General features: G+C 37.4%; 1 protein-coding gene, 1 long non-coding RNA gene and 1 pseudogene across 2 annotated transcripts; 1 reads left to right on the top strand and 2 right to left on the bottom strand.

Moving 5' to 3' along the window:
* Positions 1-42607: 42607 nt before the first annotated feature.
* LOC137756191 (uncharacterized) lies at positions 42608-140003 on the bottom strand. Its single transcript, XR_011072205.1, has 4 exons — positions 139897-140003; positions 76156-76278; positions 65864-65978; positions 42608-42641 (listed from the first exon to the last, which is right to left on the bottom strand). It is a non-coding gene; the product is annotated as an uncharacterized lncRNA (long non-coding RNA).
* LOC137756185 (probable inactive 1-aminocyclopropane-1-carboxylate synthase-like protein 2) lies at positions 82876-84571 on the bottom strand (annotated as a pseudogene).
* CFAP53 (cilia and flagella associated protein 53) lies at positions 137278-138499 on the top strand. The gene is given in 5 exon segments (XM_068531107.1): positions 137278-137446; positions 137449-137745; positions 137748-138369; positions 138371-138411; positions 138414-138499. Coding segments are annotated over 5 exon segments (1158 nt in total). The 5' UTR covers positions 137278-137334.
* Positions 140004-144179: the final 4176 nt, after the last annotated feature.

The following is a 144179-nucleotide window of genomic DNA, read 5'->3' as shown; positions in this document are numbered from 1 at the left end:
GAAAATTGGCTTTAAAAATATCAAATTTTAGAATTTCCTTTAAACACAGCTTTAGCAGCATTGTATAGGTTTTGATATTTTGAATTATCATTCAGTTTAAAATATTTTCTAATTTCCTTTGTGAATTCTTCTTTGCCTAATGGATTATTTGTGTGTTGATTAATTTCCAAACTTTTAAATATTTTGTAGTAATTATACTCTTGGTGATTTCTAGTTTAATTCCACATGGAGAGAACTCTGCTTGATTTCAATTCTTTGCAATTTGTTGAGATTCACTCTATGGTCTAAGATAAGTATTATTTTGGTAAATGTTCCCTGTGCAATTGAAAAGAATATATATTTTACAGTATTAGGGAATTGTAGTCAGTATATGTCAATAAAATCAAGGTATTTAATTATGTTGCTCAAATCTTTTAAATCTTTATTGATTTTGACATTTTTTTCCATCAGTTACAGAAAGAGATGTGTTAAATCTCCAGTATTAAAAAAAGTCCAGTATTAATTTTGTAATTATTCTTTCAATTTTGTCAGCTCTCACTTTATATCTTTATATATTTTTAAAAATAAATTAGCTGAATACAAATATTGAAGTGTTATATCTTTCTCTTGAATTGATCATGTTATCATATGAAATGGTTCGCTTAGATCTAGTAATGCCTTTTCTCTTAAAGTCTACTTTGATATCAATATACATCAGCTTTTTTTTTTTTTCTCACTAGAGTTTGTATAGGAAATCATTTTCTTTCTTTTGCTTTCATCTTCTCTGTGTTGTTGTAATTAGTGCATGCTTCTTACAAATAGCATATAGTTCAATTTTCTTTTTTTATCCAGTAGAACAAACTGTGTATTTTAACTGAATATTTTTCCATTTACATGTAATATAATTACATATATATATATATATATATATATATATATATATATATGTTTAAATACTGACCCTCATCAAGGGAGTGGTAGGTTCCTCCAATAAGAGGTAATCAAACAAGTAAGTGGGATAGGAAAATGGTCACTGCCACGGCTACCCAGCTCTGGGAAGCCTTAGATGGGAAGCAGAGGTTGTGAAGTGGAAGGTCTGACAGCTAGTAAGTGAAAGAGCAGATTTAAATGTGAGCTATGCAACTGAAGTCTGAGATCGTTTTTGCTTTACCAAGCTTTTGGCAAGAACCCATGTCCTTTTCTACTTTGAAAAGACCTGCTTAAATGTTGCAATCTGGAAAGATAATCAGAAATGGTTTTCTGTGTGATGGTGATTTAAAACCAGGTGAAAATTCTGGGCACAGAGTCAGAACTCAGTAAATGTGAGTAATCTTTTCTTCATTGGAAATCCCTTTCAACTGTTTGAATATGTTGCCATAGACATATATTTAATAATTGCCTTCTATGATTAAGGCACAGGGCCCAAAACTGCGTAATTTAAAATGGCATTTTTGGAGGAAAAAGGTGAGAGAATATCTGAGGGGAGTGTAAGAGAGCTGACTTTTCATCTTCTTTACTAGGAAGACAGTAGATGACATTTAAGATACAAAATAAGGAAAACTGCAGATAAACATAAAACTATGTAGGTAAATACCAGAAAATAATTTTTTTTTTAAAAGTTAAAATTTAATACTTCAGGTCAATTGCATATTCATAAATGTGGTTATTTGGTAAGAAACAATATTTTAATTTAATTTATTAAAAAGCCTTTTAAAGGAGATAGAATTTCATTAAAATATTCTATTTACCTTGAAGAAGACAATGTTTTAAGCTAGAAGTAGTTAAGATAACTTTATGCTATAACATTTCCTTAAGGAAATTTCTTAGAAAAAAATTAAAATATTTAATTTCTGCCTGCATGTGGTTTGTGAATGACTAGATGCAATATAATGTTATTACTCAAATCCTAAATTGTCTGAACTGAACCATGTCTGAGATCTGAAATTAGCTACTGTATACTGGATTGTAGCTCAGGTAAGTTACTGTTCGTTCAGGTGACCAAAAATACTATTGAATGGAGACATTTTCAATATGATTTTTAAATTATTTATTTTGTTTGTTTCTGGAGGAAATATGCACAGTTCACTACTGCCCTCTGCTGCATGGAAGGGCAAGGGAAAGAGAACTATCACAGAAACCGTAGTATCTGACCTATACTTACCTGATTTGCTGTATGACCTACACTGGCCATTCGTCCTGTAAAATATGCTGACTAATGCTCACTGCAAAATGAGCCTTTGGATTAAATTCCTAGTACATCTAGAACTACTTAAAGAGAGAAGATGGTAATTTGGAAAAAAATAATAAACTCAGACAAGATCTTCATGAAGCAGCTGCAATTTCAGAGACAAGGTCTGGAAGAAAATTATCTCATTACTAATAGGTCAGTGTAGTTTATCTTAGATGGTTAGTATCTTATTGCAGGAAGAAGGTTTAGAGAACATATTCAAATGCTCAGTGATAATCCTATTGTTGAAACCAGTGTAAATCAATTTTGTTTTTAGAAGCTACAAAGTTCTTTTTGTTATATGTAGAAAGCCTCCAGCTATGTGAGGGTAAGACTATGACCCTCTTGCTAACAGGTGGTTTGTTACAATAGAAGCAAGTTTTAAACCACCTTCTGCCAAATATACAAACATTTATTAACGAACAAGAAGTCACCCCGTCTAGTCATGCAAGCCAGGAGAACCCCCACTCTGTCCTCATGTACTCACACAAGCAAAGTGAAACGCCAGCCTTTTGGCAGAATTATCCAACCTTCTAGTTAGTTCACAAAATGACTCTGGGAAATGAAGGGGTGAGTGGTAGTGCAGGGAGAGTCACAACCAGCCATTACACAGACAATATAATAGCCCACCCTAAAAGACAAAAGTATCCTTTTACATTGTTAAAATAAATTAATGCCTACTAAAACTAAAAATTATTCCCGAATATCATTACCTGATTCATTTCCAGTTCTCAAATATACACAAAATGTGCTTTGCAACATCTGTATTGTGCCCCTCAGTACCTTTTTGGTGATGTTCTGACTTGCAGAAAGAATGGTTTTCTACTAGTTGGGATTCCCCACATTGGTTGGGACTATTCCGCTATCCCTGGGTCCTTGTGAGCCTTAAGCTGCTTTTAGTAGCAGGATCAATCTACCTTTTCCATCAGATAAGGCAACAAATTCCTCTGTGACAGGAGTGGTGACACTGGACAAATCAGAGCTTTGGGATGGCAATGCCATACACACTGGATTCTTATATTTTGTTCCTGCAAGGTGATTGTCCAAAGTGGCTGAGGTTAGAATTTATTACTGTTTTGTCCCTTCTTTCTAATAATTATTTTATATTTGACAGATATTGGTTTAAACTTGCTTTTACCACAGCATTTCACCAAATAAAGAGATTATGAAGGAGTTTCTAAAAGCTAGAGGGACTGACATTTATCTCTTCCAAAAACAAACAAATGAACAACAAAAAAACCCCCTGACAATTAACAAATGGTTGAACTGATCAGTTCTCAAACTCTACCAAGGATAATAAATTATCATAACCAACAGATGATGGGAGAAATTATAAAAGAGGTAGGGGATATTTTGAACAACAATGAGAAACTTCGAATACTCTTTTAAGTTAAAAATCACAGATAAAGAACAATTACTAAATAAAACATCAAAAACAATCCATCTAAGTATACTAATATCAAAGATGAGGCAAAATCAGAGTGATGGAGTTGATCAGGGAAAATCTGCTGGAGATGAGTTTTAAATCAGCTCTTGAAGGAAGATGTTTGATTATATTATTAAAATCAGATTTTTCTGGTTTAAAAGGGCAATTCTTCATGTTTTAGATGAAGAAGTTCTCTAAGTAGGAATGCAGAGTAATACAGATAAGGCATGAAGATGAGAACTACAATGTAAAGAGAACCTAATGAAAGGAGGATGGCTGGCCTAAGCCCTTGTAACATAATTTTGATGTTGGCAGCCCATGTAATCTGTGCAGTAACTCCATGACCTAACTCCAGCAAGAAGTGACAGAATCCCATTTCAAGATGAAAAATGTTTAGAATGCTTTAGTTATATAGAACTCAATGCATTAAAATTATATTTTTGGCATAAACTTGTATTTGGATTTTAAATGAAAAGCAAAATTTAAGTATTGAAAAACAAATGTAGCATATTATCTTTTGGAAGCAGAGCAGAAGCAATTGTTAGAGAAAAGACAAGGATTACTGCCATGATTAAAAATGTGACCAATGAGTTTATTTCCTTGCCAAGCAAAGGAACACAGACCAATAAAGCAATTTACTAAGGGATGATCTTAGCGGAAAATATCAAGGGTTTTTAATGTGCTAGAAAGGTGGGGTTCATTATAGTTAATGTTAATTAAGCATTGCAAATCACTTTCTGGCTAGGATGGAATAAGTTACTAATACTGTGCTTAATTAACAAATCCTATTATTCCTTGTTAAGGAAAGAACCTTTATTTAGATCTCGTGAGGGTATCGGCTACTGACAGCACTCCAAGTTCTTTGTCGTTGATCTCCTTCAGTGGATGGGTCTCTCCATGGTTTCAATGAGTTGTGATGAAACACAGCATTTGGTTTTGATATCTTCTAGGCAAGTGCTGCTTTAAGTAGAAAGATTTCTTTTACACAATGTGCAAGTTATCTAAACTGGATTTCTCTGTGATTAAATTTTTCTATTATGTCTTCTTCTTCCCACCCTCTATATTTCATGACCCCAAACAAACAAGGTCGGCAAAATATAGATCACATCAGGTGCAATTTCTGATAATGGCAACATGAATAAGCTTCCCAACTATAAGGTTCATTGCTTAACATTTCTGTACCTTGAATGAATAAAAGAATGGTGTGGGATAATAATGCTTTCCATTCGCTGGAAATGGTTCACTTGTGTTCACCTGGAATAACTTGATCCATCTCTCTCGTACAATTTATTAGATTTACCAAAACAATGACGTTAAATTTAGATGCTTGGAAGAGGAACTGTATGAGGCAACATGAATTTACAATAATATTCAATTCCATACCTCTTTCTTTTGACCAGAATAAATAGGCCGATTTCACAAACAATTTAACATTGCTTAACGCTAACACTTAAAATGCAGCAGTGTGTCCTTTCCTTATTCAGAGTAAGTCGGAAATGTGATCTGTAATTAAAGCACCATGATTTAACTTCTCCCTAACAGGAAAGGCACCAATGATTGGCCTCTCTCAAAGAGAGTTACAAAATGCAACCCTTCATGTATGACCTATTTTAATTCAGAAACTCAACAATTATATGTCAATACCCAATACCAAATGGAAGGCATACCAGTAAATGCCAGCCCATCCACTAATTTCCCATGCTAAATAAACTAAAGTGGTCTGCATATGTGACCATGGACTGACTATAGTTGTGTAGCCCTAGACAAGTTACTGGAATGTTATATGCCTTCATTTCCTCATTTGTAAAATAGGGATAATAATAGCATCCACTTACAGGATTCTTGTAAAGACCAAATAAGATAACACATGTAAAACTCATGGAACAGAGTCTGAAATATACTAAGTACAAAATATTTTAGCTCCTGATAGTATTGCTACCAGATTCCATACATTTTGGTGATATCCCATTGTTCATTGTCACGCTACCATGAAATCATGCCATCAACTCACCAGATCAAGAACTGGGAATAATAATTCTCACAAGCATAGCATTTTATTTTGAGAGATTATGAATAGTCAATTTAACTTCTGCATTAGAAAATCTGAGATAAAAGGAATTTGGGGCATTAATTTCTTTCTTAGATGGGTCAAAAGCAGAGCTAGGAATAAAAGAATTCCCTGGTTTGATACATCCTGATCATTGGCTGTGTGGGTTTTTGAAAGAATTATGGTAGAACTATGGATAATACTTATTTTTCATTATGCTTTCCTTGATCTTCAAATTTTTCTAAGCCAAACAAGTATTAGTTTTTTGCTCTTGGCAAAATCTAAAACAAGTAAATGCACACAAAACATTAATTTAATAATGACTTCACTTGTTGAAAATACAGCTTTGTGACCTTACTAAATAAGTTTTAGTGATCTAAAACATTTAAAAGCCACAATTCTTAATCTGATGATATGCATGAAAAGTAGCCACAGTGACTTGAAACAAAATTTCCAATTTATTGTCTATGAGAAACATCTTGGGTAAAATGGGAGACATCTCCTCCACCAATACACTCACAACAAAGCAAATACAATGTAGGAATATTAACATTAATATCCATTAGTACTCAAATCTTGAGCTCCAGATCCCTACTTGCCTACTTATGGAGAGCACTTCTTTAAGTGTTTGTCTTCAAGGACTCTCATGGGTGCTTACAAGATCTGTCTCATCAATTCTGGCCTTTTGCCTCCTTCTGCTACCGGTGCTTTTCCTCAGCCTGGTAGATGTCTTTGCACAGGTACCACCTTGGAGCTGAAATCCTACTCCTGACCCATTACTGTATCACCACTCTTCTTGCATGATGCTCAATTTAGGGAAAGGTCCTATAGCAAGGGGTTCATGCCTTAAAATTTCCTGGTAGCTAATGATAGCGCTCTTTCCACTTGTCATATGAGAACATGGCCAGTTTCTCACAGCCCCAGGCATGCACTGAGAGGGGCAGCTCTACGCAGTCACCAGTACCCTTGACCTTGAGTGTCACCACCACCACTGCCATCTCTGCCTTTAAGGTTGCCTCCTGATTTACCCAGGATCAGCATTATATGTGGTGAGGTGAATATGTATTTTCCACCTATCTACCATGTTCATATCTTTTGCTTAGTCAGGGAATACTCCACAGCAATGGTGCATGAGTCCCAAAATGTTTTAGCTTTTTCTGTGCTCACACATTTAGTCATCAGTCCCAGGTCTTGCAAATACACCCACAGTCCCCAACTGGAATAAGTTTCAAAATCAGCCGTGTCCTTTTATACATTTTTTGATTAAAAATAACTACTTGTAAGTATTGAAACAGTATGGGACTATATAAGGCAAAAGTGTAAGAAAGAGAGAGTTAGAAAAAGTACAGGAAAATCAAGGAGGAGTCATGCTAAAGTCCTAAAAGTGGTTATGTTGGAAACGGTATTGGAGAAATTTTTCACCCTTTATATAATTGTGTAATAGTGTGGTTGAGGCTGAATTTCACTTTTTTTGGTAATATGAGAAAAAATGTAATAAAAAATGCAGTAATGTATTTGCACCTTTAGGGTACACATTTTTACTCTTTGAATGGCACTATGTTTGTACTGAATAAATTCTCTAAATATTGAAGTAATAGAAATAGAAATAACATCAACATCTTTTGGCACAGATTATTTTCAATTTAAACATTCTGCTATTCACTGATGTAATATTACTGTAATCTAGTTTTTCCATTTTTTAATTTTGTCCTCAAGCTATCAGATGAAATCAAGTTCAGTTGCTATCTTATCAGGAACCTAAAGTTGTCTGTGTTACAAGTGGAAAAGGAACCCATTTCCCATAAATTCAAAACCCACTTCTAGTCTGTGTAAGATGTAGTCAAATAGTAGGATGCATTATCTTAGATAAGCCTTTTGATTTATGTGGAAAACAGAAACTCCACCCAGTGTTCAAGGATTTCAAGCCTTCTGTCTTGAAAGTAGATTTATAGTTTCATATTTGTCATACTAATCTCATACTAATGAATGAACTATTCGTTCATATTTTCTCTCTCTCGCTTGCTCTCTTTCTCTTCTGTTGATATGTTTTTTGAAGAAAAAATAGCTGGAGTAAAGGTCAGGTTGTGAAAAATGATCCCATTTATGTTGTAAATAGTAAGACACAGCTTCTTACTTAGTTTTTAGATAAAATCAATATTTCATTAATTTCTTTGAAAGCTACAACTGATAAAGTCAGTTGTACAGCCTCTAGAGATTGCAGGGATCTATTTCTCTTTAATCCGTCCTTGATCTGACTTGTAAGCCCCTTTTGGAACAAATGACTCTCCAAGAAAGAAAAAATGTCTGTATTCCCATCCCATACCCCAACTTTCACTTAGATACCTTACAAAAAGAACAGTAAACATGGTCCTAGGGATGCAAACTTGAAGTTTGGAGGCCTGAAGCAATCCTTGTGGCTGGTGCTAGTGATGAGACATGGAAGAGAGAAAACAAGATTTATTGCCATATTTTTTCTCCTTTGCAAGCTTTTTATGTATTTCTTTTTTAAACTGAAGTATAGTTGATCTACAATGTTATGTTAGTTTGGTGTACAGCAAAGTGATTCAGTTATATATATATTCCTTTTCAAATTCTTTTCCTTTGTAGGGTATTATAAAATATTGAGTATAGCACTACCAAACGTAAAATAGATAGCTAGTGGGAAGCAGCCGCATAGCACAGGGAGATCAGCTCGGTGCTTTGTGACCACCCAGAGGGGTGGGATAGGGAGGGTGGGAGAGAGGGAGATGCAAGAGGGAAGAGATATGGGGACATATGTATATGTATAACTGATTCACTTCGTTATAAAGCAGAAACTAACACACCATTGTAAAGCAATTATACTCCAATAAAGATGTTAAAAATATATATATATTGAGTATAGTTCTCTGTGCTATACATTGGTCCTTATTGGTTATCTATTTTATATATAGTAGTGTGTATATGTTAACCCCAAACTCTTTCTATAATATATGATAGAGATAAATGGAATTGGGTTGACTTGTCTAGCTAACCCCACGCCTGAAGAAGAATAACATTAGACCGACTAAAAATGAAAGCCCAGTGGAGATGAATAATATGGGTTCTCAGCCGTAGGGAGGGCAAGGAGCTGGATTCATGGCATAGCCTAACAGGGAAGGCCATAAGGACATTTGTATAGGATGAGCCCTTTTGTCCTTAATCAATAGGAAACAGTAATTGTGGGCCTTAGGAAGAAATGCACTAAAGAAGATTCTTCTCGAGCAAGGCTAATGTCTAGTGGAGTAGTTGTCAATTAATCAGGTGGTCTTTGAAAATCTTGAGCCAAGATAAGACTTAGCATTCCATCTGTTCTATTCTGTCATCAGGGAAGGATGGAATGTGAGAAAAGTTGGGAGTTTTCATAAATCCTATTGAAAGGCTTAAAAAAACTAAGAGTAGAAGTCTATGGGAGTTTCAGTTACCAATTTAGATGCAGGTTAGGAACTACCTTTATAAGATATTTGAAAGTCTTATCGTTCCTTATGTTTGCAATTTTGTCATTGTTATAGGGACTTTAAAAAAAATTTTTATTTATTTATTTGGCTGCACCAGGTCTTAGTTGTGGCACGTGGGATCTTTAGTTGCAGCATGCGAACCCTTAGTTGCAGCATATAGGATCTAGTTCCCTGACCGGGGATAGAACCCGGGGTCCCTGCATTGGGAGCATGGAGTCTTAGCCACTGGACCACCAGGGAAGTCCCATATAGGGACTTTTTATTAGTAGTAGTAGCCTTCCTGATTATCCTTGAGAACAATAGATACCAAGGGAACTAGGGTGATGGTGTCTCATTTATGAGTTCTATTTTGTAGGGCAGAAAGGAAGTCCAAGGGGCTAGAAGATAAGGTAGCACTTACAAAAGAGGAAGAAATCATTTGAATCCTTGCAGTCTATTGAAAAGATTAAAGAACATGGGTGGCTGACCTGGTTTTGCATGATTTTAAGAAAGATTTTAGCAATGAAAATCACTAGTTGAAATTTTTTAATAGTTTAATTTTATTCACAAAGTCTATGGAAACTTTTTGATTTCTATAACATTGGGTTAAAAGTTTATACAAGTAGGAAGTACCAGGTTGTTCACTAAAGTCTATTTTCTTGGCTGAAGGGAAACAAGGCTTAAACAAAGTCAAAGATGAGTATCCCCAAATTCCCTTCCTCAAATTATCTCATCCTTATCCTGGCAGAGACATAGTTGTACTAAGGGTTACATTTGTTATATTAGTAAAGGACAATCTGTTCCATTCACTTGGTGTAATTTTAGGAACAGAAACATATTTTAGTAGTAAGTTGTAAATTTTCTATCAAATATGTTTCCTCTATATCCCCACACTCAATGCTCAGCAGTCTCCAGAAAAAGTAATAAGACAATCCTCTGAGAACTTTCTTGTTAAATCATTTCCCTTCCTGTGGTTCGTATACTAGTTTCTAAAAAGAGTTCTAGAATATGAGCTCAAATGGGACATGCAATAATAAAAATTACAATCAGAAGACTAGATATACATGAATTCAGAATGCTGATGATCACTCCCCAATCCAAAAATGTAAATAGTTTGACATTTGCTCATGTTTTTCTCTGACCTGAAACAACTTAGTAGCTAGTGATGGCAATCATCACCCACGTGCTCTTGTATCCCTCTGAGGTATTCTACCCATCCACAACCTCTGCTGCCCAAGTAGCTACATGATCACACCCCTCTCATTACCTACCTCAGCTAATTGAAGCAAGACTAGTCCCTGATTAGAGGCAATTTATCCATGGGATGCTTAATCACTTGGTCTGACACGAGAGTTAATCATATTCTCTCTGTTGATTATAATAGGAAGTAAAAAATTCACAGCTGGAAAACTGAGAAAACTAAGTGTGTTCTTCATACTTTATTGGATACTTGCTCTGTGCATGTGTGTGTGTGTGTGTCTGTCTCTCCTAGCTACTCTTCCCCCATATGGTCTCTATGTTGATGCCCAAGGCCAAGGTCTATATCTTGAGCCCTCATCTTTTCCCCACAAATTCTATGGCATTAAAATGCAGCTGTATACTAAAGGTTTTCAAATTTACATCTTGATCTTCAACCTCTCTCCTAAACTCCAGACTTGAATATCTAGTTGTTCAATTCATATATGTGATGGATGTCCAATAAACAGTCAAGTTTGGCACAGATTGTATCTTCATGATCTTTAGGTCTTTCTGCAAACATCACCTCCCTGCTGACACTTCCCCAACAAACCTATTTAAAAGAGCAAATCCACCTTAAGCGTTCCTGTTTGCCTTGTAACATTAAAATTTTCTTTATTATACTCATCACCATCCGACATCTTTTATTGATTGTCTTCCCCACAGGAAAGGTAGCTCCATAAAGATAGAGGCTTATTCTGTTGCCTTCACAGCTGTATTTCCAGGGCTAAGTATAATCATGGGCTAGTAAAGTGCACTCAGAAATATTTGTGAAGTTAATATCCCTCACAACAAGTCTTTCCTGCTCAGAAAATGGCATCACTGTGTACCCATTTGCTCAGAATGAAAGCCCCCAGAATTATACCTAATTCTTCTCTTTCTCTCACCCTTCACAGTCCATCCTGTTAGTCTAATTCAAAATGCATCCCACATCTTAAAATTTCTCACTATCTTAATTGCTTTTCACTTTCAGTCCAAGATACCACCATCTCACTGGGATATTTCTGTAGGCTCCTAACCGTTTTCTCTGCACCACCAATTTTGCCCTTTGGCCCAAGAGATCCTCCTGCACACTACATTGAGTGTTTTTTCTAAATCACAAATCTGAGCCCACCACACCTGTACTCAAAATCCTTTAATGGCTGCGCACTGAAACTATAAAACATTCCAAACTATTCAACACAGTATGTGAGGTCCTATACAATCTCCCCTTTGCCTGTATCACCATCCTTATCTCTTACTACTGCTCCTAATCATTTCCTTGGACACACCATGAACATTCCCATCTCAAGTTCCTCTGCTTGGAAGACTTCCCCTGGAGTATTTACCAGTTGATTTCTTCTCATAACTTGAATCTTAAATGGTACCTCTTCAGGCCTGGAGTTGTAAAACATGGTTAAATCTCAAATCACACCATTAACTCATTTTGTGGCTGAGTAAATAATTTAACATCACTGAATGCTAGTTTTCATAATATAATGATAACAGACCTATAAATTATAAGACTATAATGAATCTCAACTGAGATCACAAATTAAAAGTTCTGTATAAATCATAAAGTACTAGAATTATACTCCAGTCACCATCTATACAGATCGCCTATTTTATTAAAATTCTGTGAAGACTAATTGGAGTTTTATACAAAGCATAGGCCAGGAAATAAGTGAAAATTACAACTTCTACATGGAAATATATGCTTTTTTTGTAATAGTATTTGATCTTTGAAATAGTGTATTAATATGTTACTCTTTATGTCAACAATATGAAAATAATATTCAATATCGGTTGTCATGCACCTTATTGGAAATTTATTTAATTAAAGAGGGAACACCCATAAAGAAGAATTTTGTTCAGTGTTCTTAATTAAATTTTGAAATCTCAGACATGATACTTACGAAAAATCTACCAGTATGCCTCAGTACTGTGGCCCTTTCTGACTATACCATTTTACTAGCTACCTGCACAAATTCCTAGAGTTCAATCATGGGGAAACTCTTGAGTCACAAAAGGAAATAAAAGCTACGCTTCAGTGGAATGGCAACTGTTAAATACAAATTGCAACTCCATCACACAGCTAAAGATACCATTGACTAACAATTAGCCAATTAAAATGACAAGTGTGAAAATCTGTAAATACATAGATTAAATTTTGACCAGAGTGTAGGAAGATTTACTGGAAACTTAAATAACCTGAATTATTCTGTTGAATTGAAAATAAAGCAGTGATATGGAAGTAAGAAATGCAGATTCTATTCCTGGATTTAGAATTTATTAACTGTAATGGAATCTTCCACCTCTCTGGGGATCAATTTCTTTTCTATAAAAAATGAAAGGTATAGATGACTTAGATGACCCCCAAGGTCTTTCTACTTCTAGAATTAGAATGCCAGGGACATCTTCTGAGAGAGCAACTCCAGGATGGTATAAGCTACAGAGCAAAAATCCCAGTGATAAGAAGCTGAAAGGAGCTCTCAGGGCCTGGACACACACATCATTTAGATAGAAGGATATCCGGGTCGGCCCCGATTCAATTCCTAGCTTCACTGCAAACTCTCTGAATGACCCCTGGGAATTGTTGCTTTATTTTGGTCCCCAAACTCCAGAGAGTTTTGAAAATTACATGAGATAAGGGTGGGAAAGCACCTTTCTCTCTTGGAAAATTCCAAAGGAAAATTATAAATAGTTTCTATAGCCCATGATCTCAGTGTTGCTCATGGGTATTTATTTAAATTTTTGCCCAGACTTTTGCTATCATAGATGATATCAGAGATGACAGATTACTTCTCTACTTATCAGGCTCTAAAAGGAATGTACACACTTTGACACAGCATGTCGGGAAAATTAGAATAAAAACAACTCTGGACTTTGTAATAGTAAAGAAACAGAGCTCTGCTAAGGCATAAATTTAAGACATTTGTCTTCAGTAGATGTAGATTTTGCCAGATAAGGTGAATTAAAATTGCATTGGAAAAATTTTCAGGAAATTTGGTATTTTTACATTTTCCCACAAATCCACTTGAATAATTTTGAATGTTTATGACTTCTTTACACTTTTTTCCCTGAAATTCTCTCTCAGACAAACAGTGATTTAATTAATTACATTTTTAAGTTCATTGGTAAACGCAGCCAATCCAAAGTAAGCGTAGCTATCAGTGAGCAAAATGTTTGGGTTCCAGGTTTAGTCTAACCTTGCCACAGGATATTTGCTAAAAAGCCTGTCTCTTAGCTATGCCAATTTATCAAGGAATTATGCTCTGAACCTGGAAGCTTAGTGGTCAAATGTTCTAACAAAGAAAAAGGTTGTATTCTATCTAAAAAAATACCAAGAACATTAAAATTAAATCAAAACTTTTAATTCAATTATCTTTTTTCCTTTTCTCTCTCTGCATAACAGAAAATAGATTTGAATTCAGTTAAAAATATAATTAATTTAAAATAATCACTTAAGATCCCAGAGATGGATGTTAGCAAACACGTATAGTCATCTTACCACAAAGCCCCTCCTGTTTTCAACTTTCCAGAAATAGAGAAGGGAAATGGAAGATGGGAGCAAAAAGAAAAGATGACAGAACAAATGAAAGTGAGAGAGGGATTTCAAGAAGGCAGGGGAGGAAAAGGCAGAGTGAAAAGAGAAATAAATGAAGAAAATAAGGGCAGAATAATGAGGCAGTAGGATGAGAGATAGTTAAATGACTTGCTGATTTTTCTTTTCCATGCCTTCCTGTTTGATACTTTGTGCCTCATGATTTTAAAAACTTAGTGGTTTCTGATTATTTTGCTTCATAGAAACTGTTTCTTCTTCCATTCAACTCACAGTCAAGCAAGTGGTGGTGGAGATCAATTTTTTTTAACATCTTTATTCGAGTATAATTGCTTTACAGTGTTATGTTAGTTTCTGCTGTATAACAAAGTGAATCAGCTATATGCATACGTATATCCCCATATCCCCTCCCTCTTGTGTCTCCTTCCCACCCTCCCTATCGCACCCCTCTAGGTGGTCGCAAAGCACCAAGCTGATCTCCCTATGCTATGCAGCTGCTTCCCACTAGCTATCTATTTTACATTTGGTAGTGTATATATGTCAATGCTACTCTCTCACTTCATCCCAGCTTACCCTTCCCCCTCCCTGCGTCCTCAAGTCTGTTCTCTATGTCTGCGTCTTTATTCCTTTCCTGCCCCTAGGCTCATCAGAACCATATTTTTTTTTTTTGGGTTCCATATATATGTGTTAGCATACGGTATTTGTTTTTCTCTTTCTGACTTACTTAGCTCGTATGACAGGCTCTACTAGGTCCATCCACCTCCTTACAAATAACTCAATTTCGTTTCTTTTTATGGCTGAGTAACATTCCACTGTATATATGTGCCACATCTTCTTTATCCATTCATCTGTTGATGGACACTTAGGTTGCTTCCATATCCAGGCTATTGTAAATAGAGCTGCAATGAACATTGTGGTCCATGTGTCTTTTTCAGTTATGGTTTTCTCAGGGTATATGTCCAGTAATGGGATTGCTGGGTGATATGGTAGTTCTATTTTTAGTTTTTTAAGGAACCTCCATACTGTCCTCCATAGTGGCTGTATCAATTTACATTCCCACCAACAGTGCAAGAGGGTTCTCTTTTCTCCACACCCTCTCCAGCATTTATTGTTTCTAGATTTTTGATCATGGCCATTCTTACCAATGTTAGGTGATACCTCATTGTAGTTTTGATTTGCGTTTCTCTAATGATTAGTGATGTTGAGGATCCTTTCATGTGTTTGTTGGCAATCTGTATATCTTCTTTGGAGAAATGTCTATTTAGGTCTTCTGCCCATTTTGGGATTGGGTTGTTTGTTTTTTTGATATTCAGCTGCATGAGCTACTTGTATATTTTGGAGATTAATCCTTTGTCAGTTGCTTTATTTGCGAATATTTTCTCCCATTCTGAGGGTTGTCTTTTCATCTTGTGTATGGTTTCTTTTGCTGTGCAAAAGCTTTTAAGTTTCATTAAGTCCCATTTGTTTATTTTTGCTTTTATGTCCATTTCTCTAGGAGGTGGGGCAAAAAGTATCTCGCTGTGATTTATGTCATAGAGTGTTCTGTCTATGTTTTCCTCTAAGAGTTTTATAGGGTCTGGCCTTACATTTAGGTCTTTTTAAAAATTAATTAATTAATTTATTTATTCATTTTTGGCTGCATTGGGTCTTTGTTGCTTTGCGTGGGCTTTCTCTAGTTACAGCAAACGGGGGCTACTCTTCATTGTGGTGCGCGGGCTTCCCATTGTGGTGGCTTCACTTGTCGCAGAGCATGGGCTCTAGACACGTGGGCTTCAGTAGTTGTGGCATGTGGGCTCAGTAGTTGTGGCTTGCAGGCTCTAGAGCACAGGCTCAGTAGTTGTAGGCTTAGTTGCTCCGTGGCATGAGGGATCTTCCTGGATCAGGGCTCGAACCCGTGTCCCCTGCATTGGCAGGTGGATTCTTAAGCACTGCGCCACCAGGGAAGCCCTACATTTAGGTACTTAATCCATTTTGAGTTTATTTTTGTGTATGGTGTTAGGGAGTATTCTAATTTCATTCTTTTACATGTAGCTGTTCAGTTTTCCAAGCACCACTTATTGAAGAGGCTGTCTTTTATCCATTGTATACTCTTGCCTCCTTTCTCAAAGATAAGGTGACCAAATGTGTGTGGGTTTATCTCTGGGCTTTCTATCCTGTTCCATTGATCTATATTTCTGTTTTTGTGCCAGTACCATACTGTCTTGATTACTGTAGTTTTGTAGTATAGTCTGAAGTCAGGGAGGCTGGTTCCTCCAGCTCCATTTTTCTTTCTCCACATTGCTTTGGCTATTCGGGGTCTTTTGTGTTTCCATACAAATTGTGAAATTTTTTGTTCTACTTCTGTGAAAATTGCCATTGGTAGTTTGAAAGGGATTGCATTGAATCTGTAGATTGCTTTGGGTAATATAGTCATTTTCACAAAGTTGATTCTTCCAATCCAAAAACCTGGTATATCTCTCCATCTGTTTGTATCGTCTTTAATTTCTTTCATCAGTGTCTTATAGTTTTCTGCATACAGGTCTTTTATCTCCTTAGGTAGGTTTATTCCAAGGTATTTTATTCTTTTTGTCACAATGGTAAATGAGAGTGTTTCCTTAATTTCTCTGGCAGATTTTCCATCATTAGTGTATAGGAATGCAAGAGATTTCTGTGCATTAATTTTGTATCATGCTACTCTACCAAATTCACTGATTAGCTCTAGTAGTTTTCTAGTAACAGCTTTAAGATTCTGTATGTATAGTATCATGTCATCTGCAAACAGTGACAGTTTTACTTCTTCTTTTCCGATCTGGATTTCTGTATTTCTTTTTCTTTCCTGATTGCTGTGACTAAAACTTCCAAAACCATGTTGAATAATAGTGGTGAGAGTGGTCAACCTTGTCTTGCCCCTGATCTTAGAGGGAATGGTTTCAGTTTTTCACCATTGAGAATGATGTTGGCTGTGGGTTTTTCATATATGGCCTTTATTATGTTGTGGTAGGTTCCCTCTATGCCTACTTTCTGGAGAGTTTTTATCATAAATTGGTGTTCAATTTTGTCAAAAGCTTTTTTTGCATCTATTGAGATGATCATATGGTTTTTATCCTTCAATTTGTTAATATGGTGTATCACATTGATTGATTTGCGTATATTGAAGAATCTTTGCATTCCTGTGATAAATTCTACTTGATCATGGTGTATGATCTTTTTAATGTGCTGTTGGATTCTGTTTGCTAGTATTTTGTTGAGGGTTTTTGCATCTGTGTTCATCAGTATTATAGGCCTGTAGTTTTCTTTTTTTGTGACATCTTTGTCTGGTTCTTGTATCAGGGTGATGCTGGCCTCATAGAATGAGTTTGGGAGTGTTCCTTCCTCTGCTATATTTTGGAAGAGTTTAAGAAGGATAGGTGTTAGCTCTACTCTAAATGTTTGATAGAATTCACCTGTGAAGCCATTTGGTCCTGGGCTTTTGTTTGTTGGAAGATTTTTAATCACAGTCTCAATTTCAATACTTGTGATTGGTCTGCTCATATTTTCTATTTCTTCCTGGTTCATTCTTGGAAGTTTGTGCTTTTCTAAGAATTTGTCCATTTCTTCCAAGTTGTCCATTTTATTGGCATATAGTTGCTTGTATTAATCTCTCATGATCCTTTGTATTTCTGCAGTGTCAGTTGTTACTTCTCCTTTTTCATTTCTAATTCTGTTGGTTTGAGTCCTCTCCCTTTTTTCTTGATGAGTCTTGATAAAGGTTCCTTAATTTTGTTTATCTTCTCAAAGAACCAGCTTTTAGTTTTACTGATCTTTACTATTGTTTTCTTCATTTCTTTTTCATTTATTTCTGATCTGATCATTATGATTTCTTTCCTTCTGCTAATTCTGGGGGTTTTTGTTCTTCTTTCTCTAATTGCTTTAGGTGTAAGGTTAGGTTGTTTATTTGAGATTTTTCTTGTTTCTTGAGGTAGGATTGTATTGCTATGAACTTCCCTCTTAGAACTCCTTTTGCTGCATCCCATAGGTTTTGGGTCTCACATTGTCACTGTCATTTGTCTCTAGGTATTTTTTGATTTCCTCTTTGATTTCTTCAGTGATCTCTTGGTTATTTAATAGCATATTGTTTAGCCTCCATGTGTTTGTATTTTTTACAGTTTTTTTCCTGTACTTGATATAGTCTCATAGCGTTGTGGTCGGAAAAGATACTTAATGTGATTTCAATTTTCTTAAATTTACCAAGGCTAGATTTGTGACCCAAGATATGGTCTATTGTGGAGAATGTTCCATGAGCACTTGAGAAGAAAGTGTATTCTGATGTTTTTGGATAGAATGTCCTATAAATATCAATTAAGTCCATCCTGCTTAATGTGTCATTTAAAGCTTGTGTTTCCTTATTAATTTTCTATCTGGATGATCTGTCCTTTGGTGAAAGTGGGGTGTTAAAGTCCCCTACTATGATTTTGTTACTGTCGATTTCCTCTTTAATGGATGTGAGCCTTTGCCTTTTGTATTGAGGTGCTCCTATGTTGGTTGCATAAATATTTAGAATTGTTATATCTTCTTGGATTGATCCCTTGATCATTATGTAGTGTCCTTCTTTTTCTCTTGTAATAGTCTTTATTTTAAAGTCTATTTTTTTTTTTTTGATATGAGAATTGCTACTCCAGCTTTCTTTTGATTTCCATTTTCATGGAATATCTTTTTCCATTCCCTCACTTTCAGTGTGTATGTGTCCCTAGGTCTGAAGTGGGCCTCTTGTAGACAGCATATATATGGGTCTTGTTTTTGTATTCATTCAGACAGTGTATGTCTTTTGGTTGGAGCATTTAATCCATTTACATTTAAGGTAATTATCGATATGTATATTTCTATTACCATTTTCTTTATTGTTTTGGGTTTGTTTTTGTTGGTCTTTTCCTTCTCTTGTGTTTCCTGCCTAGAGAAGTTCCTTTAGCATTTGTTGTAAAGCTCGTTTGGTGGTGCTGAATTCTCTTAACTTTTCCTTGTCTGTAATGGTTTCAATTTCTCCATTGAATCTGAATGAGATCCTTGCTGGGTAGAGTAATCTTGGTTGTAGGTTTTTCCTTTTCTTCATCACTTTAAATATGTCCTGCCACTCCCTTCTTCCTTGCAGAGTTTCTGCGAAAGATCAGCTGTTAACCTTATGGGGATTCCCTTGTATGCTATTTGTTGTTTTTCCCTTGCTGCTTTTAATATTTTTTCATTGTATTTAATTTTTGATAGTTTGATTAATATGTGTCTCTGCATGTTTCTCCTTGGATTTATCCTGTATGGGGCTCTCTGTGCTTCCTGGACTTGATTGACTGTTTCCTTTCCCATGTTATGGAAGTTTTCAACTATAATATCATCAAATATGTTCTCAGACCCTTTCTTTTCTCTTCTTCTTCTGGGACCCCTATAATTCGAATATTGGTGCGTTTAATGTTGGCCCAGAGGTCTCTGAGACTGTCCTCAATTCTTTTCATTCTTTTTACTTTATTCTGCTCCCTGGCATTTATTTCCACCATTTTATATTCCAGCTTACTTATCCGTTCTTCTGCCTCAGTTATTCTCCTATTGATTCCTTCTAGAGTATTTTTAATTTCATTTATTGTGTTGTTCATTTCTGTTTGTTTGCTCTTTAGTTCTTCTAGATCCTTGTTAAATGTTTCTTGTGTTTTCTCCATCTGATCCAAGATTGTGGATCATCTTTACTACCATTACTCTCAATTCTTTTTCAGGTAGGCTGCCAATTTTGTCTTCATTTATTTGGTCTTGTGGGTTTTTACATTGCTCCTTTGTCTGTAACATATTTTTTTGTTGTTTCTTGTTTTTTTTTTTTTTTTTTTTGATGGGTGGGGCTGTATTCCTCTCTTACGGGTTGTTTGGATTGAGGCGTCCAGCACTGGAGTTTGCAGGCAGTTGGATAGAGCTGGGTCTTGGTGCTGAGATGAGGACTTCCAGGAGGCCTCATTCCAATTAATATTCCCTGGGTTCTTAGGATTTCTGTTAGTCCAGGGGTTTGGACTCAGAGCTCCCACCACAGGAGTTTGGGCCTGACCTCCAGCCTGGGGACCAAGACCCCACAAGCTGTGTGGCACGGGAAAACAAAAAAAAAAACAAAAGAAAGAAAGAAAGAAAAGAAAGAGCAGTACAATGTCAAAGAATAAAAAAGAAAATAAAATTAGAAAGATTAAAAAAATTAGGAAAAATAAAAATATAATTGAAACAACTGCAACAAGTTAATATAAAACCACAACAGAAAAAAGAAAAAAAGGGGGTGCGGAGGGAACAAGCCAAAAGGAGAGAATAATAGCAAAGTATAAAGAGTAAAATAAAATTAGAAAAATAAAAGATTTATTAGAAAAAATAAAAATATAAATGAATGAGCAGCAATGAATCAACAAGGTAAAACAGAATCCCAATCTAAAAGAGGAAAAAAGAAAAGAAAAGGAAAAAAAAAAAAGCCTTGGCTTTATGGGGGGAGTTTAGGTGGTGATGGAACTTAGGCAATGGCAAGGTTTAGGGTGGGGCGTAACCTAGGCATGTGGGGATGTTGACGTTTGAGTGTGGAGTGGGGCCTAGGCTCAGGATCAGAAAAGGTCCTGGGGAAGGAACCTCGGTGGGGCGACGTTCAAGCATGGGGCAGGGCCTCTGCTTAGGACCTGCCCGGAAGGGGAGAGGCAGCATGTGGAAAGGAGGGCCTCTGGAGTGTGGTGTTCCGGAGTTTGGAGGTAGGACCCTGAGTGAGGGTGTGTGGGTGGGGTTTAGGCCCAGCGTGTTGGAGGGGGTCTCAGAGGGGGTCTCCGAGTGTAGAGGTAGGACCCTGGGTGGGAGTGTAGGGGCAGGCTTGGGCTCTGCACAGCAGGAGGGAGGCTCCAAGGGCAGAGGATTAGGCCCAGGAGCCCAACAGGCTTCCCAGTGCCTAAGTGGACTGGGAAAGCACTGGCCACATTCCCTTCCGTTCCTCCGCATCCCCCCACATATTCCCCAGGGTCTCCCCCATCCTGGCTGGACCCCTAACCATGGATGGGTCCCGCTGGGTGTAGGAACTCCTCCCCTCCCCCAGCCACCCCTCACGGGTGCTGGTCCCAGACGTCTGGACTTTATTTTTGCTCTCCTTCCTTCCCTCCCACTCCCTCAGGACCTGCGCAGCTGAAGGGGGCCTAGGTGGGCAGAGGATCAGGCCTGGGATCTCAGCAGGCTCCTGGGGGCCCAAATGGGCAGGGGAAACCTGGCCACGCTCCCTTCTGATCCTCTTCCCTCCCAGTGGTCCCCCAATTTCCCCCTTCGGGCATGGGATCCCTTCCCCTCCCCCAGACGCCCCTCAGCGGTGCCAGTCCCATCCCACCTCCACTTCTCCTCTCCCTTCACTCCCTCCACACACCACGTCCTACCCAGTCAATGGGGGGGGGTTCCTTCCATCCCCTTAGGTGTCCGTGGTCCCCCACCAGTGCCTGGTAGGTGCCCTAGTTATGCGGAGACACAAATTCTGTGTCCTCCTAGTCTGCCATCTTGGCTCCACCCTATGGAGATGACTTTTGATACCATTGCCTCTTCCCAAAATCTAGTAGATCTTTATGGAGAAGACAAGTGCCTCAACTTCCAAGATGTTACAATTACACACTGATTATCTTTTCTATGTGTTCTGAGACTTGATATTACCCAGACCCATGCACCCAGTGGTGAAATGAGCTTGAGAGTCTTCGTATAAGTACATGCCATGACATATGCAATCTTTATATATTCTTGACGAAAATACAGAGAGGAATGAGCAGTGCAGGCATAATGAGATGATGAGACTATTTTATGGTTAATATTTTAGCTTATTTTGCTTGACTTTTATTTTAAGTGCTAGAATTGGGCCTCTGGAAAAAACAGGCAAAGTATAAGGAGGCTTTAGGTCCCAGAGCTGACTCAGTCCTTAACTAGCTTTGAGAATTTAGATATTCCTCAATGAACAGTTTATTTTTAATATATAAATTCAAAATGTAATATTTTCGTACTGTTTTCTGTTTTCTTTTTTTTAGTACAGTTGATTTACAATGTTGTGTTAATTTCAGGTATACAGCAAAGTGATTCAGCTATATATATTCTTTTTCAGATTCTTTTCCATTGTAAGTTATATCAAGATATCAAATATAGTTCCCTGTGCTATATAGTAAGTCCTTGTTGCTTACCTATTTTATATATAGTAGTGTATATCTGTTAATCCCAAACTCCTAATTTATCCCTCCCACCCCTTCTCCTTTGGTAATCGTAAATTTGTTTTCTATGTCTGTGAATCTATTTCTGTTTTGTAAATAAGTTCATTTGTATCATTTTTTTTAGATTCCACATATAAGTGATATCATATGATACTTGTCTTGTCTGTCTGACTTATTTCATTTAGTATGGTAATCTCTAGGTCCATCCATGTTGTTGCAAATGGCATTATTTCATTCTTCTTTATGGCTGAGCAGTATTCCATTGTATATATATATACCACATCTTCTTTATCCATTCATCTGTCGATGGACATATAGTTTACTTCCATGTCTTGGTTATTGTAAATAGTGCTGCAGTGAACATTGAGGTGCATGTATCTTTTTGAATTAGAGTTTTTGCCTTTTCTGGATATTTGCCCAGGAGTGGGATTGATGGATCATATGGTAACTCTCTTTTTAGTTTTTTAGGGACCCTCCATACTGTTCTCCATAGTGACTGCCATACTGGTTTCTTATTTGCTCTGCTTTGTAAACTGTAAAACAGCAACAAAAATGCTGGTCATTATTACTATTTTTGTAGTAATGTTACCAACAACATAGTGGTATAATAATCTATTTCCCATTTGTAAGGTTCATTGCACCAGTTTACCCCATTTCTTATGTACTTATTTGTGGCATTTAAGGAGGTGTTTTGGTATAATTGTCCTCCCTTTGCTTTGATCCATTCTGCCTTGTCTGTAATTTTTTCTCTCTTTGGCAATTGTTCCCCAGTTCCCTTTGTTACAGTTCACTTAAGCCTCTGGAATCTCCATCCAAGCCTATAGCTCTGTTTGCATAGGCAGCAAACTGTTCCTCATATGTGGGGGAGACAATAAGTTAAACTAACCTATTTACAATAACAGCCATGTGTTGCTATGAGATGTGCCACGACAGGACTGAAAATCATTCTCTTGGTCATGCAAGCAGAAGGTATAAATAAGGCAGCCAGAGAGGTTCTATTTGTATTAGCAACAGATGCAGTAGAGCAAAACAGCTACTCCAATAATACTGTCCATATGCTGGTGCAAACAAAAAGACCTAGCCGTCCCAGGCTAAGTGAATTAGTGTTCCTCAGTGATGCCATTGCCCAGGGCAGGGTTTTGTTCTTCCTCTATGATGTCTTTTCAGTGCCAGATATCTTGTCAGTCCCACAGACAAAGAGCCAGGCCACCTGGGCTCTGAGCTGGACATATTCCAAGGATAGCAGTTGCCTTATTCTCAGCCTGTTCATGTGATATCTCCTTTGACCTTGGATGCTCTTTGGAGTCCAAACAAGGCAAATAGGTTTTTGTTTTACTTTCCACTTTAGTTTTCAAAATCACCTCTCTTGGACCTGTCACCACTTCTAGCTAGAATTTTACATCCTCCCTTTATCATTTGCTTCACTACCCCATATATGAAGTGGAGAAGACTGACCCTGTCAAGGGCCTGGAGGGGAGAAAGATTAGAATAGAGTGTGTGGCTAGACCTACCAGAGGAGACTAAATATGAAGATTTTTGTAGCGTATATTAACATGCGCAAGAGATCAACCATCACAGAAGAGGCACCAAACCACCAAGTACACAAAATGATTTGGCAGCTGATATAAGCCAGCAGCTATTATTAGTTACTCCAGTGCTGACATGATAAGCACATTAAAAAAAATGGTCACGATGGCAAAGATGGACCAAAGATGATATAACAAGTGCTATCACTGAACCTCCAACCTGCCAATAAGAGCGGAGAACTAATAGCATTCTCAGTAGGGAACAACATTGAACCCCCAATATGGCAACATTCCTGTAGCCGCTATGGAAAACAGTACAGTGGTTCCTCCAAAAGTTAAAAGTAGAGCTACCATATGATCCAGCAATCTTACTACTTTGGGTATATATCCAAAGGAAATGAAATCAGTATCTTTAGAGCTATTAGCACTCCCATATTCACAATAGCTAAGATGTAGAAACAATCTAAATGTCCATTGACAAATGAGTGGATAAAGAAAATGTGATATAAACACACAATGGAATGCTATTCAGTCTTTAAAAAGAGGAAATGTTACAATAGGTGACAACATGGATATTATGTTAAGTGATAGAAGCCTAACACAGAAAAACAAGTATTGCATGATTCCACTTATATGTGTAACCTAAAATAGTTAAATTCATAAAATCGAAGACTGGAATGGTGGTCACCAGGGGCTGGGGGAGGGGAAATGGGGAGTTATTAATCAAGAGCATAAAGTTTCAGTTAAGTAAGCTAAAGAAGCTATAGAGATCTGTATCTATAGTCAACAGTAGTGTATTGTACACTTAACATTCATTAAGAGTGTATACTTTATGTTGTTTCTTATTACAATAAAATTAAATTAAAATGAAGAACACACACATGCACAGACACACACATACATACATACAAAAAAAATATGGCACCATTTCTCAAGGAGACCAACTAGCTACATCATTAATCACTAGTTCACAGGCCAGCTATTTGCTTTGATAGAAATAGATACATATTCTGGGTATGGATTGTTCATTCTGGACTACGGTTGCAACCAGTAGCACTATCCAAGAGCTTATAAACGATTTGACCCTCTAGTGTGGAATCCCACATACCATCACAACAGACCAGGCAGCTCACTTTACAGTCAAGAATATTGGGGAGTAGGTCCATGACAGAGCATCCACTAATCATGTCACATATCATGCCATCCAGAAGCTGCTGGAACAACTTCCCAAAGGCACAGCTGAAGCATCAGCTCAGTTATAATTATTTTTGAGGATGGTGCCTACATACTCTAGGACACAGTATCTACATTGAATCAAATAACTTGATATGGTTCTGTGGCCCAACAAGAAGAATACAGGGGTGACCAGTCCCTCCCATCAGGAATCTTGTTCAAGCCTCTTAGATAGCCTCATCCACCAGAGGGCAGACAGCAGAAGCAAGAAGAACTACAGTCCTGCAGCCTGTAGAACAAAAACCACAATCACAGAAAGATAGACACGATGAAAAGGCAGAGTGCAATGTACCAGATGAAGGAACAAGATAAAACCCCAGAAAAACAATTAAATGAAGTGGAGATAGGCAACCTTCCAGAAAAAGAATTCAGAATAATGATAGTGAAGATGATCCAGGACCTCGGAAAAAGAATGGAGGCAAAGATCCAGAAGATGCAAGAAATGTTTAACAAAGACCTAGAAGAATTAAAGAACAAACAAACAGAGATGAACAATACAATAACTGAAATGAAAAATACACTAGAAGGAATCAATAGCAGAATAACTGAGGCAGAAGAACGGATAAGTGACGTGGAAGACAGAATGGTGCAATTAACTGTTGTGGAACAGAATAAAGAAAAAAGAATGAAAAGAAATGAAGACAGCCTAAGAGACCTCTGGGACAACATTAAACGTGACAACATTCACATTATAGGGGTCCCAGAAGGAGAAGAGAGAGAGAAAGGACCCGAGAAAATATTTGAAGAGATAATAGTAGAAAACTTCCCTAACATGGGAAAGGAAATAGCCACCCAGGTCCGCAAAATGCAGAGAGTCCCATACAGGATAAACCCAAGGAGAAACACACCAACACACATAGTAATCAAATTGGTAAAAATTAAAGACAAAGAAAAATTATTGAAAGCAGCAAGGGAAAAACGACAAATAACATACAAGGGAACTCCCATAAGGTTAACGGCTGATTTCTCAGCAGAAACTCTACAAGCCAGAAGGGAGTGGCAGGACATATTTAAAGTGATGAAAGGGAAGAGCCTACAACCAATATTACTCCACCCAGCAAGGATCTCATTCAGATTCAAGGGAGAAATCAAAAGCTTTACAGACAAGCAAAAGCTAAGAGAATTCAGCACCACCAAACCAGCTCTACAACAAATGCTAAAGGAACTTCTCTAAGTGGGAAACACAAGAGAAGAAACGGACCTACAAAAACAAACCCAAAACAATTAAGAAAATGGTAACAGGAACATATATATTGATAATTACCTTAAACGTGAATGGATTAAATGCTCCAACCAAAAGACACAAGTTCGCTGAATGGATACAAAAACAAGATCCATATATATGCTGTCTACAAGAGACCCACTTCAGACATAGGGGCACATACAGACTGAAAGTGAGAGGATGGAAAAAGATATTTCATGCAAATGGAAATCAAAAGAAAGCTGGAGTAGCAATACTCATACCAGATAAAATAGATTTTAAAATGAAGAAGGTTACAAGAGACAAGGAAGGACACTACGTAATGATGAAGGGATCAATCCAAGAAGAAGATCTAACAATTATAAACATACATGCTCCCAACATAGGAGCACCTCAATACATAAGGCAACTGCTAACAGCTATAAAAGAGGAAATCGACAGTAACACAATAATACTGGGGGACTTTAACACGTCCCTTACACCCATGGACAGATCATCCAAGCAGAAAATTACTAAGGAAACACAAGATTTAAATGACACAATAGACCAGATAGATTTGATTGATATTTATAGGACATTCCATCCAAAAACAGCAGATTACACTTTCTTCTCAAGTGCGCACGGAACATTCTCCAGGATAGATCACATCTTGGGTCACAAATCAAGCCTCAGTAAATTTAAGAAAATTGAAATCATAACAAGCATCTTTTCAGACCGCAATGCTATGAGATTAGAAATCAATTACAGGGAAAAAAACGTAAAAAATACAAACACATGGAGGCTAAACAATATGTTACTAAATAACCAAGAGATCACTGAAGAAATCAAAGAGAAAATCAAAAAATACCTAGAGACAAATGACAACGAAAACACAATGATCCAAAACCTATGGGAAGCAGCAAAAGCAGTTCTAAGAGGGAAGTTTATAGCTATACGAGCCTACCTCAAGAAACAAGAAAAATCTCAAATAAACAATCTAACGTTACACCTAAAGGAACTAGAGAAAGAAGAACAAACAAAGCCGAAAGTTAGCAGGAGGAAAGAAATCATAAAAATCAGAGCAGAACTAAATGAAATAGAAACAAAGAAAACAATAGCAAAGATCAATAAAACTAAAAGCTGGTTCTTTGAGAAGATAAACAAAATTGATAAACCATTAGCCAGACTCATCAAGAAAAAGAGGGAGAGGACTCAAATCAATAAAATTAGAAATGAAAAAGGAGAAGTTACAACAGACACTGCAGAAATACAAAGCATCCTAAGAGACTACTACAAGCAACTCTATGCCAATAAAATGCAGAACCTGGAAGAAATGGACAAATTCTTAGAAAGGTATAACCTTCCAAGGCTGAACCAGGAAGAAACAGAAAATATGACCAGACCAATCACAAGTAATGAAATTGAAACTGTGATTAAAAATCTTCCAACAAGGAAAAGTCCAGGACCAGATGGCTTCACAGGTGAATTCTATCAAACATTTAGAGAAGAGCTAACACCCATCCTTCACAAACTCTTCCAAAACATTACAGAGGAAGGAACACTCCCAAACTCATTCTATGAGGCCACCATCACCCTGATACCAAAACCAGACAAAGATACTACAAAAAAAGAAAATTACAGACCAATATCACTAATAAATATAGATGCAAAAATCCTCAACAAAATACTTACAAACAGAATCCAACAGCACATTAAAAGGATCATACACCATGATCAAGTGGGATTTAGCCCAGGGATGAAAGGATTCTTCAACATATGCAAATCAATCAATGTGATACACCATATTAACCAACTGAAGAATAAAAACCATATGATCATCTCAATAGATGCAGAAAAAGCTTTTGACAAAATTGAACACCCATTTATGATAAAAACTCTCCAGAAAGTGGGCATAGAGGGAACCTACTTCAACATAATAAAGGCCATATATGACAAACCCAGAACAAACATCATTCTCAATGGTGAAAAACTGAAAGCGTTTCTTCTAAGATCAGGAACAAGAGAAGGATGTCCACTCTCACCGCTATTATTCAACATAGTTTTGGAATTTTAGCCACGGCCATCAGAGAAGAAAAAGAAATAAAAGGAATCCAAATTGGAAAAGAAGAAGTAAAACTGTCACTGTTTGCAGATGACATGATACTATACATAGAGAATCCTAAAGATGCTACCGGAAAACTACTAGAGCTAATCAATGAATTTGGTAAAGTTGCAGGACACAAAGTTAATGCACAGAAATCTCTTGCATTCCTATACACTAATGATGAAAAATGTGAAAGAGAAATTAAGGAAACACTCCCCTTTACCACTGCAACAAAAAGAGTAAAATACGTAGGAATAAACCTACCTAAGGAGACAAAAGACCTGTATGCAGAAAACTATAAGACACTGATGAAAGAAATTAAAGATGATACAAACAGATGAAGAGATATACCATGTTCTTGGATTATAAGAATCAATATTGTGAAAATGACTATACTACCCAAAGTAATCTACAGATTCAATGCAATCCCTATCAAATTATCAATGGCATGTTTTACAGAACTAGAACAAAAAATCTTAAAATTTGTTTGGAGACACAAAAGACCCCGAATAGCTGAAGCATCTTGAGGGAAAAAAACGAAGTTGGAGGAATTAGACTCCCTGACTTCAGACTATACTACAAAGCTACAGTAATCAAGGCAATATGGTACTGGCACAAAAACAGAGATATAGATCAATGGAACAGGTTAGAATGCCCAGAGATAAACCCACGCACCTATGGTCAACTAATCTATTACAAAGGAGGCTAGGGTATACAACTGAGAAAAGACAGTCTCTTCAATAAGTGGTGCTGGGAAAACTGGACAGCTACATGTAAAAGAATGAAATTAGAACACTCCCTAACACCATACACAAAAATAGACTCAAACTGGATTAGACACCTAAATGTAAGACTGGACACTACAAAACTCTTAGAGGAAAACATAGGAAGAACACTCTTTGACATAAATCACAGCAAGATCTTTTTGATCCAACTCCTAGAGTAATGGAAATAAAAATAAAAATTAACAAATGGACCTAATGAAACTTAAAAGCTTTTGCACAGTAAAGGAAACTACAAACAAGATGAAAGGACAACCCTCAGAATGGGAGAAAATATTTACTAACGAATCAACAGACACAGGATTAATCTCCAAAATATATAAACAGCTCATGCAGCTCAATATTAAAAAAACAAACAACCCAATCCAAAAATGGCAGAAGACCTAAGTAGACATTTCTCCAAAGAAGACATACAGATGGCCAAGAAGCACATGAAAAGATGCTCAACATCACTAATTATTAGAGAAATGCAAATCAAAACTACAATGAGGTATCACCTAACACCAGTTAGAATGGGCATCATCAGAAAATCTACAAACAACAAATGCTGGAGAGCGTGTGGAGAAAAGGGAACCCTCTTGCGCTGTTGGTGGGAATGTAAATTGATACAGCCACTATGGAGAACAGTATGGAGGTTCCTTAAAGAACTAAAAATAGAATTACCATGTGACCCAGCAATCCCAGTACGGGGCATATACCCAGAGAAAACCATAATTCACAAAGACGCATGCACCCCAATGTTCATTGCAGCACTATTTACAATAGCCAGGTCATGGAAGCAACCTCAATGCCCATCGACAGACGAATGGGTAAAGAAGATGTGGTACCTATATACAATGGAATATTACTCAGCCATAAAAAGGAACGAAATTGTGTCATTTGTAGAGACGTGGATGAATCTTGAGACTGTCATACAGAGTGAAGTAAGTCAGAAAGAGAAAAACAAATATCGTATATTAACGCATGTATGTGGAACCTAGAAAAATGGTACAGATGAACCTGTTTGCAGGGCAGAAATTGAGACACAGATGCAGAGAACAAACGTATGGACACCAAGAGGGGAACGTGGTGGGGGGGGCAGTGCTGTGATGAATTCGGCAATTGGGATTGACATGAATGCACTAATATGTATAAAATGGATAACTAATAAGAACCTGCAACATAAAAAATTTTAAATAATTAAAAAAAAAAAAGAATACAGTGGTCAGGAACCAAGTGATAGAAGCAGGAGTGGCCCTACCAACTCTCACTTCCAATAACCCACTTGGGGAACTTGTTCTTCTCATACCCACAACTCTGGCCTCTGCAGAGTTAAGAGTTCATGGTTCCAAAGAGTGGACGCTTCCTCCAGGGGACACAGAAAGAACCCCATTGAACTATAAATTTTAGCTGCTCTCTGGGCATTTTAGGTCAGTACCAGCAGTAAGAAGAATCATCATAGTAGCTGGCAATTAATCGTAACTATTGGGAGGAGGTAGGACTGCTCCCTGAAGTGGGGAAGCAGCGAGGAATATATTTGATTTCGACTAGAGCACTTCCTGTCACTCCCTTGCCATGCTGAGATGTTAAATGGACAATTGCAGCGCCACAGTCTGAGGATCGTAACCACAGTCTCAGATCCGCCAGGGATATGGTCTTAGTCCTGACACCAGATAAGCCACTGAGGCCAGCAAAGCTGTTCACTGAATCGAGACATCTAGAATGGATAGTGGAGGAAGGAGACCATGATCACTCGTTGTGACCCCAAAGTCAGCTGCAATGGAGAGAGCTGTAGTTGGTCCCACCCGCCTCTTTCTCCTGTTTCTCTTGGGAAGAGGGGCCCACCAAATGCCTAGGGGAATTCCTCCCCAAAGATATAAGAAGTGACTCCAAGCAGTGCAGGCCTACACTGTGATGGACATGGAGATATAACACTCAGATCTCCTTCCAGAAAGGACATGGTGCCCAGCTTCAGGGAGCTTGTCAATGGGTAGTCTCCGGCTTCCAGCTTCATCTGAAGAGAGTCAGTGTACCCACAGGCATGTCCTTCCCGAGGGGACCCACATTCAATGACTGATGGAGTGGGAGTGACCCATTCCTGTCCCACCCTCCCCGTGCCACTTTAACTCCACAGCTCCCTGGAAGACACTGTTATTAGGCCTGTACTTCAACTTGACTTCCCTGCAAAATGCCTGCTACACTGTGTTTCAGACTATGGTTCCCAGAAAACCCAAAATTTAGAAACGGTTATACAGTGATAGACTTTTTAAAAATGCCCTTCAAATGATTTGGGAGGCTTGTGTAACAATGCCAAGAAAAGGTATACAAGTTATAAATTCCTTGAGGGGTGGGAACATGTTTTATTCATCTTTATATTTTTTCTGCCTGGTGTGCTAGCTGATAGAGCATTAAATTGCAATGAAATAAATCATACTGAACTGGCAGGCCGGAATAATATATAATATTCAACACATTTTAGAGGTTCCTTTTATAATTAGTCACCCTTACTAGTTCCTATTTACTTATTTGCTTTTAGAGAGCAAAGTGTGAGATAATTACAGCCATCACCTCTTTGAGATATTACACACTTACTGTTGAAGGAATCCTGGTCCCCAATCCTCGTATTTCCTTGAGGACCTATCCATTAAATCTACACTTAAGGCCACTCTTTTACCTTCTTATCTGACTTATGAGGTTGGGATATGTTGTATGTGTAGTTCAGTCCCTTTATTTTGGAGCAAACCTGCTCACAGCAGATACGTTTTTTGCCTATTTTATAAGAGGTCTGCCTCTGTGGTGAGGGCCGTAGAATCTAGGACTATTTGGGAATTATTCCAATTTGAGGGAATATGAAAAAGTTTAAGGAAGTCTATTTATCTTTTAATCCAAGTCATATTCTCTAAAACCAGTTCTACCAATCATGACAATGATATTTTAATGTCTATCAGTTGACACTTGATAAGCAAATATCTCAGATGGGGAGAGGGGTGTGATTAAACCCCAAACACTAGCTGACTCTCCAACAGCTGATGACTTCTCTTCCTGTTTCTAAGAGACTACTCCCTCTTTGCACCCAGCCAGCCATCCAACCCCCTTCATCAACCCATCCTCATATCCCATGGGGCACTGAGTCTACCTGAGTCTTAACTCATTGTCAGCATATAGAAATTTAGGGCTAAGAGATGTATATAAATAGGGGTAGGAAGCATTATCGTCCCTAATCCATTGTACTTGCCTCTATAACCTGGAGGGCAGGCAACCAACCCTAGCAGGTAACCACTTCTCTGTTAAGGTGAGGAAGGCCTCTGTGATGATAGTAAGTCATTATCACCCACTTACCTTTCATTCTAAGAATTACATTGAGAAATGTTTGTTTTACATAGATTATAAGCACACTTAACATAATGAAGAACTTATATTTATTTTCTTACTATTTTATTTCACTTTTATTGGGGAGAGTAAAACTTTGTTTTATAATTGTCTGTCTTGAATAACAAAAATAATATCTTTGAAAAACATTAAACTGGTATATTAAATCAATTTCTCATAGATCAAATTTCCCTGCAGGTCCCCACAGATTGTAGATATCACCCAGAACAAAGAAGGAAATCGTAACTTCAAATCTCAAAATAAATTTTTGAATCTATAATGACATTATGGCTGTGAAAGGTTTCTTTGAAATATGAAAGTTTTTTTTCTGTATTACAAAAGCTTTCCTTTACATATTAAATCATGGAAGTCTGAGCTCAGAGGTTTACCTGAGTTATGGAGGATGATGAATATTCAGTTTCATATTTGTTATATTTGTTTTAATGATAAAATAGAAAAAAATTATATTCTTCACTTTCATTTAACTTTATATTTTTCTATTTTTATAATGTCATTTTTTCTTCTCCATCCTGTCAACACATAACTGCATCCAAATAAACAGGTCAGTAGCCTAGTGTGTATTATTTCACTCACTTTTCCCTTTTCATATAATCACAATAAAAAGTAGGGCACTTTTGTTGATATTTGTTTTTACAACTCAACTTATATATGCTAATCTTTGACCATCTTTCTCACTTAATAATGCATTAAAGATCCTTTTTTCAACTCAGAAAATATGCATCTGACAATTTTTTATCATTGCTTTGTGTATTTTTTTAAATTAATATAATTTTTAGGGCAGTTTTAGATTTACAGAAAAATGGAGCTAAAGTAGAAACTTCCCACATACTCCCTCAGACACACACAGTTTCCCCTGTTATTACCATCTTGCATTAACATGGTGCTAATGTAAACTATGGACTTTAGTTAATAATAATGTACCAACATCATCTCATCAATTGTAACAAATGGACCACACTAATGCATCATTTTTTAAACAACTACATGACATTATATTGTATGAATGTAGTTCTCCATTCCTTAAGTGATGAGGACGCTAGCTGTTTATAATTTTTTACCACTATAAACAGTGCTGCAATAAACATCCTGAACATTTATCCATAGGTACTAGGAGTTTTATTTCTACGAAATGAATTTTCATATGAAATTATCAGGTGAAAGTGTATGCATATTTTACTCATTTACTGTCACTTGGGTATTCACCCCCTTTTTTTCATGAGATATTACAAATGCAGATCACATCTTCTAGGGTCTTGGAACATATCTATTGAGATTTTTGAAGCTCATTTAATATATTTAGATTTTCATCAGCGATTGGATGACAGGTTTGGCTGATATTACTGTAAATACTGTGTTCTCAAAAGATGTAAATGACTATATAAGAATCTGTACCCACATACTTGAATGTCGCAATTTTTTTTCACAAGTTTAATATTTCCTTTGCTATTCCTTGGCAGAATTATTCCCTGTGTTCTCTGCTAAATGATCTGTGGGCAGGTGGTCCAATCCAACATTCAAGCCTTAAAATTGATCTAGTTTTGTATTTTATGTTGTGTATCCCATTATACTCATATCACTTCTCATGTATTTGGAACTATTGTTTAGGGAAGTACTATAAAGTCATGTGCTTATTATGAAATAAAACATCAAGGATTCATATGTAGTCAACAGTATGCCCGTAGCAGTAGTAATTTGCTTCTTGACTGTAAACTTGTTGACGAGGAACACATGTATGCAAGGCACTAGGAAGCAAGTGGAGTTAAATCACAATTTGTGAATGGTATTTTTGTGGGCAAGGAAATCTAGAGGTGATCCATTTTAACAACAAAATTTTAGTTGGAGAAACTCAATTTCAGAGAAGCAAAGTGAATTGCTACAGATCACCCACTTAGTTATTAATAGGATCAAGACCAGAACAAATGTCTTCTGAAATGACAGTTCAAGCCTTTTTTCCCTATGCCACACTTAGTCCTTAGAATATTTAGGACTGGTTCTGTATGAGCTCAACTATCCTACCTCCCTTCTCAGTTCATTCAGTTGAAAAATATAAACAAAATATCTGCCTCTCCTCAACCTTGCAGTATTAATCATTAAAGAGAATATTACATTCAAATTGTAATGGCTAATTTTTTTGATCACTTACTATGAGCCTGGCATCATGGTTTTTTGTTTTTTTTTTTTTAGTGATAATAATTTTTTTAAATTGTGGTAAAATAAACATAACATGAAATTTACAACCTAAACCATTTATAAGTGTGCAGTTCAGTAGTACTAAGTATATTCGTTTTTGTTGTACAGCCAGTCCCTAGAACTCTCTTTATTTTGCAAACCCCAAATTCCATTTCCATTAAACAACAGCTTCCCATTCTTTGCTCCCTCCAGCCCCTGGCAACCACCCGTCTACTTTCTGTCTTTATGATTTTGTCTACTCTAGGTACCTCATATAAATAGAATCACAGTATTCATCTTTTTGTGACTGGCTTATTTCACTTAGCATAACATCCTCGAAGTTGTTCAATGTTGTAGCATGTGTCAGAGCTTTCTTCCTTTTTAAGGCTAAAGTAATTGTCCTTTGTAAATATTGATAGAGACCACATTTTGTTTATCCCTTCATCTATACATGAGCAGTTTGGCTGCTTTCACCTTTTGGCTATTGTGAGTAATGCTGCTACGAACATGGTGTACAAATATCTCTTCTAGACTTTGATTTTACTTCTTTTGGGTATATAACCAAAAGCAGAATTGTTCAATTATATGGAAACTGTATTTTAAATTTTTTGAAGAACTACCAAGGGCTGAAAAGTGAGCATTTCATCTCTCTCTCTTTCTCCTTCCCCCAATGGACATGAATAATAATAGTAGTAAATCTTTGGGAAAAAGCACAACAAAATATTTACACAAGCAGTGAGTTTATAAATAGAAAATTGATAGCAACAAAATTTTTTTAAAGACTATATATCAAATATGTTTTCTGTCCCTTGGAGACTTTGTTGGCAATAAAACGGAGAGTTAAATAGATTGTAAGCATAAGGCAGTGTGGCAAATCCTATCTTCTTACAAACTAATCATGGGCAGGTTGACAATTCTACACCACGGAGATGCCAATGTCGATAAGGTTAATTTTAAAAATCTAGTATTCCTATCTGTAACCTGAATAATTCAGGGAATCAAGATTTGTGTATTGTTCCCCTTTGACCATCTATATTATGAAAACCTGAGCAAAAATGATAAAGTTTTAAGTTTTCGGAGGAGATATTTTTGTTTGAATTGTCATTGAGAATATTCCTTAGAGACGAGTCCCACCAGTTTTCAAGGGGTAAGTCTGTAGCCAGTCAGCACAGGAAGGGAAACGCAATGGTGAGTGAGAACGAGGCTGGCATGTGAACCTGTCTTCCCATCTTTCCAATCCCCGGTAGATAGCCTTAAGCAGAACCCTGTCTAAGGCTGCGGCAAGAGACGTGGGACACAGGGAAATCTGAGTCTGGCTGGAGCGCGTTAGTGCCATTTTTCTCACAAAGCTACACCTAGTAATCCAGAGCCTTTGTGCCTGGCCAGAAATTTTTAAGTGGCTCTGATGCTTACTATCTGGTAACTCTGGGAAAGTTAACTTCTTTTTGCCTCAGTTTCCTTTCAGTAAAATAGAAATACTCATACTACAAACCTGAGGAGGGTTTTGTAAGGATTTTAGAAGGCAATACATGTAAACGCACATACAGGGACTCAGCAAATGTTTATTGTAAAAAAAAAAAAATTAGAGTATAACTTGGTTAGAATATTCCTCTGGAAAAAGAGACTCTAGATTTCCAACACGGTGATAAATAGCTCACCACTGTTAATGACACTATGACTTCCTTATTTCTACTCTCAACTCCCCAAGGGACCACCAGGAGAAAATGGTGATCAAATGAGGTTAATGAAGACTCAACCTCAGATAGGAGGAATAACAAATGCACGGAGTCTGAATCGTGTCTTAGAGCGGAAAGTTTAAGGGAGAATATTTATAGGGTTTGGGGTTTGAGCTCCAGTGATGAAAGGCAGATCTTTCAAGGGAAGGACTGAATGGGGATTAGGTAAAGTTTGTGACTAAAGATCTCATGCTGAAAAATCAGCTGAAGGATTCTGGATTATGCTGGTCTTTTTCCTGTACATATTCCATAATTAGCATGATATTTGAAGGTAATTAGCACATAATGTTGATAAATTTAATTTAAAAATCTGGTTTTTAATTAATTTATTTAATTTAATATTTAATTAAATTAATTAATTTATTTAATTATTTAGTACCTAAATAATTCAGGGAAACAAGCTTTGTGTATTCCCTCTGAATACCTATACTATAAGAACTTGAACAGAAATGATAAAATTTTAAGTGTTTTCTATTTTGAATTAATAGTAGATACAAAAAATAGAAGTTACTAAGAAAATAAATAGTGGGGCCCAATGAGAGTGGTGATTCCTGAGATCATTATACTATTATAACAGGAAATGTAGGAAACATTTTTTTGCCATGGACTGGGTGATAGATTACATGATGAAGTAATAAGAATTAAGTATGAATTTAGTAGTGACCCTTGGCTCCATTACAAGAAAAAAGAGAGTAAGTTATTAAAATCATCCATTGAAATGTGCTTCGTATTATAATTTCATATACAATATAAAACATGCAAGAAATATTATCTAAGAACTACAACATTGAATTAAGAACATAAAAACCTCTAATCTTTTAAGAGTGTCCTGTACAGAAGAGGGACGGTTAGACTTTCAACTACCAGGATCTAGAAATGTGAAAGATCAGATTGCATAGCTCTCTATTTCTTCTGATTTATCATTATATACAACAGTATATAAATCAAATTTCTCACTTAATTTTTTAGTAGTTATGCTCTTCTTTTTTATGATTATGAATCATATAAACATTTATTAAGAGTCTGCCCTAGGGCCAGGATCTGGGCTATCCACTGGGCATTGAAAGATGAATAATCCATAGCCCCTTTCTCCAGGAGTTTACTCTGATCCAGATTAATAAATAATCACCTAGAATAAGGAAACTTATGACAAAGAAATACTCTACAGGATGTAAAGTTTGAAAATGTAGTTATGATCTTCTTGAGATATGTTGCCTTGTTTACATTCGATTCCACAGAATTGCACATTAATCCCTGTGGAGAATATATGTTCTTCTCTGATACCTAGATTATCTTGGAACTGATTATAATTCACATCTCATAGGAATTAACTTCTACAGCTGATCCTGTCTCTTCTATCCATGTAGTGTGTCATTAACCCAATATTTTAAATTTTGTTATTGAAGTTTGAGTAACTATTTGAGGTGAACACGTTGACCTCTTTTTTCAGAATGCTTCTCAAATATTTGATCATCGCTAAAAAGTCTGGTAACCAAAAGAATGTATAGCTTGAAGAACACACACCGAATACCTGACAGTCATGGAGATTCTTGCTTAAAATTAGGGAAAGAAAGTAAAGAAAAGGAAGGGAAGAGCTCTTATATTAATCATCCCTTCAGCTTGGGATGATTAAGATGTGGGATGTGAGTTGAAGGTTTAAGACTGGTGAGTAGCTTCTAAGTAGTTCAATATTTGCTAGCAAAATTGAGACAGAAATTCCAAGGGAATTCATTTTCTCAACTCAGAGTAGACAGAAATGATCAAGCCAGTAACATTTTTTTCCTTGAAGAAGGTAAATGTTCTAATTCTAATTGATATGATTTTACTTATTTCATAGACTTTGGAAACCTTTGTTTTTCAGTCATTTTAAATGCTTTTGAAAAAATGGTCAATGATTATATAAGCCATAAAAACAATTGGTCATGTGAAAGTTAAACTCAGTTAATTTAAAAGGTTCAGCAGTCAGTAAGCTCATTTAGCTCTGCAAAGATCTGTTGTATCTAAACCACGTGAAAGCTTAATTTATCCTGATGAAATTAAATCTTGAATAATTCATGATAATTCTTCAACAGATAATTCTTTCTGCTTAGGCAAAGCATTGTCCATGTGAAAGTAATATAGTAGCAAATTTTTTTCAGGACAATTATGAGCTTAAAATGTGCTAGGTGTTTTCATAAGCATTATTATTTTGTCATTTTAAAATAGGTGCTAATATTCTCAGATTCCCCACATTCAGTCCTACCTATCTTTATGTGTTATCAGGCTTTGAAAAGTCCTCTTGTTTATAAAAATAATAATAGCCTGTGATGATTGTCAAAGTTTAATTTTCAAAATGTTAAAAAAATAATTGTCGTGTGTGTGTGTATATATATACACACACACACATATATATAGATAGTGGTGAGCATACCTAACAGTTTTATTTAACTCATTAACGAGGGAACCAGTAGAATGAAAAATAGGAATTTAATATGGTCAGTGAAGAAAGGTGCTGAAACAAAATGGCTAAATTAGATGCAAATTGAGTTATGTTCTACAGAGCAATAAAACTGTGACTTTGAAATCCTCAAGTCTGACAGAAGAAAAACAAATCATTGCATCTTATCAGTTTTCCACAACTTAAATTCTGTATTTCAAAGCTGTAAAATGCCTGGTTCTTAATCAATTTTGATTACTACAGTGAAAGTTCCATTTTCTAAGGGAGTCAGGTGTGTTGGATAACGCTTTGGCATAGTACTAAAAGGTTGCACAATCATCTTGCTGATTTACTTCCAAGTTAAGAATAGTTCTCTGGAACATCATAAATAAATTATTAAAGAATATAAAACTTTAAAGTTACTAAATACATATTGATTTAAGGGGAGCAAATTTACTAACTAATGTGAACTTCTAGTTGAAAACAAGGTTTTCATTTATTAAATCCGGTGCTGGACTGTGCTACGTCAACTTGGTGAAGCTGGGATTTACGTTTTCCTGAATCTCCTTCTCTGTGCTAGATGGGACTTGGAAGGTGGAAGTTAAATAGCAGCCATGATTCACTGAAGGACAGGGAGATCATTTACAAAGATGTTCGTATACAGAGGCACCCAGCGATCCTAGCTTGTCCCCACTCCTTCCTGCTCTCTAATCAGCTTGCCTTCCCAGCCCAGGGCCAGGCTGGGCAACTGCTGCTCTGGGCCCACAAGCAGATGTTTGGCAATGGCTACATGGAGGTTAAGAGCTTCTTGTAGACATCTCCATGGCATTCCACTCTGCACCTACTTCATTGTCTGGGCACACTTAGCTTTTGTATTTACCTTCAAGCTCTGACTTATCCATTCTTGCCAGTGTTTTTGGCAGATGAACTGGTTAGAAGTCTTTGTCTGATCTCTACTCCCTGTTCCAGACCTTCACTTCACCAGCTGCTCCCACATTTCTCTAAGATCTAATGTCTATAATAAATCTCTCATTCCCCAAATGCTCAAAGGAGCTCTGCTTCCCTGACTTAACCCTGACTAATGCATTCATATTATTTTAGACCTATGATCTCTAATTTCAACCCTCTCAAATGAGATATTTCCAACCACATTCTGACATAGTCTATCCACTAAAATGATGATGATGATAATAATATTAAAACAATAATAATAACAATAGTAATAGCTAACACTTACCTAATACTTGTGAGAGGTCTAGCATTATTGTAAATGATTTACTGCTAAACGCTTAGATATTTCTCAGTCTCTTTAAGACTGCTTCCTTTGTCTCTCAACATCACGCTTTAGCATGTTCGAAGTACTCTTCTTAATCCTGAGGTCATATTGGTATGAAAGGATCACAGGGAAATCTAGTGGTGTAGTTAGATGTATGGTGTGGGTAGCTAAATCTAATCATTATAGATTATGGAAGATGTTAAGAACCATTGCTATAAAGGATCATGGGCCCATTTTTTTGGACCCAAAATGCTGTATATTGCAATAACAGGACTTACTGTGAATTTGTCATATGTCAAACACCTTGCAAATGTGTCTATATATACTATCTCATATAATCCTGCCAATGACTCTAAAAGATAGGAAATATCATCCTCTTTATATAGGTGAGAAAACTGAGACTGAGAAAAGTAACATGTCCAAAGTCACACATTATATATATAATTATAATGGAGACTTGTAGTTGTCTTCTTATATTCATTCTCTCCTATTACTAGACCCCTGAGTCTTAGCTGAACAGATATTCACAAAAATAGTGACTACATTCTTACAGTGCCTTGAAACTAGGTATTGCCACTTGGCTATATTCTGACTAATGAGGTAAAAGTAGAAGTGATGGAAAGTGGCCCTAGAGGGAGAAACTATATTCTCTTATTTGCCTTCTTCCCTGATTGCTGTAATGCAGATGTAATGGCTAGATCTTCAACAGCCATCTTGGGTCATGAGGTGATCTTGAGAATGGCGGTCAGACACAGTGGAGCAGGATTCTGTAAGAATCTTGAGTCATTGATACGCTGCAATGCCTTAGACACAATTAGAACTTTTACCTGAATGAAAAATAAATTTCCATCCTATTTAAGCCACTGTTATTTGGGATTTTCTATAACATGCACCTGAACCTAATCTCAGTTAACACAATAATATAAACTTTTATGTACACACACAAAAATAAAAGTGAATAACCTTACCATCAGTATCACCATTCATTCTTACCATTCTTTACTCCTTGTGGTAGATTAGAAATTAGAAATACGTCTCTGTTGTTATAGATTTCCAACCTCAAGTCTGAGAACTTATATTCATCAGGAGTCCTTGAAAATGCCAGTTCTCTATCAACACGACCTCTCATCAGAGTACTAAAAATAGAGAGCTATTGCTAAACTGTAACTTTGATTTTTTTCTGTAATAGCACATTGGTGGAAAAATGCATTACTCAAGATCTTGAAAATTAAAATGACTTCTATCTTAAGTGACAATCAATTGAAAAATTGGACTGGATTGCTTTTTACAAACTTTAAGAGCATAGCCCTGATGCACTTCAAAATATGTTTAGTCAAAACATATTTTGACTAACTTGGAGTCTTTTGCCCCTCATTTATACCTATGGGAGAGCTGAATAAGTTTGTTTTTGGCTTGGCAACAAGAGTAAACAGGTTGTATCGTGAGAGAATATTTTCGTAGAGTTATTAAAATCAAAGAAGCATGCTAAAAAAAAAAAAAAAAAAAAAAACTCTTGTAAATGTGCATATGTAAATGTGCAGACAGCAAGGCTAATGCACTACGACATACCCAAGCTCAAAATGTTTTCCTAGTTCTTACTATTCTTGGGGCCAAATTTCCAAGACCATTGATTTTTGTTGCCAATCTCAGTATGGAAAGTGGTGGGCCTTCAGTTCACCAATAACATTTATTTCTGCTGGGCACTCAGACTTTACCAAGCCTTGTGGGTTTATGCACAATTTATGACCCAAGCACTCAGTTCTGGATGAGGGGAAATAAATAAACTCTGCGTTAAGAATTGATTTGGGTATTGTCCTGTGGTGACTTTATAGGAGGTAGACAAAACCAACTACATTTGGGATTTTAAGGCTTGATGAGACAATTTCTCTCTAAATTGACTCCCCCTGGACTTCTAGATGCCAACATTTCACCATTAGAGCTTCATTTAGTCATGAGATGAGTACATCTCTTGTTTAAACACTCCTGAAGTGAATAATGTGCTAAGTACATCAACTCCCTTCTAAGCGTGTACATCAAGAGTAGACTATAAAAGAATGAGGGACATTGGGCTAGTACAGTGTCTCAGCCCTCCCATAAGTAGGCAAGCTGGAGTAACATGCTTGGTTCACCAGGAGCATTAGGAAGGCATTTTGTACCTTTGGGCAGATATAAGATAAAACAAAGCAAAATTGTAAGCTAGCTGCAAAAAGGGAAGGTGATGGGATCAGAGACTTATTTCTCCTACTGGCTTCTGTGTTGTTTTCAGATTGCACTTGAAATCAAATCAGTTTGCTTGTCAGTAATACTCTATTGAAGTGAGGGGAAAAAAGTTGTGAAATTCAGTTGAAAATTGAAAAATAAATAGTTCAATCAACTGAATATCTACTTTTATGATTTCAAGATGGTTTTACCAACATATTTCCCTAAGTTTATTAAATTGAGCAACTTTTTTGGCATCATTGGAATGAGGCCAGGAAAAGAAGACATGAGGTTGATTCCCTCTTTGAGTGGGAAGGAAGAGGGTCAAGGGTGAAGACAAATTTAGCTAAAAAAATCATCCCATAAGGAACCTTGTACCAGTTTATTTATCCCACTTACTATATAGCAATTCCCCATTTTTTGTTGTTGTTTTGGGCAGCCCTGCTTCTCTTCTAGAAGGAACCAAAATTTCCAATAGCTTGGAATCCATTTCCATTTCATTAGAGACAAATTCAAAGACACATTTCTACTTCAACTTTCCAGGCCCGCTTTCAAAAAGTCATCTGCAATGGAGAAGAAAAACATAATACAATGAACATCATCCTACTTCTAATTTAAATACTAGAATCTATTCGTAACTGAATAAGCATAGAGTAAACATTGAAATAATCTTAATAGAACTTGGTCAAACACTGATCCCACTGGGAGAACTTTTTCCAAATCCTGAGTCCCTTCCCTAGGTACAGATTCAGAAAGGTCCAATGGAGCCAGAACTCGATGTCTGTAAGGATCTAAGTTGTTCAAATGGGAAGTGGGTTCAGTTGCCAGTAGTTTCCCTCTTGTTTTCACTATTTTTTCCTATCACTCTGAGATAAAATAAGGATCTTATGGTTTGTTTTTTGGCGGTATAGGCCCTCTTCCTATAGTTCCTTCCCTGTGAAAGCAGGTAGCTCTGTTATTGCATATTTGACTTAATAGAGCTACTGCTTTTAATGTAGTAATCCTTGCAAATGAAAATTGAGTCTGGAATGGAGACTCCAAAATAACGGATAACAAATGCACAACAGACAGCAGGACCCAACAGTCCAGCAGTACGCACTTGTCTTCATTTGGAAAATTCTATGTGTGCTCACCTATAATTGGGGGGGGCCCAACCAGGGCTACAGCAAAAAATAAGCAGCCAGGAATTGTCTTCATGTTTGTGAGCTTGAGATGACAGACCAGTGTCCAGCTTCTTCATTACTAGAGAACCATATGGACTATTTCTACAGTAAACACATCTTTAGGCACTGACATATATACACTACCAAATGTAAAATGGATGGCTAGTGGGAAGCAGCTGCATAGCACAGGGAGATCAGCTCGGTGCATTGTGACCACCTAGAGGGATGGGATAGGGAGGGTGGGAGGGAGACGCAAGAGCGAGGGGATATGGGGATATATGTATACTTATAGCTGATTCACTTTGTTGTTCAACAGAAACTAACACAACATTGTAAAGCAATTATACTCCAATAAAGATCTATTAAAAAAAAAAAAAAAAGAACATGAGAAAAGAGGCCCACGTTGGTAAGGATTTGGGCCACATCATACTGAGAAACACAAAACAAGAATTTCTGAATTATGTTTTATTTTATTTTATTGTATGTAATAATATTCTTGTATTAAAATTACTGCTACTATATTAGGTGACAGTGTGCTGGATTCAGCTCTGATTTTTAAGAAAGAAAACTATTTTCTGCCTTCAACTAGCATGAATTTATTCACTTGAAATGGTTTCCCAAATACCTGTGAAATTATGTTTGTAGGGTCAGTCACCACATGCTTTTAGAAAACATACGTTCCTGGTCAAATAGGAGAAGAAAAATATGTTCCTTCATTTCTCTAAACATATAAATCCCTTAAATTTGTGGAAAGATTTCTCTGTTTTCTCATACTCAGAGATGAAGTATTTGTTGGGGTTTTTTCCCAGATTTTAATTTTTTAATTAAAATATAGTTGATTTACAATGTTGTGTTAATTTCTGCTGTATAGCAAAATGATTCAGTTATATATATATATGCATTTTTTATATTCTTTTCCATTATGGTTTATCACAGAATATTGGCTATAGTTCCCTATGCTATACAGTAGGACCATACTCATTCTAAATATAATAGTTTGCAACTGTTAACCCCAAATTCCCAACCCCATCTCTCTCCTGCCACCCCTCCCTTGGCAACCACAAGTCTGTTCTCTATGTCTGTGAGTCTGTTTCTGTTTCATAAAAGTTCATTTGTGCCATATTTTAGATTCCACATGTAAGTGATATCATATGGCATTTGTCTTTCTCTTTCCGACTTACTTCGCTTAGTTTGATAATCTCTAGGTCCATCCACATTGCTGCAAATGGCATTATTTCATTCTTTTTTATGGCTGAGAGTATTCCATTGTATATATGTACCACATCTTCTTTATCCATTCATCTGTTGATGGACATTAGGTTGCTTCCGTGTCTTGGCTTCCATGCCTTGGCTGCTATGAACTAGGGGTGCATGTGTCTTTTTGAATTATATTTTTGTCCAGGTATATGCCCAGGAGTGAGATTGCTGTATCATATGGCAGCTATATTTTTAGTTTTTTGAGGAACCTCCATTCTGTTTTTCATAGTGGCTGCACCAACTTGCATTCCCACCAACAGTGTAGGAGGGTTTCCTTTAGAGAGGAAGGATTTGAAAACGAAAAAAAAAAGTTATTTGCAAAGGATTACAAGGGATCTAGACTTTAGAAGACTGGCTAATCAAATAAAAATAAAACAGGTATCTCATTGTAGTTTTGATTTGCATTTCTCTAATGATTAACGATGTTGAGCATTCTTTCATGTGTTTGTTGGCAATCTGTATATCTTCTTTGGAGAAATGTCTGTTTAGGTCTTCTGCCCATTTTTGGATTGGGTTGTTTTTTTTTTTTGGATATTGAGCTGCATGAGTTGCTTGTATGTTTTGGAGATTAATCCTTTGTCAGTTGCTTCATTTGCAAATATTTTCTCCCATTCTGAGGGTTGTCTTTTCATCTTGTTTATGGTTTCCTTTTCTGTGCAAAAGCTGTTAAGTTTCATTAGGTCCCATATACACTACCAAACGTAAAATAGATAGCTAGTGGGAAGCAGCCGCATAGCACAGGGAGATCAGCTAGGTGCTTTGTGACCACCTAGAGGGGTGGGATAGGGAGGGTGGGAGGGAGGGAGATGCAAGAGAGAAGAGATATGGGGATATATGTATATGTATAACTGATTCACTTTGTTATAAAGCAGAAACTGACATGCCATTTTAAAGCAATTATACTCTAATAAAGATGTTAAAAATAAAAAATAAAAAAATAAAAGGTACTTTATGATAAAAGTTTAACCATATTACCGAGTTTAGACTTCATCTATTCATAATGTAAAACAATTTTCTTACATGAATATCAGACCCACAAATGTCTTCATATCATCAGGTACTACATTGCAAAATTCAGGAATAAAGCTCTTTGTGTTAGGAAGTCAGCAACTTAAGGCGAATGCTAGAGTTTTCATTTCTTCCGAAGACTAGAATTCAATCAGAAACCTACTTTTTTTTAAAGTATATGTTTACTTATTTATTTATGGCTGTGTTGGGTCTTTGTTTCTGTGCGAGGGCTTTCTCTAGTTGCGGCAAGCGGGGGCCACTCTTCATCGCGGTGCGCGGGCCTCTCACTATCGCGGCCTCTCTTGTTGCGGAGCACAGGCTCCAGACGCACAGGCTCAGTAATTGTGGCTCACGGGCCCAGCTGCTCTGCGGCACGTGGGATCTTCCCAGACTAGGGCTCGAACCCGTGTCCCCTGCATTGGCAGGCAGATTCTCAACCACTGCGCCACCAGGGAATCCCCAGAAACCTATTTTGTTGTTGCTGCTCTTGCTGTTGGTTTTGTTTTGCTGTTGGACTTATCTCAGGATGTAGTGATTGTTCTCTCTATTTATTGAAAGAAGTTTCCACTTATCCATGATGTCAGCAGGGCAAAGTATCATTGTCTTCACAATCAGATGCACTCAAAAGTTTTACATTATTATTTTGAGGAATTAAAGAAGAGTGGAAGGAAGAATGGTACCCAGAGTGGTGTGAAGAAAAGAAGACAGCCAAGGAAATGAGGCAACAATTGACATGATTAATAACTCAGAATTATCAGAAATATGGACTAAGGAATAAACCCAATAATATAATCCCCTGTGAAATTCCATAATTTGAGAGAGCATGGAGACTTCTCACAAAATGTAGACTGGAAGCTCAAGCTTTTTATTTGGATATTAATAAAGAGAAATCCCGCTGAAGGATTTCTGTATATTTAGATATTATACTCTCTGATTTCCAAAGTGACAAGCTCCTAGGATAAATGAACACATGCGCAGTATTTTAGAAAAAAGGTGGTCCCCATAACTTTGTTCCCTTTTAGTTAAAATATGTGTTTTAGTACCAGATTTCTGAAGATAACCTCTTAAGCTAAAGGGGCCTTTGTACACCATAACAAACCAAGAAGGAGATGGTACGTCTGGAAGGAGAAGGAAGGGGTTTTATTGTGTTTCATATTATTCTACATAAAAAAATCAATTTTATAAATTCAAAGTTGTCTTACCCAAAACTCCAAATTCCTTTTTAGAAGAATTGTCCTCCTGTACATAACACTGCTCTTCACCTTATGATTTTTCAAGTTACCACTCAAGGATAGTATCTTCCATCTCTTTAAATATACTTGACCATTTCTTTTTTGTACATGGCACTGATGTGGCATGAGCTTGCAGAAGAGAAAGGGCCTGGTACACGGTGTGTCAGCCAGCAGAATGTCTTGCTGCATAACCAGACAGCTCTCAGTGGCTTAGCACAATCCACTGGACATCCATACAGAGTCCATCACAGTCCAATGATGTGTTTACTGTGGAATCTTCTAATCAGTGATTCAGGGACCCAGCTCCTTCCATCTTACAACTAGGCCATCTCCAGGGTCTTTGGCAGGTTCTCAGAAGCTGGCTAGCAGACAGAGGAAGAAACAATCATGCACAGAAAGATTCTATAGCCCAAGCCTTAAAGTAGCACCGGGGCTTCCCTGGTGGCGCAGTGGTTGAGAATCTGCCTGCCAATGCAGGGGACACGGGTTCGAGCCCTGGTGTGGGAAGATCCCACGTGCCGCGGAGCAGCTGGGCCCGTGAGCCACAATTACTGAGCCTGCGCGTCTGGAGCCTGTGCTCCGCAACAAGAGAGGCCGCGATAGTGAGAGGCCCGCGCACCGCGATGAAGAGTGGCCCCTGCTCGCCGCAACTAGAGAAAGCCCTCGCACAGAAACGAAGACCCAACACAGCCAAAAATAATAAATTAATTAAGTAAAAAAAAAAAGTTAAAGTAGCATCCACTCTTCCACTGATATTCCATTGGCTATAATTCAGTCACATGACCAGACCTGATTGCAAGGGAGAATGGGATTTGTAGCCTAACTGCTTATCCAGAAAGAAAAATAAATGCCTTTGGTAAACATCTGGCTAGTCTCTGACAAAAGGTACATATCATGAACTGTAACACAACTTGTTTTTTTCTTAGACATAGATATTTAACAACTTTGTATAAAATAATTTCAATTTCCAGCATCAAAGATACACCTGTAATCATATCCAAGAACTAAAAATGTTCCAGCAACAACTACACTGTGTTATTGCTTCTGTTTCGAATGTTCCCATCCCTACTCACCTCCTTTAATACTGACTGTGCTCAGAATAGGAGTATATATTTAATAAAAGGACATCTGGCTCTTTTTAATGTCCAAATTATCAAAATTTTATGCATCCATGTCAGCCCCTTGTATTTTCCTTTGAAACAGGTTCAAGTAAAGTTCACTTTGATGGAAAGCTGTAGTGACTTCACGCATTAATTAGCCTGGTTTAAGAGTAAGAGCTCTAAATGAAAGCAGCAGTCCTGTTTGTCATCACCTTTGGACCAGCTTTGCTACTATCCTGCTGGAAGTATTTTTGAAAACTCAGGACTCATTTTCTGCAGCTGTCACAGAGATGATCCTAGGGTAAAACAGGTCATTACAATTCTCTAGGCTCTGAGGTATGACAAACTCCAGTGCTGCCAAAGTTCCTGCAGTTACTCAAAAGGGTACCAGAATGGGGGCATACACTGTTGCCCCAGGACCTGGTGTTCCATAAGCTCTAGATTCATACATTAAATGAAGTGGGGTTCCAACCCTTGGATCTGATTCCAGAGGCTTGGTGTCAGTGCTTAGGCATCTGCATTTCAAATGCTCTGTAGTCAACTACAATTGTCTCACCAGTAGAACCATGGATCCATGTTTGCTCCAAAATGGGCTGTGTGCATGCATTGATGTATAAGGTCATCTACTAGACTAGAACAAGAGAAGAAAATTTTGGAACGCTATTGTATATTTAACTGTTATGAAAAAATACAAAATTAAGCTCAGCTAATATTAATATAAAGCTGATGCTGTCAGGCTCACTCAGACCTCTGTAACATAAAGAAGAGAATTATCCTGATGGAAGAGTAAGAGTCCCACGGGTTTAAAGCTAGCCAGTTAAGTGGTTTAGTAAATTATATTATGTGGTTTTAATTAAAGTAATACTTATTTTTAAAATGGGGAAGGTCCATAAAATTTTTTTCCAAGAAACTAGGGATTGAACATAATATCATTATTATTACACATATAAACAAAAGCAGTCAACCAAAAAAATGGCAGAGCTGACTTCTTCTTCTGTCTTTGTTAGCCACATGGGGGCAAGGGGGTGACAAGTAATGATCTCGTAAGCTGTTACCTAGGATGTATTTGGGGAAAAAAATAAAAGATCTTTTTCCATCTCCTTATTGTAAAGAAGACTTTTTTTTAATCACTGAAGAAGTAATTGGTTTTTTAAAAATATCTGTGCTGTAGAAAGAGTATGTTGAAAATGGATGTTTGGAGAAATTTCCATTATTACATGATTGGATGCAGAAATAAATTAATAAAACTTTGTGTGCAATGTGCAAAAACATTGGAAAAAAATCACCTGGACATAAAATTAACTGACTCATTTAAAAAATTTTCAAGTGAGGAATTTCAGTGGATTTTGAACTAATTTATTAAAATTGTACAAAATCTGATTGTTTTGCATGAATAAACAATTGACCTTAAGGACTATATAAATTTACTGATAAAATCACCAAATAAGCCCTTTATTTAATTTGTGACTGACATTTAAAAATAATAGTATCCTGAGTTAGTAAAGCAGCCAATAAAGCACTTGTTTTATTCGGGTTTGCATACAATTATGGGAATCTTCCTCAGCTATGATAACCAGTAGTAATAAGTGTCACAAAGAGCTACATAGAAATTAAGGAAGAAAACACTGATCTACTTTTTCTTTTTTTTTTTCATTTCTTCCTGATTTTATTGATCCTTTTAGAGTAATGGAAAGTTCCTTTTGCCTCTAGTAATACCCTTTGTTCTGAAGTCCATTTTGACTAATATTATTAGAAGCACTTCAGGTTTTTTTTTATACTTACATTTTGCATCTTTTTTTGCATCATTTTTCATCTTTTTACTTTCAATCCATTTTGTATTTTAATTGAAAGTGTCTATTGTAGCCAGTATATACTTGGTTCTTGCTTTTTTTTTTTTTTTAAACATCTTTATTGAAGTATAATTGCCTTACGATGGTGTGTTAGCTTCTGCTTTATAACAAAGTGAATCAGTTATACATATACAATATGTTCCCGTATCTCTTCCCTCTTGCATCTCCCTCCCTCCCACCCTCCCCATCCCACCCCTCTAGGTGGTCACAAAGCACCGAGCTGATCTCCTTGTGCTATGCGGCTGCTTCCCACTAGTTATCTATTTTACATTTGGTAGTGTATATATGTCCATGACACTCTCTTACCCTGTCACATCTCACCCCACCCCCTCCCCATATCCTCAAGTCCATTCTCTAGTAGGTCTGTGTCTTTATTCCCGTCTTGCCACTAGGTTCTTCATGGCCTTTTTTTTTTTTTTTCCTTAGATTCTGTATATATGTGTTAGCATACTGTATTTGTTTTTCTCTTTCTGACTTACTTCACTCTGTATGACAGACTCTAACTCCATCCACCTCGTTACAAATACCTCCATTTCATTTCTTTTTATGGCTGAGTAATATTCCATTGTATATATGTGCCACATCTTCTTTATCGATTCATCTGTCGATGGACATTTAGGTTGCTTCCATGTCCTGGCTATTGTAAATACAGCTGCAATGAACATTTTGGTACATGACTCTTTTTGACCTATGGTTTTCTCAGGGTATATGCCCAGTAGTGGGATTGCTGGGTCGTATGGTAGTTCTATTTGTAGTTTTTTAAGGAACCTCCATACTGTTCTCCATAGTGGCTGTATCAATTTACATTCCCACCAACAGTGCAAGAGGGTTCCCTTTCCTCCACACCCTCTCCAGCATTTATTGTTTCTAGATTTTTTGATGATGGCCATTCTGATCGGTGTGAGATGATATCTCATTGTAGTTTTGATTTGCATTTCTCTAATGATTAATGATGTTGAGCATTCTTTCATGTGTCTGTAGGCCATCTGTATATCTTCTTTGGAGAAATGTCTATTTAGGTCTTCTGCCCATTTTTGGATTGGGTTGTTCGTTTCTTTGTTATTGAGCTGCATGAGCTGCTTGTAAATCTTGGAGATTAATCCTTTGTCAGTTGCTTCATTTGCAAATATTTTCTCCCATTCTGATGGTTGTCTTTTGGTCTTGTTTATGGTTTCCTTTGCTGTGCAAAAGCTTTTAAGTTTCATTAGATCCCATTTGTTTATTTGTGTTCTTATTTCCATTTCTCTGGGAGCTGGGTCAAAAAGAATCTTGCTGTGATGTATGTCATAGAGTGTTCTGCCTATGTTTTCCTCTAAGAGTTTGATAGTGTCTGCCCTTACACTTAGGTCTTTAATCCATTTTGAGTTTATTTTTGTGCATGGTGTCAGGGAGTGTTCTAATTTCATACTTTTACATGTACCTGTCCAATTTTCCCAGCACCACTTATTGAAGAGGCTGTCTTTTCTCCACTGTATATTCTTGCCTCCTTTATCAAAGATAAGGTGACCATATGTGCGTGGGTTTATCTCTGGGCTTTCTATCCTGTTCCATTGATCTATATTTCTGTTTTTGTGCCAGTACCAAACTGTCTTGATTACTGAAGCTTTGTAATATAGTCTGAAGTCAGGGAGCCTGATTCCCCCAGCTCCATTTTTCGTTCTCAAGATTGCTTTGGCTATTCGGGGTCTTTTGTGTTTCCATACAAATTGTGAAATTTTTTGTTCTAGTTCTGTGAAAAATGCCAGTGGTAGTTTGATAGGGATTGCATTGAATCTGTAGATTGTTTTGGGTAGTGGAGTCATTTTCACAATGTTGATTCTTCCAATCCAAGAACATGGTATATCTCTCCATATGTTTGTATCATCTTTAATTTCTTTCATCAGTGTCTTATCATTTTCTGCATACAGGTCTTTTGTCTCCTTAGGTAGGTTTATTCCTAGATATTTTATTCTTTTTGTTGCAGTGGTAAACGGGAGTGTTTTCTTAATTTCACTTTCAGATTTTTCGTCATTAGTGTATAGAAATGCAAGAGATTTCTGTGCATTAATTTTGTATCCTGCTACTTTACCAAATTCATTGATTAGCTCTAGGAGTTTTCTGGTAGCATCTTTAGGATTCTCTATGTATAGTATCATGTCACCTGCAAAGAGTGACAGCTTTACTTCTTCTTTTCCGATTTGGATTCCTTTTATTTCTTTGTCTTCTCTGATTGCTGTGGCTAACACTTCCAAAACTATGTTGAATAATAGTGGTGAGAGTGGGCAACCTTGTCTTGTTCCTGATCTTAGTGGAAATGGTTTCAGTTTTTCACCATTGAGGACAATGTTGGCTGTGGGTTTGTCATATATGGCCTTTATTATGTTGAGGAAAGTTCCCTCTATGCCTACTTTCTGCAGGGCTTTTGTCATAAATGGGTGTTGAATTTTGTCGAAAGCTTTCTCTGCATCTACTGAGATGATCATATGGTTTTTCTCCTTCAATTTGTTAATATGGTGTATCACATTGATTGATTTGCGTATGTTGAAGAATCCTTGCATTCCTGGGATAAACCCCACTTGATCATGGTGTATGATCCTTTTAATGTGCTGTTGGATTCTGTTTGCTAGTATTTTGTTGAGGATTTTTGCATCTATGTTCATCAGGGATATTGGCCTGTAGTTTTCTTTCTTTGTGACATCTTTGTCTGGTTTTGGTATCAGGGTGATGGTGGCCTCGTAGAATGAGTTTGGGAGTGTTCCTCCCTCTGCAATATTTTGGAAGAGTTTGAGAAGGATAGGTGTTAGCTCTTCTCTAAATGTTTGATAGAATTCGCCTGTGAAGCCATCTGGTCCTGGGCTTTTGTTTGTTGGAAGGTTTTTAATCACAGTTTCAATTTCAGTGCTTGTGATTGGTCTGTTCATATTTTCTATTTCTTCCTGGTTCAGTCTCGGCAGTTTGTGCATTTCTAAGAATCTGTCCATTTCTTCCAGGTTGTCCATTTTATTGGCATAGAGTTGCTTGTAGTAATCTCTCATGATCTTTTGTATTTCTGCAGTGTCAGTGGTTACTTCTCCTTTTTCACTTCTAATTCTATTGATTTGAGTCTTCTCCCTTTTTCTCTTGATGAGTCTGGCTAATGGTTTATCAATTTTGTTTATCTTCTCAAAGAACCAGCTTTTAGTTTCATTGATTTTTGCTATTGTTTCCTTCATTTCTTTTTCATTTATTTCTGACCTGATCTTTATGATTTCTTTCCTTCTGCTGGCTTTGGGGTTTTTTTGTTCTTCTTTCTCTAATTGCTTTAGGTGCAAGGTTAGGTTGTTTATTCGAGATGTTTCCTGTTTCTTGAGGTAGGCTTGTATTGCTATAAACTTCCCTCTTAGCACTGCTTTTGCTGCGTCCCATAGGTTTTGGGTCGTCGTATCTCCATTGTCATTTGTTTCTAGGTATTTTTTGATTTCCCCTTTGACTTCTTCAGTGATCACTTCGTTATTAAGTAATGTATTGTGTAGCCTCCATGTGTTTGTATTTTTTACAGATCTTTTCCTGTAATTGATATCTAGTCTCATAGCGTTGTGGTTGGAAAAGATACTTGATACGATTTCAATTTTCTTAAATTTACCAAGGCTTGATTTGTGACCCAAGATATGATCTATCCTGGAGAATGTTCCATGAGCACTTGAGAAAAACGTGTATTCTGTTGTTTTTGGGTGGAATGTCCTATAAATATCAATTAAGTCCATCTTGTTTAATGTATCATTTAAAGCTTGTGTTTCCTTATTTATTTTCATTTTGGATGATCTGTCCATTGGTGAAAGTGGGGTGTTAAAGTCCCCTACTATGATTGTGTTGCTGTCGATTTCCCCTTTTATGGCTGTTAGTATTTGCCTTATGTATCGAGGTGCTCCTATGTTGGGTGCATAAATATTTACAATTGTTATACCTTCCTCTTGGATCGATCCCTTGATCATTATATAGTGTCCTTCTTTGTCTCTTGTCATAGTCTTTATTTTAAAGTCTATTTTGTCTGATATGAGAATTGCTACTCCAGCTTTCTTTTGATTTCCATTTGCATGGAATATCTTTTTCCATCCCCTCACTTTCAGTCTATATGTGTCTCTAGGTCTGAAGTGGGTCTCTTGTAGACAGCATATATATGGGTCTTGTTTTTGTATCCATTCAGCCAGCCTGTGTCTTTTGGTGGGAGTATTTAATCCATTTACATTCAAGGTAATTATCGATATGTATGTTCCTATTCCCATTTTCTTAAATGTTTTGGGTTTGTTATTGTAGGTGTTTTCCTTCTCTTGTGTTTCTTGCCTAGAGAAGTTCCTTTAGCATTTGTTGTAAAGCTGGTTTGGTGGTGCTGAACTCTCTCAGCTTTTGCTTGTCTGTAAAGGTTTTAATTTCTCCATCGAATCTGAATGAGATCCTTGCTGGGTAGAGTAATCTTGGTTGTAGGTTTTTCTCCTTCATCACTTTAAGTATATCCTGCCACTCCCTTCTGGCTTGCAGAGTTTTTGCTGAAAGATCAGATGTTAACCTTATGGGGATTCCCTTGTGTGTTATTTGTTGTTTTTCCCTTGCTGCTTTGAATATGTTTTCCTTATATTTAATTTTTGACAGTTTGATTAATATGTGTCTTGGCGTGTTTCTCCTTGGGTTTATCCTGTATGGGACTCTGTGCTTCCAGGACTTGATTAACTATTTCCTTTCCCATATTAGGGAAGTTTTCAACTATAATCTCTTCAAATATTTTCTCAGTCCCTTTCTTTTTCTCTTCTTCTTCTGGGACCCCTATAATTCGAATGTTGGTGCACTTAATGTTGTCCCAGAGGTCTCTGAGACTGTCCTCAGTTCTTTTCATTTTTTTTTCTTTATCCTGCTCTGCAGTAGTTATTTCCACCATTTTATCTTCCAGGTCACTTATCCTTTCTTCTGCCTCAGTTATTCTGCTATTGATCCCATCTAGAGTGTTTTTAATTTCATTTATTGTGTTTTTCATCGTTGCTTGGTTCCTCTTTAGTTCTTCTACGTCCTTGTTAAATGTTTCTTGCATTTTGTCTATTCTATTTCCAAGATTTTGGATCATCCTTACTATCATTATTCTGAATTCTTTTTCAGGTAGACTACCTATTTCCTCTTCATTTGTTACGTCTGGTGTGTTTTGACCCTGCTACTTCATCTGCTGTGTGTTTTTCTGTCGTCTCATATTGCTTATCTTACTGTGTTTGGGGTCTCGTTTTCACAGGCTGCAGGTTCGTAGTTCCCGTTGTTTTTGGTATCTGTCCCCAGTGGCTAAGGTTGGTTCAGTGGGTTGTGTAGGCTTCCTGGTGGAGGGAACTAGTGCCTGAGTTCTGGTGGATGAGGCTGGATCTTGTCTTTCTGGTGGGCACGTCCACGTCTGGTGGTGTATTTTGGGGTGTCTGTGGCCTTATTATGATTTTAGGCAGCCTCTCTGCTAATGGATGGGGCTGTGTTCCTGTCTTGCTAGTTGTTTGGCATAGGGTGTTCAGCACTGTAGCTTGCTGGTCATTGAGTGATGCTGGGTCTTGATGTTGAGATGGAGATCTCTGAGAGATTTTTGCCATTTGGTATTACGTGGAGCTGGGAGGTCTCTTGTGGACCAGTGTCCTGAAGTTGGCTCTCCCACCTCAGAGGTACGGCCCTGATGCCTGGCTGGAGCACCAAGAGCCTTTCGTCCACACGGCTCAGAGTAAAAGGGAGAAAAAATAGAAAGAAAGAAAGAAAGAAAGAGGCTATAATATAGTGAAGTAAAATAAAGCTATTATAAAGCAAAGCTATACAGACAAAATCTCACCCAGAAGCATATACATATACACTCACAAAAAAAGGAAAAGGGGAAAAATTAATATATCCTGCTCCCAAAGTCCACCTCCTGAATTTGGGATGATTCCTTGTCTATTCAGGTATTCAACAGATGCAGGCACATCAAGTTGTTTGTGGAGTTTTAATCCGCTGCTTCTGAGGCTGCTGGGAGAGATTTCCCCTTCTCTTCTCTGTTCGCACAGCTCCTGGGGATCAGCTTTGGATTTGGACCCGCCTCTGCGTGTAGGTCGCCTGAGGGCGTCTGTTCCCCGCCCAGACAGAACGGGGTTAAAGGAGCAGCTGCTTCGGGTGCTCTGGCTCACTCAGGCCGGGGGGAGGGAGGGGTACGGAGGAGGCGGGGCGAGCGGCAGAGGCCTGCGTGACGTTGCACCAGCCTGAGGCGCGCCGTGCGTTCTCCCGGGGAAGTTGTCCCTGGATCACGGGACCCTGGCAGTGGCGGGCAGCACAGGCTCCCAGGAGGGGCGGTGTGGAGAGTGACCTGTGCTCGCACACAGGATTTTTGGAGGCGGCAGCAGCAGCCCCAGCGTCTCACGCCCGTCTCTGGGGTCCGCGCTGATAGCCGTGGCTCGTGCCAGTCTCTGGAGTTCGTTTAGACGGCGCTCTGAATCCCCTCTCCTTGCGCGCCGCGAAACAAAGAGGCAAGAAAAAGTCTCTTGCCTCTTTGGCAGCTGCGGACTTTTTCCGGGTCTCCCTCCCAGCCAGCTGTGGTGTGCTAACCCCTTCAGGCTGTGTTCACGCCGCCAACCCCAGTCCTCTCCCTGCGATCCGACCGAAGCTGAGCCTCAGCTCCCAGCCCTGCCCGCCCCGGCGGGGGAGCAGACAAGCCTCTTGGGCTGGTGAGCGCTGCTCGGCGCCGAGCCTCTGTGCGGGAATCTCTCTGCTTTTTCCTCTGCGCCCCTGTTGCTGTGGGATCCGCGCTGATAGCCGCGGCTCGCGCCCGTCTCTGGAGCTCGTTTAGGCGGCGCTCTGAATCCCCTCTCCTCGCGCACCAGGAAACAAAGAGGGAAGAAAAAGTCTCTTGCCTTTTCGGCAGCTGCAGACTTTTTCCCGGACTCCCTCTCGGCTAGCACCGAATCCCGAGCCTCAGCTCCCAGCCCCCGCCCGCCCCGGCGGGTGAGCAGACAAGCCTCTCGGGCTGGTGAGTGCTGGTCGGCACTGATCCTCCGTGAGGGAATCTCTCCACTTTGCCCTCCGCACCCCTGTGGCTGCGCTCTCTTCCGTGGCTCCGAAGCTCCCCCCCTCCGCCACCCGCAGTCTCCACCCGCGAAGGGGCTTCCTAGTGTGTGGAAATCTTTCCTCCTTCACAGATCCCTCCCACTGGTGCAGGTGCCGTCCCTATTCTTTTGTCTCTGTTATTTCTTTTTTCTTTTGCCCTACCCAAGTACGGGGGGAGTTTCTTGCCTTTTGGGAGGTCGGACGTTTTCTGCCAGCGTTCAGTGGGTGTTCTGTAGGAGCAGTTCCACGTGTAGATGTATTTCTACTGTATCTGTGGGAAGGAAGGTGATCTCCGCGTCTTACTCTTCCGCCATCTTCTCTCCTCCTCCTGATCTACTTTTAATCACATTCCTTCCCTTCCAAAAATCGCAGTCAAGCAATCCGTATGGGCTCAGTTTTGTTTTTGTTTTTGTTTTTGTTTACGGGGGAAGGGAAGAGACAGGATGACTGCAAATAGCTAAAATTAGAAACTAATTTAAAATTATTTTCTCATACTATTTTGTTTCTATTTCATTTTTATTTAAAATTTGCATAATATATTAGACTATAAATACATTATATATGTATCATAGAATAATCATAGAATAATGAAAATATGCATATTTATTATAGGAGCATATTCAATCAATATATGCTCAAGTGTTCTTTAATGATAAAGGAGAATAATAAAAATTCTGGGGATATAACATGAAGCTACAAAGAAGGATATACTAGCTTACATAAGAAATGTGCTTACATACCAAACATTTAAAGAAGCTATTCCCAAAATATTGAAGAGGAAGGAATGCTTCTGAATTCATTCTACAAGGCCAGCATTACCCTGATACCAAGACCAAAGACACAACATACAAAAAAAGAAAATTATAAACCAATATCACTGATGAACATAGGTGCAAGAATTCTTAACAAAATATTAGTAAATCAAATTCAGTAACATGTTAAAAGAATCACACACCATCATCAATCAATCCATGTGATACAATACATTAACAAATTGAAAAATAAAAATCATATGATTATTTCAGTTGCTGCAAAGAAAAAGCTTTTGATAAAATCCAATATCCATTTATGATAAAATCTCTCAACAAAGTGGACATAGAGGGAACATAACACAACATAATAAGGGGCATATATGACAAGCCCACAGCTAACAACATAATCAATGATAAAAAGCTGAAAGCATTTCCTCTAAGATCAGAAACAAGACAAGGATGTCCACTCTTGCCATTTTTATTCAACATAGTATTGGAAGTCCTAGCCACAGCAACTGGAGAAGATAAATAAATAAATAAATAAAGTAAAGGAATCCAACTTGGAAAGGAAGAAGTAAAACTGTCACTGTTTGCAGTTGACATGATACCATATATAGAAAATCCTAAACACATCATCAGAAGACAATTAGAACTAATAAATGGATACAGTAAAGTTGCAGGATACAAAATTAGTATAGAAAGCTACAGCCCAGTATCACTGATGAACACAGATGCAAAAATCCTCAACAAAATACTAGCAAACAGAATCCAACAGCACATTAAAAGGATCATACACTATGATCAAGTGGGGTTTATCCCAGGAATGCAAGGATTCTTCAATATACTCCAATCAACAAATGTGATACACCATACTAAAAGTTGAAGGAGAAAAACCATATGATCATCTCAATATATGCAGAGAAAGCTTTCGACAAAATTCAACACCCATTTAGGAAAAAAACCCTACAGAAAGTAGGCATAGAGGGAACTTTCCTCAACATAATAAAGACCATATATGACAAACCCACAGCAAGCATCGTCCTCAATGCTAAAAAACTTAAACAATTTCCACTAAGATCCAGAACAAGACAAGGTTGCCCACTCTCACCACTATTATTCAACATAGTTTTGAAAGTTTTAGCCACAGAAGTCAGAGAAGAAAAAGAAATAGAAGGAATCCAAATTGGAAAAGAAGAAGTAAAGCTGTCACTGTTTGCAGATGACATGGTACTATACATAGAGAATCCTAAAGATGCTACCAGAAAACTACTAGAGCTAATCAATGAATTTGGTAAAGTAGCAGGATACAAAATTAATGCACAGAAATCTCTTGCATTCCTATACACTAATAATGAAAAATCTGAAAGTGAAATTAAGAAAACACAGTGGGAAAACCAACCATTTACCATTGCAACAAAAAGAATAAAATATCTAGGAATAAACCTACCTAAGGAGACAAAAGACCTGTATGCAGAAAATGATAAGACACTGATGAAAGAAATTAAAGATGATACAAACATATGGAGAGATATACCATGTTCTTGGATTGGAAGAATCAACATTGTGAAAATGACTCCACTACCCAAAGCAATCTACAGATTCAATGCAATCCCTATCAAACTACCACTGGCATTTTTCACAGAACTAGAACAAAAAATTTCACAATTTGTATGGAAACACAAAAGACCCTGAATAGCCAAAGCAATCTTGAGAAAGAAAAACAGAGCTGGAGGAATCAGGCTCCCTGACTTCAGACAATACTACAAAGCTACAGTAAGCAAGACAGTATGGTACTGGCACAAAAACAGAAATATAGATCAATGGAACAGGGTAGAAAGCCCAGAGATAAACCCACGCACATATGGTCACCTTATCTTTGATAAAGGAGGCAAGAATATACAGTGGAGAAAAGACAGACTCTTCAATAAGTGGTGCTGGGAAAACTGGACAACTACAGGTAAAAGAATGAAATTAGAACACTCCCTAACAAACACCATACACAAAACTAAACTCAAAATGGATTAAAGACCTAAATGTAAAGCCAGACACCTTCAAACTCTTAGAGGAAAACCTAGGCAGAACACTCTATGACATAAATCACAGCAAGATCCTTTTTGACCCAGCTCCTAGAGAAATGGAAATAAAAACAAAAATAAACAAATGGGACCTAATGAAACTTAAAAGTTTTTGCACAGCAAAGGAAACCAGAAACAAGACGAAAAGACAACCCTCAGAATGGGAGAAAGTATTTGCAAATGAAGCAACTGACAAAGGATTAATCTCCAAAACATACAAGCAACTCATGCAGCTCAATATCAAAAAAACAAACATCCCAATCCAAAACTGGGCAGAAGACCTAAATAGACATTTCTCCAAAGAAGATATACAGATTGCCAACAAACACATGAAAGAATGCTCAACATCATTAATCATTAGAGAAATGCAAATCAAAACTACAATGAGATATCATCTCACACCGGTCAGAATGGCCATCATCAAAACATCTACAAACAATAAATGCTAGAGAGGGTGTGGAGAAAAGGGAACCCTCTTGCACTGTTGGTGGGAATGTAAATTGATACAGCCACTATGGAGAACAGTATGGAGGTTCCTTAAAAAACTAAAAATAGGACTACCATACGACCCAGCAATCCCACTACTGGGCATATACCCTGAGAAAACCATAATTCAAAAAGAGTCATGTACCAAAATGTTCAAAAAGAATAAAATACCTAGGAGTAAATCTAACCAAGGAGGTAAAAGACTTGTACTCAGAAAACTATAAGACAGTGATTAAAGAAATAGAAGACAACGAAGACAAATAGAAAGACATACCTTGCTCATGGATTGGAAGAATTAATATTATTAAAATGATCATCTACCCAAGACAATCTACAGATTCAATGCAATCCTTATCAAAATACCAATGGCATTTTTCATAGAACTAGAACAAATAACTCTAAAATTTGTTTGGAACACAAAACACAAAAGGCTCTGAATAGCTAAAGCAATCTTGAGAAAGAAGAACAAAGCTAGAGTTATCATGCTCCCTGATTTCAAACTATACTACAAAGGTACAGTAATTAAAACAGTATGGTATTGGTACAAAAACAGACATATAGGTCTGTAGAACAGAATAGGGAGTCCAGAAATGAACCCACACTTATTAGTCAATCTATTACAAAGGAGGCAAGAATGTACAATGGGGGAAAGACGACCTCTTCAATACATGGTGTTGGAAAAACTGGACAGCTACATGCAAAATAATCAAACTGGACTACTTTCTCACACCGTAAACAAAAATAAATTCAAAATGGATTAAAGACTTGAACATAAGACCTGAAACCATATAACTCCTATTGAATCATTATGTTGTGCACCTGGAACTAACATAGTGTTGTAGGTCAATCATACTTCAGTTTAAAAAAAATTAAAAAAAGAAAGAAAGAAATGAGCTTACAAATTTAATTAAATATCATTGGCCTTTGTGTCTCACCCTTACTCCTTAAAAATCTGCTGCTATCTTGCAAATGTATACAATTTGCTTTATAGAGATAATAAAATAATATACAAATGGAATTTCTATAATGATCCCACCCAACCCATTGATTCTCTCAGGGTACCCTTAAACTAGTTCCATGAAAATAAAGTATGGTGCCTGATTAAATCAGAGTTACAAGTTATACAAATATTTTTAACAAAGCTATTTATTGTGATCCTCTCAACACTCAAATTTTAGCCTGTGTTCACAGTGGGAAAACCAACTATTGCATTATGAATGACAGTAATAGTAATAAACATAATGGTTATATATCATGATATTTCACAGATTAAAGATAACCTGATTCTCTCTGTGTGAGAAGGCAGTAGATTCAAAGACATAAGCCCTGGATGTAGGAAAAAAACCTGCTTTTTGTACTGATTCTACTTATTATTATTAAACTATAGACAAAGAATTTACCTTCTCTCTGCTTCAGTTTCTTCACATACAAATTGAGGATATCTGCTCTATCTCAGGGAGTTGTTGAGGGGATCAGATAATAGTCACATGCTCTGTATAAGCTATAATAATTTATATTTGATATAATTTGATATAGGTTAGTATTGTTATTTTATCATATACCCATGTATCAAGCTCAGGCATGAGGTTATAGGACTATAAAGAAAAGAAAGCTATATAAAGAATAGGAATATAAAGATACTCATCAAAAAAACCATAGGTTGGAAAGGTAGATAATTTAGACAGGAAGATGATTTTTGATGGATTAAGCCTGAGTCATGTACAAACCTATGAAACATACATTTCACAATAGTCATTCAATTAGCATTTTTTTCTACTTGAGTCCTAGATGAAGTTGACATTTGCAAGTAATCAGGTCATTTGTTGTATAAACACTGACTTAGAAAATCAATAAGAATTCAAAGCAGATGTACTTATCCTCATAGCCTATTCTTTTTGAAATAGATTGCTGCCTGAGGGTGTAATCATTATATCTATCTGTGTTTGTGAAAAAAGTCACAGAGGTATTTCTGAATTATTTCGCTTCATAATGAGACACAATATTTCTCTGAAGTTTGCATTTTTACAAACTTTTGCCTCCCTGAATCTGAGTTCCAGATAATTTTGCAGAGATCAGTTGGGTTCGTATATCATATAACTTACTGTCTGTAGTAAAAGGCAATATGATTCATGATCGGTTTATAAATCTGATTCTTTTGCCCAATTTTATATAACACTGAAGGCTTCTGTTGGACAACTGTCTTTGAATAGTAGAAGTTGATCTACTGTCAATCAAAAAAGGAGAAACAAAGCAAAATTATTTCGAGTGGGCGTTTTTCTGTAAAGTGGCAGATAGTATATATTTTCAGCTTTGTGGGTGATGTAGTTTTTACTGCAGCTACTCAACTCTGACATTATAGCGTCAAAGCAGCCACAGGCAGTACATGAAGGAATGGGCAAGGCTGTGTCCCACTATAACTTTATTTACAAAAAGCGACCATGGGCCAGATTTGTCCTGCAGGGCAGAGTTTAACAACCCTGATGTAAAGATTACTGGAGGTCTATACCAGTCATTAAAATTAATGAGTTTCACAGATTGTTTTATTCCCTTGTTAAAATTAGCACCTGCCTATTCTAAAACTAACTCCTTCATATTTTAACTAGTGCCTCCTATATACACTTGTCTTACACTCATTAAATATTTTCTAAAAGGAGGTCTATCTAGCTTCTTCTTCACATACTTAATCTTACTTGAATTAGCTTTCTGCCCAGAGTATCTTGCTTTCACCTACAAAACTTGTGCTGAGTGGAGTAAAACATGATGATGCTTTTCTTCTTAGAGTTCAAACTCAGAAAAAATGGCACGTACAGAAGCAAAAGAGACAGACATAGGAGAGGGCCTGACTTGTGATTGCTACCTAACAAGAATTAATAATTTTTTAAAAAGGCATTAAAGAAACAATGGGTCCAATAAAGAAAATAAACTTCCTCAAATCTGTTAATGGTACAGTCATATAAGAAATAATCTAGTAGACCAGTGTGTCAGCCCTTGAGATGTGAAAAGTAGGTACTGTATAAAATTCTCAGCAATCTAGTGCTTATTGGGTGGATTGGTCAAATGAAAACCGTACTCGTTTGAAATTGAGAGTATTTTATAGAACACTTAAGATGAAGTAGATGACAAAATTTTACATGCTATTATTTTAGAATAATGTCTTGAAGTTTTCCAATAAAAGAGCATATTTGAAAGTCTTTAGAGCAGTGAAAACACTCTTGAGTTTGAGTAAAACAATCAAAATACATTGCAAGCAGTGCAGAGGCAGGACTGCTTTTGTCCTGTGCCCTTCCTCATTTCTAGGGCGTGGCAGAGTGCCACCTGCAGCTATCCAGAAAGTATTTGGTTAAAGAATATTGACTTTGTTTTAAAACAAAAATTTCTAACAGCACAATGTTTAAAATATTCCTATTACTAAAGCACCATTCTAGCCTTAAGAAAAACACATAGTCATTGAGAGAGTTGTATGTGTGTGTTGTGTGTGTATTTTAGTGTGGAGTGAGTGTCCAATGAAAAGTGAATTATAATTCTTACCAGGTCATTTAAAAGGTCTTCTGTTCTGAATTTAGTCTTTGAACTGTTTAGTCGTGTCTTAAGTAAATATTCTGACTTTGCCTTATTTTTCAGCATTCTTTCTGGCTCAGCCCCTACTATATATTAATCTTTTATAATTCTAAGTACTTATCTATTTTCCAAACCTTCAGTTTCATCTCAGACTAATGAAAACTGATCAGAAGACCTACCACATTTACAAAAAATGTCCTAAATTTCTACTCTAATGAAGCACAAGCCAAATCAACCAAGTAAATAATAGAAAGTGAAGTATAAATGTCAGTCCTCAGCAAAGGTTATGGTTTCTCTCATTTCTGTGCCAACCATCATTAGGCTGGGAATGACGAGAACAGCCTGACAGAAAGCGGAGAAATGTCTTTGGCTAGCGAGATAGCAGGCATTTGGGGCTCTGTTGGGTGGCTAACTTACCTGGTCAGCCCTTGTTTCTGGCTTATTACTTCATCCCAGAGTCTTTCTCTGCCTCTTCAGATACGTTAGCTCTCCCTGTCCTGTGTTCCCATAACAACCTGTCCTTCACATTTCATTATATGCATCACATGTATCTCACTTGTCATATTATAAATTCCATGAAGGCAAAGATTTTGCCTATCTTGTTCATTGCTGTTGGCCCAACACCTCAGACAGTGTCTGGCCCTTTGTCAGCATTCAGTACATTTTTGTTGGATGAATAAATGAATGAAAATACAAACTGCCTGGGAGATTCACATTATTGGAACTGATCAGCTTGCTATGGTGGCTGACTGTATAATTTGAGTAGAGGAACCAGGAAAGCCTGTGTTTTTAAATGTCTCACCTACGTCCTCCCCAGGATGCTTAAAATACCACCATTAAGGCATCATCTCTACAAGGCACCATCTGATCAAATGAAATTTAAAAACAAAGGACCTTGTTTTCATTCTCAAATAGCTTCTTATAAAAAGTCCAACCAGGGCAACCTATTCCAGGAATTAGCCAAGAGAAACGCCATAAAGAGTACCATCATAGGATGGAGAAGAAGGGAGAAGAAGGGAAGGAGAAGAGGGAAGGAGAGGTGAAAGGAAGTCTGGCTGGGAGCCTGTGGCCGGCTGTCCTGGTCAGGGTCCTCCCACTGATTCCACTACTCAGGGAAGGTCTGTGATGGCTAGCGCTTCAACTGACCTAGATGAGAGGCTTAAAACATAGAGAGCTGTGGTGCTCAGGACAAAATGTGCCCCTTTGCTTTTCCTCTGTCTGTTCCTATTAATGTATATCCTATCATGCAGGGAACCACTTTTTTCACACATCTCGTTTTTCTCTGATGCTACCCAGAATAGTTACTTTGTATACTAAAAATTATAAGACAAATAGTTTAGAAGACATTACCTTTTAAAAATTAGCATGTAATTCATTTATCTGGAAAGTACTTTGGCACTCCTATCTGTTTTTATAAATCACTTAGAGCTCAAAGTAAATGTAGCATTCTTTGAGAAAAACAAACTTTTCCCTTTCAAATTTCATTTATGTACATAATAGAATATGAAAAGGGGGCATCCTTGACACTGGAATCATTTGATTTTGATTTGCTACTAAGTACATATCGAATGGTATTTTTAAATGGGCCCTCTTAGTCATATGTCATTAAAGAGTACTTACATTTCTTAAAAAGTGGTTTGCTAGTAGGTATGTCATCCAACAGAGAAGTGTACCTTAGTGGATTTGTTTTACATTTTTTATTTACGCCACAATATCTTCCTAGTTTCAAGAGTCTATGAAGTCCAAAATGCATTATATAGATTTTTCAAGGGTGCAATGGCATGAGAGTCTTATCATTAAATATCATGAAATTATCATAGAAGTCAAACACTGTTAAAATTTAAAGTCTAAATGCCTAAAGAGATGAACGGGAGCAAGCTAGGAAAAATCTATCCTAACAGAGTGTAGTGGTATTTGAAGCCACCTAAAAAGTTTATTTTTCTTTTCTCAAAACTTGTTACTGCATAACAAGAAATACATATTTCTGGCTCTCATAGCTTTTGAGTAAGGGATCTTTTACTTTAGGGGAATTTTGTTATTATAGGTAGAAACAAGAGCTGTGCAGCTCTTCAACAACCTGTTAGAGACCTCATTTAGGTTGTGTAGAAAGCAGACAGTTAGTGACTTAATGTATCAAATAAGCTGTTGACCTTGTGTGGTTTGAAGGTGCTAAACAGAAGTAGAGGAGAGTAGAGAAGAGAACAAGGGACTGGGAATCAGAAGGCTGCCTAATTGGATTCTGAGCCTCGGTTTTTCTCACCTGTTTAATCAAAAAAGAGTTCGTAAGAGGATCTGTAGCTTCTCTTCCAAGTCCATTGATCTTGTCTTCCAAGTCAATCCCACAACATTATCAACTCCACTTGGGGCAGCAGAAACTGTAGAGGAGGGATGAGAGTAAGGAAACAGTTGTTTTTATTAGATTAAGGCTACAGTTTTAGATCCTCCCAGCAATTTCCCTTTGTGACTAGCAAAGATTCCTAAAGAAAGTCCATTAGCACCCCTAACTAACTTCAGTTTTACATAGGAGTTTTAACTAAATTATTCATGTTAAAGCTCTGTTTATATCCCAAAGATGCCATGAACTGTATCTAGTTCATATATTCACAATTGGCATTCAAATCATAAAATGTAGCTTGGCTTATTAAAATATTCCAGCAGCAACACTTCTAGAGTTGACCATTTTGCTATAGTTCCAGAGGCAGATTATGTCATATAGATAATGTTTGTTTTCTTGATTTACTAAGCCTTTATATCCCAAGTAATGACAAAGTTAGATAAGTAAAACATGAAATAAATCTTAAAAATTAGATCATGTAAGGAAACTTGGGAGGCTGAATGTAAATCCCATTTGATTCTTATGTACAGATACTTAGACAATTTATAGCACTAATTAAAGCAATCTACATCTTCCTGCCACTATCATGTGCCATTAATTTTGCATTAGAACTGTTGCCCAGTGAAATGATACAGATATGATTGAACACTGATGATGTATGTCTAAGTTCATACCTTGAGTTCATCCCTCATTGGACTTCAAAATGAGGAAAGAATACAAATCAAAAAAGAAAGTTAATGGGCTTCCCTGGTGGCGCAGTGGTTAAGAATCTGCCTGCCAGTGCAGGGGACACGGGTTCGAGCCCTGGCCCAGGCAGATCCCACATGCCACGGAGCAACTAAGCCCGTGTGCCACAACTACTGAAGCCCGCACGCCGTGCTCTGCAATAAGAGAAGCCACTGCAATGAGAAGCCCGTGCACCGCAATGAAGACCCAACGCAGCCAAAAATAAAAATAAATAAAATAAATTTATAAAAAAAAAAAAGAAACTTAAAAACAATTACTAATGGTGATAAGGGCCAAAATCAAAGAAGTTATCTTAGAACTGCATTAAAAGCTTCTGGGACATTCTTTTTTTGTTTTTTTGTAACCTTATTAATTTTATTCTTTACTGCGTGAAATAAGTAAGGTATATGTGTTCATATTCACGGATATATTGTCACTGAAGGTCAAAAGTAATAAGAGGCCAAGCCAGGGTTGAATTTAATTCTCTTAGCATGCCCTTTAGCTTCAGAATTTGTTATGGTTATAGTGAATTCACTCCCATATTAATATCAGTGAGATGTGAAAAGTGATTCTTTTACATAGTCATACGGCTAAATTCAATTCAGATGCTTCAAGAAACAATATCACCAACTGTGTGGGGAAACCAAGTTAGGATATTAGTTAACTAAGTAATATGAATCATTTTCTTCCTATAATTCAGCAAAAAAATTAAATTTTCTTTCTGAAATTCTTTGATATGATGGTTAGGAAGCTGAAGTTCCACTGTAGACAGTAATTAGATGTCTTCTCTTTCTGATCAATGATCTAATGTTCAGGGTGTTTAGTGAATAAATTCAAGAGGGCACCCCACAACCTCTGCTCTCTTGAATCTGTTCACCAAACACCCTGTACCTGTGGGGTGCTATACCCTGCAGTCAGTGAACCTGGCCACAACTCTAGTCTAGCCACTCACTAATGTTGCCACCATAGACAACTTATTTAACTCATTAAGCCTTGGTTTCCTCATTTGTAAATAAAGATTGTAATAATCTATCTTGCACAGTTATTGTGAGAACAAGAAGTAATGCATGTTAAACACTGATTGTAAATGATCTTCCTCATTTGAGTTTTATAGACATGTATTTCCCCCTAACCTATGACCACCAAAAGCCAAACCAGCTGCAAAGTCTAAAACAAAACACTTCTTTTGTTTAAATGGAAGTACTCCCTACCCCTCCCCAACTTCCACCCTCCCCACCCCCAACTTGGGCAGAGGAATCACAGGGAACAAGAATAAAGTGTAAAACAGACTATAATTTATGTGCAATTCTCTTCCTTTAAGCAAGTTGCCTACACAAGGACTCCCGTTTGCAATACTCTAAGGAGGGATAAATAAGGGTTCCAGAGGAAGTAAGAGAGTAGAACATACATAGAAAGGAAGGGGTTGAGGCATAGCAGAGAGCCTAGGGAACCTAGGCTGAATAAAAGCAATTTGTGAATGTGCAGTCATTTCATGTATGTTGCAGCCTACTTAGAGAGGACTTTTGCAGTATAAACTTCCAAAGCAGAAACTTCATCTTCTTATGACATTTAGTATTCAGTATTCAACAAATAATTTGCAAAGTAAGAATACTGTTATATAAACTTGACTCGTTATTCAATGTGCCAAGGTACTTCAAGAGAGAGACAGAGATCTCTATCTCTATCTATCTATCATCTATCTATTTCTGTAAAGAGAAGCTTAAATACCACCTGCTCAAGCCTCTTAATATTAAAAGAAAAGAAAATCTAAGCCGGAGTTGTTTATTATTTCTTAACTCACAAAGTTAGGGACAAGGAGGAAACAAGCGCTCAGGTTTCCAGATTCCCAGGTGGAAAAGACCACACACACACACACCCATGCCCTACATTCAGTCAATCACAGTAGAAGATGTGGTCCTACTCTCTCTAAAACTGTTGATCCGTGGTCATAAGTCCATCAGGCAGGTCAGCTTTATATTTTGTTCCCTCTCCATTTTTAAAACCCGATCATTCAAAATTTCCCCACATGTCCAATTTCCTAAGATCTCTTCAAGATTAGATTCTTTAATAAAATAATTTGCTTAACTTCTAACAGGTAGACTCCAGACAAAATAAGTCATCAGGTGAGACTGAGAAGTGAGACAGGAACTTTTAAGTTCTCAGGCAATGGTTTTCTGAGAAGGGCAGGAGATCAGATGGAAGAAGAGTGCCACACACTGGGAAAAGAGAATATTGTCTCCTCAGATACTTCTAAAATGGTATTTAAAGGAAAGTTCTCAAACTGAGAACACTCAAACTTAATTCTCCCTCTCCCTTTTATTGTCATTTATTTTGCATCGTCGAGTACAGAGGATTGGATTTTGGATTAGTCGTAATCCCGGTTCATGACAGAGTCATCACTGTTGCATTTAAGGCAAGGTCTGCTTTTCGTTAGTGAGTCCTTGAACTGAAATTTTTCAGTAATGTAGTAAGCCTGATGGACCCACCACCCCAAACAAAAGCAAGGCCCTTGACAATAGCCTCCATGCAGCTATGGCCCCACCCCATCTCCTTGACTTCCCCCACCCAGAATGACCAGGCTCATGCAGGTCTAGACCAGAGTTGAAGTGTGGTTGTCAGAGGCAATAACAATTCTGGACTTTTTGTTATATTGAACTAACAATTATTTTTCCAACTGTCACCACTGGCCAAGCCCACGATTCTCATACACTTAGTTTAATCAAATTTCAGATTTCAAACTGGCGAAGCAGTCGGGCACTTTGGTTAAAGGCTCGAATTCTGGAGTCAGACTGGCTTGGTTGTAATTCAAGAGCCACCACTTATTACCCCTACGTACTTTTACCCCGGGCAAGTTGGCATAACTTCCCTAAGCTTCAGTTTCCTCTTTGCAAAGGGCAACGATAGCTAGTATTATGAGAATGTGATGATATAATCATGAAAACTGTTTAACATAGTGCCTGACACAGAGAAAATGCTCAATTTATGCAAGCTATTATTATTTCTATCTACTATTCTCTGGGCAGTATTTTTTAAGAATTATGTTTAAAAATAATGTCATAACACAAATTTCATGTCATTGTGGACCTTTACTTCCAAGGAGATGATTACTATTACTATGCAACATGTAATAGTAATGATATACTACATTTTTTGAAACTACATGATTTTTAGAACATCTTTACCTCATCTGATACATAAAAGAGTTCTAGGCATGTTTGAGCAGGTGACATTATTTCAAATGTATACAATTGAGACTCAGTGCAATTAAGTAACTGGTAAAAATGCATGACACTCATAGGCCTGAAATAATCTGACATTCAATAAATTATGTTTGTCTTCAAACTCTCCATTCTGCTCAGAGAATGTGGCCAACGTTTTAATGAGTCTCTCCTTTATGGTACCTGGTCATATTTTGTTAACTGGGACAAGGTAGATTCCTCTTTCCCAGCCAAGGAAATTTATCACTTAGCTTCCTATCATGAACCACTCCTTTAAAAAAATCAAACACACACCAAAACCTTTTACTTAATTTATTTTTATTATGATTACCATTTATTATATCCTATATTAGAGAAAATATTTTCATTTCCTTGGAACCTGTCACATTTTCCTCTGCCATTCTTCCCACATCAGTCAACAAGTCTTCCAAAGCATTTGAATGACATTCAAATTCAGAAACAGCCTTGTGAACTTTTCTGAGCTAGAAGTCACACTGGTCTAAACCAGCCTGCACTTCCTGACACATTTTAATTTCTAGGTTAATAAAGCCCCTTGTCTACTCAGAGTTATGAGTTTCATTATTTTATTTATATTTCTTTATTTTTAAACTGAATTTACATGAGAAATGAGAATCGTGGGGGAAAATAAAACTGAAGGAATGGTAGGAGAAGAAAGATCTATGAGAGGAGCTAAGAAATCATGGGTGGTGGTTAGGAAAAGATGTTTCGGGGACTTCTATTTATATAAATGTATTATTTATATTTATATGGTTGAAGGAAAACTGCAGTGGGTTAAAAGCAAAATGAAATAACAAAACCCTACCATATGGAAACTAAAATAAATAAAGAAAAGGTACATGAATAAATAAATATATAAACGCATACTTAGTAATCCTTGTGTAAAGGAGAAAAAAAAATAAAGCAAATCAGAAAATACTTATAGGTGAATGACAATGAAAGGACAATTTCAAAATTTCTGAATTGCAGCTAAGCAGCACTTTTACATGACAAATGGCTATAGTCATATTAGAAAACAGGAAAGACTGAAAACATAAGAGTCAAGAATTCAAATCAAGAAATGAGGAACAGAACATCTTCCTCACAAAAAAAAAGGAAGACAATTTTTAAAAGAAAGAATCAAGAAAGTTTATTTGTACTATTTACCATTTTATTGCTACATCCCAGGCACTGAAGCATAGTGAATTCTCAATAAATATTTGTTGAATGAAGGAAGGAAAAGCAGTCCGTTTGTAATACCAATAGGAATGGAAAGCAGGATGCTGGCCCACAGGATGCTAATGGTCCCCCACTCTATGTTCTTATTGGACAAAAGCAGTAAGGAATTGAGAGCTTCTTCAGGAAAACAATGCCAACATTTGCATATCAAAAATTGAGGCTTATTAGAACTAGGAAAAACTATTAGATTGGGCAAACTGAGCAAGAAATCCCACAGAGCCAATGGAAGGGCTGAGCTTGACCTTTTCCTTTAACATCCTACAGCCGGGTGAATGCCAACATAAGGAGGATTCAAAGGCCTTACCACACCATCTAATCCAGATCCAGCCTAGCCCTGTGAGTATCAGGAAATCAGTTCCTGGAACTGCAGTGAGTTAAATAGCAAAATGAAGCAACGAAAACCCCACCATATGGAAACTAAAATAAATAAAGAAAAAGTACATAAAGAAATAAATAGATAACATATACTTAGTAATCCTTGTGTAAAGGAGAAAGAAATAAAGCAAATCAGAAAATACTTACAGGTGAACGACATTAAAAAGACAATTTCAAAATTTCTAAATTGCCTCCACCCCCCATCAAAGGACTGATTTCTGAAGAGTCCTCTGATCTATGAATGACTTAGAAATGCACCAGAAATCCCAGAACTGTCCAAATCAGAACAGATGTAGGGAATATCCCTCTTCTAGATGAGTGTAAGTTTCTACAGTAAAGCCAAAACTGACTGTTTTCTGAGGAAAAGTTGAAGTTTCAGTTAGAATTCTGTTCTAAAGCAAGAAAATCGAAAATAATGGCATTCTTTAAACACTAGAAATTGATTTCTTTCTCACTTAAAAGAAGTCTCGAACTTAACAAAATCATCAGGGACCCAGGTTCCTTCCATCTCGCAGCTCTGTCATTTTTGGCATGTGGCTTTCTCTTTGTAGTCCAATATAGCTTCTGGAACTCCAGCCATCATGTCTGTATTTTAGCTAATAGGAAGAAGGAAGTGAGAAGAACACACCATCTCCCTTCCAGAACATTTCCCTAAAGTCATATACAACACTTCTGTTTACATCCCATTAGCCAAACCTTAGTCAAAAACCCATAACCAGATGCAAAAAGCCAGAAAATAAATATTTAGCCCAAGCAGCCATGATGGCAGCTACAAATGAGAAGTTCTGGTGAAAAGGAAGGAAAAAAATAGATATTTGGTCCAAACTAGGAGCTTCTGCCATAGAGAGTGCAAACCATCTTCTGGGACTTTCTGTCCACCATACTAAGTCCTCTACTTGCCCCAGTTAGGAACCTCAAAAGGAGGACTGAGCTTGGTGCCCTGCAGCATACTCTTTGGGTAAAGCTGCTACAACTTATTTTGCATCCAACTATTGTCCTCAGTGCTGGCTATCACGAAGCTAGGCTTGAGTTTATGAGAGCAGGTAGGACAACATGAGGGCATCAATTATTGAAAATCTTTTCTAAAAGCTTAATTTATCTGACATCATTTTATAATCACTGCACCTGGAACAGGAAACTGGGGCACAAGCCTTTAATAAGCATAAAATATTCCTGCCTGCTTATCTTTCCTTCCATCTCTGTATTCGTTTCCTTGATGAGTAAGCAGTCTCAGAGTTTCAGGGATCACCAAATACAGGTGTCAGCAAACTAGTGTCTGCTGGCCAAATGTGGCCCACTGGTTGTGTTTATAAATAAAGTTTTATTAGAACACAGACAAATCCATTCATTTACATATCGTTTATGGCTGCTTTCATACTATAGTGGCAAAACTGAGTAGCTATGAAAGAGATCATTTGGCACACAAAATCTAAAATGATTTCTATGTGGTCCTGTACAGAAAAAGTTCACCAACCCCTGACCTAGAAATCCTGGAGCTGGAACAGTTTAGAGATGCCCCAGTGCATGGGTTCCCATCTTCGACCCTTCAAAAAATACAATATTCCTTTTTTCCCTCAATGTCTTTTGCCTTAAACGTTGTACCTACAAAATTATAATTTATTAATTAAATAATTTAATGCACATAATGACTTTCGATCAGAATAGCTGCTCAACATGGGACCACTTGTGGGGTTACATTAAACTGCTATTATTGCTGTAAAAAGTAAAGAAACAGTTTTTTTTCAGACCATGTGACCCAATTGAGAAAGACGTAATTGATTTCAATTAAGCTTTATTTAAAATTCAGTAAAGCTTTCAGATTCCCCTGACATCCTAAAGGACCCAGAGGGGTTTGGGGACCCCCAGGTTGAGGATAGAATAGGTGAGGAAACCAGCCTAGAGAGGTTCTTGCTCAGTGTCACCAAATAAGATTTAACGGTAAGACCCAGGTTTCGGACTCACCTTTCCATGTATTGCCTTGACAACTGCACAAATGAATGAGAAACCAGGAAATAATGACAATGCCTCCTACAGCCTTGGTAAGTATACATCAGTAAACAACATGGATTCCTGAGAGAGCTGGGGCCCTCATTGAAAGATCAGGGTGGGTCTGAACCTTGGAAACTAATAAATCTCTTGGAAGGGAATTTTTTTAAAAAAGAAAGATAGATAGAAAAATGTAATATTTTAAAATGTTAATGGATATTCAATGTTTCAACACCTAGCTTTCTAAGGCACAACAAATTTAAAGCATCCTTAATCATTACCAGAGAGTAAAACAATTGTGGAAACTTCTGCATTCTCTGAAGGACTTCAGGCAACTCTTTGTTTCTTCTCCATGTCAACATCCTGTTTTCTTTCTAACTTTACCCATTTGGCAAGAAGGGCCTTCCTGTCACTGTGGTCTCCTTCCCCCTATATAATGAAAGTTTGCAGAATAGTTTGTTCAGGTTACCAGGAGTGATTCCAGAACTGTATGCTCCATATTCACTAGCAACTTTGGAAATGTTTTGCCTTGAAACAGGATTACGGCTTGCACAAGTTGGAATGGGAAAAGGCCAGACAAATTCCTTGGCAAAGAAGTCTGAGAACCAAGCTCCTTTAAAATGTATTATAGAGTTGCTGTTTTTATTTTGTGGTTCATTTGTTTCATTCAGAAATAAAGTGTCAGCAAGGTGACAACAAACATTATTGAAGTATCTTTTCTCCATCCATGTGTTGAAGGAAGCCTTGTTTTAATTTACTAAAGATGCAAATAGGAAATAAAAACCAAGAAAGAAAGAGATATCCCCCATAAATGATCTGAAATTTGTAACCCTAAGAAACTCTTGTGATCACCTAGCTCAACCTTTTAGAGAAGACAACCAGCTAGTGTAGTCAGGGACTTGGCCAAGTCATGGAAGGAAGAGCTCGAAAGATGAGGCGAAGAGACCTGGTTTTCAGCAGCTCTAGGTCCACAGATACATGAGTGCTGTTTTCCTCTTCCATAAAATAACAAAGAGAAGTACACCTCGGAGAACATTTCTACCTACACAGCTCCATGACTCAGTGCCTTTGGGGGGACTCCAGGCTGTTCTTGGACCCTAAGTCTCCTGATTCCCAGTGCAGTGATATTTCTGCTAAATCGTACGGTTATCATCTTCGATTTAATGAAAGTAATCAAACTTAATTGACATATGTCTCCATAATCCATCTACATGTTTTCTTTGATAATACCATGGTATAATTATTTAATATTTACAATTTTCAATAAATTGTATGCCTAATGCCTCAATTCGTTTCATTCATCTATTAAACTTTAGACCAATTGTTTTCAAGTACCTACCAGTGCCTAGCACTATAAAAAATGCTAGGAAAAAATCTCTCAAAAATGACAAGATCTCTGCCCTTAAGGAATTTGTAATCTGTGAATGAATGCGTAGATATTATTGTCTCCGTCTGACAGATGAAGTAACAGAAGCACAGGGAAGTTAAGTGATTTGCCACGGCCACACAAGGAGAATGAGGCAAATTTTAAGCCAGAACGCAGAGCTCCTGGCTACCACTTACATGTTCTCATCACCCTATGCGATTAGGCTTACCTAATACTGTACATTTCTTTCAGAGCTTCCCTCCACCCCACTATCATATTTAGTGCAAAATAAAAGTAATATTTAACTCTAACACAAAATTTTCACATAAGCTGAAATTACAGTTAAGTCCCCTACATACGAACAAGTTCCATTCCGAGAGCACATTCATAACTCCAATTTGTTCGTAAGTCCACCAAAGTTAGCCTAGGTACCCAACTAACACAATCAGCTATATAGCACTGCACTGTAGTAGGTTTATAATACTTTTCACACAAATAATACATAAAAAAACAAACACAAAAAATAAAGGAAACATTTTTAATCTTACAGTACAGTACCTTGAAAAGTACAATAGTACAGTACAACAGCTGGCATACAGGGGCTGGCATCGAGTGAACAGGCAAGAAGAGTTACCAACTGGAGGAGGGAGAGGAGGTGGGAGATGATAAAGCTGAAGGATCGTCAGCAATAGGAGACAGAGGGCAAGCTGCAATTTCACTCACGCCTGACATTGATGGCACAGGTTCTGGTTCCTTGCTGGATTCAATTCTATCTACCCTCTTGAAAAAAAGTGATCCAGTGATGTCTGGGTAGTAGCTCTTTTTTTCTCATCATAGATGACACGGTAGCACTGGATTGCATTGTGAACAGTTGCTGCAACCTTCGTGTACCATTCTATGTTTGGGTCCTGTGCCTCAAAAACTAACACTGCCTCCTCAAATAAAGAAAATGCCCTTGCCATTTCCTGCGTCCTGAATCTCTTCGGTTCTTCAGTTACTTCTTCTTCCTCTTTTCTTTCTTTGTCCTTTCTCTGGGCCTCCAATTCCATCAGGTCTACCATCTTTTTGCCTCGCTCCACTCTCTCAATCATTTTCACTTTTGTTTCCATCATTAACACTTGGAGCTTCTTAGCATTACCAGCTACATCACTGCTGCTTTTACGCTTGCTTCTGGACATCCTGGGCTTGAAATAAAGATACTGTACTACTGTACTCTATACCGTACTGTACAGTAAAGAACACAAAAGCACAACCACCTGTAGAGGATGCACGCACGTGACAATGTACACCAGATACGTGAACTAACTTACCTGACTGGACATGCGAACGCACGTTTGCATCTTTGAAAGTTCGCAACTTGAAGGTTCATATGTAGGGGACGTACTGTAACACTGCTTCAAGCAGTACAATTCTGAGCTCAGGCTAGAACAGAACTGAAACAAAAAATAGTGATGTGAAAAAAAATCACATGATCATAACTAAATTCTTTAAGTATGCGCTCTTAGGATTAAAAAAGAAGGACACGGTGGGTGGGAATAAGGGAGAATTGGATGAAGATAGTCAAAAGGTACCAACTTCCAGTTATAAGATAAATAAGGGCCAAGAATGTAATGTACAACATGAGAAATATAATTAACAAGGCTGTAAGTTATATATGAAAGTTGTTAAAAGAGTAAATCCTAAGAGTTCTCATCACAAGGAAAGATATTTTTCTTTTATTTTGTATCTATTTGAGATTATGGATGTTCACAAAACTTATTGTGGTAATCATTTCATGATATATCTGAGTAAAAGTATTACGCTGTACACTTTAAACTTATATAGTGCTTAAACTTATACAGTATGTCGATTATATCTCAATAAAACTGGAAGGAAAAAAAAGAGAAGAACACTTTTTGGTCCAGTCCCACCATCTCATACCTATTTGCCCTAAATCATTCCCAGGAAAAATGACTTAAACTCTTATTGATTCTAGTGATCAATTTGGAAATTCTGCTCATTTAAAACTTTTCATTTATCTCTTCTATTTTTGATAGTTTTCTAAATCATTTTGTGAACGCAGTGCTCCAGGAGTGTTAATTGTCTGAATTTCAAGAGCTTTTACAAAACCCTTTTATCTGTGAAGTGGTGTTATCTAAAGCAAACTCTTTAAATGAAAGATCATTTAATTTATAGAGGAGAAGAAGAAATATAATTTTATACCTAAAGATTATCCCAACATTTTAAAATATTGAAATAATTATCTGACCATTTTATCTACATATTGTCAAATTTCTAGATATTGAAAACCTCCACAGTTGTTTGAGTTATCCTGTTTATTTTTTTCCACATAATTTTCACATGAAATTATAGGACTGCCTACTCTTAAATAGTCAGTCCTGATCAGTGAATAGTTGCTACAACAATAAATTATGCTATAACAGCAATGTGGGTTCTTTACGGACTTAAACACAAACAATTCAAAAACAAAACTTGCAAAATACACTTATCATTAAATGGCATCCAATAATTTATTCCAATTTGTTATAACTGCTTATGAAATTTTAAAAAAACACAAAAACCACCCCTGAATTATTTTGTGAGAGGTGTATTCTATAATAATCTTAGATTCAAAAAACCACACCTACACAGTAATAATTGGGTGAAAAAATCCAGTTATATTGATTTATTTCCTGCATCTTAGCCTGTTTTACAAACTCTTAACAGCAGCAAATAGGTTTTCATTACTTTTCTTTCATGACAGTATGTCTTAAAATTCTATTCAAAATGCAAACGCTCCTGGTATTTGAGAATTGAGATAACGTTAATTCGAAGACAGAAGTTTTCCATTTGTTCAGAGTTGCCCTTTAGCCATTACCCTACCATCATTTTATGTGTGATTTTTTTAAAAAAATACAAGAAAGAGAAACACCAAAAAAAAAAAAAAAATCAGTGTTTTCGTGAGATATTTTTGCCTATCATTTGTCAATGTTTCATTGAAAACACTGCTTTCTATAGACTTTATTTCAATGAAAACCACCTTTATTGGATGCTTTTAGGTTTTCGTGCTTTGAAGTTTGTGCAAGTAGACAAAGTTCCATTTATTTCTGTAGCTGGTGAAATGAAAAGTAAGATATTGTCCCTACCTACCCCTACGGCCTTGAGGCATCATTCATATCAAAATTCAGTTCCATCACTTAAAGTGACAGTAAACTCCCTCTCACCTTTCCTGTTTTCCTCCCCCTTCTTACATTTTTGTCCTCTTTCAAAGGAAGCCATATATACTTCAATTCAGCTAATCCAAAATGCTGTATTATCAAACTGTTCCACTTAGAATAAAACTTTCACAAACTAATGTTTTTCCAGGAGCTTTGAGCTTTCAAGGTAACCACTGTGGCATGTACTCAGTAGAAAGATAAGTAGCCATAAGATATTCTTTTCAAACCATCCAATAGCTTTAATTTTGATTCTCATAGAATATCTAGGAGTAAGTTGCATACACAAAAAGAGATTCTACAAACTAGAATGAACAAACTCTATATGTATACACATTTCCCCGATTTTAAGATAAACTTCCATTCTCCTCAAAATTAAAAAGACACAATTTTTAAATTAAGCTTGTGGTATAAATTCTGCACAAATTATTTTAGAAATAGTCTCAGTGGTTCTCAACCCTCTCTCTTCATATTCACCTAGAAGCTTCTAAAACCAGCAGAAGCCCTGGTTTCATCCAAAGATTTAATCTCATTGGTTTGGGAGGTGGTCTGGGTGTCAATATTTTTTAAAAGTTCAAGGCATGGGTATAATATGCAGCCAGGATTAAGAACCAATGAGCTAGGGTAAAAATAACTTTATCACATAGCATTTAAATCACCTCTAGAAACTCACCCAAGCTCAAATGTATGTTGTCTGTGTCACGCTTGGCCAAATATTTTCTATTGAAAAATTTATGTCACTACAAAATATTAAAGCATCCTTAAATGTTCAACATTGCTTGTAAAATTATTTCATGGAATCATTATTTCATAACAATAATTCTTCCATTATTTCAGTGGAAGATAATGCATTCCTTCTGAAACCAGATATATGGTCCTTAGAAATAAGTGGGAACTAAGTATATACAAACATGCAAAGAAATATTGTGAGGTAATTAAAATAAAGATATAGGTCTATATTTATTGATATCCATTCAATAATACTAAGTGAAATAGAGATACAGATTAAAGAATATTAAATTAAAATGCTAATAATATTTTTATGTGAATGATATTTTTGGTTATATATATTCCATAGTATTTGATCTTTAAAATTAGTATGCATGCTTTTAATAAAACAACAAAGAAAACTCACAATTTGGAAGGAAACAAAAAGGAATAAGAACAAGAAAAAGAGAAAAAAAAGAGACAAACTGGGCACAAAGTTGCTTGTATTACTTTGAGACATCAAAATTATAGCAGGTCTTGAAAGATGAGTTTGTAAAAGCCTTGAGAAAAAATTGATTCCAGTTTCCTAAATGTATTTGAAACAAACTGTACAATTTCCTGGTCAATGATACTGCTGATAAAATCTTCTGAGAGTATTGGAACTCTTAAAAGGAATGTATATTATTTTAAGAGTTTATTATTATTATAACAAATTATATTATATTATTATATTAATTATATTATTATTATAAATTATTATAATAAATACATTATTATTTTAATGTATATCATCTACAATTTTATAGTTTCATTATTTACAATGGGAGATTCATAAGTGATGGATTAGTTTACACAATCTATTCTCCAGATGAAAAGCAATTAAAAAGTATTTTTTGTTTAAGGATGTGAGAATTTACCACACTTGGGAAAAACCTAGATCATTCCTCTATGAGATTTTCTCATTCATATAAGTATTTACTCAATAACAGCTAACTAACAATCTAGAAATAAATTATAATGTATGTTTCTATCATTCCCCTATTTTATCCTTCAGATGAAAGGATGCAACTTTGCAATCTTTTTGTCTTCCAAAGTTATAAACATATGGTTCTTTAATCAAAAAAACCTTTAAATCATATTTTAATAGCTATAAGGCTCCACACCAGATATAAATGAGATACAAAGCTGCTATGAGCAAGTCTCTAGGAGCTTGGAATGCACTATAGAAAAGACAAAACGCACACACACACATAAAGTCTAACGTGGAGCTATAACTTCATGCATGGCACTGACAAGCAGGACTTTTGAACTAGACCTATCTTGCCAATTTCAATAGTCAGAGGTTGTATAGTGGAAAAAAGTTCTAGTAGCAGAGCTATGAAAAGTAACTTGGGGTCTGATGAATACACTAGCTAGGCTGATGTGAATAATTCATGTTAGGGGGCTAGGAGAGTAAAGTTGGAAAAGGTTAAAAAAAAAAAAAAAGGCAGTGGGGAGCCTTGGTTACCCAATCAAGGAGTCTGAATTTTGTTCATTGAAATATATGGAGACATTTGAACAGGTTGGGGCATGGGACTCTGGTGACCTGGCCGTTCTGTATGTTTTCTGACTTTATCTCCTACCAGTCGTCACCAGATTTGCTCTGTTCCAGCCACACTGACCTTCTTGCTCTTTGTGAAGTACATCAAGGTTTTCCTGCCTCAGGGCCTTTGCACTTGTTGGTTGGTACATCATTACTGCCGTGCTTTCCCCTCAGATCTTTGCTTACCTGGGTCCCTCACCTCACTGTTGTACCTGCTAACTATGCCCCTCAAGTAGGGATAAATCAAAAATAGCACCTTCCACACCACCATTCTATACTTTTATACTTTGCTTTAGCTTTCTTCATAGCATTACCTAACATACTTCCTTCTCACACAGAGATGCATACATTTTGTTGTTTATTTATCATCTGTCTCCCTTACCAGAAGATGAAAAATAAACTTCATGCAGCATGAGCAGCACAACTCTGTCATGTTTACTTCAGAGCCCGGAACATGGGTGAAACAAACAGAATGTTCAACATGTATTTATTAAAGAATTAATAACATCTTAACTAATTAAGTAACTAACAAATAATCAAAGAAGAACTTTAGGAAGATTGGCATAAAATATGGGAATCTTTGACAATAAACTAGACAAGAGGTAATAGACTGACCAAGAATAAGCACCATGGGGATAAAAAGAAGAAAAGAAATGGATGTAAACGCTTGGATTTCCTCCCTCGGCTCAGTATCCTTACCTGTAAAACAAGGATTGTTGAACTAAAATTATGACTATAATTATTCAGCATAGTAAAAATAATGCCTCCCTCAGGGCTAAAGTTCAGGCAGGCTTACTGCTGATTATAAAAGAATCAGGTTCCCTATGTGTGGGTCTCTTCTCCTGCAACACACCCCACTGCCTATGCAGGCATCACTTGGTCCTCCACATTTTGCCCTGTAGAAAGCAGGGCTTGGGGAACCAAAGCAAAAGTCATACTCTGATTACTGCTATTACTGTCAGTAGTAAGTTGTCATTTGTCTCTGACCCAGGCTTCTCATGCCGTCTGTCAGCATTCGTGAAACCCGTTAGTTTGCAAGTAGGGTAAAACCTCAGAGCCTTCAACGTTCTTGATAGATACAATATACTAACATCAGTTATTTCAATATACTAGCAACAAATAATTAGAAAATGAATTAATAAACAATACTTTTAAAATAACATGAAAAGCATAATATAGTGATAAATTTAACAAAATGTATGTAAGATTTTTACACTGAAATCTAGAAAAACGTTGCTGAGAGAAATTAAAGACCTAAATATGCTTGTAGATGTGAAAATGTTCTTTTTCTCTACTCTCTTACTTGAATCTGTGGAACAGAAGACAGAAACAGCCTATCCCTTCCATGGAAGGCACCACACTTCCATCCCAGGGACGGTTCCCTGGTGAGACTGTCTATTAGCTGCTGTTAACAGAGATCCCAAGAGCATCTCTGGTCACAATAGCTCCTTCATCTTTCCAATGAATTCCCTTTATGTTTTTATCAGCTGTAGTCGATTTCTAAAGAACACTCTCTGGTATTAAAAAAAAACAACAACAACCTTCAAGAATTGGGATTCGTTGGTATGCTGCTTTTTGTTGATGTTTTTAAAGGAAAATTGTCATTGAAGAACAAGAACCACCAAACCTAGACTCAAGAGAGGGAAGATGGCCACAAACCGAAGTGATTGACCAAAGTCACCAGTTGGTGCTAAACGCCCTTTCATCAACTATATAATGATGGTGGTCCCTGCCCCACCCATCTCACAGCATCAGTGCTCAGCCTGAAGCTCAGATATGCAAAAGCTTTGCAGAGAAACTCACAAGTGGTGTGATTAGAACAGCTGAAAACACTAGAGATAGAAATGGAAGACCCCAGGCTTGTCACAGAGATTCATTTTAAAAGTCTTCTGAAAAGGCAAGAATGGAAAGAACTGATATTCGGAAGCAGGAACTTCTGGAATTCTCTCCCCACCCTGCCATTCAGTCATTCATGGGTAAGGATGGTGTGATCTTGTCAGGATCCTATGGGACAGTGCCTCCAACGCCTGGAATGTTCTCCATCAGTTAGGGATCGTTTTTTCCCTTCCTTTCTGGCCTGCCTCTGACATTATTCTTCACATTCAACCTGCTTTAGAATTTTTGAAGGACAAAAAAATCATCTAGCTCCCAAAGGTGATTATGAAAAATATCAACAAGAAATAGAACAGGCCCGGAATTTAAGAGAATATAGAATTTAGAGGACATCAAATACAAAAATACACCCATCTAAATAGGGCCCCAGGGAGTTCCCTTCATTCCTGTAGGCTTTCTGACCCCAACCCCATAGAAATGTTTTGCACACACAATGGCCAGCAGAGACTAAAACAATGCAAAGCTTCCAAAAATTACACATGCTCAGCTGAAGGAGGTTGATGACTGCGTCACATGAGCCCATTGCTGGAGGAGCCCGTTGTTTCCTCAGTCACAACACCAGCTCAGTGCCCCAGCCTTCTGGACCAGAGGCTGATAGCAGGGCCCCCTGAGCGTTGTGACTGGCTGGAGTGACTGACCGGAGGGCAGAGCGCTCACTCCCTCTGCGCATTCTCCTGCTGCTTCGCTATCAAATCCTGCTTCTGCTTCACTAGCACCTGATAGAACTGATGCGGGAAATGTGTTTTAGCCCGATGAGCTTATCCACCATGACTAGGTGGAAAATTCCAGGCTTCTTATACTTGTAGGTCTCACCACGGGACAATATCAGCTTGTTGTTCAGGAAGCAGCATTGGAGGAGCAGGTCTTCCTCAAATGCACACAGGTCCAGGAAGTTTTCCAAGTTGACCCAGATATAGGGGCCAGAGCCACAATTGAGAAAGGGGATCTTCAATGCCTTCAACTTGTTAATGATGTACCTGTGAGGGTTAGCAGGTGGATACACCTTGTCAATCTGTTCTCTGTCCTGGAGCAGCCAACACAGTTTGTGCTGGGTGATGCCAGAAACGCTGCAGAGGCAGCCAGAGGCGCTCACGGCAGAGCCCACCTCCTTGTTGTGGGTCTACGGAGTGCCAAAGCAGAAGCCAGAAATGATAAAATCCTTACTGGTGCTTCAGATCACATGGGCCCTGTTGAAACCAGGCGAACTTTCCATGCCCAGAACACTGTGAAATATAATGTATCCATCCAACACAGATAGCATGTAAATCCCATCTATAATGACACGTAGGTTGCACCTCTTGGCAAGTTCCAGGTATTCCTTCAGTGGGCCCCAGGAGTAGAGGTCACCCAGAGGATTCTGAGGGTTAATTAACACAAGGTCTCTGACCTCACTGCCCTTAAGCATAGCCTCGAGTGGGGCTTGCTCCACCTTCTACACATGAGCTGGAAAGGATGGATGTTCACATCAGTGATCTCACTGTCCGGGTGGGCAAGCTCAACTTTCACATACCGGTGGGAGCTGAAGAGGAAGCCACCACAGAAGGTGGTGAGGGGTCAGAAAGGCCTCGCCTGAATTGCACAGAACCATGGCCAGCGCGGAGAAGACAGGGTGGCAGCCATTTAGAACAAGCAAGTTTTCTGGATCCAGGTGGGCAGGTGTCTTGCAGCAGTAGGTCAGGAACGAGCCCACTTCTTCCCACAGGGATGGTTGCCCTCTCTAATCAGGATATTGCAGCAGGATATCCTCAATGCAGTTCATGGTACTCTGATTCAAGATTTCAGTAATCAGATCAATGCACAGCTTATTCTCACTGGTACCAAGATTAATGAAACCCTAAGTGTTCTGGTCCTCATGGTATTTGTCTCCATGGCAGTTCTTGTAGCCCTAGAAGCTGGAATGGTACAAGGCAGAGATGTCAATCCCACAGTTGGATAGGTCATGGCTGGCAAATGCAGCTTCAAAATCACTCCGTTGATGAACTAGCTGGCCAGACTGCCTGGATGATGGGCCCACTGCCCACCTCTGACTTCACCCCTAGAGTCCTGGGAAGGGCAAGACAGTTGGAATCCCAGGCCACCCATGGCCCCAGACTACAGGAGGTAGACCAGTTGGCATATTAAGTGGCCCAGGAGGGCTTCCTGCTCCTGGCTGGCCTGATTGTGCCTCTGCTCTTCCAGCACCAGGTCCTGCTGCATGTGCTTGGTCATCAGCTGCATGATATGTTCTTCAGTGATCTACAGCAAATGCACCATCATCTCCATCAATTGGCTAAGAATGTTCTGGTTTCTGAGGCCCTGGCTCCTCATCAAGCCACAAGGCACGTGGAGAGTGTCTGATCAGTGATTCATACTCTGGGTATTTGCACTGGCCTCCACAGGCTGGCTAAAACTTTTGCCTCTGTTTCCACTCATCGTTCCCTGGTCTAAGATCCTTATGCCTGATGAAGTCATCCTGGAACGTCAGGGCTCAGAGACCTCTCCAACACTCTCCTCTCACTAAGCTTGCTTATCCACCTTTTTTATTATAATCATCCAAGTTAGTTTGAAGTTATAGGTATTTCACTGTAGTTTTGCCTGACATTTCCCTACTGACTAATGATGTTGGGCATCTTTTCACGTGGCCATTTGTATATTTTCTTCGGATAAAGGTATATTCAATATTCTTTTCCTACTTTTTAATTGAGCTATTTGTCCTTATAGTATTGGGTTGTCAGGGTTCTTTATATATTCTGGATACAAATCTCTTATCAGACATACGATTTGCAAATATCTTCTCCCATTTTGTGGGTTGCCTTTTTATTTTCTTGATTGTATCATTTACAGCACAAAAAGTTTTAATTTGGATGAAGTCCAATTTAGCTGTTTTCTTCTGCTATTTCTTTGCTTTTGGTATGATATCAAAGAAACCATTGCCTAAATTAAGGTCACTAAGCTTTACTCCCATGTTTTCTTCCAAGAGTTTTCTAGATGTAGTTCTTACATTTAAGTCTATGATCCATTTTGAGTTCATTTTTGTGTATGGTGCGAGGTAGATGTCCAATTTCACTCTTCTACATGTGGATATTCCACTGTCCCAGTACCATTTGTTAAAAGGATTATTCTTTCTTCCATTGAATTATCTTAGCACATTTGTTGGAAATAAATTTGTCCTGAATGTAAGAGTTTACTTCTGGACTCTTAATCCTATTCCATTGATCTATATGTCTATCCTTATGCCACTACCACACTGTCTTGATTACTGTAGCTTTGTAATAAGTTTTCAAACCAGGAAGTATGAGTCCTTTAACTTTGTTCTTCTTTTTCAAGATTGTTTTTGCCATTTTCTGTCCATATCCATTACTTTAAGCTGTTGAGAACATATTCTTCCAGCTTGCCTGGTTCCAGACTGAAATGTCTGTTTTAGTCCTTCCTCAAATGCCAGACCATTCATTCCCTTTGCTTGCAAACATGTTGCACGCCTCCCCAGATTATCACTCATGGTAATCAACACAAAGAACAGCTGGAAATCAAGGACAGGATGGAAAACAGGGGCTTTAAAAGAAAATGAGAGATTTAGGCCACCAGAAAGTCTTTGAATAGGATGTTGTGGGAACAAAGTGACTGTCATGGTGAAAAATTAGATCATAAATCTTAGAATAAATCCTAAAACAGATCTCTTGTGTTCTCCTCTTCCTCATGTGGACTGGGTAGATTGTGTTGACTAAGTTAGTTCATTCTCTCAGACTTCCAAAATGAAATAAAGCTGTGCTGTTTCTCAAGTTCTTATTGCAGACCCTGCCTTTTGGCCTTTTGTAGTTAGTGTCTGTGAGACTTTTTATACCTGTTAGAGATTAAGCACGCCATGCTTTAATTATGCTCAAATGGATTTGGAGGTGCACCTATATTGAGAGGGTTACCATAAACATATCTATACATGAGGGCTTCTGAGATCACATGACCATGCGTGAACACTTTACGTAGTCACATCAGACCTTGTCAGTTGGCCAGAGAAAGTTATTTTTTTATTATATTATTTATTCATTTATTTTTTTTATTGGCGTATAATTGCTTTACAATGTTGTGTTAGTTTCTGCTGGACAACAAAGTGAATCAGCTATATGTGTAGATATATATATTCCCTCCCTCTTGCGCCTCCCTCCCACCAGCTCCATGCCACCCCTCTAGGTCATCACAGGGCACTGAGCTGAGCTCCCTGTGCTATGCAGCAGCTTCCCACTAGCTATCGATTTTACACATGGTAGTGGATATATGTCAACGCCACTCTCCCAATTCGTCCCACCCTCCCTTTTCCCCACTGGGTCCACATGTTCTTTCTCTATGTCTGGCCAGAGAAAGTTACTGCTCTCATTTTACAGGAGCATAACTGAAGTGCCAAGAGGCAAACTGACTTGCTTAGGAAATTGAGCATGGCAGGGACAGAGCCAGTATGAAAGCACAGTATATCAGCCTCCTGGGGATGCCACTAAGGGTTAAATTGTGTCCTCCAAAAGGATATGTTGAAGTCGTAAGCCCTGGTACCTGTCAATGTGACCTTATTTAGAAATAGGGTGTTAGTAGATGTTGTTAAGTTGAAATCATTAGAGTGAGCCCTAATCAAACATTACTGGTATCTTTATGAGAAGAGGAATGCCATGTGACAACAGAGGCAAAGATTGGAGCTACAAAGCTGCAAGCCAAAGAATGCCAAGAGTTGATGGCAATCCTCAGAAGCTAGGAAAAGCAAAGGCAAGATTCTCCCCTATAAGTTTCAGAGGGAGTCTGGCCCTGCCAACACCTGGATTTCAAATTTCTAGCCTGTAGAACTTTGAGACAACAAATTTCTGTTGTTTGATACCACCCAGTTTCAAGTACTTTGTTATGGCACACCTAGTAAATTAATACAGACGCTATGCATTCCTTGACACAGCACCTAATAACAGAAAATCAGCCTTCTCAGAGCACCAAATGGTGTTTCACAATTTAAGAACCATTCCCTGCTATTTACACACAATTCCACTGCCCTAGGACAAATTCAGTCTTGGACAATGACCCTGGTATAAAATACTCTTCCCCTGATTCAATACTGTCAATAAAGGAAAGCTTCCTATGTCATGATTCAGAGAACCTCCCCGTCGCCACCCTTTTTTGCACAGCTCTGGCTGTTTAAAGGTTTTTCCTCATAAACTAATTTGCCTTCTTCTCACATCTATCCATTAATACTAGCTCTGTTTTATGAGGGCACTCAGGAGGACCCTAATCCCTCTTTCATATGATAAGCCTTTGAACATTTAAAATCAGATACATGTCCCCCCATTTTCTTTTCTACTAAGAATTTCAACTGTTCCTCTTAGACCATGCTCCTGAAGACATTCACCATCCCCGCTGGACATCCCAGTGTCCCTCCTAAGTGTAGCATCCAGAAGTGAATGCCAAGTCCCCAGTGTCAACTCCTTAGAACGGATGAAAGCAGAACCAGCTTTTCTGCTGTATAGACACTTCTTCGGATACAGAAAAATATTACTATTACAGCCCAAACTGCCTTTCAATGAGGTAAATCTTGAGAAATGAAAGAACCCTTTATTCTCATTAGCATCTTGATATATTTGGGGGAGGGGTGAGGTCCATCCAGTTTTCCATGTGAAGAGTTTCCCAAAAGTGTAGGGACATGAGATGGCAATACACCTATATAAGTACCTACTCCACAGAATAAAAGCTCAAAGTATTACAGACAGTTAGAAAGATGGGCAAAATAAACCTATATCAAATTGAATATTGATAAATATGAAATCCGTCACTTAAGATTTTAAAGTTTATACTTGCTATAGACTGAATTGTGTCCCCTGCCAAAAAAAAAATTATATATTGAAGCCCTACCCATACCCCCCCCACCTTTATGATTGTATTTGGAGATAGGGCTTTTAGGAGGTAATTATGGTTAAAATGAGATTAAAAGGGTGAGATCTTAATAGAATGGGACTGGAGTCCTTACAAAAAGAGGAAAAGAGTGTCTCTCTCTCCATCTCTATCTCTATCTCTCTATCTGTCTCTCTTCCCATTAGTATGCATGGAGGAAAGGCCATATGATGATATACCAAGAAGGTGGCCATCTGTAAATCAGGAAGAGAGTTCTCACGAGGAACCAAATCAGCTGGCACCTTGATCTTAGACTTCTCAGCCTCTAGAACTGTGAGAATTAAATTTCTGTTATTTAAAACCACTTAGACTATGGTACTTTGTTATGGCAGCCTGATCTGACTAAGACAATACTAATAAAAGATGAACAGAGAAGATGAATAGCAAATGTGACAAAGACTCAAGAGTTTCTCATCAGAGAGCAACAGTCAGCTCTACCCACCACCAGTGCCTCCCATCAGAAAACTTCCACAAGCCTCTTAGATAGCCTCATCCACCAGAGGACAGACAGCAGAAGCAAGAAGAACTACAATCCTGCAGCCTGTGGAACAAAAAACACATTCACAGAAAGATAGACAAGATGAAAAGGCAGAGGGCAATGTACCAGATGAAGGAACAAGATAAAACCCCAGAAAAACGACTAAATGAAACGGAGAGAGGCAATCTTCCAGAAAAAGAATTCAGAATAATGATAGTGAAGATGACCCAGGACCTCAGAAAAAGAACGGAGGCAAAGATTGAGAAGACGCAAGAAATATTTAACAAAGACCTAGAAGAATTAAAGAACAAACAAACAGAGATGAACAATAAAATAACTGAAATGAAATCTACACTAGAAGGAATCAATAGCAGAATAACTGAGGCAGAAGAACGGATAAGTGACCTGGAAGACAGGTGCAATTGACTGCTGTGGAAGAGAATAAAGAAAAAAGAATGAAAAGAAATGAAGACAGCCTAAGAGACCTCTGGGACAACATTAAATGCAACCACATTCTCATTATAGGGGTCCCAGGAGGAGAAGAGAAAGAGAAAGGACCCGGGAAGAGATTATAGTAGAAAACTTGCCTAACATGGGAAAGGAAATAGCCACCCAAGTCCAGGAAGTGCAGAGAGTCCCATACAGGGTAAACCCAAGGAGAAACACGCCGAGGCACATAGTAATCAAATTGGCAAAAATTAAAGACAAAGAAAAATTATTGAAAGCAGCGAGGGAAAAACAACAAATAATATACAAGGGAACTCCCATAAGGTCAACAGCTGATTTCTCAGCAGAAACTCTACAAGCCAGAAGGGAGTGGCATGATATACTTAAAGTGATGAAAAGGAAGAGCCTACAACCAAGATTACTCTACCCAGCAAGGTTCTCATTCAGATGCGATGGAAAAATCAAAAGCTTTACAGACAAGCAAAAGCTAAGAGAATTCAGCACCACCAGACCAGCTCTACAACAAATGCTAAAGGAACTTCTCTAAGTGGGAAACACAAGAGAAGAAAAGGACCTACAAAAACAAACCCAAAACAATTAAGAAAATGGTAATAGGAAGACATATATCAATAATTACCTTAAATGTGAATGGACTAAATGCTCCAACCAAAAGACACAGGCTCGCTGAATGGATACAAAAACAAGACCCATATATATGCTGTCTCCAAGGGACCCACTTCAGACCTAGGGACACATACAGACTGAAAGTGAGGGGGTGGAAAAAGGTATTCCATGCAAATGGAAATCAAAAGAAAGCTGGAGTAGCAATACTCATATCAGATAAAATGGACTTTAAAATAAAGGATGTTACAAGAGACAAGGAAGGACACTACATAATGATCAAGGGATCAATCCAAGAAGAAGATATAACAATTCTAAATATATATGCACCCAACATAGGAGCACCTCAATACATAAGGCAACTGCTAACAGCTATAAAAGAGGAAATCGACAGTAACACAATAATAGTGGGGGACTTTAACACCTCAGTTGCACCAATGGACGGATCATCCAAACAGAAAATTAATAAGGAAACACAAGCTTTAAATGACACAATAGACCAGAGAGATTTGATTGATATATATAGGACATTCCACGCAAAAACAGCAGATTACACTTTCTTCTCAAGTGCGCACGGAACATTCTCCAGGATAGATCACATCTTGGGTCGCAAATCAAGCCTCAGTAAATTTAAGAAAATTGAAATCATATCAAGCATCTTTTCAGACTGCAATGCTATGAGATTAGTAATCAATTACAGGGAAAGAAACGTAAAAAACACGAACACATGGAGGCTAAACAATACGTTACTAAATAACCAAGAGATCACTGAAGAAATCAAAGAGGAAATCAAAAAATACCTAGAGACAAATGACAATGAAAACACGATGATCCAAAACCTATGGGATGCAGCAAAAGCAGTTCTAAGAGGGAAGTTTATAGCTATAGAAGCCTACCTCAAGAAACAAGAAAAATCCCAAATAAACAATCTAACGTTACACCTAAAGGAACTAGAGAAAGAAGAACAAACAAAACCCAAAGTTAGCAGGAGGAAAGAAATCATAAAAATCAGAGCAGAACTAAATGAAATAGAAACAAAGAAAACAATAGCAAAGATCAATAAAACTAAAAGCTGGTTCTTTGAGAAGATAAACAAAATTGATAAACCATTAGCCAGACTCATCAAGAAAAAGAGGGAGAGGACTCAAATCAATAAAATTAGAAATGAAAAAGGAGAAGTTACAACAGACACTGCAGAAATACAAAGCATCCTAAGAGACTACTACAAGCAACTCTATGCCAATAAAATGCAGAACCTGGAAGAAATGGACAAATTCTTAGAAAGGTATAACCTTCCAAGGCTGAACCAGGAAGAAATAGAAAATATGAACAGACCAATCACAAGTAATGAAATTGAAACTGTGATTAAAAATCTTCCAACAAACAAAGTCCAGGACCAGATGGCTTCACAGGTGAATTCTATCAAACATTTAGAGAAGAGCTAACACCCATCCTTCTCAAACTCTTCCAAAAAATTGCAGAGGAAGGAACACTCCCAAACTCATTCTATGAGGCCACCATCACCCTGATACCAAAACCAGACAAAGATACGACAAAAAAAGAAAATTACAGACCAGTATCGCTCATGAATATAGATGCAAAAATCCTCAACAAAATACTAGCAAACAGAATCCAACAACACATTAAAAGGATCATACACCATGATCAAGTGGGATTTATCCCAGGGATGCAAGGATTCTTTAGTATACGCAAATCAATCAATGTGATACACCACATTAACAAATTGAAGAATAAAAACCATATGATGGTCGCAATAGATGCAGAAAAAGCTTTTGACAAAATTGAACACCCATTTATGATAAAAACTCTCCAGAAAGTGGACATAGAGGGAACCTGCCTCAACATAATAAAGGCTATGTATGACAAACCCACAGGAAACATCATTCTCAATGGTGAAAAACTGAAAGAATTTCCTCTAAGATCAGGGACAAGACAAGGATGTCCACTCTTACCACTATTATTCAACATAGTTTTGGAAGTCCTAACCATGGCGATCAGAGAAGAAAAAGAAATAAAAGGAATACAAATTGGAAAAGATGTAAAACTCTCACTGTTTGCAGATGACATGATACTATACATAGAAAATCCTAAAGATGCCACCAGAAAACTACTAGAGCTAATCAATGAATTTGGTAAAGTTGCAGGATACTAAATTAATGCACAGAAGTCTCTTGCATTCCTATACACTAATGATGAAAAATCTGGAAGAGAAATTAAGGAAACACTCCCATTTACCATTGCAACAAAAATAATAAAATACCTAGGAATAAACCTACCTAGGGAGACAAAAGACCTGTATGCAGAAAACTATAAGACAGTGATGAAAGAAATTAAAAATGATACCAACAGATGGAGAGATATACCATGTTCTTGGATTGGAAGAATCAATATTGTGAAAATGACTCTACTCCCCAAAGCAATCTACAGATTCAATGCAATTCCTATCAAATTACCAATGGCATTTTTTACAGAACTAGAACCAAAAATCTTACAATTTGTATGGACATACAAAAGACCCCTTCAGACTATACTACAAAGCTACAGTCATCAAGACAACATGGTACTGGCACAAAAACAGAAATATAGATCTATGGAACAGGATAGAAAGCCAAGAGATAAACCCATGCATCTATGGTCAGCTAATCTATGACAAAGGAGGCAAGGATATACAGTGGAGAAAAGACAGTCTTTTCCATAAGTGGTGCTGGGAAAACTGGACAGTTACCTGTAAAAGAATGAAATTAGAATACTCCCTAACACCATACACAAAAATAAACTCAAAATGGATTAGAGACCTAAATGTAAGACTGGGCACTATAAAACTCTCAGAGGAAAACATAGGAAGAACACTCTTTGACATGAATCACAGTAAGATATTTTTTGATCCACCTCCTAGAGTAATGGAAATAAAAACAAAAATAAACAAATGGGACCTAATGAAACTTAAAAGCTTTTGCGCAGCAAAGGAAACCATAAACAAGATGAAAAAACAACCCTCAGAATGGGAGAAAATATTTGCAAATGAATCATCGGACAAAGGATTAATCTCCAAAATATATAAACAGCTCATGCAGCTCAATATTAAAAAAACAAACAACCCCATCCAAAAATGGGCAGAAGACCTAAATAGACATTTCTCCAAAGAAGACATACAGATGGCCAAGAAGCGTATGAAAAGCTGCTCAACATCACTAATTATTAGAGAAATGCAAATCAAAACTACAATGAGATATCACTTCACACCAGTTAGAATGAGCATCATCAGAAAATCTACAAACAACAAATGCTGGAGAGGGTGTGGAGAAAAGGGAACCCTCTTGCACTGTTGTTGGGAATGTAAATTGATACAGCCACTATGGAGAACAGTATGGAGGTTCCTTAAAGCACTAAAAATAAAGTGCTTCCCTGGTGGCGCAGTGGTTGGGAATCTGCCTGCCAATGCAGGGGACACGGGTTCGAGCCCTGGTCTGGGAAGATTCCACATGCCGCAGAGCGACTGGGCCCGTGAGCCACAACTACTGGGCCTGGGCGTCTGGAGCCTGTGCCCCGCAACGGGAGAGGCCGCCACGGTGGGAGGCCCGCGCACCGCGATGAAGAGTGGTCCCCACTCGCCGCAACTGGAGAAAGCCCTCACACAGAAACAAAGACCCAACATAGCCAAAAATAAATATAAACAAAACAAAACAAAACAAAACAAAACAAAGCACTAAAAATAGAATTACCATATGATCCAGCAATCCCACTACTAGGCATATACCCAGAGAAAACCGTAATTCACAAAGACACATGCACCCCCAATGTTCATTGCAGCACTCTTTACAATAGCCAGGTCATGGAAGCAACCTAAATGCCCATCGACAGATGAATGGATATAGAAGAAATGGTACATATATACAATGGAATATTACTCAGCCATAAAAAGGAACGAAATTGGGTCATTTGTAGAGACATGGATGAATCTAGAGGCTGTCATACAGAGTGAAGTCAGAAAGAGAAAAATAAATATCGTATATTAACGCATATATGTGGAACCAAGAAAATGGTACAGATGAACCGGTTTGCAGAGCAGAAATTGAGACAGATGTAGAGAACAAACGTATGGACACCAAGGGGGGAAAGCAGAGGGGGGTGGGTGTTGTGGTGTGATGAATTGGGAGATTGGGATTGACATGTATACACTGATGTGTATAAAATGGTTGACTAATAAGAAAATAAATAAATAAATAAACATTAAAAAAAAAAAAGAGTTTCTCATCAGAAACTCTATGTGAATTGCAAATGTGTTAAAGCTGTTCCAAAAGGTAATATAGCCAAAGCTGTCCTAATACAGGTGTAACCCAAATGCCAGCTGGGACCTCGTCTCCATTAGATTTAGATGAGTTTGCACTGAATTGCCAATTTCTAAGCTGCGTACATATAAATGCTTCCCTGGACTTCCGTGCATTCCTAAAGCTTGTGAGCTCATGTCCTCACAATCCCCTCAGCCCCCCAGCTCCTGCGTTCACACTTCAGTCTCTGCTTTGCCTTGAGACGACGATCTCCAGCCTTTTAGTGCCACATCTCAAAGATCACAAGCAGGGCCAGCTTCATGAGCGTGTAACCACTGCAGTTATGCATGGTCCTGCATGCAGAAGGACCTGAGTTTAGTCCCCTGTTGTAACTCTCTTGAAATTCTTAATTATTCTGTCTTTGAACTCGTGTTTCTGAAGTGAAGTCTGACAGGACAATGGTGCATGTACCTTCTAAACAGCTCACCAGAAGCTGGAATTGAGCCCCTGTAGCTACAGTAATGACCAATTTGATAAATTACTCCAATCATTCCTTTCCCTCCTTCCAGGTTACACTCCCTCAGTCCCCATTCCTGTTACCTGGGGTCTCTTCCTAAATGAATTACCTACACACAAGCCCCTGTTTCAAGCTTTGTTTGAAAGGGAAGGGAAACCGAGGCTAGGGCAGTTGTGACATTAGACATTCGGATTTAGTGTCCCTAGAAAATGGACCCTCAGAAACAATTGAGACCACCTATACAAATTTCCTGAGTTCCTGTACACTTACCCTTTCAAATAGTTAATATGAGTCATGTATTTATTGGTACATATATTCAACAACATTGTAGAATGTGGTCTATTTATGTCATGTTAAAATATGCAGATAGACAATATAATTGATGATCTTACAAGCTTATCAAATGGATGTCTAAGTCTGGATAATTGAAAACCATGACCTTGGTGTTTATGACCAATTATCATGGTAAGACTAAGGAAAATGAGAAAGAAAAATTATATTTCTAAGAAAAATCACATTTTAAAATATCTGCGAATAAGACACGAGAAATGGACTAAAGGGAGATAAGCTGTGACTGCAAGAAGCAGGTTTTTTAGAAGGAAAAAAATCCTTAACTTAAATAAAATATTTATTCAATTATAGAATTAATAGAAGTTAGATAACTTGTAGCAATAGAACAGTCTGAGGTTCAAATACATTTATTTTAAACTGTTAACTAGTACAAAGGTTACTTCCTCTATTCATACCACTGCAGCAAGTCCAGGTCAAATAAATTAATTTCCTTTTTCCTAGAACTTTCTGGTCAAAATAGACAAACGGGGCTTTATAGTAAAGCAGAGTAAGTATAAAAGTACAAAACAGAAATGATTTCACACTTGTGCAAGGCTTCCTGGAGCTGGGAAATTTTGCTTGGGTCATGTTTATCAGAGTAGTTCTGAGTTCACCTAATGGATAGGAAACTTTCAGAAATATAGTGCAATGAAAATGATTTTTAAAAGTAAGTTTTCCATGAATCCAAAAGAATATTTGATACTTGTTTAGGTTGTTTTTTTTTAATTGAAGTACAGTTGATTTACAATATTGTGTTAGTTTCAGGTGTACAGCAAAGTGGTTCGGTTATACATATATGTATATATCTATATTCTTTTTTTATTCTTTTCCATTATAGTTTATTATAAGACATTGAATATAGTTCCCTGGTCTATACAGTAAATCCTTGTTGTTTACCTATTTTATATATGGTAGTGCGCATTTGTTAATCCCATACTCCCAATTTACCCCTCCTCTCTGCCTTCCCCTTTAGTGAAAATAAGTTGTTTTTTATTTTCTATGTCTATGAGTCTGTTTCTGTTTTGTAAATAAGTTTATTTGTACTAGTTTTTAGATTCCACATATAAGTGATATCATATATTTGTCTTTGTCTGACTCACTTCACTTAGTATGATAATCTCTAGGTCCATCCATGTTGCTGCAAATGGCATTATTTCATTCTTTTTTATGGCTGAGTAATATTCCATTATATATATGTACCCCATCTTCTTTATCCATTCATCTGTTGATGGACACTTAGGTTGCTTCATTATTTTGGCTATTGTAAACAGTGCCGCTATGAACACGGGGGTGCATGTATCTTTTCAATAGTTATTTGTGGTTGAATTACAAATCACCACAAAACTTAGTGGCTTAAAACAACAGCAATAGTTTATTGAGCTTTCATACCTTCAATTTGGACTGTGATCTGTGTGGAAGACTCATCCCTGCTCCACGTGGCATCAGCTCAACTGAGGACTATGGGATCACTTCCAAGGTGACTCACTCACATGGCTGGCAAGTTGGTGCTGGCTGTTTGTTGGGAGTTTAATCATACATGGCTGATGACTGGAGCCTTGGAGGCTCTCCACGTGTAACTCTCTACGAGCTTCTTGGGCTTCCTTACACTATGGTGACTGAGTTGAGTGAGGGTCCCAAGTGAACAAGGCAAAAAAAAAAAAAATCACCTTTTATGATTTAGCATTGGAAGTCACAAAGTGTCACTACCACTGACAACTGGATTTTAGTGGAAAGAACACAGATCCCATTCCTTGGTGGGAACAGTGTCAAAATTTAGTTGCAAGAAGAACATATGGAATAGAACACATTGTTGCACTCATCACAATCACAGGAGTGAATAAGGGAAAGGAACAGGAAGACTTTCTGTAGAGCTGATTTCATTTGAAAATCCTTTTGATACTATTTTTGATACATCATTCTTCTAAAAAATGTAGGCCTAAGTACACCAGGAAAATAAAACAATTTAGTCTTTAAATTCCTGGGCTCTGCAAAAATCATGAAAAAACTTAAGCAGTAGGGGAAAGGAGCATTACCACTTACTAATATGACCTTTGCCAAGCTTTTGAACATCTATAAATCCTAACTTCCTCATCTCTAAATTTTGGAATTAATTATATTATGACAGTTGAGAGAATAGAATAAAATATTTTATGTAAAGCACAAAACTAATAAATGCATTCAAATAACATTACCTTCTTTCTTAAGCGTAGTATTTCATTGGCTATTACCACCAACTCTTGAGATCCATAATGTGATAAATTAAATAACAAATATGAAAGGAGATCATTTCTAGAATTGTATTTCACTAGGAAAATTCTAGATACTGGGCTGTGGAGTGATGTATTGGAAATTGTCTTTGTTACCTATTAACCAAATACTTCATTAAAAAAAAGAAACAACTCATTTAATAAGTGGTGTGTGGGTATACTTTAGTGATTGCTCAAATATTCCGTGGCAAGATGTTGCCTACCCAAGAAAAACACAATTAAGAAAGCCTTGGGGAACAGTAAAATTAAAAACAAAAATAGAAAAACCCTGCTCAACTTCCAGTAAAAGCAGGAAATGGGTTGTGTAAAGGAAATAACCAAAATGTGAGCATGAAAGACACTTAAAGTACTTATATGAAATTAGAATCCACTAATTCATGTGGATTAAATATAATTAAAATCAAAATATATTTATTAAATGTTATAATCAGTAAAAATATCCAAATTATTTGTGATAGTTTTACTATTTAATCACAACTAATCAAATAAGTATGAAGAATGTTAAATGCAGAAAAGTTAGGAAAAGAGCAAGAGGTATGATTAAAGTTTTAGAAAATGGTAACCAGGAGAGAAAGTTTCACATGAAATTTATGCAATCGGGTTAAAAGGAAAAGACAGGCAAACAGTTATTAATAATTGCTTACAAATATGCAAAAAATATATAAAAGAATTCTTGCGTTTCCTTTAATTTCCTCAAAATGTTAATAAAGGGGCTTAATCAATGACAAAACTTAAGTGCAATAGTTTTTAAGCACCTGGGACAAGCTGTAGAATTAGGCTTGCAATCAGTCTTTCTAGAAAGGAGAAACCAATTTGCTTCTTAGTGTTTATGTTTTTCTAGCTACAGATCATGAACTTGACCAGTGATGACTATCAATACATTCTCAAAGCTAAAATCCTTTGGGAAAAAAAAATGAACTACTCTCTGAAAAAATTACATATAACCTGTCATTTATGTAACAAAATAGGTAAAATGCCATTCTCTTGGCAGTCCCTATGAGAATTCTTTTATGGAGGGACACACATTTGTTAAAACAATCAGTTATAATCTTGGCAGTGGAGGGGAAGGGGGTTGGTAAGGGGCGTTGCCAGGCATGCAGCAAAGAGAGATAGGGATTTGTTTGTTGCTTCTGAGAGGAAGGAAAAAGATGGGTGGGTGCGGCAGTGTCAGCCTTGACCCCAACAGGAAATCGAGCTCTGTGAGGCTGCCCGTAACACATCACATCATCAGTACATCTTCTAAAATTTGACAGTGGAATATTATTCAGCCTTAAAACAGAAGGAGATCCTACTATTTGCAATGACATGGATAAACCCAAAGGGCATTATGATAAGTGAAAAAAGCCAGAGAGAAAAAGACAGATAACCCTCATAGTATCAATTATATATGGAATCTTAAAAAAAAATTGAACTCATATAAGCAGAGATTAGAAAAGTGACTGCCAGGGACTAGGGGTGGGGGAAATAGGGAGAGGTTGATAAAAGAGTACAAACTTTGTTATAAGATGAGAAAGTTCTGAGGATCTAATGTAAAACGTGATGACTATAGTTGATAACACTGTTATGGTATAACTGAAATTTGCTAAGAGAGTAGAACTTAAATGTTCTCACAAACACAAAGAAAGATAAATACATGAGGTGATGGATATGTTAATTAACTCGATGGGATGAATCGAGATGGGATGAATTTTACAATATATATTTATATCAAATTATCACACTGTACATTTTAAATATCTCACAATTTTATTTGTCAATTATACCAAAATAAAGGAGGAGGGAAAATGCTTTCTTGGACTGGAGTAAACAGATTTCCTGTGAAAACAGCTGAAGGAAGCTGAGATTTGCATCTAAGGTGCTATGAGGCCTGACATACCCAGTGAGGTACCAAGTGCAGAGCTGTGGGTAGTGGGAGAGGCACAATGAATGATGGGAAAGGGGATTGCCAGTAGGAGATTTAAAGACACTACTAAAATGAACTAAATGTCTGTCTGTTTAGGCTACCAATTCTAAACAACATGAGTGATACAGTACTCTTCCTTGGAAAAAAATTTGGTTTTTTCTTGCTCTAAGTTCTAAATCTAAACAATTGTCCTTATTACTGTTGAAATTTAATAACATATAAGTAAGCTAAAAATGGGCACACTTTTATTACTTATCTTTTGATAAGCATTGTGTTCTACATAGAAGTTAATTTGAAGAAATTCCAATTAAACCATCAGCCCCCAAATTTGCAGACTTGGTGTCATGTATTCATTTCAAGACTAAGAAGTCAACTGTTTGTTTCATTTTACAGTCACTGTGGTATCATTTCAAATTGCTTTTCTTTCCATTGAAATATAGGTGATGTACAATACTATGTTAAATTCAGGCATACAACATAGTGATTCAACGTTGAAATACATTACAAAATGATTACCACAGTAAGTCTAGTAACCATTTGACCCCATACAAAGGTATTACAGTATTATTGACCATAAGGCTCATGCTGTATATTACATCCCCATGACTTACTTATTTTATGACTAGAAGCTTGTACTGCTTAATTCCCTTCACTTATTTTGCCATCCCCCCACCTCCTCCCCTCTGGCAACCACCTGTTTGTTCTTGGTGTCTATGACTCTATTTTCATTCTGGTTTGTTTATCCATTTATTTGTTTATTCATTTGTTTTGTGTCTTGGATTCCATATATAAGTGATAAAATATGGTATTTGTCTTTCTTTTGTCTGACTTATTTCACTTAGCATAATGCCCTCTAGAGCCATCCATGTTATTGTAAATTGCATTTTTAATGGCTGAGTAATATTCCACTATATATATCACATCTTCTTTATCCATGTGTCAGTAGACACATGTTGCTTTCATAACTTGGCTATTGTAAATAATGCTGCAATGAACATAGGGGTGCATATATCTTTTCTAATTAGTGAGATTTTTTTGCTTCTGGTTTTCTTTCCTTCCCAGAAAGGAAATTGATGGACCATGTGGTAGTTCTATTTTTAATTTTTTGAGGAACCTCCATACCATCTTCATTAGTAGCTGCACCAATTTACAATTCCACCGACAGTGCACAAGTGTTCCCTTTTCTCCACATCCATGCCAACACTTGTTATTTTTATTTTATTTTATTTTATTTTTTATAATAGCCATCCTGACAGCTGTGAGGTGATATTTCTTGGTGGTTTTGATCTGAATTTCCCTGATGATTAGTGATGTTGAGCGTCTTTTCATGAGTCAGTTGACCATCTGCACATTTTTGGGAAAATGTCTATTCAGGTCCTCTGCCCTTTTTTAATCCTATTGTTTTGTTGGTATTAAGTTGTATGAGTTCTTCGTATATTTTGGTTATTAACTCCTTATCAGATATGTCATTTGCAAATTCAGTAGGCTGACTTTTTCATTTTGTTGATAGTTTCCTTTGCTGTGCAAAAGTTTTTTAGTTTGATGCAGTCTTATTTGTTTAATTTTGCTTTTATTTCCCTTGCCAGAGGAGACAGGTCAAAAAAAATATTGCTAAAACCAATGCCAAAGAGTGTATTGCCTATGTTTTCTTCTAGAATTTTTAGTTTCACATCTTACATTTAAGTCTTTAATACATTTCAAGTTTATTTTTGTATGTTGTGTGAGAAAGTGGTCCAGTGTCATTCTTTTGCATGTAGTTGTCCATTTTTCTCAGCCCTATTTATTGAAAAGGCTTTCTTTTCATCCATTGTATATTCCTACTTCCTTTGTCATAGACTAGTGGACATATAAGAATGGGTTTATTTCTGGGCTCTCTATTCTCTTCCATTCACCTATGTGTCTGTTTTTGTGCCAATACCATACTGTTTTGATTACTGTGCTTTGTAGTATGGTTTGAAGTCAGTGAACATGATACCTCTGGCTTTCTTCTTTATTCTCAAGTTTGTTTGCTATTCAGGGTCTTTTGTGATTCCATACAAATTTTAGGATTACTTGTTCAAGTTTTGTGAAAAATACCATTGGTATTTTGATAGGGATTGCACTGAATCTGTAGATTGTCTTGGGTAGTATGGTCATTTTAGCAATATTAATTCTTCCCATCCTTGAGCAAGGTATAACTTTCCATTTGTTTGTGTCATCTTCAATTTCTTTCACCAATGTCTTAATAGTTTTTCAAGTACAAGTCTTTTACCTCTTTGGTTAGATTTATTCCCAGGTATTTTATGTTTTTTATGCAATTGTATAGGGAATTGTTTTCTTGATTTCTTTTTCTAATGGTTAATTATTAGTGTATAAAAATGCAACAGATTTCCATATGTTAATTTTGATTGAGTGCTTCAGTTAAAGGCAAAGAGTGGCTGAATGGATAAAAAAACAAGACCCAAATATATGCTGCCTACAACAGACTTATTTTAGATCTAAAGACACACATAGATGGAAAGTGAGGGGAAGGAAAAAGATATTCTATGCAAATGGAAACAAAAAGAATGCTTGGGTAGCATACCTATAAATTACACTTTAAAACAAAGACTGTAATAAGAGACAAAGAAGAGCATCACATAATGATAAAGGGACCAATCCAACAAGAAGATAGAACACTTGCAAATACATATGCACTCAACATAGTAGCACCTAAATACATAGGGCAAATATTAGCTGACAGAAAAGAAGAAATTGACAGTAATACAATAATAGTAGTAAACTCTACCACCTCACTTACATCAGTGGACAGATCATCCAGACAGAAAATCAAAAAGGATACATTGGCTTTAAAGACAAATTAGACCAGATAGACTTAATAGTTATATGTATAGAATGTTCCATCCAAAAATAGGAGAATACATATTCTTTTCAAGTGTACATGGAACATTTTCCAGGATGACAGGCCACAAAACAATTGCAGTAAATCTAAGAAGATTGTACATCCTAGCCATGGCAATCAGGCTAGTGAAAGAAATAAAAAATAATCCAAGCTCCCCAAAATGGCTGCCACCAGTGTATCAGTCCCCAGGGGGTGTCCCTGCTGCCTCCTGCCTCTGAAGGAGGCTCTCCAGCATGTGGGCCTGACCACTGTCCTCTGTGGTGGGACTCGAAGCGTGTGAGAGTTTTGCATGCTCCCTTTAAGTGTGGGGTCTCATAAACAACAATGGTTTCCACCTTGTAAATTGATAATAACTTAAAATGTAAAAAAAATTTTACATTCATGAGCAAAAAAAAAAAAAAAAAAGAAGTGGAGTCCATTTCTCCAGTCCGTGTAAAATTGCTTTGGCATGTTAGATGCTAGCAAACGTGATGCAAGCAAAGGCTTGAAAAGCACTTGTGCACTGGGGATTGTTGCCTCTTGCTGCTGGGAACACTGCAGTCACCACTGTGGGGAGGAGCCGGGCTAGCCCACTGGATGATGTGGGATGCATGGTCATCGAGCCAACTGCTGGACATGTGAATGTAGAGGACCTCTAGACCTTCCAGTCCCAACTGAGCCAGCCAAGGCCAGAATTGCCCAGCCAATTCATGGAATTATGAGAAATGTTAAATTTTTGTTGATTAAAGCCAAAAAAAAAAAAAAAGTGGAGTCTCTGTTTCCTATAGCCCTCATGTAAGCACCACTAGTTTTCATAGCCTGACTTTTGGGGGGTTCATCTTCCTGAGCAGGACCCTTGGGCTGGGGAGCCCGACATGGGGTTTGGACCCCTCACTCCTCAGGGAGGACCTTTGTGGCTGTGATATCCTTTCCATTCATGGGTCACTGACCAGGGGGTGTGGGTCCTGACTAGAGTGCATCTCCACCCCTTCTACCTATCTTGCTGTGGCTTTTTCTTTTTCTCTTTAGTTCTGGAAAATCTTTACTGCTAGTCTTCAGGTCATTCTCATAGATAGTTTGTTTCTCTGTAAATAGTTGTAATTTTGGTGTATCTGTAGGAGAAGGTGAGCTCAGGGTCTTCCTACTCTGCCGTCTTGATCAACTCAAATTGACTGTTTAAATTCAGGAATATGTAATACTAGATCTCAAACTTCTTCAAACCATATACAGAAATTATGATTTTTTGGTGAATATATCATTTGAAAGCCACTAACTAAAATTGATCTGGGCAGACATGACAGTTTTGCAACTTCCTGAATGTATTGTAAAATGGGGGGGTTTAATGGATCTCTGCCTAACATTCTTATGCTTACATTTTTTCCTAACTAGCAAACAAAGGACATTAGGTAAAAATCTAAGGAAATTTAAATAAAGTACATGCTTTAGTTAATAATAATGCTTAAATATCAGTTTATTAATTGTAACAAATGTACCATTCTAATGTAGCTTGTTAATAGGGGGAAATGGGTGCTGGTATATGGGAACTCTTTGAGCTAGCTTCATGATGATTTATATAATTATTATTGCACGTGGAAGAAAAATTTTGAAGCTAAAATTAATATAAAATTGTTCTTTCATCAAGTATGAGCAAATTTGACTATGCTTTCTATTGAACATAAATACACAAAGAAAAATAATTTCTATGAAGTCACTTCAATTTTTCAGAAGTTAGAGATTAAAAACACAGTAATGTTATTTATTATTGTGACAGACTAATATGTAGTTATAAGTCCTTATGTCTTTGTTTCAAAAATGCATCAATGTAACTTAAAAATATTAGCCCATAATTTTTGCTTTCAGTACTGTTGTATTTATTCTATTTTTCATGTTTTTATGGTCATAATTGTATATATGTAAGAAAAAAATATATATGTATATATATACAGTGCAATACCTGAGAATTTTCACTATCTTTTCTGGCCACTAGTATTATTTGTTTAATTTCATGATTAGCATTAAAAATACTTTATCATGTAGAAGGAGAATTTTGACAAAAAAATTATCCACTCCAAATTGTGCCAGTGCACAGATCCAAACAGCATCAAGATAGAATAAACTCTGAGAACTAGTAAAAATCTTGTCAAGGTTCACATGATGCTCCCGAAGCCAGGAGAATCCAACTGTTACCTGGGTAATACACTTAATAAAAAAAGAAAGAAATAGAGGTGTGGGTACATGTATAGAAACTAGGTATTTTACAGAGATACCAGAGTGACCAAAGTTTTATATTTAAAAAAGGATATTTTTTCTTTCTGGTTTGCTTCCAGCAACTATTCTTCTCATATACATTCTATCTTCATATAGGACACTAGTTGTCAGGATTTCTTTTTCCCACCCCAAACACATGGGTTTCTTACTGCTTTAATGTCAGGGTAGGGGAGAAGGAGGACAGAAAATACAAAACACAACCCTAGATATACATTTCTGAAGTACAGTACATAGTGTAAAAATGATCCCCCAAATGATTATGATTGTGATTAACTCTGTCCCTGGGGGTATAGCCCCATCCTCTTGCAATCCCAATTAAGAATCCCTGATATAAAGGATCTTTCATTCATTGGACAAACATGTAATAGATATTGACCATATATTGTATCCAGGCTGCATTTCTCAATTGCATTCTTACCATTAATTCACCGCATTACTGCTATGATAGTCTATCTCTGGGGTTGGGTCATCTTCTGGCAGTGCTCCTCTATCTCAGCTCAAAATCTTTATCAACAGCATGCATGATTCCCAAGTTTCAGAACATCACTGTCTCATACCAAACATTACCTCACTTCACTTTTAAAATCCAACCTCATCTCCTCACCCCCTTGGTGAAATACAACATTTGAGAAGGAGGAGGAGGAAGACGAAATTTATTCCCTGAAAGTTTAAAAGAAGAATCTTCAACTATTCACCATTTAAAACTCCTGTTTTTCATAACCAGGATTTTGTCTCATTCTTAGCTTTTAGTCCACTGATCTCACATTCTCATTTTCCAAGCTTAGGAAATAAATACAAAACCTATAAATCTGACACTCATATAGTTCTCAGATTTTCAAGGATAGTAAAAACTATTTTCTGTTTTGCCCTTTAAGAATATTCATATTTAGCTTATTTTGTGTCCTCATTTTTGGTACAAGAAGTAACATTGTTTTATCTATATATCTACCTACATAACATCAAATTAAATAAGAAAAAATTTAAGTTCCTTCATAGCATCATACACTGAATATTTGAGTTTTTCCTCATGAAGTCAGTTTTCCAAAGTTTCTGTTACTTTCAAAACTCTCCTTGTGAGTGAATAGTCATTGTAATAATAAAACAACCAGCTAAGTAGATCAATTCAGAGAGAAAAAAAATCATCACCCAATTGAGTCAAAGCATTCAGGATTATTCTTAGACCGAAAGAATGGGCCCCATGTTTACTTCAGCATTTGGAGTAGCAAAGTGACCCTAGGGTCTCCCAAATATTGACACAACATGTTCTCTTCCAAAACCTATATGCTTTGCCCCCACTTAGTCTATCCCCAGCGTTAATAAATTGTGTTCCAGAAGTCCATTTATTGAGCCTGTGTGGATTTGTAATGTATTTTCCCAGAGAAATGTGATGGGTGTGTTCTTAGGCCTGCCCAAGAGCTCTGTTTAGTCATAAAGTGTTAGAGCTAAGGGGACTTAAAAAATCATCTAATCCAACCATTTTAAAACCATGATATTGCTGAAAGTGTAGTAAGAGTTGACCCCAGAGAGTCTTTGGAGACCTTCTTGAGTTCGTCAAGTCTCCTCTGTGTCCTGATGGGGCCAGTTTGTTTGGGGTTGTAGAAGACAATGTCCAAGGCCTATACCAGGAACTGGGCTTATCCTGGGAAAATCTTTGCAGCACAGAGAGCATTCTCTAGGTTTGGAGATCCAGTGAGGAAGGGGCACTAGCAATAAAGCATCACTGAAATCACTCCCGGGGTAGAAGTGTCTCTCTAGGAAGCAGGAGTCTCAGTCTAGAATTTCTCTACATAAACCAGATTTTATCTATTTTATCAATAGTTTTCCTTGACTGACTTGACTTTATACTGTGGTTCTCTTGAGCAAGTGATGAGGGGAAGTGTCACTTCAACTGCCACCAAGACCCCATGCTCAGCTCAGAGAACTTTAGATGGCAGGAATGTTACCCCAGGAGTTTGGACAGTCTCACATGTATTTCCCAAATGCCAGGACTCAGGATTATTTACCCTCTATAGACTCCACACAACAGCTGGGAGAAGTCAGGCCTCACTCCTAAATAGCAAAATCCCAATAGGGCAAAATAATATTTGTAAATAGCTTATTTCTAGCAAGAAAGATTCCAGAATAAGATTGCTGCAGTTTTTGTTTTCTCTAAAATCATGTCTCTTTTAGCTAATCACTTCAGAAAAATCTCATCTCCTTCACCCCCATTTTTAAAAAAATTTATTGAGGTATAGTTGATTTACAATGTTGTGTTAATTTCTGCTGTACAGCAAAGTGATTCAGTTATACATATATATACATTATTTTTCATATTCTTTTCCATTATGGTTTATCACAGGATACTGAATATAGTTCCCTGTGCTATACAGTAGGATCTTGTTGTTTATCCATCCTATATATAAGAGTTTGCATCTGCTAATCCCAAACACCCAATTCTTCCCTTCTCCACCCTCCTCTCCTTTGGCATCCACAAGTCTGTTCTCTGTGCCTGCCCTTCACCCCCATTTAAAGTCACTTACTTCCCCCTAGGATGACATGGACCAACAGAAAGAACTACTCTCCTGGGACCAACTATGATTTCTTCTGTAGAGAAAATAAAACCAAAAACTCATGGTACCCTATTTGGTAGTCTGTAGAGTATTATGATACTGTGATCATATAATTAGAAACTTTTTACTTCTTACTACTGAAAAAGGTACCCCAGCTGATTATTCAGGCTAATACAAACTCTGGAGTCAGATCCAAATCTTTGTTCCACTAACTTAATAGCTTGCAAACTTGGGAAAGTTACCAGATCATGCCAAACCTTAGTTTTCACCACTGGTGAAATCGTGGTAATAATAGCACCAAAACTCACAGGCCAGTTTTAAGAATTAAAAGAGTAATGTATAAAGAGGTACAAATGATTAGGTATAAAATAAGCTACAAGGATATGTTGTACAACACAGGGAATATAGCCAATTTTTTTTTTTAACCAGCTTTCTTTATTTGGAAAACTTGGTTACTTCCAGTTTCTCATCATTATAAATTACACTGAAAGCAATATCTTTAAATACAAAGTTTTTTCCTTTAAACACAAAAGGGTACTTTTTTAATGTTTATTTATTTATTTATTTATTTTCATATTAGCCGATATTCTATAATAACTATAAATGGAGCATAACCTTTAAAAATTGAGAATCACTGTATTGTACACCTGTAACTTGTATAATATTGTACATCAACTATACATCAATTTTAAAAATGGCTGCAAAAAAATTTTAAATTAAAAAAAAAAGAGTAATAAATGTATATAAATTGTATATAAATGGCCTAGCACAATGACTGGCACCAGAGCAAATACTCAGTGAATATGTAGCTTTTACTATTGTTAATATTGTTATTTCTGTCATTAGTTTTATTTTAAATCTGATGTAATTCCTTCGATCATTTGGCTTCCTATTTGATTTGCTGTAACCATGTAAACTTTAGTCATATTTATATAAAACAGTCTCCCCAAATTTACTACAAGTTATTTTTAGATAAATTTGCTTCTCCTTAAATGTTATTTTGGCAGTGTTCATTTATGTTTCCAATTTGTTCAAATAATTCTGAAATCTAATCCTCTCTAAAGAGCAGCTTCCTCTTTTTTTTCCTGTTCTCCACTCAGTATGATATTGTTGTGAACACAGATTATGTCACGAGCAACATCAAACACACAAATGTTTAACATCAATTCCTAGAACTCTTCACTACCCAACAAATTCATGGAGGGCAAAGATGATACTTTATTAATTTTTCCCTTTTTTTTCTATTCCCCCACCTACAAAATGCAGATAATCTTTTCACCTAATAGGTGACCATTTAATGCCTTGAACAAAGTAATTTCAAATCTTTCAATATAATTGTCCACTTATTATTGTGTCTCTTGCCCCCCCGCCGACTAATTACTAAAAAAGTTAAGCATATGTATTTGAAGTGAGGATATATTACCTCTCTCACTTCAAATTTGTCACTACATTGCAGAGGTGTTTTCCTTTCAAGTCAAATAGCACAGAACATAAGGGAACACACACTAGGGTGGAATTTAATATTCTGAGACTGTTTGTCAACACTGGGCTGTGAATATGATCCAAATAGTACATTTTGTACTGTCTGCTGGAGCATAGTGAACTGAAATTTAAAAGACTGAACAATTTCGCTAGATACCCTACTGTCTTAAATAATTGGCATTATCTATCCTAATGTGGCCTAAAAATAATGGCTGTAAAAGATCTGACGAGGCACATTAAGTGGCAGTCACACAGTGTACCTTGATTTTGTTAAGTAAACTAAAAATAAAATCTGGTGGAGAGATTTTTAACAAAATTTACAGGAAGTAGGGATCTTAGATGCTTTTTAAACTTCTGATTTGTCTGCAATTTTTATGGCTTTTCCTATTTTTCACTACCAAATACACATTTTTAATAATAACAAGGCAGTACATCTAATTGGCTTGATTTAAAGAGCGTTTGAACATTACTCATCAGTTCAGAATGAAAATGAATAACATATTTCTGATATTAAAGTTTATACACTTTTTCAATTTATGGGTTTAGTTCCCTTGAGGAAATTTTGTACTGGCCAGTTAAGAAAGCAACACGGTTGTAACTTTTTCTATTCATATTTGCTGTGTCAAAACACTGTTTTTTAACATTTCTTTCATGAAATCTGATAGGAAGACCACTTTCTGGAATCTGAAGAACTCATTTTCGTTAAAAAGCTCTATGTGTTATCATTGGTTTATCTAGTTGCTTATTCTCTCCGCCCTTGTATGAGAAATGTGACATTTGCCACTGTCGAAGATACATAAACACTAGTTAAAGCAGTGAAGATGGATTTTATTCAGTAATAAACTCTTGCAATAGGGAAAAGGGTCTAACATGAACTGAACTCAACTTCGCAGAGGTGACTGGGATTTTAGGGAAGAGTGAGGGAATAGAGATTGAGCAGAATCGGGGAAGGGAAAACTTACAAAAAGCAGGAAGGGGGTCAGATAATGTGACCAAGACATCTGGGTTTGTTAACTGGTGCTTATCTGGAGGAGAAACAAATTTCTGTATCTTTATGATGGGAGGTAGTGATGTAAGAAGTTAGGCTCTTATCCTCCCATGGGGACCGGGAGCTAGAGTCATCAAATATTTGAGTTTCAAAGAGATGGCTCTCAGGTCCCAGAGGAGATGGTTCTAGTTGGTGGAAGAGTTACATGTCAAAGAGGCAGAGAAGGGATTTATAATTGCAAGCTTTCTCAAGTAACTGCTCTAAGAGGGGGTTTAGGAACCTACCTATTACCAGGTTTGGGCTGGAACAAACAGTAAATATTCCTGGCAGTACTGAGCTTTCTCAGGCATGCATTTTAAGAAGGGTTGGGGTCAGCCAAGATGTGTGTGAGTGGGGAAGGGAAGAGGGGTGTGCTGAGGATCTGATGTTTTTATGAGCCAAGATTAAGGCCTAGTGGAGAAAAAGGATCAGAGGAATTTGACTAGAGTTTGGTCAAAGAGACCTTCTTTGCCATCATGCTGTCCAGAAGAAGCTTTAAATACCACAGAATGACTTGTATGCTGCCCTCTTGCTCTGGCCTTCCATCATGGTAACAGTATATCCCCAAAAGTAACTACCAAAAGATATATGGAGCTGAGTCTAGCCCACAGAACCCAATGGAGCTCAGAAAAGCCTACTAGTAGAGCTAAGTAGAGTCCAACAGAGCTCGAAAAGGCCTAGAAAAACCCAAGAGAGCCCAGTGAAGCCAGTGACGTCCAATAGATCCCAGTAGAGACCGGGAAAGTAGCAGATAATCACAGCAAGAAATGAATGTTGTTTCCTATATGCTATTGTTTACTGCTGTAGCAAAGCTGACTGATAAACCATGAAATCCTTGTCCTGGAAGATGCTTTATCACCTGATCCTTCCCCCTCCTTCAGATGAACTACATCTACCCATGCCCAAATGGATTCAATAAAGCAAAGGAAATAAAACTGTAATTAAGTCGGACCTGTTTGCCTCCTAACTGTCCCAAGCAATGCACAAAGTCCAAAAAGAAAGGGGTGGAGGTGGGATATTTGTCTTATCTGTATTGTGGAGAATGTTTCCTTTCACACACATAAAATAAAAGCTTTTGATTCCCTAGGTTTAGAAAACTATAATCGGAAACAGTCGTTAACCAGAATATATCCAAACCCCTTTTTATAACATGTAACAGCCTTCATAAGCTGGTGCAAATCTGTATTTCCTCTCTCTGTTCTAGCAGCATAGAACCACCCACCATCCCCTGAGTGGTTTTTTGTGTCCAAGAACTTTGCACATACTATTTCCTCTGCCAGACATACCTACCATTACATTTTCTCTATGTAGATCATTCCTATTTCTCTATGAGATCCAGGTCAGATGTCCCCCCTTTTATGAAGCTTTTCTCAGTTTCATTGTTCCCCAATGTCCTAATCGCTCCCCCATATTAATCAAATTCTATTTCGACCTAAAGATCTATTATAATTCCAAGTGTCTCCAATATCCATGTGGTTGACTCGTTTGACAACCTAGTTTGACACTTCCTTGACTTCCTGAACCCCAGTGGTCTTCATATTTATTCCATTTCATCCATCTACATGGATGGCATCCATAGGAATTGTTTCACCTCTGAAATCTTAAATTCTAAAGCCCTTTTTCTGACTACAGCTTCCCCTCTAACTCTTTCTCCCAATGTGACAATTTTTTAGTCTCATCAAATATTGACTTTCTGTTTTTGGTCATCCCATCAAAACCATCCTGGCTCTTGGCATGTCCCTACCCAGCGCCAACCTCGTGGTTCAGTGCTTTAGGGAAACACTTGCCTACACCGTCGACTGCTTTTATTCTGACAAACTCACCCTGCAAAACTTCCACCGGTAATTCGGTAATTTGCTTCATTTTACCTTAATCTAATGTTCTGAGGATTTTAACAGAAAAACCACAAAACCATATTCTTTTACTTAGGAAACTCTTAGCTGCAAGTTGTGGAAAAACTAAATGAAAATGCTTTAAACAATAAGGATGTTTATTATTTCATGTAACAAGAAATCCAAAGGAATGATGCTTCATTCCTAACATTGATTCATCAGATTGTTATCTTGGCTTGGTCATTGGGCTTATGCCTTTAAGACTGCAAAATGTTGCTACAGTTTTATGCATCACACAGATAGAAAAATATTCAGAACAAGAAAGCACAAGTTTAATCCTATTCATTTGTTTGAATGAGATGAAAGTCTCTCTGAAAATTCTCTCGGTGTATTTCCCCTAAGCTTTCATTGGCCAGGTTTTGGTCAAAAGCCTTTGATATAAATGCGAGAGAGAAAGCAAGAATCTGGCATTTTAGTAGGAGTTCAGGTTTGTCACCAAGCATGGATTGGCTTCTGGATAGGCAACAATAAGGGTTTACTATACATTAATATTGATGCTTATAAATGTATAGTCGCCATTTTCAGCTGGCGCTTCAGTGGTACTTGACAATACGCCTGCTTGTCCCAGTGCATCTCAAACTTTAATGTACACACAAATCACCTGGGGGTATTTCAAAAAGAAGATTTGATTCAGTTGGTGGGGTGCTGAGATCTACATTTCTATCAAGCTACCAGGGGATGCCAAAGCTACTTGACTAATGGCTACTCTTTGAGTCACAAGGCTCTATCGCCTTCTCTTATTTCAAATATTCATCATCGCTCTCCACTAACCTAGCACTATCCCTGTCACTGTCAGGAAATTATCTCATTCTCTATTTCACAGAGAAAATAGACCCATAAAGTAGGGTATTCTCAACTTAAGAGGTAATATTGTATAAGCATCAAGAGAGAATGGCCTGTAGCATTAAAAAGCTGAGGTTTCCAACTCCCGATATACTACTTCCTCCCCTGTGATGTTTTCCAATATCTTTAACCTTCCTGAGCACCAGATCCTTAACATATAAAAATAATAATGCCAAACTCTTGGTGTTTTGAGAATTGATATAATTTGAATAGGTCCTATTTAAGTTTTTTTGATTATAAAGAAACAACTTAACTTAGAAAAAAGAATTGAAAGCATTTTTTAAAAAATTGGGGTATAGTTGCATTACAATGTTGTGTTAGTTTCTGCTGTACAGCAAAGTGAATCAGCTATATGTGTACATATGTCCCCTCTTTTTTGGATTTCCTTCTCATTTAGGTCACCACAGAGCATTGAGTAGAGTTCCCTGTGCTACACAGCAGGTTCTCATTAGTTATCTATTTTATACATAGTAGTGTATGTATGTCAATCCCAATCTCCCAATTCATCCCACCCCTCCTTTCCCGACTTGACGTCCATATGTTTGTTCTCTACGTCTGTGTCTCTATTTCTGCTTTGCAAATAGGTTCACCTGTACCATTTTTCTGGATTCCGTATATATGTACGTTAATATATGATATTTGTTTTTCTCTTTCTCACTTGCTTCGCTCTGTATGACAGTCTCTAGGTCCATCCACGTCTCTACAAATGACCCAATATTGTTCCTTTTTATGGCTGAGTAATATTCCATTGTATATATGTACCACATCTTCTTTATCCATTCACCTGTCGATGGACTTTTAGGTTGCTTCCATGTCCTGGCTATTGTAAATAGTGCTGCAATGAACATTGGGGTGCATGTGTCTTTTTGAATTATGGTTTTCTCAGGGTATATGCCCAGTAGTGAGTGGGATTGCTGGGTCATATGGTAGTTCTATTTTTAGTTTTTTAAGGAACCTCCATACTGTTCTCCATAGGGGCTGTATAAATCTACATTCCCACCAACATTGCAAGAGGGTTCCCTTTTCTCCACACCCTCTCCAGCATTTACTGTTTGTAGATTTTTTGATGATGGCCATTCTGACAAGTGTGAGGTGATACCTCTTTGTAGTTTTTATTTGCATTTCTTGAATAATTATGAAAGGATACTAAGTAATATATTGGTTAAGATTAATTTTAAGTGTAAGAGAAAAACCCCAAATCACAGTGGCTTAAACAAGTTAGCTAACTCATTACTGTCTCATAGTCAAGGGTCTGGAGATATGCTGTCCAGGTTGGTATGGCTCTTCACAGTGACAGAAACTCAGGCTGGGATTCTTCTAGTTGTAGAGAATATTTATTTCAAGCACACACTTGGAAATAGAGATGGACTCAGTATATACTGAGCTTACTGTGAGATGGAATCAAATTAAAACTACATTTATCAGCTCACTACACAAGGCTCCACTATTCTTGGTTGGCTGTTGTGTTTGTGATCTCAGGAGCTGGAGTTGACTCATAGTCTGTACTCAATGAAACCTCAAGGGTCTGGTTATTTCCCTTTGCCCAGTGCACATTTACTCTGATAAATGGATGTAAGCATATTAGAGAAAAGTAAGAAGAAATTTTACAGAAACTATTTGTGAAGTGATTGATCCATCCTGCCTCAAAGTTACCCAGCTTCTTTTTAATTCAGGGGATGCTAGATTTGGATTTGGGGTGAGATATTTTGACTTTATATGGTGATGGCCTAAATCAGGCCTCTGGTGGCCAGAACTAGAGTCCTTTCAGTTATAAAAATCAAGTATAAAACTAGTGGGTTACACATATATTTTGGTTGTGTGCTTAAATCAGGTCTCTGGTGGCTAGACCTAGAGTCCTTTCAGTTATAAAAATCAAGTATTAAACTAGTGGTTTACACATATATTTCTGTTGTGTGCTCACATCTTTCTGATTACTTTTACACACTTTCTGCCTACTTTGATAAACATAGCCCATCTATTGTCTGGAAATTTAGATGCCATTTGTCTCTGACAACTTGAGATTCTTTCATTTCTCTGAAATATGGGAACCGATCTCAATAGCACTCTCTCTACCAGGGACTACAAACAACAGAAAACAGTCAAAATGCTTTTTAAAGCTGAAAATGTTCCTGACCTTTATCATTATCACTACCTCTCTCTCACACACACACACACACAAACACACACTCATAATTGTAAAAATAAAGGAGAGGTATATATAAGGCAAATGTATCAACCTACAACAAATTAGAATATAAAATAGCCCTTCACAATAGATAGTTTGAGAAACATTGCAAATGCATCTGTGCATCTCCTAAGGATCCATGAAATCCAGTCTCTAAAACTTTGGGAAGAAAAATCAAGCTTTAACAAATGTGATTTAAATATATTTACATTTCTTCATTTGAAATGTAGTAATTTCTCAGCATTTGTGTATTTAGCATTCCATATTTCAGCTATCTTTAAGTAACTCAGAAGGTTCTTGGCATTCGGTACTTTGTCATTTTGCAGAGGCAACCATTTGAATTTTGCTTTGAGACTGGTATGTCCAAGTGAGTCACTGCTAATAAGTAAGGCTTGTCTGACCCAACATCCATCACAGTGTGATTCTGTAACATTTAACTCCTTGTCACCCACACAATTTATAGTGAGGATTTTATATTGCCATTGTATTAAGGAGTATCTGAACGTCACAGGAAGTTCTTTCAAATGCCTCTAAAAGTCAACATTAATTAAACAATCATTACAGTTAACATTAAATAAATAAACATTAAAATGGAAAGAGAAATATACTTAAATGTCAGATATATAAAATAACAAGGAAAACAAAATATATATGTTCACTGAAGAGAATGAGAAGACAAGTCACAGAGTAGAAGAAAATATTTGCAAAAGACATATCTGGTAAAGGACTGTTATCCAAAATACACAAAGAACTCCCAACACTCAACAGTAAGAAAATGGACAACTTGATTAAAAAATGGGCAAAGGTCTGAGCTGACACTTCACCAAAGAAGATATACATATGGCAAATAGGCATATGAAAACATGTTCAACATCATATGTCATTAAGGAATTTCACATTAAAACAACAATGAGATACTACTGCATACCTATGAAAGTGGCAAAAATCCAAACCACTGACACCACCAAATGCTGGCAAAGAGGTGGAACAACAGAAACCCTCATTCATTGTTAGTGGGAATGCAAAATGGTACAGCCACTTTGGAAGACAGTTTGGCAGTTTCTTGTAAAACTGAACATATTCTTACCATACAATCCATCAATTGCACTCCTTGGTATCTATCTAAATGAATTGAACACTTATGTCTACACAAAACACAAAAACCTGAACATGGATATTTATAGCAGCTTTGTTTATAACTGCCAAAAGTTGGAAGCAACCAAGATGTCCTCTAATAGGTGAATGGATAAACAAACTGTGTTACGTCTAGACAGTTGGAATATTATTCAGCACTAAAAAGAAATGTCATGAAATGCTATGAAAAGACATGGAAGAACCTTAAATGTACATTACGATCTGAAAAAAATCAACCTGAGAAAGTTATAAATTGTATGATACCAGCCATGACACTCTGGAAAGGCAAAACTATGAAGACAGTAAAAAGATCAATGCTAGAGGTTGGGGAGTGGTGGAGGAGGAAAGGATGAATTGCCAAAGCATAGAGGATTTTTAGGTTAGTGAAACTACTCTGTATGACACTATAATGGAGTACACATGTCATTATAAATTGGTCAAACCCATAAAAGGCACCACACCAAGAGTGAGCTTTAACATAAACTACGGACTTCGGGTGATAATGGTGTAACAATATAGGTTCATAGATTATAACAAATATACCAGTCTTGTGTGGGATGTTGTTGGTGTGGTTGGGAGTATGTAGGAACTCTCAGTGTTCTGCTCCATTCTACTGTGAACCTGAAAAATAAATCCTATTAAAAGAAAGAGCCATGCAGACAGAATTTCTTCATAATTAATTTACAGGCATGTTGAGCCATGATTCCATAGTTTAGAATAGTAATTACAAAGAAACCTTAACATGGCAATTTATTCATTTAAGGTATGGCCCTGGGAATAGATGCACCATCCATTATTTTGTAAAAAGGATGCTCTGTATAACCAATTAATTGGCAACACACTCTCTAGAAATGGGCCTGATCAATTCAACATGGAGCATTTATCCCGTAATGTGTTTGCTTGCAAAGTCATATGTTTATTTACCAAAGATTAAAGACTATATTACAGTGCCAAATGTTTTGTTTCAATTAAAATATTTTAATGCTAGTAATTCCATAACTTGCTTAGCAAACAGACAACTGGGAAAAACAATGTTTATTAAGTACAAGTGTTGCTTTTACTGGAAGGAACTAACTAACTCTCAAAGATGACTCTCAAATTATAATGCCCTACATATTTTAGAATTAGCATGAAGATTCTGATATACACAGCTTTTAGCCTTCTGGCTTGTTTTCTGATTGAGTGTCATTTGTTTTAGCTCCTTATCATTTAATATCTGACAGAGTTGAGTGTGTGTTATTTCGTTCTTTCTTTCTTGTATTCCACAAATGAATTGAAATAGCCTACTCTCATATAAAATAATTATCTGATATAAACTTTCTGGCAGAGAATAAATTAGTTTATAGGAATTTGGTAGCCATTTTCCCGCAGCAACCAACATACATTCTTCAAAGTTTTTCACTTCTTTTTTCCAACTTTAAAGAAATTTTGCTGAGAAAAACACCTAGAATTAGACTCAGTAAATCAAATTATTACCATATTTTGTCATACTAATGACAAAAAGTTACTAAACTTTAAATCAGTGTATAGAGAAAACATGAGGAACATAGTATATGATAAAAGTATCATTTCAATTAGATTAGAGAATTTTTCATTTTAAAATCATTTATATTTGTATTTTCAAATACATGGGGCAATTATTTGGAAAAAATTCAATCAGATTCTTACTTCATGCTGTTAAAAAAAAAAAAAAAAAAGATGAAATGAACGTTTGCATGTGTGGTAGGCTAAATAACAGCCCCAAAGATACCCAGGTCTTATTCATTGGAACCTGTGAATGTTACCTTATCTTGCAAAAGAGATATTGCAGGTGTAATTCAGTTAAGGATTTGAAATGGAAAGATTATCCTAGAATATCTGGGTACACACTGAATGTAATCACAAGTGTCCTTATAAGAAAGGGGAAGACAAAGAGAGATTTGACTACAGAAGAGACGTGACAATGGAAGAAAGAGGTTGGAGTAATGTAAGAAAGCGACTGCCAGCCAAAGGATACAGCCATTTAGAAGCTAGAAAAGGCTTGGAAACGGAGTGTCCCCAAGAGCCTCCAGAAGGAACCAGTCCTGCCACCTTTAACTCAGTGAAACTGATTTCACACTTTTGGCCTCTAAAACTATAAGAGAATAAATATGTTCTTTTAAGCCACCCAGTTCTTAGTAATTAGTTTCAGTTGCCGTAGGAAACAAAACTACATGTAAAAGTAAAAAGACAAAATATATATATCAAATACATACGGTATGCATACTGAGGCATTTGGGAAATGTAATTGATGAGTGCCACTTTGAAATGAATAAAACTAGATTGATGTGATGGATAGAGTGATGGAAAGATGGATAGATATATAAGAAAGGAAGAGTACAATGATAATGGTAGAATCTAGATGGTAAGAATATAGGTTTCCACTGTGAATTTTTTTTTTTGGGCTTTCTAAGTTTGAAATATTTCATAATAGAATATTGGGGAAGAGTCATAGATGAAAATATAGGTTATCATGGGGTAGGAAACAATCTTTTTTCCATGAGACCAAGGGTAAAAGCTGGAAATTAAAAGATTATTGGATTTGCATGAGTCAAAATGAAAAGCTTTGAAGTAGAAAGTTTTTAAATGAACAAAGTTAAAACAAAAATAATGAAGTGGGAAATATTTGTAATATGTGTATCAAAAGATATGTATCCATAATATGACAATGAAATATTGTCCCTAGAAATCGACATTATATACACTACTATGTGTAAAATAGATATCTAATGAGAACCTACTGCGTAGCACAGGGAATCTACTTAATGCTCTGTGGTGACCTAAATGGGAAGGAAATCCAAAAAAGAGTGGATATATGTACACTTTGCATACATAAAACAGATTCACTTTGCTGCATAGCAGAAACTAACACAACACTGTAAAGCGAGTATACTCCAATAAAAATTAATAAAAGCGGAAACATTGTCCCTAGAGGTTTTTAATGGTCTCCTGATGTCCTAATGATGCTGAATACATAAAACTATTGTGTTTGAGATCCAGATTAATACTCTGTAGCTAAACTTTGGAGTCAACTCCTTTCCTTTATCAACTATATCATAACTTTTATTATTTGGGGAAAATTATATGCAAAAAGTATGGAAAAAGAAACCCAATAAGAGGTTATGAGAAAGTTGTCCTTTATTTGTCGTAATAAATGATGCTAATTGGTGATGTAGATGATATTCTGGACCTTTCATCTCAGAGCATGCACACTGGATGTTAACTCTGAAGTAAATGTGCATCTAGATGACCTCGCCAGTCTTTCCTGGATCTCTCTTCCAACACTCAAGTTGGTTTCTTTAGAAACTAGCTCACCTCAAGTTAATTTAAACATTATAAACCAAGTATAAAATATGAAGTGCTATTTTCTATAATAAAGATCATTTAACCATTATAAAGATGAGATACCACCTCAAGAGTCTCCATTGGAAAAAGAATGAAGAATATTATGGTGTAACTAATCAGTGGAAGAGTATGTAGCCAGTGCAAATTGTTTTCAGAGAATTCTCAGCCATCAGACAAATTGTTCATAAAGGATGTTCTATGAAATAGCAGTTATGTATAGTTATTTGTATGGTATGGTCCCAGTATTTCAACAAAATCTTCTAAGTAGAAATAAATACACAAAAAATAAAGACCAGAAGGAAGAACATCTAATTGTTGGCAGTTGTTTTCTAGATTGTGGGAAATGGCCTTTGTTTCTATCTTTTGGTTTTCTCCTGTATCTTTCTTTCCTCCCTCCCTCCCTCTCTCTCTCTCCTTCCTTCCTTCCTTCCTGTCTTTCTTTTTCTTTCTTTCCTTCTTTTGCTATAACCATGAATCATTTTTATAATAAAATAACTATCTATCTAACACAAAGGTACATTTATATGTGCATGTGTGTATAAGTGGACAATGTGATTCCATGAAATCATGGCAGCAATGATTCCAGTCTTAGCAAACGGAAGGGGGTTGGTCACTAATGATTCCACCCTGCCTGCTTCTCACCTGTGCATCCCTGGTTCTGCACTACAATCAGTGAGGAAACTTTTTAACATAAAATACTTGAGCCCTACCCTTAGAAAGGCTGAGATTTTCTTGAATGGGGACAAAGCATTTGTATTTCATTAAATTTCCCCAAGAAACTCTAATACACAAGCAGATTTGAGAATTACACAGCTAAGCAATGCTTCTCAGACTTTAATATGTAGAATTACCACCTGGTGCTTTTAAAAAATACAGATTTTTGGACTTTTACCTTTCAGTCTGAGGCAAAGCCCAAGCAGAAATCTGCATTTTTGACAAGCACCCAGCTGTTCTATGTGTTTAATAGGAAACACATTATGAAATAGAGCAATCATGCTTTAAAATATACAGGGAAGTTGAGAGAAAGTATTTTATGAGGGCAATTTTTACCTTTACTCTAAATTCACCCTGCCATGAACACATGTGTATGTATGTACTTTTTTTTTAAAACTATTTCATGGCTTCCAACTATTAGTTTCTGTTTGTAATTTACTTTATAAATACAGAACTGTCATCTAGGGGTCAAAAGAGGTAACTGCAAGTTTATTCAAGTTTTTGCATTAAATTATTTGTACTTAGTCCATTCCTAAGAACCCCTCGCCCAAACACTAGAGAAGCAAGACAGTTTCATGCTTGAAAGAGTTCTGAAGTCCCTCTGATCTCTGACTGCTTGCTTTACCACTTACTAGCTGTATGATCCTCTGAGTCTCAATTCTCTTATCTGAAAAATGAGGCTGTCAGTAGTGCTTACTCCACAGAGTTAGGTATCAGTGCATGAAAGTACTTAGCACAGCACCTAGTGTCCACTACAAGCTCAGTGAAAGGTTATGTTTTCTTGTACCAAAATCCACGCACCAAATTTGATTCATATTTAAGTTGAATAATATGATGGTATGTATTATTCCTGATCATTGCAAAAGTGCTAACATCTAAAATCTGGAATAAAAGTTTAGCTACAGTCACACTGATGCAAACTACTGATGTTGTTATGATTGCTAGCCCTAATGTGTGTACTCAGAACTAAGAATCAGCTGTGAATTCAAATTAGTTCATTTCTTTCTATGACCTAAAACTTATACAACACACTCCAAAGCATACCATGTATGAGGCAGTCCCTGTTTTCCAGGCATGGGCAATTGCTCTCCTGAGTCCTATAATTTTTGTTGCAGAACACCAGCCTACAGCCCATGGGCCAAGAGTAGCCTGTGGGTGATTGTCATCTACCTGTGTTCCTCTTGACACTTAATAGAATACCTATCCTCTATTGCTTTCTAGATACATTGTGGCCAGCTGCTTAAGAAGGTGTGGCAGGAATATGCTCCCCAACACCAGCCTGCATACCAGGATCAACAAATCTACCTTTGTCCTATACAAGAAAGTCTACATATCATGTTGCAAAGATGGCTGGTCCCAGGTTCACAGTTTATTAGCTTGGTTGCTTAGGACATGAGGTTCATGGAAGTAATGTCAAGGACATGACAATATTGGCCTGAGTGGGATCTGTAATTTATCTGACCCCAAACAGGTGCCTCTCCTCTTTCTCCCTCTCTCTCTCTCTTTCTGTCACATACATGTGTGTGTGTCTATATTAAATATTATATTATAACAAATGGGAATATATGTAAAGCTTTTCACACAGTGGTTGGCACATATAGAATATTTGCTATATGCCAGCCAGTATGCTATGAGCTTTACATACATTCTCATTTATTCTCACAAAACCTTAAGAAGTGTATTACAATATCCTCATTTTACAAATATTATTGCAGGATTAAAGAAGTTAAGTAACTTATCCAAGGGCATGAAGCTATGAAGTGATAGAGCCAGAATTCAATACTCAATCTCAGGATTTCTAACTTCAAGTTATATATACATATGATATTTTATATATATATATATATATATATATATATATATATATATATATATATATATATATATATATATATAATATATATGTGTGTGTGTATGTATATATATTTGAAGTTATATATATGTTACATATAACATGTATGTTTAGATGTAGTTTTTCAATGGAAAAAATACATATATAGATACATAGGTATACATTTACCTACATATATATATTTAAGCTACTATAAGTATAAAATTAAAGCTACTGATCCACCATTAGTAGAACATATGTTTTGAGTTATTTTCTCAGTTTGTAAATGAATTTAGGTTACACCTCTACTGAGTTCTTTTTTGTTCACCGAATAACACGTGTGCATGTGTGTGTGTGTGTGTTTTAGATACGTTTTATATATATGTTTAAATCTATACATCTATTTGTGTGTATATATACATCTATATGCATACCCCCCCACACACACACATGTCCTTCAATGAACAAAAAAGAATCCAGTAGATGTGTGACCTGAATTCACTTGCAAGCTGGGAAAATAACTTAAAACATATGTCTTACCCCTTGTGGATAAGTAGCTTAAATTTTACAGAATATGCCAATTCCATGAGTTTTATGCAATCTCTTGGTTGTAAGGTACACATTTTTAATTTGTTTTCTGATCCTCAAAGAATAGGAGAAAAGATGCAACAACCTTAAGAGATCGCTTGGGTTCACAGCAGATATATGCATTGTTGGTGTTAATCCTTGTTTAGAACTGGGCAAAATCCAGAGACATCAGAGCCCTCTCCAGCATTCCTTCAGTGTTATCTTTGGAAAATCAAGTCACTCTGTATTAACCACACAAGTGAAAATCTTCATGCTTTAGCCAAATGAGTGGATTTGTTAACTCTGTTGACTTAACCTGGTTCTCCTTTCTATTCATTTCAGAATATTTCCTCCTTTAATTGTCCTTTATGTGTCTATTCATTATCTACCTTGATTATTAGCCAGATTAACTTTTAAAGCCAACTAGAATCTGTTTTCAACTTGTTTTAGAATGGTCAACCACACAGTGTTCCCAGCCTTTAGCCTGAAGTTTTCAATTAGGTTGCAATGACTTTTTAACTTGAAAATATTGTTGTTTTTTCTGGCTGTATACTTAACAAGAAAGGAAAAACAACTTTCCCTTTACTTTGATAGTCTTCCACCAAATAATAAAAACCTGATCCAAAACACTAAAGTAGATCAGTCCATTGAAACTGGTGGGAAGTAAGACACAATGAAAATGAAGTGGCACTGAAAAATTTTGACAATAAGTTAATTTTGTATGTTTTTTAAAGAAAGCTAACATAATCAAAGCAAGTGGAAATGGATATGTGGTATTTAAAAATAACATTTGTTCTATCTTTAGAGTTTATTATAAAAATATTATTGACTCTGACTTCTGTCGTGCTTTCATTCTAAAGATCTCCAACTTCAGTCTAATTTTCAATTTCTGTTTGATGATGATTTAACAAAGGCATGAGGGGAAAATCATTTTCTATGGGGTAAATCTTAATAAGAGAAGATACAGATTCATAAGCTTCCCACTTGTCTGCTGTATTTCTAATACTGAAGCTATAGAGCTTTATTCTCCTTGATTTTCCACATCCTATCATTTGAATCACTGTGTGGTATTGGAATAGATTTACTGAGCAAGATTTGAGCAAATAGTGCTCTAGCATTATCACTGTGACCAAACAACACTCTTCAACGAAGCCCTGACATACTTACTGAATACTTAGTGTTTTATTCAGACTCTGGTTGGAAACTAATGCTCCAGTAGGGAGAATACATTTGCCAACATACTAAGAACACCACTAGTGTTCAGTGAAAAAAACTAAAGTGTAAGATATAAGTTACAAACGCATACGTTGTAGGTATACAACTGCCGCTAACTATAAACGGACACCACATTCCAATCATTTCCCTGTCACTGGCATTTTTTTTTCTTGTGATTTTCTACTGACAAGGTTACCAATCCATCTAATCATTGATTTGGAGAGTACAAAGATAAAAATACTAATTATTTTGTTCCACCCTATGTATTATATCATAAATATATAACATTTTAATTAATCTTTAACAAGTACATTGACAGCAATCACTTACCATTAACTATGTGCCAAGTACTCTGCTCAATGCTTTATATGCATTTTTTTCATTTAATCCTCATATCAACCTTAAGAGATAAGCATCATGTTTGTCTCCACTGATAGATAAGGAATCTGAGGTTCAGTGAGATTCAGTGGCAGTGAGGCACACTCAGTAAGCATCCATTGATTGTCTTATGTTATTCATGCCGTCGCTTCTAATACCCCTGAGCAGCCACATCTCTTACTTTAGCAGGGAAAATAGAGATGACGTCCTTTCAGCCTTATTTCTGGATATCAAAGAATGGCTGGACTTGCAGCCACCCATTCCCTGGAAGAAAAGCTAAACAATGAGCAATAGAAGTAAAGCAATAGAGTCACAGACCAATTACAAATATAAATTGTACCCAAGTGACTACAAATATAATTATGAATTTGGTCAAGGACTTACCTTTCAGAGTTCAAACAGAATCAATTTTACCCTCCAAAATGTGACAAATCTGATATTAGAAACATTAGCTAAGAGAAGCCAAGTTTCTAGATATGGAAAAGCTAGAAACTAACATGCTTTACTGTTAATCAGCCAAAATGATCTATTAGGCCAAATGAATGTCAACATCATCTTTGCCAGGCAGATATATTATCAACAACTACCTTGCCCCTTCCCTACACAAAAACTCTGAGCAACACCTATTCTAAGAGCATTAAAGAGTCTTGATGGAAAATGTTGCCTCCTTCTCCAAGTTCCCTGGCCCAACTTGAACACAGAATGCTGTAAAAAGTACAGTCACAATCAGTTGCCCTGGTGTGTCATACCATAAAGAGGACAGAGTAAAAATTATTCTTCCTCAAATACAGGCAAGATTGCTCATTGCCACAGAATTACTAGCATACTTCTTTCTTCTCCTATTTCCCATCTTCCACTCACTATAACCCTTCCACAACACTTTTTGGTGAAAGTGGCAGAGTAAACATAACAGTATGTTAATTTCTCCAACGCTCATAGGCTTACCTCTAAAAGGCATTCCCTTGGGCTCACAACTCTGAGTCTTTGGGAAAAAAATAAACTAGAAATACATATCGAGACAAAAAGTGTAAACTGAGACTACCAGTATCAAACTGACTTAATTGTTCAATAAAACTTTGCCCAGAAAAGACCATAGATCAATAAATATTATTTTTTCAAAATATTCATGCATTGATTACTTGAGCAAAGAGTTGTCTTCTCAAATAGCAGTTTATCCATCAAATCTTCCCTTGAGACACTCACCTTACTCTGTCCACCAATCCTAAACTATCATGTCACAAATTTGGGGCAATTTCATCATCTCTACACCTTGAAACACCTGCCCAGACCCTAACCCCCTATAGACATCCATTCATACTTCCCTTTTGTGAGATACTGCTGAAATCAGTCAAGATGGCGTTCTGTCTCACTGCAGTGACTTCTAATCTATTGACCTTACATAATCCATAAGATCTTACGGAAAACCCCGAACGAACTTTTTGGCCGGCCCAATATTTAGCTGTGCTTTATTAAATGGTTGTTTTGTAATATTTTAGGGAATTCAATAAAAGAATGTCAGTATGGTACAGAGAGCTGGACTCTTCCAAGTGTATTCATGAAGAACTCAAGCTGGTTTTGTTTAATCCATTTTATGAGCATCTTTGTTTTTCAAGATTTCAGGGAACAGATTTGGATGATGCTATCACAACCACAAGTACGGAGATTTCACTGAGAGAATATCAAGATTATTTAACACAATCTCATAGATTATAAGTGCAGATAAAAAATACTTTTCAGTGGTTGACTTTAAAGTGTCAGCAGCTTTTGAAAGTGCAAAGGAGTGCAAAAGACAGAATTTCATTTTTTTTCAATTTGTGTGTGCATTTTTCACAAATTAAATCCAGGCTTGTTTCTTAACTCAACATTTGGAAGATATTTTTTAAATAGGCCAACAACTAATTATTTGCCCACTTAAACAAATAAGTAGCTTAGAGAAGGTAATTTTTTATTTTGTTATTTTAAAAATCAATTCCAAAACTAAAAAAAAGGAAAAACAATTGACTTAAAACCATAAAAGTAAAATCTTACAAAAATTAAGCTATAGGTCTCTAAACATTTATTAAAAGTCTCAATTTCAATTATCTCTATTTTCAGGAAGTATTGTCAGATTTATCTTTCAAGAAGAAATTTTTGAGGAGCTGTAAACAAGACAGTTGTGTTAATAACAGTTTGAATACATGGTATAAATACCCTTTCACTGCAAATGGATTAATATCTGTGCTAACCACATATATCATCTATGTTAACTGATGCTGCACTGACATATTATTTGATTAAGCACCTTTCAATATCAGACGCTTTTTCACTCTTAGCAGGAAGTTTTAATGCAAGGGATCTAACCTGGGTTCATGGACAAATAGTTTAGTCTTTTACAAAAGATACAAGGAACTGTTGACATGATGATATTTCTACTTTTCCTTGGCAAAAGCCCTACATACAGAGCTACAAAGGCCGACCTCCTTGGACCAGATGGAAGAGGAAAGAAAACTGAAAACAATAAAATGCACAAATTAAGGCCTCAATGACTTAACCAGGCTCAGAGCCATCCTGTGGAACACTGGAAAGCAATAGAAAACTTCTCTTCAGCTATTCAATTTTTAGACGGGAGAAGAAACACAGGAGCGAATTAAAAATGAAAAGCTTAATAAAAACAAGGAAATTTTAACCTTAAAATACAGGGGGTTTGTACTAACAAAACACACGTTTTATCATCAGAGACTCGGAAAATGTCACGTGAAGAATATTGATACGCCAGTTAGAAAGAATAACGAAGGAATTTTTCAGCAGAGGTATGAGGTAATTAGTAATCCTGCTGTGGTTACTGAAAATAGTTATTTCTCCTTTCTTTCTTTCTTTCTTTTTTTCTTTCCTCCTTCCTTCCTTCCCTCCTTCCTTCCTTCCTTCCCTCCTTCCTTCCTTCCTTCTTTCCTTCCTTCCTTTTCATATATTTATTTTCCAGTATTTAGACATATGGAAAAGAATAGCAATGTAGATCATTCAAAGTTACAATTAATTTACATCAATTTATATTTGGGTTAAGTGAACAGTTTAGAAGTTGTGTTTTGATGTGGAATTTTGGTATAATGGCTAGGCTTGCCATGCAGTACCACTTCATAAAGCAATAGTGTGAGATGGGAGGGTACAGAGCCTGTAAGCCTCTGGAGACAAGGCTGTTATGTCTTAGTTATCTTTGCCATCTTTGCTCAGCTCAGCATCTGACACTTGATAAGCACTCATTTTTTAATCTGTGAAGGACATGTTCTTGAGGAGGTTGAAGGACCTAGTATGTCCAATTACAGATGTCAATACTACACGATTGTTTTATTTAGTAACTTGTCCTAGAGATGTAACTGGGAACATAGACAGCCAGTTTACCATCATTTCTTCAGCAGCACAGCTAGGATGGTTATGGAATCAAGGTGGCTGGAGTTCAAATTCCGTCTCCAGTGCTCACTTGCTGTGTGATTCTGGGCAGGTTCCTTACCTTCCTTGGAGTGGCTCTCCTTGCTGGGAAATGGAGGTAAGAGGAGAAGCTGCCTCAGAGGACTGTTGGGAGGACTAACGAGGAAATCCATGCAGAGAGGTTAGTGTGGTTGCCTGATCCATAGAGGGCATTCAATAAATATCATTTATCACTATTACTCATACCCTAAAATAAAATCATACAATTTTTGACAGCTAACTCTATTAATGTCCTGTGGCTGCTGTTACAAATTACCACAAACTGAGTGGCTTAAAACAACAGAAGCGTTTTCTCACAGTTCTGGAGACCGAAGTCCAAAGTCTGTATCACTGCGCTGAGATCAAGGTGTTGACAGGGCCGTGGTCCCTTAGAGGCTCTGGTAGAGAATCCTTTCCACTCCTTGCCTCTTCCAGCTTCTGGAGGCTGCCAGTATTCCTTGGCTTGTGACCGCATGGGTCCAATCTCTGCCTCTGTGGTCAACTGGTCTTCTGTTCTGTGTGTGTTTGTGTCAGTCTCTCTCTGCTTCCCTCTTATAAGGCTATACACGGTTGTATTTAGGGCCCAGTCTGATAATCTGCTCATTCTCAAGAATCTTAAACTTAATCACATTTACAGAGGCTTTTTTGCCATATAAGGTATTGTTCACAGGTTCCAGAGATTAAGACCTGGATATCTTTGGGAGAACCATTATGTAGCCTGCCACATTGATATTTAGAACTTCAGAAATCAGAGGATTTGCTTCCCCAGCTGCGTATTATGGGAGTAGTCTGTTTGTTTCTCTCTCTGTCTCTGTCTCTCTCTCATACTCTCTCCCTCTTTCTCTCCCTTTCTTTCTCCTCTTCTTCTAACCCCTGTCCCATTTACCTAATTATATATGTCAAGTGGCTTGACCAAATAAAGTTGTTTTCTTACGTACTGAAAAACTGGAATAGGCAGCTACAAGCCGAAGTCAGGACTTGCATCTCTGCAAGGCTCTGTGATTCTTTTGGATTTTCTAGCATGCTTATTGCCACATGGTGACAAAATGCCTGTCCCAGATCCAGGCGTTCAAGGTAGGAAGAAGAGTGTTTCCAGCTGCTTCTGTCTGTTTATCAGTAAACCAAAACTTTCCCTGAAAATTCTCGGGAGATATCCTTTTATGTCCTATTGGCCAGAAGTGTGTCTTCCATCTCTAGATGCAAAGGAAGCTGGGAAAAGAAAATACCGCTTTCCTCGCATGGACAATGGAAGGCGTCAAGACAAATCAGAGAGAACTGCTGTGTAAGCCAAGCACCAGGTTCTACGGGATACCTGGTCTGTAGAAATGTTGGAGGGAGGGTGTGTTGGGCAGAGGAGGAAGGAGAAGAGAGAGGTAGAACTCTAATGAAGACCTACTAGGAGTCAGGATGTGAGCCTATAGTTCCATTCAGCCTCTCATTTCCTATTCACAGGAGTCTTTTGAGGTCAGAACGAGTGTTCCCAATTTGCAGAGAAGAAACTGAGATTCTGAAATTTTTTAAAACACACTCTAATATACAGAGTTAATAAACGATGAAGCCAGGAATAAAACTGAACTGGGTCTAAATCCAGACGCTCCGCTCTTTCTAGTATCCAAAATGAAGTATCAGACCCAGCAGAACAACTGTAGTTGACTTTTTTCCTCAGCAGCCACTCTGCTTCGAACGCTATTTTATTTTGACAGTGTTGACCAAAACTCAGAGCACTTCACCCAGATCTTAAATCTGCTCCAGGGCTGTGGTTATGGGGGCAGCTAAAATGCTCCAGTTCCATCACAAACAAGTCATGAGAGGCAGGGCCTGGTCAACACATTGCAATATGCAGCTGAGATGGGAATATGGTACAGTGAGCCTGAGAGCCTGTCCTCACCACAGAGAGTGGGATCCCTGGGCTTCCCACGGCACACGTGATGCTTTTCATCAAGAATCATTGGCTAAATTGTATTTGTTGGTGACAAGTGCTAAAAGGAATGCAGCTCAAGTATTGCTGCTGAAATGTGGAGTTAAATCAGACTTATGTCTCCAAATCTGCCTTTATAGACATGAGTTTCCAAATATATTGCTGAGAGATTTTTACAGAGAAGAAGTTCCATTGGTGGATACTGGCTTATTATTAAAGAAAAGCAAACCCTTTCTTAAAATTTTCTACAAATATAGAAAAATTTAGACAAGAAGAAAAAATATAATTTAAAAATCTGCTCCAGAACTAAAACAACCATTTTTGATTATCTGAATTATATCTCCTGCCTCATCTCCTTCTCCTTGAACTAATCTAATGCTTTCTGTCCCTCTTGGGTTTATATAATTCAAACTCATCAGTTTCTGTGTGTTTTATGAAAGCAATAGAGAAAATAAAAATTTTGGTGCACCCATCAAAACATACTGTACAAGACAAAAGTTTCCAATTTACGTTTTGTTCTGATAAAGTGTAATGACTGTAGCAATACAAGTTAGCCAATATCAAGAGGATCTCAGATCCTAAAAAGGAATTTATTCCTTTATGGTTAAAGAATGTTCCACACAGTGAAGACACAAAATAGGATTTCATAATTTGCACATTCTTGGGGGTGGGTAGGGACTCCTTTATTCATCCATGAAAATAAGCACTGGCTCATCTACCTATGGCTCTGGAGGAACAGGTAAGCACTAGAGACGCAGGAGTGAGGATATCAATCTCTAGGAGAGATCCAACCCCTTTAAAGTGAGGAAAACTGAGGAAAAAAGAAGAAATGTCTTTCAAATCATTATGCTGTACGCCTTAAACTCGTACAGCAGTGTATGCCAATTATACCTCAATAAAACTAGAAGGAAAAAAAAAGAGATGGCTTCTCAGCTTGCTGGGAACACAGATTGGGTTCGGACCCAGTTTCTGCGTCACTCAAAGCCAATAAGTCTAACTCAACAGACCCTTCCTGCCCACACTTGACCACTTGTTTTGATTACTGGCCAGCAAGAGTGGTTCCAGAGGCAGGCACCAAATGCCAGTGGAGTCACCATTATAGATCCCACATATGACACCAACTGCCAAGAAGAAACTGGATTAGAGCACTGCTGGATCTGTTAATGCACCCACTGTTCTGCACTCTAGATTTCCCGGGACTGAACCCCCAATAAAGCATTAGCTTCTAAGCTTATACATTGGGCTTTGTTTTCTAAGAAACCCATGTTAAGATAGAGAGTGATAAAAATCACACCTGCTCCCAGAAGTAGTTTACAAGGCAGGGGAGGCAGGGATTTTGTGCTAGGCATTTGTGAAGTTTAAAGAGTGTGGAAATGGGCCTGGTAAGATCCAGGGATGGTCACAGGTCTAAGTCAGAGCCAGTATGAAGCAGAGAAGCTATCCCCTCCTTTGGAAATAGAAGTGGAATTGGGAATCACACTTACCCATGCCCAAGGAAGATAAATGATCAGAAAGAGGAAGGGCAGGAGTTCTCCTGTGAGGCTGGACTCCATCTCACCTCACAGATAACAGTGAGGTTCTCGGAACAGGGCATTCCATTTTTAGTAAGAGCAGACTGAATTTTCAGTACAAATCAGTGAAAAGCAGGAAGAAGACGGGACAAATGTGAAAAAGAATTTCCTTCCAAATCTTTATGTCTAGGAATACTAACAATGGACTCCCCCAGAGTGTTAGGAAGAGACCAGCCTTTAGCAGACCTGAAAGTTCATGAGGGATTGCCTGAGGAATAAAGGAAATTTCCCCAAGATTGGAGCTCCACTCATCTCAGCAAATCTTTACTCGTCCTTACTCAGCCCAAGTTAAACAATCAAGTGCATTACCCAGAGCACGTGCAGGGTCATCCAAAGCTAGGATTTCAGTGTTAGGTCTGCCACCTACTAGTTTTGCAATGTTAGTCAAGTCAGCTCAACATTGAGTCTCGACGTCCTCTGTAGACTCTAAATAACACAAGATTATTAGCAGAATCAATGAGGTAATGTGAGAGATCTTTTTAAATTGCTGCCTCAGAATGTTTTTGGCTACAAAGTACAAAATATCCAACTAAATGTGGCTGAAGTCATGAGGGCATTTATTATCATCTCTCATGGCCGGAAGCCCAAAAGTAATTTCCAACGTTGGTGAATCCTGCCACTAAGTGAGCATTCTGCTTCAGCTCTTTTCAGTTCTCTACCTTTCCCCGCGAGTGTGGCACTGCTACAAACATGATGTCCTCACACAGTTGTATTAAAAAGTAGGAAAGGTGAAAGGGTCTCTTCTACGCTTCCCTCTTTGCATCAGAAGAGAAAAAACTCTCAAAAGTCCCCACAGACTTCCCCTCAGATCTCATTGGCCAGAACCGGTTTATATGTCCCACTCTAAACCAATCATAAATGAGGACGTAGGAGAGCCAGCCCAATTTGGTTTAAAACCAATCACCATTCACCTCCTGGGCTGGGGGGAGGACCTCCCTCCTTTTCTAGAGTCCATTGCCACCAGAGAGTTAAATGGAATAAAGGTTTTGTTGGCTCAGAAGTGGGAATGGCCGTTGACTTGAAAACTGAAAGTGATTGTCAAAATTTAAGAGAGTTAAACAGGTAGTATTTTAAAAATACACTGTATGACAAAAATAAACACATAAGTAAATAAAAAATAAAAAAGGATAAGCACAAGTTCCTGTCCTTAAGGATCTTAAGATCTAACCTAAGAAAACAGCTTTATTGAAAGTAGGCGGATCTATTTTGAGAATCTGTTTTCTCTATGAATTTGGATTCCCACTACTTCCAAAGCAATGATCAGGATAATAGGTGTTTAATGCGTTCACCACCTAATGAATCGATTCTGCAAAAAATATAAAAAGGAGTAAATGAATGACATGCCCTCCCCGTTAAAAATAAATCTCTGTTTATTGAAAGTCGGAGTTAAAATTGCATTTCTGATCTTTACAGATGTAAAAAAAAAAAAAAAAAAAAAAAAAAAAGTTGATTTCTTCGCTTTCTGTGTTTGGGTTCTGATATACACAAAAATTGTATTGTGCAGCCGTCCATGGTGGCCCTATCTTTTACCAGAGCGCAACATTCCCGGCCCTCCAAACATGTCAACATGTGGGGTGAGATACCTAGCAGGCGGGAGTAATTTCGTCATCTTTCACTTGATGTTGACAGAAATGGTACAGGGTGGTTTAAAAGAATTGAAAGCAGAGACAGGTGTTTGGGAATTTATAAACAAACTGTTTGTGCTGTAAAGAACACATAAGAGTTCCTGGAGGATTTCCCCCCATCTTCTCCCTGTCTTTACTTTCCATTGTCTCTGTGCTTGAAAATTCTGTCTTGCTATTAGTTTTTAATGAAACCAGTATGTTTATCATATTTGATGGCAGACTTGGTTGTTTGCAACTCAAGGCTATGTTATTTTTTCCTCAGACAGATTCAACTGGCAGTCTCTGCAGATTCCTTTGCACAAAAATGACACCATGACACAAAAGTTCTAGTGGCAAGAAGCAAATTCTATACCTCAGGAATTCTGCCAACAAGATAAAGCATTGCCAACTGATTTTTCTTTTCCTTAAGAAAACAACAACAACAACAACAACAGAAAGGGCAGAATTAAAAGTTTGGACAAGAAAACATGCTCACATCTCACATATCATAACAGAGCAATGCGCTTTAGAGTTTTCTATGATTCTAAATGCTTGGTTGATGCTACAGCAGCCCCTTCAGAGCTATCACTCGCTGCCATTTCAAAAGATCTTGGACTCTGGGGACAGACTTGATTAGCATGACTAAGTTTCATAGTCCCAAAGCTTCAGGCATCAGCAACAGAGAGGAGCCAGGTAGACACTGGATAAATAATAAATAATGAGAAACATGTTGTAACATTCACTGTCAAATTATATTTCCCATTTTTTCTTACATCTACAAATTTCTAGTAAAATGAAGTTATGCAGTTTCATTAAATTATCTAGATGCCATTTAAGAAGAAAAAGGAAAACAGTTTTCGTATAATTTCAAATGTCTCCTTCACAGCAGATACAAACATACGGACAGCTCTGTGTTGTATAAAAATTTCCCCTTGTCCCCCCTGTCCAGTCAATCTACAGAACCAGGTCTTCCCTTCCCTTCACTGCCAAACTTCTCAAAAGAGAGTTTACAGGGACTTCCCTGGTGGTGCAGTGGTTAAGAATCCGCCTGCCAATGCAGGGGACACGGGTTCGATCCCTGGTACGGGAAGATCCCACATGCCTCGGAGCTCTCTAGGGCCCGCGAGCCACAACTACTGAGCCCATGTGCTGCAACTATTGAAGCCCACGTGCCTAGAGCCCATGCTCCACAACAAGAGAAGCCACTTCAATAAGCATGCGCACCGCAAGGAAGAGTGGCCCCCGCTCCCCGCAACTAGAGAAAGCCCGCGTGCAGCAACGAAGACCCAACGTAGTCAAAAAAATTTTTAAAAAGAGAGTTTACACTTTTTCTTAAGCTCTCCATTCCTTTCTCATAATAATCTTTCTGCCTCCATCCATTTGTTTAATGGTTTCTCAAAGTCCAATGACCTCTTTACAAAGGATCTCAAAGTTGGTGAAATATCTGTTACTCTTGTTCCATTTGTCCTAGTTCGTAGGCCCTTGAAGACAGCATGCTCACCTGAAAATCCTGCTAAGCTTAATCCTATCATCAGTTTCTCCTAAATGCAAGCATTCTCCAGAAGGTTTCTAGGACTTCAGCCTTTTTCTCTCTCAGACTTTCTCATCTACTCCTGTGGCTGCAAATACCCACCATGCGTGCATCTGTCTCTTAAATTTTGCTTCTCATCGAAACAGCAGACTGGCTGGTCAACTGCTAAGTTAAATCAGCATATAGGTGCATCATGGCACTGCAAAAACTTCCCTCTGGTCCAAACCCATTCCTGCTCCTTCTAGTAAGCTTTCGCCCAAACCAGGATTAAAACACAAGAGTTATCTTTGGCTCTTCCTTCTTGGGAACTTCTAACGTTCAATCAATTGCTCAGGTCTCTCACTTATATGCCTGCAGTTATTTTCCTCATCTAAGCCATAGTCTTTACTGCCATGGCCAAGATCAAGTTCCTATTACTTCTGTTCTAGACCATTTCAAGCAATATTTATTCCCTCTTTCCACATCCTTCCGCGCGTCATTTTCCTGTTGGAGTGATTTTCCTAATGTACAGTTCTGACCGTGTCAGTCCTGACTCAAAAACCATGTACCTTTTCCCCATTTTCTACAGAATAAAGATCAGTGTTTAGTTTAGCATTTAAAGTCCTTTATAATCAGGGTGTTAGAAAGCTTTGCAATCTTTAAAAATCTTGTGTAGAATTCATTGTTTTAGCTTGCCACAGAGAAGGACTCACCACAGAGGTAAATAAATAAATAAAGTTGGTTTTGTCTTTTTTTTTTTTTTTAAGTTGGAGAGTGAAACAATTTTTTAAACTATGATTGTATTGCCATCTGCTGGAGTGACTGGAGCACAACATTTGAAGCAATTTCTTTTTTCAAAAGTGTGAAAGGGGGCTTCCCTGGTGACGCAGTGGTTGAGAATCTGCCTGCCAGCCAATGCAGGGCACACAGGTTCGAGCCCTGGTCTGGGAAGATCCCACATGCCGCGGAGCAACTAGGCCCGTGAGCCACAACTACTGAGCCTGCGCGTCTGGAGCCTGTGCTCCGCAACAAGAGAGGCCGCGATAGTGAGAGGCCCGCGCACCGCGATGAAGAGTGGCCCCCCACTTGCCACAACTAGAGAAAGCCCTCGCACAGAAACGAAGACCCAACACAGCCATAAATAAATAAATAAACAAATACTTTAAAAAAAGAAGATGAAGAAAAATAACAGTACAGTTTAAAAAAAAAAGTGTGAAAGGTTTGGCTTCAATATTTTAAAATTCTCTCTGAATACGGCTTTTAATGTCTAATCTAATAACAGATGTTAAAGTTTCAGGAAAGAATTACCTTTGATTTTAAAGCACACCAAATTACAATTAACAAATTGACATGACTTTTGCTTAGAAGCGACTGTGAGTGTTCACCCTTTATTACTGAGAATATCACAGTTGAGTCCAAGAATGAAATGATTGGCTTTATGAGAAGTAAAGTGCCTTGTCTAACATCAGGTGACTTTCAGAAAGTCGCATTTTCTGATGCTACTCAACCATTCAAATCTTTCTCAAACTTTAAGACGCTGAACTAGAATTACCTTTCCCAATGAAGGTTTCCCATGCCAAGTCTCACCCTTCTTGAATTCATAGGACTTACTATTTGCATAAACCCTTCATTTGGGAGATTAAACAGACTGCAGTGTATTGACATGTACATTTCCTGTGTTTGCCTCTCACCGTGCAGTCATGGTTAAGAATCTGGTCTCTAAAGTCAAATTACCTGTTTCAAAATGTAAATTTGACACTTACTAGCTGTTAATTAATATTTTTGTGATTAGTTTCCTCCTCTGTCAGATGGAGATAACAATACTTCCCTCACAGGGCTGTTAGAAAGATTATTTTATCAAAAACTGTAAAATCATTCAAAAAAGTGCCTGCCATATAGTAAACCCTTAAGAATTAATAGATAGTATCAAGCATATTGCTACAGGTATGATGCTTATGCAGCAAAAATCCCAAGAGGTAGCAGTGAGTCCCACAACTCATAATAGTACTATTATTAAATGACAGACTTTATTAGGTATTTTTAAATTAGTTAGATTTTTAAAGTATAATTTACATACACTAAAATTTATCCATTTTAATGGTACAATTGATGAGTTTTGACAACAGTTGAATAACCATAACCACAAATAAGATAAAGAAAATTTCCATCACCCTAATATGTCTTATGCCCTTTTTCATATATCCCTTGTTCTTACCCCCAACCCCTAGGGACCCCCAAGCCCTAGCAACCACTGGTCTACTATATGTCACTATAGCTTTCCTTTCAGATAGAACTCTATGTGAATGAAATCATACCATATGCTATCTTTTGTGTCTGGATTCTGTTACTTAGTGTAATGATTTTAAGATCCTTCTATGTTGTTTTGTATAGCAGTAGTTCATTCCTTTTATTTCATATTAGTATTTCATAGATATTTGGATTGTTCCTAGGTTTCAGCTACTGTGAACAAAGCTGCTATGAAAATTTGCATACAGGACTTTGTGCAGACATTGGTCTTGGCAATATCTTTCTGGATACATCTCCTCAGACAAGGAAACAAAAGTAAACAAATGGGGCTGCATCAAACTAAAAGCTTCGCACAGCAAAGGAAACCATCAACCAAATGAAAAGACAACCCACCAAATGGGAGAAGATATTTGAAAATCATATATCTGATGAGGGGTTAATATCCAAAATACATAAAGAACTCATACAACTCAACAACAGCAAAAAAACAACCTGCTTTAATAATGGGCAAGGAGTTGAATAGACATTTTTCCAAAGAACACATACAGATGGCCAATAGTCACATGGAAAGATGTTTAACATCACTAGTTATTAGAGAAATGAAAATCAAAACCACAGTGAGCTATCACCTCTCACCTGTTAGAATGGCTATTATCAAAAAGGCAAGAAATAACAAGTGTTGGAAAGGAGGTGGAGAAACACCTCACACACTGTTGGTGGGAATATAAATTGGTGCAGTCACTATGTAAAACAATGTGGAGGGCTTCCCTGGTGGCGCAGTGGTTGAGAATCTGCCTGCCAATGCAGGGGACACGGGTTCGAGCCCTGGTCTGGGAAGATCCCACATGCCGCGGAGCAACTAGGCCCGTGAGCCACAACTACTGAGCCTGCGCGTGTCTGGAGCCTGTGCTCCGCAACAAGAGAGGCCACGATAGTGAGAGGCCCGCGCACCGCGATGAAGAGTGGCCCCCACTTGCCGCAACTAGAGAAAGCCTTCACACAGAAATGAAGACCCAACACAGCCAAAAATAATAAATAAATAAATAAATAGTTAAAAAAACAATGTGGAGATTCCTCAAAATATTGAGAATAGAACTAACATATGACCCAGCTATTCCACTCTGGATATTTTTTGAAGAGTATGAAAAAACTAATTCAAAAAGTTGTATACACCCCTATGTTCATGGCAGCATTATTTACAATACCCAAGATATGGAAATAACCTAAGTACTCATCAATGGATGAATGGATATAAAGATGTGGTATATATATATATATATACAATGGAATACTACTAAGCCAGAAAAATATGAAATCTTGCCATTTGCATATAGATCCATATAGATGGATCTTGAGGATATTATTCTAAGTGAAATACGCCAGATGGAGAAAGACAAATACCTTATGAATTCACTCATATGTGGTAAATAAATAAACAAGTAAATAAACCAAACCAAACAAAAATAAACATGTAGATACAGAGAACAGAGTAATGGTTACCAGAGGGGAAGGTATGTGGGAAGGTCTGAACAGGTAAAGGGAATTATGTATCACAATGGATAGAAGCTAAGCTTTTGGTGGTGAGCACACTGTAGTGTATACATTAGGTGAAATATAATGTTGTACACATGAAACCTATATATGTTATAAACCAATGTTACCTCAATATATTAAAAAAAATTTAAGTACAGTATTCCATCTACACTGACAAAAGATGAAATAAGCTATATGAACATTTAACATCAGAAGAGAATCAGTATTTTACTGAAATGCAGTTGAAAGAAGAAACAATTGAGGAGGAAAACAAAGAATGAGAAGAAAAATCATTATTGAAAGAGAAAAAAGAAAAATAAAGACAGAGTTTTGTGGCTGAAAAGTTAGATGGCAATTCAAGTAGTGCTGTGAGAAGGTCCATGTTGAGTTGCTTTATATCCATCAGAAGGTGTGTGAGGAGTGGAAAGCACAGGCAGAATTCAGTGAAGAACTGAAGAGGTAGACGCTGGTGGAAGAGGAGATGTTCTCACAATCCTGGGAGGAAGACCGATGAGCCAAGAAAAGCTGAGACGCCCAGGAGGCGAGGAGACAGGAAGAGCTGGTGGAGAACACACACCTGGGGCTGGGCGCCCAGGCCACTAGCATCAAAGCACAAGGGCAGGTGGTGCAGCGACAGAGAAGAGGAGAAACAACAGTACAAAGGGTAAACTTGAGAAAGAACAGGATAAGCTAAAGGAAGAGAAGACAAAGCAGGAAATTAGGACCTTTTTGCAAAATGCCCTCTGAGAGAAGGTAGGACTTATTCAACAGGAAGAGAGAACAGAGCAGGACTTGAACATGAAGCTCATGCAAAGGGCCCTTCAAAAGTTCCACGAAGAGACTGATAACAAAGGAGCAAAAAAAAGAGAAGACATGGGAAGAAAACGGAAGCTTTCTCAGGGATATGTAGCAGAGCAATGTGAAGAGGAGGCTGCTTGGGAGAAAGAATTGGACAGAATAATAGAGGAAAAGAAGGAAAAGAAGTTGGCTGAGAAAGACAGTTTGCTGCCACTTGACAGGAAGGAAAGGAAACAACGTGGGAATGAGGTCATGTGTACAAGAAAAGTTCAAGCACAAGAAAGCTTGCAAATAAAAGGAAAAGAACAGGAAGAAGGTGCTATGGAACGGGATCTCACAAATGAAGGTCTTGAAGAACTTAACAGAGAGTAGGAGAATTTTGCAAGAGGCTAAGGTTTAGCCCAAGAGTACAGCAGGCTACTGCACATGCAAATATCCTACCAGCTGCAGTCTCAGGAAGCAGAGGAGGACGAAGTTTGAAGCAGAGATAGCAGCAAACAAGGTTTGTCAGGACAAGACCAGGAGATCTGGATCACCCATCAGGTGTCATCCAGAAACATGCACCCCATGCGGACAGTTTGTCATAATAAGCTTCCAGCATAGTCTCATAAACACCAACATACTTTTTCTCAGTCTTTTAATATTTTTGACTACAATATGCTTGTATGTTCTTTAAAAATAACAAAGTATCACCATCCTTGCAGACCCACAAGCAGCCCAGCATATTATTATTAGGAGGGAGATTCCTTAGAACTGGCGATCTGTTTCCATGAGAGTTGTGAATTGGCAGACAGAAAAAAAAAAATTGCTTTACTACTCCAGGCGGCTGGTGACAATGGGCCAACGAGCTGTGATCTCGGGATGAATGGATAGGGACAGAAGCCACCAGATTCCTGGGCTTCTCCTGATCTCGAGGCAAAGAAAGTCAACACCAGAGGGGAACAGTTTGGCTCAGCCGGGCAGGCCTCTTCTGGAAACTGGCAGCCCCTCCTGGGGTCACTGAGGTGACAGGCCTGGACAGCTGGCTGACCTTCTCAAGTATCTGCAGTAACCATGGATTTTTGGCCCAGGCTCCTCTGGATGTGCTAGCCTCTTCTCAGGGGCTAGGGTTTTTCTGCCCCCCCTGTCCCAGGGCCTTACAGGGAAATCACTTGGCTGCCCCAGGCTGTGGCCAGGAGCCCTTGATCTTTGCTGTGCAGGTGGGACCCCTCCCCCTCCTGACTCTACAGCTGGCTAACATTTCCCTCCCTCCTTCCCGCCCCAAACTTATACAAAACAAGTCTTCAGGGTCTCAGTGGGCACCCTGGGGAGAGAAAGGGGTCAAGCACATGTAGTGAACCTACCATCTTCACAGAATCCTTGGCAAATTATATATTACACTTTTGTTATAATTTCTAAGTAGTTTTACTTTTCCCACACATTATATGTTCTTTGAGAATAGAAATTTTATCTCTTAATTCTCTCTTATCTCTGCTCTGTCTTTCATGGTGTTTGGTTTAAATTTGAAATTCAGTTAAAAGACCTTCTGCTCCCAGAATCCCCTTTACAGGCAATTCCAAGTCATACCTGTAGGTGGGGCAAGTGATATATTTCTCCTGCCTGAGAAAAGCAAGCCAGGATTCCATGAGGTAGCTCTGAGACTTTCTGAATTTTGATTGTTTCTCAAGTTTGGTAAGGATTTACCTCATATGAAAGAGGTGGGTAAAAAAAATCTCCTTTAAGTCTTGAGAAATTGTTTCTATGGGTGAGGGAGAAAATGAGTAACTTCCCAGCCCATACCTCACAGCATTAGCTAAGTGAAATGGTTATTTCAGAAAGTGAGAAGAACAGATGTCAGAAGGTAAAAAAAAAAATGTGCTAAAAAAAGTAGGTTCTTCTGCCAAGATTTTATCATCTGGGGTTTTGATTTAAAATTCCATTCAGATGCTATTTGTTAAATACCATTAAAAAAAAAAAAAGTCATCCCCCATTCCGCCTCCACCACGGGCTGGAAAACTTACTTTTGCTGCTTCATTGACCTTGGCTGTCCATCTTGTTCCACTGAAATGAGCAGGTTATTTTCTCTAAAAGTAAATGCCTGGAACTGTGTTTATAGATGCTAATAGATTAAATGAAACTGCTCTCTGTGACCACTATTCAAGGGTTAAAGATCAAAGCTCACATTAGCTTTGTTAAAGTATAATCTGGTGCCTTGCTCAGTACAGCGTGATGCTGTTTCATCTTTAATGCTGCGCTTGGAGGAAGGTAGAAGGATGAATCCAAGGGGAATTCTTCTTAGTCAGTTTCTTAAATTGCCTTCATCTGCCACTAAAGAGAAAGCCAGAGAACTTAAATGTATCTTTCATTTTGGAGGAAAGAGATATATTGACTCTGGTTAATGAAAGTACGCCTTGGATTATCTAACCAAATAAATGGCACTGGATTTTGTTCAAAAAGCCACTTGTGAGACACACACTGACCTATAGGCAGGAGTGCTTCCTGCCTGGTGTACTTCTGCTTAATTGGGCTTCACCAGCACAAAGGTTGGCCTGGAACCTTTCCACCGTGGTCTGCGCCCTGGACTTACCCAGAACATAGAATTCAGTGGTAAAGACAATAGTTAGCAAACCACGACAGTATGACTGGTTTAAATGAGCTTTTGGGCTGCCTGTGCTGGAAAGCCACGCTGTTACCTGCAGAGCTCCCACCGTATACTTGCCTATTGATGTGCTGTTTGAGGCAGGAAGTAAAGGAGAGAATGGTGGCTAATGTCTGAGATCCTTAGATTATAGGAGGAGTGCTAGAACCTGCCAGAACCATTTCCTTCATTCCTTCCCAAGAAGATTCTTGTAATGGGTTCAGAAGCAGCTAGACCTACTCAAAAGAGACTTAAAATGGCAAAACTTTAAAGGCTCAGGTGACAAAATATGGCATGGAATTTGGGAGAAGGCTGAATTTGGGGCTGTCTGTGTCCCAAACCAGCAGTACTATATGCTGACAATTTGATTGGAACCTTTGGGGGAGTCTGGAAACAGCAAGACAGAGGGGTCTCCCTAGGTGACTGACAAGGCTGGTGTCCTTATCCTGAGTCAGCTTTGTAAGCAGCTGATGTGTACAAGCAAGAGAGGAAAATAGAACAGACGTCCTGCAGTGTCTTGAAAATGGCCTAATTATGCTCTAGCATTACTTTGGCCAATTCCTGACAATGAGCATCCTTCTTCCCTAAGTTAATAGACAAAATAATACACCTTTGTTGGGAACATACCTGCAACAATCACTTGGCTTAGACTATCTCAATTCATCTTCACAGAAATCCCCTGGAGTGTTAGTATTACCATCCCCACTTGATAGATGAGGAATCTGAGGCCCAGAGAAGATAAATATCCAAGGTCTCACAGGTAATAAGAGGTAGAATTCAGATTTAAACACAAGCAGTTTAATCCCAAAGCCTATGGCTGTATACAGTATAATTGACTATTTTTCCAAAGCAAAAATCCCCCACTTATTTAGGTACTAGACGGAAGTGTTATCCTTACTATTGCAGATAGAAAAAAAATGTATGTGTTATGGAAGCAAAGATATAAGTAGCACAGGGAACAAGGTATTAACTCTGGGTTTATGTGCCTCATCAAGGAGATCCCTGCAAGAGATTAAAATGATGTTTGTCAAGCAAATAGGACTGGGAAAAGGAGTCCAGGCAGAAGGGACACACCTGCAAAGGCTGGACAGCACTGCAGAGCACGACGTGTTGGTGTAACTGCAAGCAGACTGGTTTAGCTGGAGCGTAAGCCACAGGTGAGGACATGAGGTTGGCCGGGTAGACAAGAGTCAGAGCTGGTCAGATGGGGACCTTGGGAGAATGCATTCCCTGGTTTGGCGATAAGGAGCTTTTATCCTATGAATGGTGTCAAGTCACTAAAAGATTCTAGGCATTCGATGTGTGTGTGAGGATGGCAGTGACACAGCTAGCCTATCGTGGCAAGGGTAAGAAACTGAAAGTAGATAACTACTGTATTATTTTCCATAGTAGGGTCACTCCACTTCATTTTTTAAAGTTTTATTTTATTTATTTTTTAAAATATCTTTTTACATATATTTTTTTATTGAAGTATAGTTGATTTACAATGTGTGTTAGTTTCAGGTGTACAGCAAAGTGATTCAGTTTTATATATATATATATATATATATATATATATATATATATATATATATATATATATATATATATATATATAAAATGTATAGTCTTTTTCAGATACTTTTCCCATATAGGTTATTACAAAATATTGAGTATAGTTCCCTGTGCTATATAGTAGGTCCTTGTTGTTTATCAATTTTATATATAGTAGCGTGTGTATGTTACAGCCAAATTCCTGATTTATTCCTCATCCCCACTTTTCCCCTTTGGTAATTGTAAGTTTGTTTTCTATGTCTGTGAGTCTGTTTCTGTTTTGTAAATGAGTTCATTTGTATCATTTCTTTTATTCCGCATACAAGTCATATCATATGATATTTATCTTTGACTGACTTACTTCACTTAGTATGATAATCTCTAGGTACTCCACTTCATTTTGACATTAAACAGTATGGCCATTTCAGAGGAACTCATGCAGCCAGGGGGCATTAAATGGAATGAAGTTCTTTTTAAAAGCCTCACACATTTCCCTCCAAGGTACTCAACATAGAAATGGATGCTTTGTTCCTATTTTCCTATGGCTACAGTCCTTCTTCCACTTGATTTCCAGTAATTTAGAACACCCCTGTTGTCTCTTTTTTCAGAATACTTGTCTGTGGGGAATTAAAATACATTTCTCAGTATTTATATGTACAATTCAAGGTATCAATAGAGAGTTGACTTTCCTGGCGAGTGAGTTGACAGCCCTGGAAACCCTCCCACTGATTCTAAATAGGGAGCTGAAGTCTCTTCACCACTAGCAGGTCAATTTTGTTTGTTTCACACTTATATATATAAACACATATGTATATATGTATATATAGATACACACACACATATACATATATCTCTTAATGTAAATGACATTAAGAGATATATGTATATATAGAGGATGTATTTCTATATACATATAAACACACAGACATATATACACGTATATCTTCATTTTTTTTTAAACCTTATTCTTGCAAGTTAAAGGAAAGTATTATCCTAATGTTTTGATTTTTTAATTTATGGGTTAGTAATACCTAACTGATAAAGTCATTATAAGACTTAAATGACATAACATATAATGGACCTAACACAGCCTGACCCAAGGCAGGCGCTTGCTCACAGCTCCATCTCCCTCGCCTTTAGCAGATTTTAATTGGACGTAAGGAACTTCATACTATATTTGTCTGGACAATGTCAGGCAAAGGATACAAGTTGACCCGTGAAAAAGAATTTTTTTGTTCTTTGTAATAGGGCAGTTCAGGGATGGCTGGATCCAGGGCCTCAGTTGGATTAGGTCTATTAGATCTCTCCTTCCCCTCCTCCTTCTCCCCCCTCCACCTCCCTCCTCCTCTTTCTTTCCTTCCATCCTTCCTCTTTCTTCCTTGAAGTTGGCTCCATGCTCAGGAGTCTTCTTCCCGGAAGTGACAAAGACAGGTGCCAGCAGCTCTAGACTTAAATTTTACTGACTGAGCAGTCTTGAAAGGGGAGAACACTTCTTTCCAATAGCTTGATGGAGAATGTCCCAAAAGGCTGGCGTGACCTCAAAGCCATAAAAAATCTGAGAATCATTAGAAAATTATTATCACAGCCTCTTTGTGTCATATGGGTGCATCGTGCCTAGAATACTGCATGGAATTCTGGTAAATTCCAATAAAGAAAAAGAAATAAGCTGGCAAATACTCAAACAGAGACAATTACTCTGACTAAAGGTGTGAAGAGGACTCCCGATTGGGTCATAAAATAAAGATTTGATTCTAGCCTAGAAAAATGAAGCCTTCAAGCTTGTACACAGCAAGCCTTTCTGCAGCAGAATAAATTAGAAAATCCAATGACCAGTGCCCTTATAAGGAGAGAGACACTGAGACACACACAGGAGGAAGAAACTCATGTGAAGACAGAGGCAGAAATTGGAGTGTTGCAGCTACAAGCCAAGGAACTCCAAGAATTGCTGGCAACCACCAGAAGCTAGGAAGGAGACATGGAACGGATTCTCCCTCAGAGCCTCCAGAAGCATGAGAGAGAAAAATAACTCTGCTGTTTAGCAATCCAGTTTGCGGTGACTTGTTTCAGCAGCCTTAGGAAACTAATACAGATGGCAATATGTTGCAATGGAATGAAAATTAAAATTCTCAGCAA

This window comes from Eschrichtius robustus, chromosome 2 (assembly GCF_028021215.1).
Source record: "Eschrichtius robustus isolate mEscRob2 chromosome 2, mEscRob2.pri, whole genome shotgun sequence".
NCBI lineage: Eukaryota > Metazoa > Chordata > Mammalia > Artiodactyla > Eschrichtiidae > Eschrichtius > Eschrichtius robustus.
Note: the sequence above shows the minus strand (reverse complement) of the source record. Positions and strands in the feature narration are given on the sequence as shown.